Source organism: Nothobranchius furzeri, chromosome 2 (assembly GCF_043380555.1).
Source record: "Nothobranchius furzeri strain GRZ-AD chromosome 2, NfurGRZ-RIMD1, whole genome shotgun sequence".
Taxonomy (NCBI): domain Eukaryota; kingdom Metazoa; phylum Chordata; class Actinopteri; order Cyprinodontiformes; family Nothobranchiidae; genus Nothobranchius; species Nothobranchius furzeri.
The window spans coordinates 70,880,740-71,024,918 of record NC_091742.1 but is presented as its reverse complement, the minus strand read 5'-3'; the positions used below and the strand labels follow the sequence as shown (position 1 = coordinate 71,024,918).

The 144,179-nt window shown below is 42.1% G+C and overlaps 2 protein-coding genes across 3 annotated transcripts; one reads left to right on the top strand and one right to left on the bottom strand.

The window, feature by feature from the left end:
• Window positions 1-45,365: 45,365 nt before the first annotated feature.
• Window positions 45,366-51,820, bottom strand: gba3 (glucosidase, beta, acid 3). Of its 2 annotated transcripts, none has more exons than XM_015947011.3 (5): window positions 51,642-51,820; window positions 47,329-47,553; window positions 46,450-47,252; window positions 46,003-46,126; window positions 45,366-45,783 (listed from the first exon to the last, which is right to left on the bottom strand). In XM_015947011.3, the coding sequence occupies exons 1-5, from the start codon at window positions 51,694-51,696 to the stop codon at window positions 45,578-45,580; spliced, it is 1,413 nt and encodes a 470-aa protein (XP_015802497.3). In that variant the 5' UTR covers window positions 51,697-51,820; the 3' UTR covers window positions 45,366-45,577. The 2 variants fall into 2 exon arrangements, with proteins under 2 accessions (XP_015802497.3, XP_054604844.2); XM_054748869.2 differs by lacking the exon at window positions 51,642-51,820 and adding an exon at window positions 48,056-48,462.
• A 1,877-nt stretch (window positions 51,821-53,697) lies between these two features.
• Window positions 53,698-121,655, top strand: adgra3 (adhesion G protein-coupled receptor A3). The gene is made up of 19 exons (XM_015947012.3): window positions 53,698-54,608; window positions 75,121-75,192; window positions 94,906-94,977; window positions 105,148-105,219; window positions 108,540-108,611; window positions 108,726-108,886; window positions 109,289-109,502; window positions 109,600-109,764; window positions 110,401-110,602; window positions 110,691-110,840; window positions 112,057-112,215; window positions 112,298-112,465; window positions 112,547-112,751; window positions 112,902-113,110; window positions 113,262-113,386; window positions 113,464-113,587; window positions 113,769-113,914; window positions 119,005-119,100; window positions 119,982-121,655. Exons 1-19 carry the CDS (start codon window positions 54,418-54,420, stop codon window positions 121,396-121,398), a joined length of 4,020 nt encoding a protein of 1,339 aa, XP_015802498.3. The 5' UTR covers window positions 53,698-54,417; the 3' UTR covers window positions 121,399-121,655.
• Window positions 121,656-144,179: the final 22,524 nt, after the last annotated feature.

Here is a 144,179-nt window from a genome sequence, read left to right as displayed (position 1 = left end):
TTAATACCGGTTGAGGCTATCCCAAAGGTAGATAAATGAGCTTTAGTATCTCTGACTCAAGCTCACATGGGAGCGTTTGCCAAGAATTCCAGACGGAGAGGTCCGTGATCTGTGCCCGTCCAAATTCCAGTAATATAATTGGTGAAATTGTGTGATGAATTGCAGCCATTTAGCCTTTTCTTTATACTATCTGCAGGCTTCAGCAATTTTCCTGATGAATGTATATCCAGCTGGGCTTCTAGGAGCGGAGCTGGGAGAGGACCAGGGCGATCGTGTTAAATATGTACAATTGGGCAAGTAATTAGATTAATAAGGTCTAAATGAGCTGCAGGCCAGGAACTGAAACCCTAAATCCTTCATCCTTTGAGAGTACGGAGTACAACGCATTCCAGTATCTGTTCAAATTTTAAACAGAGCTGCTGTTCCTTCGCTGTTGGAATTCTCCACGCTCTTCTCTCAGTTCAGCAAACTGAGAAGAGAGACGTTCAGAAGGAGCAGTAAGGAGGCAATACTTGTGAACTTTGGCAGGGATAAGAACATTTTCTTCAGGATAGCTCAAATCTGTCACCGACTGCACACGATACAAGTCAGATCTTGTTTGTTTTTTTGGGGGGTATTTACAGTGAAAAATAGATTATTTTGATACCCAAGGCTTTCATTGATTAAACTGTAAAAAGCATCAATGCTGAATGCTAATTTATTCAGCAAGGAAACGGGATCGTATGGGCCCCGAGGGACAGCAATGTTTAAAGCTAATCGCTAAAGCTAACATGAAATAGGATTATCAAACCAAACAGCTGGCCTTTTGCAGGTGTCCACCTGTCTTCATTATCATTAGCATGGATGTCATAAAGCAGTTCATGGGAAATAAAATCAATGAGCGACACCTCAGCTCAGGCACAAATATAGGATAAATACTGGATGAGACAGGTGACTGATCCAGTGGTTAGTGATGCTGGGAGCATTTGAGGACTATGTTATACTTGTTGAAATTTTAACCATCATATTCATCCGTAAATCAGGTTATTGATCCAAAGCTACATGGGTTTTATTGATTGAACCAGAATGTCATGAGGCTGTGACTGTTGACAGGTTGGAGATACATGTTATGAATCTTTGGTCATTTACCCTGAAGACAAATTTTCATCAGTTTGTGGCAAGTAAAGATCCAAGTATCTCATAATAACAAGAACATTTCTCCTCATAACATGACATGAATCTACAACATCAGATTTAAGTCTACAAAAATAAACCTTCCCCATTTTTTTTCTTTTTAAAACCACATGTACATTGCTAATAGGTCCTACTGTTCAGTTCTGCAACACTATTGGCTGTTAAAATGTGTAAATAGGCCCGTTTATCTGGCCTCCTAGAACAACACGTGAAAGGTTAAAAAAAGATTTTGCAGTTATTTTCTAAATTTGGGTTTCTGGGGGTTAACCAGAAACTTTCTCAAAATAACACGTTTAATAAGTCGTTATAATGTGATTGCTCTAAAGGGTGAAATGCCAACGTCTCACGGGATGTTTCAATCTTTCTTCAGAAGAAACGGAGGGAAAAGATGGAGTCGGAGAAATCTTCATTATCCCACATTTTACATCACAAAGCAGCTCTGCTGGTCCTTCCTGGATTAAATTGTCATTCTTTGACAGAATAAAAATTTAAAAAAGGAATTAGTCAGTTTCGGCTTGCTTTTAGCACCCTCTAGTGTCTATTTATAAAACTGAAAGCAAAACTTTTCTCCTCGCTGTGCGTTCATTTTTTTAACACCTTAATCTAACAGCTGAAATGTCTCCTTAGCCTTCCTTGCTGTCTACAGGAGTGATTCATCACTAAATTAAACAAATCAACTGTGTTCATGATCTAAAACATGCAGGAAATGTGCTGGAAGCAGACTGCAGCATCAGGTACGTGCTCTGGCCACAGGGCGCGAAAGGGGCTGGGTGGCCTTTCGTTAACCGTGTACAGGGACATTTAGAGCATAATGGCTCAAGAAACTGTTTTAAATATACAAAAAAGTTGCATAGTGTCTCTTTAATGATACTGTGACCACTTTTTGATGCTGATCTGTGACATCACAGCTGAGAGGGCCAGGCCATCATATCTCCTGGTCAATATTTCCCTCCCAGAAATTAGCCTGAAGTAACGACACTAAAAACACATATTATGAATGTGTTTGTGAGTGGATGAATGTGGTCTGTAGGGCTAACCCATGTCTGGAAATAAAAGGTTGTAATTTAGGCAGGATTAATGATGCTGGGTAATCCCAGTACATATGTGTCCTTCATGGAAAACCACCAGGAATTGGTCTCAAAAGTATTCTGCAGCAGGAATATCTCCAGGGTAAAGAAGAACAAGAAGTCCTGGAAGTGATGGTATGATCCAGGCAGAGATGTCTGAGCTTAACTTTGGATTTGCAAAAGAGAGGTTTTAAACTGGTCTAAATCCATGGAAGATCTCACAGATCTTTGGAGCTACCTACCTACCTACTTCCGCTTCCGGTCAGTAACAAGATGGTGCCTGTGCTTGGCTTAGCCGCAGTCACCGGCCACTTTTTCAAACTTTTCTCCACTAACCTCCTCTTTTCCACCTTGCTCCTGCCTGTGATCCTCTTCAGTAGTATCCCTACTACCATCTCCTATGATCGCCAGACTCTTTTGTCCTTCCGTTCGTTCACAATCGCCCAAGATGCACCGAGAACATACCTCCCTGTTTGTTTACCTGAGTGGCGCACTGGCCCGGAGCCAAACACCGATTCCTACCAGGGCGCCTCCAGCGAAGTTTATCCGGTCCCGCAAAAACCATCAGAGGAAAAGAGGTAAACGAGCAGGAATCCAGGTGAGAATAAGACTTCTCTTAAAGTGTGGTTTATCTAGTAAACATCGGCGTGATCTTCTAGCTTCTTGTCCTTTGGCGACCTGAACGCCACTTCCACATTCCCGCCAGGCCGCGTTGCGGCGCGGTTTCTCCGTCCAAATTTTTTAAAGTCGGTTTATCCTCATTCTTCAGTGGTTTCTCCTCCTGTTCCCTCCATAAGTGTTTTTCATAAACATCGTGGATCTAACCCTGCTAATTTACGTCCACTAACTCCAGCTGTTTCTGTAGTTTCTGATTCCTCCACCTCACTCAGCATGGCTCCATTAAATACCCGCTCTGTTAACAATAAGACCTTCCTGCTCAATGATCTAATTCTCTCTAAAAACCTGGATTTTCTGTTTCTGACTGAAGTTTGGCAGCAAACATCTGATTATTCTGGTCTGACTGAACTCTGCCCGAGTGGTTATTCTTTTCTTAGCCAGCCCCGGGGTTCTGGTCGTGGTGGAGGCCTAGCTGTTGTTTTCAGAGACCATCTTCCATGTAGCTCTACAACCTCTGGTCACTTTGCTTCCTTTGAACTGCAGCTGATTAAAGTCGGGCGTAAGGACCCGTTCTACTGTGCTGTGGTCTATCATCCACCTGGTTCAAACAGTTTTTTCCTTCAGGAGTTTAGTGACTTTCTATCCTCCACTCTGAAGCTGTCCAGACTGGTGATTGTTGGTGACTTTAACATCCACGTTGATGATCCCTCTGATCACTTTGCCATGAATTTCTCCAGCCTTATGGACTCCTTCAGCTTTACCCAGGATGTTTCTGGCCCCACACACACCAGGGGGCACACTCTAGACCTTGTTTTTACCCTGAGTCTAAATGCTGACAGTGTTTGTCCTGAGGACGTTTATATTTCTGATCACAATTGCATTTTCTTTAACTTGTCAGTTTCTGCATCCTCACCTCCGGCTTGCTATATGGCTAGTTCTCGTTTTCTTAATGAGAGCACAGCTAGAAATTTTTCTGCTGCTTTTGATCCATCCTGTTCTTCTGACAACGACTCAGATTCCTTAACTTCTCAGTTTAACGAGCACTGCCTCTACATTCTGGACAACATCTGTCCTGTCAGAACCAGATCAGTTCCTGCAGTGAACCCTACTCCCTGGTTTAATGACAGCCTTCGCAGCCTGAAGCACCAATGCAGAAAAATTGAGCGTTTGTGGAAGAAAACCCATCTCCACGTCCATCTGCTGCACCTAAAGGATCTTCTGACATCCTTTAACTCTGCAGTCAGAGACGCTAAGGTTTCCTGTTTCTCCAACCTGGTGTCCCAGAGCAAAGGGAACCCCAAGGTTCTGTTTAACACCATCAGCAGCATTGTCTCTCCTGCCTCTCCTACAGCCTCCATCCACTCTGTTGCAGACTGTGAGAAGTTTCTGTCTTTCTTTGTGGACAAAGTCAATAAGGTTAGATCTAGCATCTCTCCTTCAGCCTTATCGCCGCCTCTCCCGACTCCAACCAGGCCCATAATCCTAGATAGCTTTGCTCCTGTTTCTTTGCCTGAGTTAACCAAACTAGTTAACTCTATGAAGACCTCTGCATGCCCCCTCGACATCTTACCCTCATCTTTGTTTAAAAGTGCTTTTCAGTCCATCGGTCCCAGCGTGCTCTCTATAATTAATTCTTCTCTGGTCTCTGGTCAGGTCCCTGCTTACTTTAAGAACGCTGTAATCCACCCGCTTCTTAAAAAACCGAGTCTTGACGCCTCTCTCCATAGCAGCTTCAGACCAATCTCTAAACTTCCGTTCATCTCCAAGATCTTGGAAAAGGTTGTGGCTGAACAACTCACAGCTGCTCTTGATGAACATAACATCTATGATAGCTTCCAGTCAGGTTTTTGTAGAGCTCATTCTACTGAAACCGCTCTTCTTAGGGTCTCTAATGACCTTCTGACCCACAGTGATGCAGGGGACTGTTCTGTTCTGGTCCTGCTGGACCTGACTGCAGCCTTTGACACTGTTGACCATCACCTGCTACTGGAGAGGCTGAGAAACTGGGTAGGCCTATCAGGAACTGCCCTGGAGTGGTACTCCTCTTATCTTTCTGAGCGTTCCTTTTCCCACAAGGTTCTGTGCTGGGGCCTCTGCTCTTCCTCCTCTATCTGCTCCCTCTTCAGCACATCCTGAGCTCCTTCAAAGGAATCCCCTACCATCTTTATGCAGATGACATCCAACTGTACATCTCCTTTAAGCCCCATGAGAGGTCTAAGCTGCAGATGTTACACACCTGCTTAGACACTCAAAACCTGGATGGCTGGGAGCTTTCTTCAGCTGAATGAAGATAAGACTGAGATCCTCATATGTGCCCCAGACAAGCTGGTTCCCAAAGTCAGAGACTCTCTTGGTCAGCTTGCTTCCCCCACCAAACCTTCAGTCGGGAATCTTGGTGTGACCTTTGACCCAGCTCTCACCCTGGATTCTCATGTCAGTTCTCTTGTTCGCTCTTCCTTCTTCCATCTCAGGAACATTGCTAAGCTGAGTCCCATTCTGTCCCGCTCTGAACTTGAGACAGTTATCCACACCTTCATCTCCTCACGCTTAGACTACTGTAACTCTCTTTTCACGTGTCTGAGCAGAACCTCCCTGAACCGTCTACAGGTGGTTCAGAATGCCTGTGCTCGGCTTCTGACCAAGTCCTCCAAATACACCCACATCACCCCGCTTCTCCTCCAGCTTCACTGGCTGCCAGTCAACTTCAGGGTCCATTTCAAGATCCTGGTTCTGGTCTATAGGGCCTTACACAGACAAGCACCATCTTACATTGGTGATCTTCTTAGTCCCTACACCCCCAGCAGGTCCCTGAGGTCCAGTGATCAAAGCCTACTGGTTGTGCAGCACCAGGCTAAAGACCAAAGGTGACAGATAATTTGCTGCTGTGGCCCCCAGACTCAGGAACTCTCTCCCCCTGAGCCTGAGATCAGTGGACTCAGTGGTCTCCTTTAAAAAGCAGCTGAAGACACTTTAAGCTGGCTTTTGTATGACCTTCTTCACCACTCTCTCTTTATTCTGCTCTCCCCACCTATTCCACCGTCCTCAGGATCCACTGATTTCCCTCTTTCCCGTTTACTCTCTCTCTTTCTTAACATTTTTTATCACAATTGTCAAATTTTTTGCTCATTTTAAATACATTTTTAACCATTTTCTAAATTCTTTTAACTATTTTTACATTTTTTGTTTTTGTCAAGAGCTTTCTTCTTCTTCTTCTTCTTCTTCTTCTTCTTCTTCTTCTTCTTCTTCTTCTTCTTCTTCTTCTTCTTCTTCTTCTTCTTCTTCCTGCATCAAAAACGCTTTGGAAGTGTACCAAAAAGAATTGATATTCCAAAAGAAAAATGATGATCATGACTAGTTGATCTGACTGGAATGTATCCTATATTCATCCAATTTCAATAGCTGAATAATCAAAATGTTCTATTAAAGTTAACAGTGGTGAAAACTGATTTTACAGGACATTGTTTCCCCACTTTTGCAGAAAACTTAAGCATGGGCCTCCAATCCAACATTTATTCTAAGGTTTTTATTCCTGGTTTTTATAGTAAGGATTCGTGCCAATTTAATTACAATATCCATGACAGAATTTGACTTATAAGTGTCAGTCATGTCAGGAAACACACCCATTCCCCTCCGTACATGTTTATTCCCTTTCAATGTGTTAGTCAACACGTCTGACGAGAGCTCTTCTGATTGGAAGGGTATAAAAATCTCTCCGGTGACTAAGAAAAACTATCATTACATCAGTACAAGTGGGAGTATAATGAACCTTTTCACCTCCATTAAACTTGAAAATTGGTTGTCGAGGCTTTTATTCCCCAAACTTAATTTTGCCGGTGCTTTTTGTAGCAGGTGAGAGAATCCTAAATCGCTTTGTGTGTTTTATTTGGACCACACAGTTTAATTTTAGTGATTTCTACACTCCTGATTTGATAGCGCGAGCTGGAATTGGGGTTATACTGTGGTCATATTCTATACGAGCCCAATATGAACTATCTTTTGAAGAAAAGAATATATATATATATATATATATATATATATATATATATATATATATATATTGTTCCTCCCACTCTCCCTCTTCCTTCCTATCGAAGCAAGAGCACAATGGGACAAATGGAGCTTTGGCAGGATTTAGAAACATAAACGTACTGTAGGAGGGCTTCAGCTCCTTGGGGGCCCCAGGTTTTCTTTATGAACGCAAAACAATATATGCGAAGTGTTACAGAGGGAGGGCTGCAATCATCAAAGGCACCTCGTACTTGAGCTTGTTTCCCTTGGTTTTCCTCCTTCTTCTGTTCTGACCTGACATGGATTAATTACAGCTCGGCACAATTTACACCCTGCTGGAACTGTGGCAGAGAATAAAGAATGGTTGAAATGTGAGTCCGGTGACAGGGCGTTAGGATGCTGAATTGCTTTGTGGCTGCACATGCTTCGTGTCTATTGCTTTTGCAGGCAGCATGTTTACGAGGCCTGACTCGAAAGGTGAACTCCCAGGTCTCGTAGAGGAAAAAGTGGCCTCGCTTGGATCAAGAGAGGCGCAGTGTTTTATGGACTTGCTGGATCTGGTCCACTTTGGTCCATCACATGATGCGAACTGATCAAATCACCTTATCAGCAAGTTTCACCATGCATCCTAAATTAGACATCCAACATGGAAAAAAATGCTGCGTGTTGAATAAGAGCAATTGTGCAAGCTTATTTGGAAAGGGAGCGTTAGCAGAAATCCTCTGGTGCCAGTCTGACGCTGCCTTGGAGGTGTCAGGAGCAACTGTGGGTGCCCCCGCCAGCTGTCCTGACTGCCCTGCCTGTGAATGGTCCTTTTGTCAAAGGTGGAAGTGAGGACACTTAAACAGGCAGCAATTAACGCCAACTAAAATTAGAACACATGACCCTGTGCATCTGGCGACAAAAAAAAAACAACTGTTCTTTTCAACCCAATGATTAAAAAAAAGTCTAATGATGACATGGTTATGAACTGAGTCATGTAAATGAGGCCAACTGCACTCCAGAGTCCACAGTTTTAGGGTCCGAGCAGCCACCACATCCACCCTGATGAACTATAAAAAAGCAAGCTAGGAAAGGAACGTATCTTGGTTTAAAAGTGACCGATGGCACTGAAAGGCAGAGTGAAAGGTCATGCTGCCCAGAGGTAGCTTGGGAGAATCACAGTTCCACCTTCATCTGACCGCACACGCCTTTATTTTTAAATTTAGACAGCAGATATCACTCTTATTACACTTTTAGAAAATGTCAGCTGGAGGTTCTCTGTTGTTTATCACAGTAAAGCCAAAGTGTACATCTATTTGCCCTCAAACAAATAGGTGCTAAAGATAAAATGTGTCACAGTTCCTCTAAATTTAACAGAGTAACACTGACCATATCATATTTCATACACCTAAGTTTGCAAATAAAAGTGATATTTCTTTAATAGTATTAGTGCTTTCTTCAAAAAACTGCTTTATTTAATCTTCAGCCCTCTAGAGGAACTGTAGACAGTAAATGCCTATTATAATACTGAAAAACTACATTGAATTGTTATTGTACTTATTACATATAAGATGTTTAAAAAATAGGTCTTGTTTATTATCTCGTGTATCTGGTTTTAAAGTAACACTAAACAGTTTCCTGGTCCTCTTCCCTTCTGGTTAAAAGTGGAATTACAACTGTCGTAAACAACCCTGCTGCAGCCTGCTGTAGCTAGCACTAACGATGAGCTAACACTAACATGAGCTAACTCATATCCAACCATGAAGTAAAAAGATCCACACTGATAGACAAACAGTTCCAGTGGCAGCAAAGCCAGGTCACCATCAGCCTGTGATTTTGTAGCCTCCTTTAGCTCCCTCAAACTTGTCTAGGCTGCACCAATGGTTCACTCTGGTTTTAGCTTGCTGCTTCACCTCTAAAGACATTAGCCTCTTACTTTTACTTGGCTAACATCTGCACTGACTCTGTTTGCACAACAATAGGTGCGTTTCCATTACTGGAACTTCAAGATAGATTTACAGGAACCTCCCAACATGCGCCTGTCTCCACTTGACCAGTCCAGCTCTGGATCGTTTTCAGGAAACGTCTGAGTACCTGATCAGGGGTAGGTACTCGGAGTGGCCCGGTAAATGGCCCAGTGCAGTTGGTGTGCGGTAACGCTGCCGATTGGTTGTAACACAGTCGAAAATGATGTTTTGTTCACTGCTTTTGGCATATTTCACATTTTTTTGCGCCAATCGATGACGTAACGCACAACGCAGAGGTCACGATGTGATGATATGTATCAGTAAATTCCTTACAGGGCCAATATGTAAATGGAGACACGACAGCTAAGAAGATTGGGCCTTCCAATCTCCAGATCAGGTAGTTGAGATGTTCTTTGCTGTTTCCTGGACGCTAAACCACCAACAGCCTTCCATATCTTGAATCAAGATGGGTGAGTCCATGAATGTTAAGTGACAGTGTGACGTAGATCTGTCAGGATTTTCTAATCCAAGAGTTTTTTCTATCAGAAGCTAATGCAGGAGATTGATGTAGGAGACTCTTTTCATGTTCAGCCTGAAATAAAAAATCAGACCAATCATAATCAGAAATAATAATTAAAAATGTTTTTTTCAGTGTTCCACACTTTTAAAGAAATTGGTTAAAGTGTTAAAAACAGCTTAATGTTGCTTTAAAGCAGGGGTGTCGAATTCAAATTCACGCTGGGCCAAAATGAAAAACTGGGAAGAAGTGGCGAGCCAAACTCAATATGTTTTAAAACGTAATGATAAACGTGCACATTTTCCTTCATCTACAGATATGAACGGCTGAACCTTTTCATTTGGAAACAAACTTCTTTTTGCAGTAACACTGAATGTGGAATAACCAAATTACACACGAGCAAGTCGATTTTAAACAAAGCACACATCAGTGGTGTTCGTTACTTATATCTCTTTTTTTTAATATTTTATTCCTTAAAATCTATATATTCAGCATTTCTTCCTTTTTTTATCTTTTTAATCTTTTAAGTGTTTCTATTTTAAGTTTTTTTTTTTTACTCTCCTTTGTTGCTCCTGTAATGAATGTTATTGCTGCAGTGACACCAAGTTTTCCCCACTGAGCAACAATTAAGGGATTTTCTACTTTATTTCTATTCTTCTATCTGTAATCTGTCCTGTTTTAAGTAGGTGAAATCTTTTTTCACAGGCCAACAACATCAATAAAAACTAGTAACTCTCTTAAATGAAAATGCAATATATCACCTATTAACTTTCATGCTGTGGAGCAGAAAAGGTTAATAAAAGCAAAATAATTCAATCCCAGTTTTCTCCACTCTGATTTCCTGTGATGCTCACCTGTTCCAGCCAGACCTGCATCTGTGGGGTTGGGCTCTGAGCTGAGGAAGGAGTTAATCAGTGAGAAACAGTTGCTCACACAGGTTTGTGCTGCTGGACATGGAGAGCATCTGGACCACGCAGTTGCGTCGGGGAGGGGGATAAAAGCTGCAGCAGCCACAGAGTCATGTGACTTGAACTGGAGTTAAATCATGTGGGTCTGGAATTTGGTCGATGTGCTTTCTATGTCAGCAGCAAACAGATTACTGAGCTGTTAAAATCCATTTCTGGGCTTCAAAGTCGGCTAATTGCTATGTAAACTCGGCGCTGAGTAAGAGGAGTGTTTTCAGTTTGTCCGAGGCAGAGGAGGTAATGCTGCAGACGCTGATGCTAGTAGCATGGACGCTAATGATTGTAAACATACTGGTTTTTCTGCTTGAAGCATCAACATGTTCCATCTTTGTTGAAACCCCCTTCCTTCTGCATCAGTCTTTCTCTTCCTGGACATGTTGGGATAATGTGTGGACAGTTATTTTCACTTGTTGCATTAATTAAACACGGAAGTGGATACACTGCGACCTAGTGGCGAGTCACTGCACTGGGAACACAATCGCTTTGAAGCAGCATAGTCTTTATTTCAAGACACTTGAATCTCTCGCGGGCCACATAAAATGATGTGGCGAGCCACATTTGGCCCGTGGGCCTTGTATCTGGCACATGTGCTTTAAAGGGTCATGTTAATATCAACCAACTAACCAACCAATCAGTCAGTCAATCATTGTTCAATCAATAATCAGTCGTTAATCTGTCATAGGTATGATTATTTAAAATAGAAGCAATTCTCCTTTTGAACTGTATCTTCCCATGAAGTTTTAAGACCAGATCAAACCTGAGCATTGGTCTCAAAAAGTTGTGGCAATATGATAGTTACCTAGTCTGAGTTGATAATGTGATGAGCCAGAGTTATTATGGTCGTCGTCCTCTTGATTTCTTTTGACTTAAGCAATCACAACAAGTACATTCACAAAGCCAATGAAGCAAATAAGGGGATGACATTGTTAAATGGTAAATGGAGTGTATTTGTATAGCGTCATCTAGTCACCCTTGCTCACACACATTCACATGCTGGTTAAGCAATACCTTGCAACTTTTGTTACTGAGGAGTCTGAAACACTGATCAGAAATCATACAGCTACTACGATTTCACTGTTTGTTCATTTGCTTGATTCTTCATTATACACAGATCAAATAGAGCTTGTTTTTACCTTTGCTCTGTGTATAATGAAGAACCACAAAAAAATTTAATTGGATGCAAAACAAAGAACAAACGTAACAAAGACACAGCTACTACATTTTACACGTTTAAATGCAACTGAATCCAAAAGGGTTCAGATGACGTCCAGTTGCCTTCATTTGAACCCTTTTAGAATACCATCACCTGGATGACTGAGAACCTTCACCAGCTTAAATGCAGAGGTGTGACCAAGTCACTGCTTTGAAAGCAGAGGTGGAAAGAGTACTAAAATTTCCTACTTAAGTACGAGTACCAATACTTTGATAATTTTTTACTCAATTACAAGTAAAAGTACTTGCCTAAATTTTTACTTAAGTAAAAGTAAAAAGTATCGTAAACAAAATGTACTCAAAGTAAAAGTTACTTAGTTACATTTTTGTCAGCGTAAGGATGGCTACATCTAAGCAGTGCTAAATCACAACGCCAGTTCACAATTAGCTTGTGTATGTGCGCGCACACACATACACACACGCTCAGCTTGAAGGAGAGATTTCTATCCAATCAGTGAGAACAGGATGTGCACATTGATTGGACGAGGTTTTTCTAGGATGGTAAGTTTCAATTGTGATTAAAATTATTCTTTATTTTGAGAAAAAATAATTTTTTAAGATGCCATCAGCATGTGAGGTATCTCAATGTTTTCATGACAAAACTCTAACATGAGACTGTGCTCTAACCTGTCACATAATATAACAAGCCTAATGCAGTCAAACATTTCAGATGGACCGTATGACAGCTGTTAAGGCTGGCCCTGCCCTACTTTACCTCTACATTACAGTTCCTTTATTCGTGTCCATCCTAGAGCTCCTCTCTGGCCTTCATGCTTATTTAGAGCAGCTGATTTTTAAAGCTAGCAGAGTTCATCCTTGGTGGTGGGTTCACTCACTCATTTAACCCTTCACCACTGAAATCAGTGTGTTCATTCCAATCCTCCTAAATAATCCTCCAATCATCCAACTGGAATCCTTAAGGGTCCCGTAACATCTATCCTGTCAGAACAGGCCTTGGGAGCCCAGGTGTTACTAGAACTAATGGTGTCTCCTCACCAGCGTGAGCCTCCAAACTGTGAAGGTTGGTCTCCAAACATGAACTTTAAATTCATGCATTTATCTCCTCTTGTAACACTTTAACATGTTTTAAAAGGCTTGTATCATGATAAGTTACACCTCCCAGACCAAAGATAAGATAAAACATTATCATAAACACTGCAGAGACGTCATTATTTATGAAATATGTTATTTTCCTGAGACATTACTTCAGCCAAGATATAGGACTGCATGGATTTGATGAAACCATGCTGCCTTATGCAGTCCTATATGTGTAACACACACACACACACACACACACACACACACACACACACACACACACACACACACACACACACACACCATGACTACTTTAACTACACTGAACTGCTTTAGTAATAATTTAATCTCTTATTCTGGAGTAAAATAAAGAAACACGCTAAATCATCACATATCTGTGGCATCAAGAAGCAACTTCTGAGTTCAAACACAGGGATGGAGCACAATGTTTACACCTGAACAGTATCAGGATGTTTTAACTCATAGAGGCCTGCAGGTCTTCTGTTTTATGAGCAGAGCGCTGAGAATCGGCTTGTTATGAGCGCTAAACGTTATTTTGCAGCTGCCGTGCGGAGCGGTAGAGAAACACATTTCAAACACGGAACCGAGTCTGGCTACCGAACCGAGTTCTGATGACGTCACAACGGTGCGCGAAGGTGTGGGATACAACACACAGGAGCGAAGGGAGAGAGGAGGTAAACAGCGAGTTGAGGAACTGAACCGATGTCTTTGAGCTAAAGTGTACACCCCCCCCCCACCCCCCCACGGTTTAGACGCCGCGCTCATGCAGGTGTCTCTTTCCGTTCCAACGCTGCTTCACGTAATATTTTTAATTTATTAAGCCTATAATTTATTTTTACTCAGTAACGGATATGATTTAAAATGTAGCGAATTACAATTCTTTTTTAAAAACTTACTCAAGTAAAAGTAAAAGTACAGCTTTTAAAAACGACTTAAAAAGTATAAATTTACAAAAAACGCTACTCAATTACAGTAACGTGAGTAAATGTAATTCTTTACTTTCCACCTCTGTTTGCAAGTCACAAGTCTGTCCAGTCAAGTCTTGAGTCAAGTCCAAGTCAAAGACAAGCAAGTCCAAGTCCAAAGTCAATGATGTGGAAGTCCAAGTCCTTAACTTTGAATTTTCAAGTCATAATCAAGTCATCTGTCCAACTTCAATTTAAATAAAGCTTCATTTATTTGCTCAAACAAGCAGAAAGAGCAGCTGAAACTGATTCTAAACAAAGTGCTGCTGCATTTAGCAGAACAAGATCAAACTCAGAACAAAGAATTATTTATGATTTATGTCCATGTCGTCCCACTTTTGTGCTACAATATCAAATATGCTCAAGTCATCATCAAGTCAACAGATTCAAGTCGCAAGTCATTGGCGTTCAAGTCCGAGTCAAGTCATAAGTCTTTATAGAATTTATCAAGTCAAGTCAAAAGTCATTTAAAAAATGACTCGAGTCCAAGTCATGTGACTTGAGACCACACCTCTGCTTAAATGCAACTTCAACTTAGCTTTACATTTACGTTCTTAATGACTTGCACTGATTGTACCATCCATGAGCTTGAAAAACAAACTTGCTTGCAGACTCTGCTGCTTTTACAGATTTTAAATGGATGGACATTTGAAATGACAGAAAAACACCTCATGCAATGGGTGTTGTGGCATTATTTTTGGCACTTGCTGCTGTTTGTGGAGTCAGAAACAGCAGGCATATATTCACATTATTGGCTCCAGGACTAAAATGCTGACAGCTGCTGGACGCCTGCTTTGAAAAGCCCCTTCTTTTGAAACTTGACAGATAACATCCGAGAATGCTGCGCTTATATCAAGCAATTATAAAAACCAACACCCAGTCCTTGTGTGCTAAACAATAGTGAAGAACCAAACAGGTCCGGCACACTTAGCTGTAATCCTTTATCTGATAAAAGATGTTATGAATCCCTTCAGCTCAGACTCCTTTCACCATTTCACGTTCATTCCAAGTCTTTGATTTTTTTCCCCCCTTTAATTGTGACTTTCTCTCTCTCCATATGTCTGTAATCTTTTCTCTCGTTTCCCTGCTCAGCTGACTGATATAAATTAAATGAATTATGGTGGTGTGGCAGGCAGCGTGGTGCAGCTTGTGCGTGCAATAAACAAGATGCTCACCAAATTGAAAAGAGGGGAGTTTCCCCCTGCTGTGCATTCAAATTGCTGCGTGCGTTTTGACAGGCTGCTGTCGAGCACGTCTGTAAAATGGGACACTTCCAAAACACTGTTTGTTTGTGTCCATTTGTGAGCGAGATGTCTTTGCGTTTGTCCGTGGCTTATCATCATCTTCCTCTATGCTTGATATCATGCAGCTGCATCATTAGTGTCTTGAACTCCTGTCAGGATCTATTGGTCTTCAGTGTTTTTTGTTTCCTTGGTTGTCGTTGCTTAAACCAGCAATCAAGCTGAATATAATTATCTACAGCCATACTGGTAATACATGGATCTAATTTATTCAAATGCATTTGTTGTGTCTATTCATCAGAAATAAATATTTTTTAAACCCTCCAGTAGAAGATCACAAAAGACAATTTCAGTCAGAAAATATATATGCATATTTATGAAGTTGTTCATTCAAAATATGCATAAAACTATTAAAATAACCACAGATAATAATATACAGTCAAGTGCAGTTCCCAAAGTATGCCACAAAATGATGTGTTTTTGGCCTTCAGATGATTTCCAGTAATGAAATAAGACTTAAAATGAATTCCAAGCACATTTTCACTACAATTAACATAAAAGCAAAAACAGCTACAAATTGATTTCAGTAATAAGATGGAAGTTGAAATTTAGTGTGTTTTTATTACACCCTCATTTATTTAACTTTTTAAAGTTTTTAACGTTTGCATAGTTCAACTAGTAATAATTGCAAGTCTCTGCCAGTGTGGGTCAAAAACTAACAAGACCAGGACTCACTGGTTAAAGGGACACTAAAGCCTGATTTATACTCCTCCATCAGCTCCGCAACCGAGAGACGCACACGGAGTGTCAGAAAGGTTATCACATGTGGACTTCTGCACCGGCAGCAGAGCGTTGCAAAGCAATTCCCTGCCAGGACAACAGAGGGCGTAGTGCTTGTTGAGTTCAGCTGATCGCCTTCTAATTTGCACTCCCCAAATCACGAGGTGAACAAGCATATGGGCTTGTGCGAGTTGAGCAGCGCCTCGGCTGGAAAATAGACGAGAGCAGATGGATGCAGCAGGGGGAGTGGCTGAAAGTCGACGTTTAAGTCGGACGGATTACTCTACATGTGTAGCTCACGAGTGACGATGGATGAAGATATCGCGTTAGCGTTCATACTTGCTTAATTTGTAGTTCTAATTTTGGTGCCTGTTAGCAACCGAAACACATCCTCACGTGCTTGTGGATATCATATATTGTACATGAAGATTTGACTGTAATAATAAGTAAAGGTTATCAGCTGTAGTTTTAAGCCGGGCGTACACTGTGCGACTTTTTCACTTTTTTGAGCCGATTTTCCACTCGTGCGAGAATCCACAAGATCGGGGCGAGTTTTGCGCTGAGCGTCGTGTAGTGTACAGGGGGTTACGAGAGGCGATTAACACCACGTGGCCAGCTGCCAATCAGCAGTCGTGAGGTCGCACGGACTTCTGACGTGGTAATATTTCGCTCGTCCCTCGTGAGGGTATCGCACTGTTGAAGCGGCGCTGCGAGCAGCTGCGACCCAAAATGTATCAGAACCGCTCACGGCGCATGCGCAATCCTGCATCAACGCCGCTCGCTCGCTATTTCCCTAATAACACACGCTGTTTGTTTTTGTTTCTACACGTTTTTTTACTCACAAAGATTTTCAAGAAAGCGTGTTTGTCGTGTTCATGTCAAATTAAACTGATCACAAAACACAGATTTACTTTCTTTATTTCGTTTTACTCATCCAACCCCCATAAATCCCTGTGTGTCCTCCTGCAGCACTCCCGAAGGACAACAGGCAAGACAAGACAAAAAAGTCTGACGTGTTGAGTAAAAACTGCTATTTTTAGCATGTTTTTAGGGCCGACGTGTTGCTACCAGACGTGCAGTGTGAGCAGTCAGATCGAGAACTGGGTCATGCAGTGTGAGCACATGACTCGTGAGATCTGCTCTGCGAGAAAGTCGTACAGTTTGAGCTGAAGCTGAACGCTGCGAGTGAAAAAGTCGCACAGTGTACGCCCGACTTAAGTGTGCTTGTAGGAAACGTGACAAAATAACACAAAACACATTTCTCTTTATGGCCCATATAGTTGTCATCATCAATGTTACATGAATACTTATGACCAACTAATATTTCATGTTCTACCACCGGATGTTTGGATCAGAATGTGAACCAATCAGATCTTAGATCAGGTGAGAGCCAGGCGTTTCCCGTCATCCCCTAGGTTTTGCAGCCGGTGGAGAGCAACTGCAGCGCCTTGCTCCAAAATCTGAGGCCGCCTTGATCTCACGAGGTTATCGTTGCCTACGTATGCATGATGTCAGAGCAAGTCGGCGTCAAGTCGGACACAAATCTAACCGGCGTGCACTGAGCGCCGATGACCGGTGATCTAATCTGCTCAGAACTGGCTGAACTCGAACACGGCCTATGTTTATGCTGACCCCATGCTCTGGAATTCACTTCCCATTACAGTCAGGTAGGCATCCCCTAGCTGTATTTAAATCTTGTTTAAATACCAACTTTTATGGCTTGGCCTTTAGCCTTTAGCCAGTGACTTGTTTATTGTTTTCATTTTTTTTATTGTTTTTACTGATTTTATTTGATTTTACTGTTTTGCATTGATGGTTTTACTTTCATTGTTTTTTCTGTCTTATTTTGTTTTAATGAAGCTGCCTGTGCAGCACTTTGGTCAGCTCTCGCACTGTATCATAGATGTGCTACATGAATGAAGTCGTTTGGTAAAAACACGCAGGAAGCATGCTGGAAGCAGACTGCAGAGCCAGGCATGTTAGCTCAATTTTTTTTTTCAAGTCTAAAAGATGGCAGCCCACTACTCTGAAGTTGCAAGTGAGGCATTCTGAGGCTGTGGGGCTCTGAGTGACATTTCGTTAACCCTGTAAAGGGCTATTTTAGCACATACTGGCTCAAGAAAATGATTTAATATATGAAAACGTATCACCGTATCCCTGTAAGTGCGGAGTGACACTTGACCCTCTTCTTTTGGCAAGTCTCTCCACTTAATCTTGATGTTTTTACCTAAAGAGGAGAAATAAATGCAGCGTTTTTCTCCTGAACAAGTAATTGTGCTACATTATGGCTATGATGCATTTCTTGATTCTATCCACCATATATTAAAAAAAAAAGATAAACACATAGGCAAATAGCTCTCACATGATCTCCTGTTGTGAAAAGTGTTGCACAAATGCGCAACTACTCCACCACCGCCCACCCCCATGCAGCCTCTATTTTCCCCAGGATTCCTGAACGCCAAACAGGCAAGAAAAATGACCAGCATGCTCTCGTTATTCCCTAGAGAAGTAGGGCCTGCACATAGGGATGCAGCTATTACTTATCATCATCAAAAAGTGCTTGTTTGGTGATAATAAGGGCCTGGGATAGATATCTCAGCTAAAGCGAGGTGGTGGAAGAGAAGGAGGTTGGGGGGGGGTACTATCTGAAGTAGCAACCAAGGAATCCTTCCTCTGCTTACTCAAGCACTTTCTGTCTCTCTGTAAAACGAAGGGCCAGCTCTAAGACCCAGCTTAGCCCCGAAATAGGAGAAAGATAGGAAAACCTGCTATTAGCCGTGGTTAGAAGGACAAAATAAGATAAAGAGTAACGGAAAACAAGTTCAAATGTGCTTACAGTGCAGGAGACAATCGCCAGGGAAAATGGGAAAAGGGTATATTAAAGTATTAGTCTGCAGCTCATTGTTTTTATCGAACACGCTCGTCCACGATGGTAAACATGAAAGCAATATTGCCAAACGCCCAGAAGCTGTTGATTTGGGAGGCCTGCCTTGGAGGATGTAGGAGGAAGTGAGTAAAAAAATCTTCACAGGAAGCAAGTTATTTGTGTATTCTATCAGCGTGCTTTTTGTCTCTGCAGTATTCAAGTAGAAGCATGGTCATATTACTAATGGGAACATTCAGCCCAAAGAAAACGTCTCGGCACACAAATTTCCTTCCACTTTTATTTTTTACTGTTGGTCAGAAGGACTGTGCTACCTGAAGAAAACAGATTAGATCATGAAACATAACTCATGTCAGGCTCTGTGGTGAGGAGGTTCATGCAATAAATAAATTCAGGTCAAATGTTACAATTCCTGCACGGGTCGTGTTCCTTAATAGCCCAATTGCGATGCAGGGTTAGCTGGCCTTATCTGTGAAAAGTTCTCACCGGCGTGGCCCCTTGCCTCCTTCTGCAAGCAGTTCACGTCCCTTGTTTGTTTTATCTATTGACATTCAGCTATTTGAGTTTGACATTAGGTTCATGACCACTTCAATTCACCTCCAGTTATCTGATGATTCCGTCGCTCACACTCCTATAATGTATTCTGAGCAGAGAAGGAGAGATGCATGCAGGGGGGAGAAAGCTACACGTCTCATCTGATTGCAAGGTCTACCGCTGATGAATAATGCCACTGTGGACATCTCGGCCATATCAAAGGGTGCTTTCCATCTTGCATGTCATTAATCTGAGAGGGTCGTTACTGTTAAAGCTACAATAGCAAATCTAGAAAACAAGCTAGCTTAAAGTAACAAAGTGTATTTTTACCGTTAATCTCTGGGAATATCCATCAAAACGTTGTTACAAATGAATAAAATTATGTCCAGTTGTTGAAAAATATTGGTGGCTTTGTGACATGTAACCATAAAAATTCGGTCTAAAGTACAGGGTGTGGGTCTCGTGTCTTTGGGGGACGCCATATTAGACGCCATGTTTCCTTCTGGCCGGTTTGGGGTCCTGTACCTGTTGATGATGTCACACTAGAAGAATGGCTGGGTGTGCGACTCATGGAAGTTATGTTACCACGTTCAAAAACATTTTAAGCAACACAAATTAAATAACAAAACTGAAACTCTTTCCAAAACCTATGTGAAAGAACAGAATCGAAAAAGAGATGCATTATATTCTGGTTGGGCGGCACTACCATAGTGAGGAAATATACAAACTACAGATCACCACACCCTCTATGAAATTAACTGAAGGAACATCAAAGTCTGAGCAGTCATGTTGAGGTTGCAGCTTTCTGCTCTACAGGTAACAACGTTTACCGTAAAGTTTATTAAACTAGCGACAGTTTCAGGGATATGGTGTAAAACAACCCTGAAATGTTTGCGCTGCTCCCTGGTGGCAGGAAACTACTCACTGCCACTTTAATGAATGTTTTCATGCCTCTTAACAACATAGAATAGCTATGGGTATATTATGGAGATATTAAAATAAAATAAAAATATTAAAGTGGCTCTCTTACATTTGTATACAAACTAATACAAAAAAGTAAAAATAAAAATAGTAAGGTTCAGACTGAAAGTAACTATTGCACCATCCAGTTTTCTGTCTCACCGAAACACCACACTTCCACACCTACCTGGGTCCTCCACTCATTATGCAATTGTACGTTTAGCAACAGAACACCATGTGTGAGAGGTTCTCTGCTCAATAACATCAGAGGAGAAACACCCAGCTGCTACCGCTTCAACTTTAGGACACACAGAGTCCCAAAAACAAAAACACCATCTGAAGTAATGGAGAGCAAAGATATTTGGACCAAGAAAACGGTGACTGGTGTTTAGCAATTTCTTGTTTACTCTGCCATTATGACTTTCTGGTTCTGGCGGATGTGTTGTTGAGATTATAGCTGACGGGAGGGGGGTGAGAGTTATGTGTTTGCATTTAAAAGCTAGCTTGTTTTGTAGATTTGCTATTGCAGCTTTAACGTAAAAAGTAGTTTTTCACCCTATTATTGAAATGAGATCTCATCATAACGGAACAATGTGCCAAAGTCAATAAAAGTAAATACTCGAGAAGTTTTTTGAAGAAAAAGTAAACAAATAAATAAATTGTATAAGTGAGAATAGGTGTTGAGAGAAATCCATTCCAAGACAAGCTGTTCTTAGCTTTGTTTCGTTCTTCCCCACTGGTCACAAGCGGTAAAGATATACCTGTAGGACGGGGAGGGGAAGACAAATTGAGGGAATGAAATAAATATCTATTTAAAAATAGCCTCTCAGCATGGCGAGGAGAGATTTGAAGATATTATCCTCAAAGGCTGCTGTGAGTGAGGCCGGCAGAAGGGAAAGCTGTCTACAGTGAAATATGAAAAGCACATACTCCCTGACAGCCTATGGCTTTTCCTGATACTGCCAACACCAGCCCACCGGAGTGATCCATGGACTCTTTGTGGAGACTTGTGATATAAATGCTGAGGGCTAGATGTTAAAGATCCTCAGCTCGCTGCATCCCCACCCTCCCTCGTCATCCTTTGCCATCGCCTAGCTTGCCGCATGTGGGGGGAATTTGTTATGTTCCCTCTCGTCCAAGTGCCTCGGAAATATCACAAAAGCGGACGGGGAGAAAGTCGACTGACTTGTCCTTGTCCCTTTTCAATTTGACAAGGCAAGCAGCCTTGGGGACTCTCCAGTCTATTTTCAAATTGACCATTTATAATCAGTTTTCCAAAGGAGGAAGAGAAGGGGCGGAGGAGTCAAGCTGGCCCTGTGTTGTTGTGGAAGGTCTAGAGCTGGGGGTTGGTAGATGATAATACAGTGGCGTGTTGTCAGATGTGTCAGCAGGTAAGATGAATGAAAAATAGGGACAGTGATGCATAAAGGAGAATGCACATTGGGGAACTGACCTCTATTCAAAAGTAAAATAATGAAAAGGAAATAAATCCATATCCTCGAATAAACATACGTACACAGCATTTCTTTGAAATATGCACCACCTCTCCGTGAACCCAAAGCGGGAAGCGGGAAAAGTTGCTCCGGTGGTGGCTGGAACCTTCGCAGAGAGAAGACACGCCCGTTGTCCATTTGTAGAAGGCAGCGTGGCTTGCATACATCAGCACCTGCAAGGTCAGGCCAGCTCGGGCGTACGGAGCGTGGCGAGGGTCCCATCCTGGGAGGTGTTACAGCGTTCTGTCACACTCCTTGCTCCATCACCACCACACCATGACATTTCCACAAGATAGCTCCTCTGAATTATGCGGCCCAGCAGAAGGGTAAGAAGAGAAAGGTGGAGGCACGGGGGGGGGCAGCTCATTTTCTGGGTGTCTGCTCCCGACCGAAAACCACCACTTGTTTCCATCAGCACCTTTTGCTGCTTATGCGACTCGGCATGCAGGGCAATAGGAAAGCAACTCAGCCAACTCGGTGCTCTTGATCTCTACGGGACATCTGCCTTTTTCTCTCTAAGGTATGATGACACAGTGTCACCTCTAACTGGCCCCCACCTTCTCTAAATTAATCCCAATTTGGACATCAAGCAAAGGGCCATCTGAAGGTGCAGGCAGCAGGTAATTGACATTCTCAGGTGCATGAGTTTTGTTTATGTAGCAACGCTGAGCCAAGGCCTTTCACTGTCCATGACAAGCAGACCCAGTTTGCATACACCGCTTGATTCGAGAGCTCTGCATGAGTGACTGCTCAGCAGCCCGTGGTCCCGTGGCATTTCAGCAGAGGACATTTCGGTAAAGATCGCCTCAGGTGTCAAGCGGCTTGGAAGGTGCAGGCAGCAGCTGGAGGTCGTTTGTCCAGCGCATTGATTTCACCGTGACCCTGTCGTTCTCTCTAACTATTGATCCATTCCCCAAGACCCCCGCACAATACCCCACTCCTCACCGGGGAATAGGAGCTGTGGCATCAGCATGGCCTTCACTTAAACAAAAGAGTGACAATTTTTCAATAGGATGTCTCACATCACTATATGAAATAGGCATTGCAATAGGCACTTATCCCCGAGGTCGTTCAAACCAAAGTCCATTTTGGTTATTGGGATTTCCGTGAATGAAGGGAAGAGAGGACTTTATAAACATGAAACGTGCTGGGAGCAGGAAATGACCGTAAGTCATTATGTGTGCTGGTACTCATTCGAGGAATACCCTTTCCTAAATGTATCCTAGGCAGATCTCCCGTGCCTTTTAGCATGTCACCCAGGGCCATGAATCACCATTACTGCACCTACATTTTTACCTGGGCACCTCTAAAGCTTTTTCATTACGATAAAAGGGAATCCAGGCAGTCACGTTTGGGAATGTGGAAGGGGTGGGAAGTGTTTGTGAAAGGGAGGGTCGGGGATTTGGGGTGGGTGGGTTAATTAGAATAACAACGGGGGCAGCCAAGGGAGGAAGATGAGGGGAAAGAAAAAAATAACTCCCATCATTGCAGGGCTGAGCTGTTCTCATTTGTTTCAATAAGCTAAATTGCTTCTCACGTCCTCTGGTGCCATTTGCATCGCATCCATTTTGAGCATGCCACTCGTCCTATTCTCCTCCTCCTCCTCCTCCCCTTCCATTCACTTTGCATGTGGAGGGCAAGACAACATCAATGGGGAATGCATTGATTTTCCCAGACACCAAAAGTATAAAAACATTAATGCGTCCTCACATTTTCTACTTGTGCTGGATAAGCTGTACATACATTATTACATGTCAATGCGTGTGGCACCAGTAGTAAAGATATTTCATACAGGTTTCTTAACTTTTTCTCAGTTTGTTGTTTCTTTGTTTGCAGATTCTAAGACAACAACACCACTTGTTGCATCATTCTTAACCATTTGTGTTTTCCTGTGATCTTGCCTTTAGAAACAAGCACAAAATAAGTTTTTAAATGTATGGGTCAGGGGCGGATTAAGGACTGAAGAAGATCCTGGGCTTAACACACGCGCGCGCGCACACACGTGACACGCACTAGTCAACATCATCGACCTATATACTCTATATATTTGTCTTGTACCACATAATTTTTAATCTGAAGCTACACATTCAGCATATTCAGGGCAGAGTATTGTTCCTGTTAGTGTTTAGTATGAGATGATAGTAAATATTCCCTTTCTTTCTCCATCAACGTTACCTGATAGTCAGCTAACTTTAGGCAAACCAGCAGCACAACAAATATTTTCAAATAAGACTCACAAACCTGAGTCAACACCAGTCTCATCAAAGCTGGGGTTCTGTTGTGGTACTTTTTGTCTAAAAAACATCCTTATGTCCATCTTCACACATGCGTTACAGGCAGAGTGTAGAAAAAACAGGCACCGCAGAAGAAGCCGGCTGCTGAAGGGCTTCTTCTTCAGTGGTGGAGGCTCATGCAGGCTGTATACAAACTACTGCCAGCTGCGCCCTCTCTGTTGGACTTTGGTACTGCATGTTACTTCCAAGTTTGAGACCCGGGGCTTTTCATTAAAGATTCGGGGCTTGAGCCCAAGTAGCCGGGCCTAACGCCATCCCTGGTATGGGTCAGAGAAAACCCGTTTTTTAGTTATTATTTCTTATTTTAATCAGTCATTCTGAGTTTTTCGTGCAGGCTGAACATGAAAATAGTCTCCTACACCTATATCCTGCATTAGCTTCTGATAGAAAAAGATGGTGAAACTCTAGGATTAGAAAATCCTGACAGATCTACGTCACACTCATCTTTCATATACTCACCCATCTTGACTCACAACAGGGAAAGCTGTTGTTGGTTTAGCATAGAGAAAATAGCAGAGAATGTCTCAACTAGTGGATGCTAACCGTTAGCATTAGCCACTCCACCACATGGCAGAACTCCTCCTCTTGTTGCCGTTAGCCAATCTGAAGCGAAAGGTCCGAATATCAGGAAATAGGACTCCAAATCATGTTGCCTGAAGCTCAACTCTGATGTGGCTCACTTATTTTTCCTGAAACCTGCGCACCAGAGCTTTTTTACCCAGAGAACAACTTAGAAAAAAATTAAATACACAGTGAGCAGCAGTTGTGACTGAAAAAAATCGTGTTGCTGTCAGAGGAGACTGGGCAGGCTAATTCTATTTGAATGAAAGGTGTGTGTGTGTGTGTGGGGGGGGGGGGGGGGGTTCCTAATTATAATAAATCTTGCAATTATAACTGTACGAGAACAAAAAAGATGGTTTTCATTCTCTTCCATTTTACCTGCAGTCTAAAATGGATTTCTGCAGCTGAAACACTGCATCTGCTTTCAAAGTTTTATGAAATTCCAAATTTTGGGGAAATTTTGAATAATTCAACTTCAAACATGAATGAAATCAAAATCCATTCTTCAGTGACTCCTGTCTTTTAATGATCTTCCTCTTCCGCATGGCGACAGCAGGGCATCAAGGCATTTTTCTGCTCCTCCTTTCATTGTCATTCTATCCGTGTAACAACTGATCCATCTCCCTGAGACTGCTGTCCTTGCTAAGCTGACTGACTCCAGTATTATTCACCGGCATGGTCAGTGAGCGCAGCTCTGCCCACTGGCATCTAACCAAGCCTTCAGTCAGGGTGGCATCTTTCTTGCCTCTTTCCCTGTCTGTCTGGCACAGCCACCCCAACTCCATCCCTTCTCTTTGGTGTAACACACTCATCTGGTTCCAACATACACACACCCTTCCCACACTCCCATCATCAGTCACCGTCAAGCCAGATAGCAGCAGCCGTCAGGCGTTTGAGTGACGACTGGACCCAGGACCCAAACGCTTGCATGACAATGGGCCTGTGGGTTGAGATAGAGAGACAAAAACTGCAACTCAGCCCCACACATGCACAACACAACATACCGGTGGGTCTTTATTGTTGGCTGTACAATTAGCTGTCAACCAGTGATGTAAAGATGTGCTGCACAATGCAGCCTAGCTGGTAACATCTAATTGAAAACTGCGTATCTGCTTCTACTCTTGGCAGAGCTACATAGCTTTTCATCAGAGACAACATAACACAAGGTTTGACCACAAATGTAGAGGAATAAAATGCAAGAGAAACTCGGAAAAATTACGACATGGTGGAAAAGTTAATTTTTTTATTTTAAAAAGTTTTATTTTACTATTTGAATTATTAATTTAATAATTCAACTTAAAAGGTGAAACTACAATGTGAGACAGACTCTTTCCATGCAAAGACGGATGTTTCAGTCTTTATTTGTTATAATTGTGATGATTATGGCTTACAGCTGATAAAAAACCCCACATTCAAAATCTCAATTACAATATTCTAGACTCAGTGTCTCTAACACTCTTATCAGCTAATGGATCCAGAACACCTGCAAAGGGCTCCTGATTCTTTAGATGGTCTCTCAGTCTAAGCTGAATTACTGACATTAATGGACTTTTGCACCATATTCTATTTTTCAAGTTTCCCTGTACAATGTGAGTCATAATTTGAATCCTTATGTTGTATTTTTGTATTAATCTTTGTATGGGAGCTTCATGCTTTTTGAGATTGTTTTGGCATTTTTCGGTTTTCTTCTGCTCTTGCATTGCCAAATATCCTTAACTGTTCAAGATCCTCACACACCCCTTACACCACTTGAATTGCACTCCTAGTTACTTCAAAAGTTGAAACTTGGATCTGGGAAAAACATCCAAAACCGCATTTGGCGTTCCAGCTAAAAATCAGAGAATGTTTCATATTTACTCAATTTTATCACGGAGGAGGCAGTGCTCATCTCTGCCTGCAGTCTGATGGCGAACGAAAGCACCAGAGTTTGTGCAGCGTGTGCTCTGACTGAATCTCTGTGTGTGTGTGTGTGTGTGTGTGTGTGTGTGTGTGTGTGTGTGTGTGTGTGTGTGTGTGTGTGTGTGTGTGTGTGTGTGTGTGTGTGTGTGTGTGTGTGTGTGTGTAGCACAGCTCCATGAGCAGCTCCAGTCACTGTGCCTCGTTATTGGCGCTATTTAAACCAATGTTGTTAAATTACTCACACCCACATGTGCACCCATGGGCCGTGGCTCCGCTGGAACACGTCTAACCTGTGACAGACGCACTCTGAACTCCAGATCTTCAGCGTGCTGTTAATAGCGCGGCGTGTTTAGAAAGCTAACCCACAGTCCCAATGTGCTAATATAAAAATGCTATAATACTCAAATGGTAGTGATGGGTCCAGCAACACTGACGCACCGGCACATGTATCTGGCTCATTAGAGCGACGTCACCGTGTCGGTGAGCATATCGTTTAGGAAGTAGTCACGTGACCAATACAGCTGCTGTGTTGCTCGTCAGTGACGCGTTGAACTGTGTTTAAATGCAGGAGCTTCTCCCTCTGTCAACAGGATGTTTCTGTCACAAGTACAACTTTTGAAGCTAAATTATTCCACTGTTACATCAAGGAGCCAGAAAGAAAATGCAAGATGGTTCATGAGGGATTATTTTGTTCTTATATCGACAAATAAGTTATTTGTTTTTATTTCCTTGTTTGATCCTGTTCCTCTCAGTTTCTGCTTGATCCATCAGAATGTAATTTCTAAATTATTCTTTTTAAATCATTCAAACTATTTTATGCAACGGCTGTAACGTTCAGCATTGGTCAGTTTTTCGGTACAGTTTGACCATTCAACATCTGGTCAAAAAGGAGACACAAGACTGCATGTGTTCCCTTTAATTTGGCCTGCCTTTATCCCATCAGCTGGAGCTCAGAGTCTCTGCAGCTCTGAACACAGATAACAACATGTCAACAATAACATTCTCTCCTCAAGGTCCAATCTTTCAGGTCTTCATGCCTCCATATAAGGAACACTCCAGCTCGGATCAGTTGCTTAATCAAGATTGATTTCCTGAATCAGATATGAACTTCTACAACTTATAAGCTAGATAATCATTAAACAAATGTTTGTTTATTGCTATTTATAATAATTATGAAATGTTTCATTAATCTGTGCCCAATGATTGAAGTGTGAAATGAATGTTATGTTATGATTACAGTGATTGAAATATGTTTCAGCATGTTTATATGACAAGGTCATAACCATTTGCACACACACAAGAACAAATAAGGTTAAGTTAAACTCGTGACACATAAATAGTCTTTTACCCCAGTCAGAGCCTCCGCATCAAAGACGGCATGTTTCTGAGTTTCTTGGAAACATTTCTCAAACCTGTCAACCTTTGGTTGGCTACACAAATCATAACATGAGAACATCAAAACTGGATCACTCTCAGGTGATCTCTCAGCTCTAGAGAAAGCTTCAGACCGGTCACCTGAAGCAAAACCCTCTTTAACCCATCAAAGCTTTTGACACGTTGTCAAAATCTTTTTGCACCTGCGAAGCTGATGCAGAAACAGTTCCTGTAGAACAAGCTGATATTGTTCAGACTCTTTAAGAGTCTGCCAGACGCGTGGTTCCATCTGTCTGTTGTGACCTGGAGACAACTCTGAGACCGGTTTAGTAGTGCCGCAGTTCTTCCACGGACCTCGGTGCCTGGAAGTCCGACATTCCGGATCTATCACGAGGGTCTTCGAGTGAGTACGTAGACATGACAGATTTTGGTAACAACTACCTTCAAAGCTTAATGCAAACAAAATTATTTTACATCCAGAACTCAGCTCTCCTAGATAAGGTAGTTCTGACTAACATCGCATTGACACATAGGTTCATACATCACATTTAGTTCCATCCATCACAGTAAATGCTTAGTTAACTTGTCATGTTTTAATTGTTTGTAAAATAAATTCTTACTTTTACAAACCTGACTCTTTTCTGAATAAAAACAAAGTGTGTACAATTCCTTAATAAAGAAAGAATCCTAGATCTTTTGATAAACACAGTAAAGACCAAGCAGAGTTGGGTAGTCTTGGGTCAGTGTGAAAATTAAGGGCAGCCATTTGCCTTGGATTTCTCATGAATTAATTGCTTTATTTAAGAAGCGCGACAAAGCGTGGAAAGTAGCAAAACTTAGTAATCTGCATCAGCATTGGACAGTTTATAGAAAACTAAGATACTTCTGTACTACCCAGACTTGGAATGCTAAAGCTAATAAGAATAAGAATGGTTTCCATAAGGATATCAATAACCCTAAGCCCTTCTGGGATAAAATTAAAGACCTGAGGGGGGAAACTAATGTTAAAATCTCACATCTGAATGTTAATGGGAGTCTTATTAATGACCCGGCTGAAATTGCTGAAGCACTCAGTAAGAAATTTGCTTCCTCTCCTTTCCTTGCCTCTGCAGGACATCAAGGGTCTTACACCTTCCCTCACTGTTGCTCCACTGGATTTTCTTTTTCTGAAATTCGTTCTGAGGAAGTGCTTAAAGTTATACTGTCTCTCTCTAGTGGGAATACTGCAGGTCCAGATGGCATCGAGAGTCGCTTTGTTAGGATAGCTGCTGATGTTCTAGCCTTACCATTATCTATTCTTTTTAATCACTCTATTAACTCTTGGTCTGTTCCAAAAGCTTGGAAATGTACTAAAATAATACCACTGCATAAAGGAAATGATACATCTGAACCTAATAACTATAGACCAATTGCTATAATTAATACAGTTGTTAAAGTATTTGAAAAACTGTTTTTTTATACAACTATCTAAATACTTAGAGGACAACAACCTACTATCACAGTACCAATCGGGGTTCAGAAAAAAATTCTCAACAACTATTGCACTGCTTAAATTTTCTAATGACATCTATTCTGGTTTTGACAATAATTTAATTGGTGGTGCGATTTTTCTTGATTTAACAAAAGCCTTTGACCTTGTCAATCACTATCTACTTTTAGATAAATTGTATGCTTTTGGTCTGTCAAGGCCGTCTCTACTGTGGTTTAGTTCTTTTCTTCATCATCGTTCTCAGTTTGTTTCCTTTAATGGCTCTGAATCCAACATGCGAGGAGTCATTAGAGGTGTTCCCCAAGGCTCTTCACTTGGGCCTTTATTATTTTCAATTTTTATTAATGATTTACCACGGTGCTGCAGATCCTGTTCTGTTAAGTTATATGCAGAAGACACGGCCTTATACTGTTCTAAGTCGAGTAAATCCGAAATACAAGAAGCTCTTCAGCCTAATTTTGACGAAGTGCAGCTCTGGCTAGCTCAGAACAAACTTCTTTTAAATAAATCTAAGACTTACTCCATGCTGTTTTATAGATGTAGTACTTTATCTGATAGTGACAGGACTCTTAATCTTTATTTTTTGGATTCCTCGCCGGTACATTCTTCTGTTAAAATGAAATGTTTAGGAATCTGGCTAGAGCCAGAGCTGTCTTTTAAATTTCACATTCACACGACATGTCTTAAGGTCACACGGTGTTCACGTATCCTTTACAACTCAATAAATTGCTTTGAACCTATTGTAAGCAAGCGCATTGTCACTCAGCTTCTGTTGCCGATTATTGATATTTTGTACCAAAACTTAACAGTTTCTAGCCTGCTGTCTCTTCATGTCGTCTACAACAGTTTGTGTCATTTCATTTTGCGGTGTTCTTTTGACACTCATCATTGTTATATGTATGAACTTCTTGGGTGGCTGCCTTTAAAAGCTAGGCGACAATTTCATTGGTTGATATTTTTGTTTAAGTGCATTTATTTTGATTTTCCACTTTATCTGAAAACTCTTTTGGTTCCCATTGATTCCTTGTTTTCTACCCATTTAACTACTTTTCCATCATTTGTTGTTCCTCGTTTTAAAAAGGAGGTGGGTAGACTCGCCTTTTGTGTTAAAGCTCCTCAGGACTGTAATAAAGTACCCACTGAATTAAGATCTAACTTCGCCAATTTTCCCGCACTGTTTATGCTTATGTAAAGCTAAGCTGTAGTTGCATTGTTTAATCTCTGTTATAATGATTTTGTGCATTCACTGGCTAACATGCTGTATTTTGTTGCCAATCTTTGTATTCAACTGGGATGTTACTTCACTTTAGCTTTAAATACGATGTAATATTTTGCCGTTATTTCTCTTTGAGTGCCTCACAGCAGTTTCATTTAATTTAATTGTGTAAATAGGTATGTATGTACGTATGTACATGTGTGGGTATCTATGTATCCATGCGTATGTGTATATATGTGTGTGTGTATACTCATATATTTACGTATGTATATATATATATTCATACATATAATTATTTTTACTATTATTATTTATTTACTTTCCTTCTTTTTTCTTTTTTAAGTCTGTTATACCTTTCTAACTCTGCCACCTTATTTGTTATCGGTTGTGTTGTAGGAGGACCTGCTCGAAAACAAGATGTTACATCTCAAGCAGTTTATCCTCCTGAAAAACATAAGTTAAATAAATAAATAATATTCTATATTTAGATAGAGTATCACAGCTTCTTGGTCATAAGTAGAGGTAATATATATTGAGCTCGTAAAGGACTCAATTTGCCAAACCCTACACGGCCGTCATAGCGGTGGGGGTGCTGACCGACCGGCCCAAATTGGATAAACAGCCCAACGGGACTTGATGTCAGTAGAGTCTCGCTATTAGGTTTACTGTAGTGAGGTTTATAATCCAGCAGGTGTCAGTAGACCAACATAGTTACAACAGTGTTGGCACTGTAACAGCCTGGCCATTCAGGCCACCATAGTGTGAGAAGACAAACTCACGCGAGATTGCGTATGCGGTGTGAGAATCAAGATGGCTGAATAAAGAACAGACTAAGACCAAATTCCGTCATGATTAATGATCGATTTTACTCATACATATGAGAAGATATAACAGGCAGTTTGGGTAATGTTTGGGTAATGTGCTGAAATGCTTCACAAGGTCTCATCTACCCATCACAAACCAAGATTATTAGTCACAAAACCCAGTGACAATGGATTTTAACACATTTTTGGCATTGAAACACTGTAATACCATGTTTCCTACCAAAGATAGTTTTTAAACTTGTCTGTATATTGTGATGACAGTCAAATAAATAGTGAAAAGTCAGGCAGCCATATTAAATTTCGGGATAAGGACTAGTCAGGAATCTGTGATTCTCTGATGGAATTTGAAACTTTGTGAGCCTCCATTTGCCTGGTTTCAGGTCTTTGAACGTGGTATGGTAGTTGGTGCTAGATGGCCTGGTCTTAGGATTTCAGAAGCTGCTGATCTTAAGGGATTTTCACCAACAATCGTCTGTAAGAGATCTAAAGAGGAGGGAATATCCAACGACTGGTGATTGTGTGGGAATTTAATATCCTTGTTGATGTCAAAGGTCAGAGCAGAATGGGTAGACTGATTCTAGATGATACGAAGTGAACAGTCGCTGAAATAACACCTCTTTCCAATTTAAATTTGGCAGAATTCTGTCTGAAGGCAACAAACTGTGTCTAATTTGACTAAACTCATTAGTCAAAAGGTTAATAACTTGAGGTAAGTGAAAGTCTACTTTATCATTTTGAGTGGTTGACCACTTGTAGACCAGTATCCGCCTATATTTGGGACCTTTATTAGACTCCTTGAAACACACAAACATTGTCACGTTCAACCATGAGCTTAATAACAACGAAAGTCTCCCCAAAAGGCATCGAAATGCACAGAGCCTTTCACAAGTAGCCTTGAACTCCTGCTGATTTGCTATTCGTTACCTCGAGCAGTCAGCAAAACAAAACAAAAGAAAAAACCCCGTAGCCCAGACACTTTAAAGAGCTTATTGCTCGTGTTACCCATGAGTGCAGCACAGTCTGGCTGAGATACGCCATCTCAGTTTGATTCACAAGTCAACAACCCTAAAAATACCTTGATCCAATTAGAAACACAAGCTTATTTGCTTGAGTATGAATACTTAAATTGTTAATACCAGCAGGTAATTATCAAATTCCCCCAACCCGCCTCCTGCAGAGTGTTCGTATTGCACGTATTGAGCACAGCAAGCGAGTCTCAGGTTGAAACACTAATGGATGATGATTATGGTAATTTAACAACTCCAAAGCACTATTGTATGTCAAAGACTTTTGTTATATACTCGTGACCTTTTTAACCTTCCTAATCCTCAACTGGGTTCTCATGATAAGGGACTTAGACACACACAGATGCATGCAAACACACCTTTCACACTGACGACCAGCAAAACACTTTAGACGCCCTATGCACCTGTTTTATCCAGCTCAACTGAGATTCTCTGCGTAATATCCACAGAGGCCCTGAAGCCATCCAAGATAATTAACACTATTTTGCATCAACAGTTGGGAGAAAAAAAAGATGAAGACAGGGATGGTGGCGTTTGGAGCAGAAGGTTCTCCCATTGTGGGCACATGAGAAATCAGGTCTGATTGGTATTAAGTGGTAAGATTAAAAGGCCAATCTTCCAGGTCAGGTCAGCTGGTGTTCATTTGAATGCATTACCAGGTTCAGAGTCAAGATAATTCTCTCATTAGTGCCACTCAAACCCTGAGTGACAACACGGGTGAGAAGAGAGCATGTCTTACAACACTTAGAGTTAATTAGTCCTCATGCACTGTTGTTCCTCCACCATAATGATGCTCTTTGCTCATCCTCTTGAAATAGCTGGAACCTAGAGCCTTTTCCAAAAAGAGCATTTTCTTTTCCCCAAAGGAACACCACGAAACAGCCTGGGAGATTAGTTAGTTTTATTTCAAAGAATGCCTGAAACAGATTTTCCACAGAATGCATTGTAATACATTTTTCTACCCTAGTTTTATTAGAGAGTATGTTAATTTTTCCCTTTTTCACTTTATAAATATTTATTTTCAAGCAAAATCAAACAACTTTTTTTAAGCCATCAGCTTCAAAACTGCTGTGTTTACCACACCGGGAAGTTTGAAAAGAAATGTTAAAGGAAAATCTTCACATTTTGAATTGTTGTGACGGATGCTGTTCTAAAGGGGGTTTGTGCAAAACAGTCCACTTTTCATGGAGGATCAAGCAACGGCCTTAATTCCCCTTTGGTCAAATATTGAAAATAACTCATGATTATAGTAGCAGTAGCTCAGGAGTTGGAATGGGTTGTCCAGTAATCAGAAGGTTAGGTTCAATCCTGGCTCCCACCAGAGAATGCTGCTGTTGTGTCCTTGGGCAAGATATTTAACCCGCCTTGCCTTCTGGTGGTGCTCAGAGGGACCGGTGGTGCTTGTGCTCAGCAGCCTCGCCTCTGTCAGTGCGCCACAGGGCAGATGTAGCTGCACCGTAGCTCATCCCCACCAGTGTGTGAATGTGTGTGTGTGACTGATTGTGTTGTGAAGTGCCTTGGGGGGTTGTAGAACCCTAAGAAGGCACTATACAAATTCAGGCTATTCACCATGTGTATATACAGTACATACAGAATGTATGTGTGTGTGTGTGTGTGTGTGTGTGTGTGTGTGTGTGTGTGTGTGTGTGTGTGTGTGTGTGTGTGTGTGTGTGTGTCATAACACCATTGACTGAAAGGCTATGAACCTAAGGCAATAAGACAGAGGTGAAGGTTTATAAAGTTAACAAGACTTTTTATAAATGATAATCAGGGCTGGTGTAAAATTTTATCTCCAGTCCAGGTCCAGTCAGAATTATCCTCTATTTTGTCTCAGCTGGGATGTTTATGCCCACAAAGTCATCTATGAGGATGTGTATGCCCTACTAAGCCACAAGTTTTCTGTTGTACCAAACTATGAAGAAACACACAAAATATTGCTGTTTATTTACAAATCTATGATATTTAGTGCATTTTTGACATAGGTAGGACGCCATGTTTTCCACACATAATGCACTCTGGGGGAGAAGACGTATATTGGCTGTGCTTGGAAGAATAGCCATTGACGCTAGTGTTTGTTTATGAGCTCACTGTATTAATAATCAAGTAAAATGCCACATTGTGCTGCTTTTGGATGTAATTTCCAGTCAAAGGCAACAAGGGGAGTGATGTGAGTTTACACAGCTTTCCCACTGGCAAGAAGAGGAGGAAGCAGTGGGAAGATGCATGTGGACGGACACAACTTCCCAAAGATCCGTGGCTGTGTTCCTGACATTTTTCTTCTGATGCGTTTGAAGCTTATAGTCAACCACAACAACTTAAAGAGCTCACCAGAGCGGCTGGGTATAAGAGAAGATGGAAACTAAATGCTTTACCCACCATTTTCCCACACAAGGAGCCTAAACGCCCTCGGAGAGACAAGAGACGCTGGACGCTCTCCTGAGCCGACAACCCGCTCCTGCAGCTGCCGCCTCTGTCACGTTCAGCGAACCATCGGACACGCCACTCGTCATGGATGAAGCTAAACATTCACCTCTCCCGTCAATAAAACAAGCAGTAAGTGTAGCAATACAGTGTTCTCCAAATATATAATATCTGCAAAAATGATTAAAGTCGTTTCACTGAATATCCTAATCATCTATAAAGCACACGACAGCTCTGGATGCTAATATTCTCCAAAACCATTGGTAATTTAATAAGTTTGATCACACAATAGCTTACTGTTAACTTATGCTGACAAAAATGAGAGCTCTTGACAACAAACACCTCCCTCTCTGTTACCACGGAGACACATTTGCCGCACACGCACCACCGGTTTTGTCCTGCACTCACTTCATCCCGCCCTTCTTGCTCTTCATTTTGATGCTCGTTTTGTGAAACATGGTCAGTGATGTCCTCATTAATGTTTCACTCTGGTTCAAATTGAAAAGGCTGAACAGATGACATGTTAATTCAATTAAATTAAATTCAATTTTATTCATATAGCGCCAAATCACGACAAGAGCCATCTCAAGGTGCTTTACATAATAAAAATTCCAATTCAGGTCAGTTCATTAAGCCAATCAGAAATAATGTTTCCTATATAAGGAACCCAGCAAATTGCATCAAGTCACTGACTAGTGTCAGTGACTTTACAGCAATCCTCATACTAAGCAAGCATGTAGCGACAGTGGAGAGGAAAACTCCCTTTTAACAGGAAGAAACCTCCAGAGAATCCTGGCTCAGTATAAGCAGCCATCCTCCACGACTCACTGGGGATCGAGAAGACAGAGCACACACACACACACAAACACACACACACACACACACACACACACACACACAAAGCAATGTGTCCATGGCTACACCGTGATTGCTTATTAAGTATTCTATTTGGCGAGAGATAAACTTTATTGTATTTATCCTAGTGAATCTATTGTTAAATGGGTAAACTAGCAGCAGCACATCCAAGTTACTGTTAAAGAGCAGATTGTAGAAGAAAGTAGTAGAGTGTGAAAAGTGGTCAGTGTATCCTCCAGCAGTCTAAGCCAATAGCAGCATAACTACAGAGATAACTCTGGATAACATATCCTTTTTAGATGGAGGCATGTTGGAGGCAGGGCAAGGGAGAGCCTTCTTTACCAGAATTTACATCCAGTGCAGAATTATTAGGCAAGTTGTATTTTTGAGGAATAATTTTATTATTGAACAACAACCATGTTCTCAATGAACCCAAACAACTCATTAATATCAAAGCTGAATGTTTTTGGAAGTAGTTTTTAGTTTATTTGTAGTTTTAGCTATTTTAGGGGGATATCTGTGTGTGCAGGTGACTATTACTGTGCATAATTATTAGGCAACTTAACAAAAAACAAATATATACCCATTTCAATTATTTATTTTTACCAGTGAAACCAATATAACATCTCCACATTCCCAAATATACATTTCTGACACTCAAAAACAATACAAAAACAAATCAGCGACCAATATAGCCACCTTTCTTTGCAAGGACACTCAAAAGCCTGCCATCCATGGATTCTGTCGGTGTTTTGATCTGTTCACCATCAACATTGCGTGCAGCAGCAACCACAGCCTCCCAGACACTGTTCAGAGAGGTGTACTGTTTTCCCTCCTTGTAAATCTCACATTTGATGATGGACCACAGGTTCTCAATGGGGTTCAGATCAGGTGAACAAGGAGGCCATGTCATTAGTTTTTCTTCTTTTATACCCTTTCTTGCCAGCCACGCTGTGGAGTACTTGGACGCGTGTGATGGAGCATTGTCCTGCATGAAAATCATGCTTTTTTAAGGATGCAGACTTCTTCCTGTACCACTGCTTGAAGAAGGTGTCTTCCAGAAACTGGCAGTAGGACTGGGAGTTGAGCTTGACTCCATCCTCAACCCGAAAAGGCCCCACAAGCTCATCTTTGATGATACCAGCCCAAACCAGTACTCCACCTCCACCTTGCTGGCGTCTGAGTCGGACTGGAGCTCTCTGCCCTTTACCAATCCAGCCACGGGCCCATCCATCTGGCCCATCAAGACTCACTCTCATTTTATCAGCCCATAAAACCTTAGAAAAATCAGTCTTGAGATATTTCTTGGCCCAGTCTTGACGTTTCAGCTTGTGTGTCTTGTTCAGTGGTGGTCGTCTTTCAGCCTTTCTTACCTTGGCCATGTCTCTGAGTATTGCACACCTTGTGCTTTTGGGCACTCCAGTGATCTTGCAGCTCTGAAATATGGCCAAACTGGTGGCAAGTGGCATCTTGGCAGCTGCACGCTTGACTTTTCTCAGTTCATGGGCAGTTATTTTGCACCTTGGTTTTTCCACACGCTTCTTGTGACCCTGTTGACTATTTTGAATGAAACGCTTGATTGTTCGATGATCACGCTTCAAAAGCTTTGCAATTTTAAGACTGCTGCATCCCTCTGCAAGATATCTCACTATTTTTGACTTTTCTGAGCCTGTCAAGTCCTTCTTTTGACCCATTTTGCCAAAGGAAAGGAAGTTGCCTAATAATTATGCACACCTGATATAGGGTGTTGATGTCATTAGACCACACCCCTTCTCATTACAGAGATGCACATCACCTAATATGCTTAATTGGTAGTAGGCTTTCGAGCCTATACAGCTTGGAGTAAAACAACATACATGAAGAGGATGATGTGGACAAAATACTCATTTGCCTAATAATTCTGGACTCCCTGTACACTCCACCTCCCTCTACTCCCCCACTTGTCCAGATCTAAGCTAACATCAGATTTTACCCATAAGCCCTATCAAATAAAAATGTTTTGAGCCTATTCTTAAAAGTAGACAAGGTGTCTGCCTCACGGACTAAGACTGGGAGCTGGTTCCACAGGAGAGGAGCCTGATAACTAAAAGATCTGCCTCCCATCTTAATTTTAGATATTCTGGGAACCACCAGCAAACCTGCAGTCTGGGAGCAAAGTGCTTGGTTAGGAATATATGGAACAATCAGATCACTGATGTATGATGGAACTTGATTACTAAGAGCTTTATATGTGAGAAGAAGGATCTTAAAATCTATTCTGAATTTAACAGGTTGCCAATGTAGGGAAGCTAAGACAGGAGAGATATGATCTATCTTTTCAATTCTCATCAGAACTCTAGCTGCAGCATTTTGGACAAGCTGAAGACTTTTAACTACATTCTGTGGACTTCCTGAGAGTAATGAATTACAGTAATCCAGTCTTGATGTAATAAATGCATGAACTAGTTATTCAGCATCACTCCTGGAAAGGATGCTTCTAATCATAGCAATATTCCGAAGGTGGAAAAAGGAAATCCTACAAACCTGATTAACCTAGGATTTGAATGACATGTCCTGGTCAAAAATAACACCAAGGTTCCTTACTTTGTTCTCGGAGACTAATTTAATGCCATTCAGGTCAGGTGATTGACTAAGCAATTTCCTTTTCTGGATTTCTGGTCCAAAGATGAGAACTTCCGTCTTGTCTTGATTTAAAAGCAAAAAGTTTAGTCATCCAATTTTTTATGTCCTCAAGACAAGCCTGTAATCTACCTAACCGATTAGGTTCATCAGGGTTAATGGATAAATATAACTGAGTATCGTCAGCATAACAGTGAAAGTTTATCCCATGATGTCTAATGATTTTACCTATTGGGAGCATGTGTATAGTAAAAAGAATTGGTCCAAGCACTGAACCCTGTGATACTCCACAAGTAACCCTGGAGTATGAAGATTTGTCATGTACATTTACAAAATGAAACCTGTCAGACAGGTAGGATTTAAGCCAGCCTAGCGCTGTTCCTTTGATCCCTACAACATGTTCAAGCCTTTCTACAAGAACATTGTGATCTACTGTGTCAAAAGCAGCACTGAGATCGAACAAGACTAGAACAGACACAAGATTCTTATCTGAGGCCATGAGAATATCATTTGTAACTCTCACTAATGCAGTTTCAGTGCTGTGATACTCTCTAAAACCAGACTGAAATTCCTCAAACAGGTCATTAGTGTTTAAATGCTCACATACTTGGATGGCCACTATTTTCTCCAGGACTTTGGATAAAAATGGAAGGTTAGATATTGATCTATAATTCATTGGGTCATCTGGATCCAGAGAAGGCTTCTTAAGTGAAGGTTTGATTACAGCAACCTTAAAATCCTGTGGTACATATCCATTTACTAAGGATAGATTGATTATATCTAGAATGGGGGCAATAACCAAAGGAAATGCATCTTTAAATAATTTGGTTGGGATTGGATCCAAAATGCAAGTGGAAGGTTTAGATGAAGCTAATATTTTTGATAACTCTGAAAGCTCAACTGGATCAAAACGGTTCAAACACAGATGAGGTTCTACAGTTACCTCTGATGCTGCCTCACTTACTGAGGAAGAAGAAATCACATAAGGAAGGATGCTAAAGATTTTGTTTCTAATAGATATAATTTTACTTGTGAAAAATCCCATAAAGTCATTACTGCTGAGGGCTAAGGGAATAGATGGTTCAGAGCTATGATTCTGTGTAAGTTTCGCAACTGTACTGAAACGAAATTTAGGATTATTCTTATTCTCCTCAATTAATGCTGAGAAATAAGCAGTTCTAGTTTGTCGAAGCTTATTTTTTATGAAGCACAAGACTATTTTTCCAGGATAGGTAGGCCTCGTCATGGTGCGTAGAGCGCCATGTTCTCTCCAATTTTCTAGAGTTTTGTTTTAAAGCTAATGCTTTTAAAGTTAATGTCGCTGAACAGTCACTACAGGGTCCCAAAGCTGGCCGGTGCAACCGAGGCACAACCATATGACGTCACTACCCAGAGTGCATTGCGACGCTAACAATGGCGACCTATGAGTGAAACTATTTTTAAAAATTTCATAAAAATGAAGACATTAAGAAGGTTTATACACCACTTTAATATAACTGATACTAACATTTATCTTTTAAGAACCAAAAAGTTTTGTAACCTGGGTTCCTTTTCAAGACGGACAGATATTTTTTTTTCAGAAATCTCGAGTTTTCGACCAATAAATGACTGGAAAACCTTCCGGTACACATCGTACTCTGGGGGGAAAAGTCCCGGTACACTGACAAGTAAATATTAGAAGTGCACTGGCCCCTTTAAAGCACTGACGACATTCAGAATACAAGTGGCTGAAATTAGCCCTCCCAATCATCCATGGGTGCTTGGAATAGTAAAACTTCTCTGCATTGACAAAAGTTTTAAAGCACTTTGTGATTCTATGTCTGTGATAAGTGCTTTATAAATAAAACATACTTACTTACTAAATGTGGATTGAGTGTCTGATTAGGATGCCAGTGCAGGTTTTCTGGGCCCATCCCTCTAACCCCTGGATCACATCAGATGCGAAAGCGCAGCGATGCTTCACAAAGCGCCGTGGAACGACGAGCGCTTCTAATCGGCGCCCTTCTTAACCTGCGGTCTCAGTCACATCAGCTGCGAAGTGTCACAAAGGCTTGCGCCGCGCAGCGATGGCTTCGGCATGAGGGGTTGGAAAACAGTAGGCGTGAGCAGAAGCACTTGTCGAATATTTCCGCCTGATGTGAACAGAGGAGCAGCGAGGAGCGCAAGAATTTTGTGAGCAATCCACTTTGCGGTGCTTCACAGCTGATGTGATCCTGATGTAAGACAGAACCCTTGGGCTGACACAGAACTCACTGGCTGAATTATATATTGTCGGCGGCCTTGGAACTATTGTAATTCCCTCAGAAGAGCTTGCGATTTTTGCTGGGAAGAAGAATGTCTGGGTTTCCCTGCTTGATTCAGCACCTCAGTGACCTGACCTTGGATAAACACAACAAAATGGTTGGATTACTTTATTACTGTGAAACTGTTAAGTGCGGAGTTGTCTTAGGAAAACGGGAATTCTCTTTGGTTTTGACATTGTGTAGACTAGCTTTAGCTCCTCAAGTCCACTAAAAATGTGTGAATTATCCCTTTAAGTTTGGGTGTTCCTCCTGTTAAATATCCATTATTAAATCTTTATTGACGATGCTGTGTTTGCATATCGAGAGCACAGGGTTATATCCACATCATTAGTCTCTCTGCTTGGATCCAGGCCTGGTAACTACCCGGTCTTCGCAATCATACTCACCTCAGTTGTAAAGGTTCCATAAGTCTTCTCCGTCTCTTTCATGGCACTCGGCTCATTGGCCACCACTAACACACACACACACACACTAAAGAGGGGGCACTCTATCAGTACCGCTACAGGTTTTACTCTCAGAATCAGTGCACCCCCTCTACCACCCTCAGCGGAGCACCCAAGGATGGCTGAATATTCCAGGAGCTTTCAATTTTTCAGGCAGGTCTGTGAACCCCCTCCTCCCATCGCACAGCACCATCACACTCGAGGGAGTTGGAGTTTTTGACAGTCATTAGCGAGGTCATGTGCAAGTCCCTCAGGGAGCAACTTAAAACAAAAGACTTGAATTATCTTTTTTTTCTCCTTTTATTCCCTCTTCATCAAGTTCTTTTGTTTGGGTCTCTCATATTTCTGCTTCCTGTCTTCCTTCTACCAATCACAAACAAGGTCTCCAAAAGCCCCGTTTTTTCCTAACTCCAATGTCATGCTTCCTATGGCGCCGTCAAAAGTGGCGACAGTGCTCCCAAACATCGGTTCTGCCACTGTAAGGCGTTTATCCACTTGTATAATGTTCTGTTAGTGCTTATATGGGATCAAATACGCGATGCGAGGAAAAATGGCCTCCAGCTGAAAGAGTTTTGAGGAAGATGGAAAAAGGAGGGAGGAGGGGTGTAAAACTGAGAAAACATTTCTTCTCCAGACTCTTTTTGCACTAATGTGAATTCCCAGTGAAATGTCTGGCAAAGTAGGTCAATGGGATTTAAAAAGTTTGTGCTCTTTTTTCCCCTTCTTCTTCTCCCCTCATTCTCACTTGTCAATGGAAAATGAGCAATGCGATTAGGAGAGGGGAAGATGATGAGCTGGAGAGAAGAAACAGCAAGAGAAAGAAGACAAGGAGGTGAGGGAGGAGGAAAGACACGAAGAGGCTGAGTGGTGGTTTGGGAGCCCTCGCAGGTCCCTCACCAGCTGACTGAGAAGCCAAGACAAAGAAAAGAGATTTGTATCTTCACTCCAGAGAAAAAGGGAGTGGCTCACATCTCATCATCTTGATATTGAGGCAGCAATTTAATTGTAGCATTTCTCCAGGGTATATAGCATAATCAGTAAATAGAAAAGGGTTATTTTTGCCCTTTCCCACCTGCAAGTGTTTGATTTACAAGATTGTCTCTCTTTCTATAATTCACAAAGAAGCTAAGTGACTATTACAAACTTACTTTGTAATTTTGCTCCTGACTAAATGAATTCCCAGTTATTTAATATTTCATAATGTCTGCCAAAACATAATTTGGTTCAATATAAATGGGCCTCTCAATTTACCACAATACTCTTTAGGGTGATTGAATGTTAACAATTAAACATGCTAATTCACTGTCAAAAGCAACATATCTCTCTATATGTGATGTATTTGACACTCAATTGGAAAGCACATTTGGAATCTGTTCATTCTCAGACTTTTGTCCATCGCAGCTCTAATCGAAATAAATTCTTCGTTCGTATTTGGGCTGTTAAAGGCTCCCTGGGTGTGAATTATTTAAATGCTAATTAATGTTTTAAGCTCTCCAAGTAGCAATAGGCACATATTATTCTTCAGCTCCCAGCAAATGGCAAATTTCAACATTCGCTAAGTGCAGTGTAACCTCTTGCTCATATTTCATTCAATCAATTCAGGAGTGCAGTTTTTTTTCCACGTATAGGCAGATATATATGTGCCAGATTTTTTTTAACCCAGTGATGGGAGATGGAATCCATCAATACTGGGAGACAGTTGCTGGAATTACTTATCAACTCTTAGTGGAGGAGTCAGTCACCCAAGAGCTGAACTGATGAATCAAGAGTGCCATGATTCAGACCTGCTTTGGTTCTGATTTGGACTCAAACATTTATGTAACATGTGGACCCTCCTGAATGTTTGCATGGTTGGACCTTGGCAATACATCAAAAACAAGTCATGGAAAATGTTCAGGAATTTTATTCTGCTGTGGGTTTTACACCCACACCCAAAGTGTACCCAGCAATAGAGTTACAAATATTCAACAAGGTTGCCACTGTTCCTGTAAAATTGGGTTGATCTTTAGAGGATTGATGGTCATGAACAGAAGACCATATTTTGACACTGGCCTTAAAAACCTGACCAGAAACAACGACAAAGCAAAGCCTGGAGGTGTTTAAAGTTAGTTCAGTGTAAAAGCAGAATTTATTAATAACTTTATCCTTCAAACCTTTTGTGTGTGTGTGTGTGTGTGTGTGTGTGTGTGTGTGTGTGTGTGTGTGTGTGTGTGTGTGTGTGTGTGTGTGTGTGTGAAAAGTTAAACAAGTTAGAAAGCAGTCATAGAAAGCACTTTGGACCACTTGTTTTCAAAAGTGAAGATTAATTCTGTCTGAGCAAACAGCTCTAATCGCAAAACATCAATAGCAATTAAAGCCAATGCTTTCTATAAACGTTCACCATCCAAAATTTCCCCTTAAATAATTACTTACATAAAAATCTGTGGTTTGTTGCAGCTAAAATGGGTTGGGGAAGTTCCAGCATGTGTGGAATCGTCAGAACAAAGCAATCGTCACTCGACTGAATCGAGTGGCTTTCAGCCAATCAAATTATGCTTCCCTGATCACGTGACAACTGCTTTGGCTTGGTTACAAGGAGGTCACTTCATTTGTAGTTGAGTTTTTGCAGCTGAATTTCTGATGTTGAATTTTTGCTAATGAAGTGTTTATGTTGAAATTATGTTGTAGAATTTTTGAAGGTGAAATTTTTACTTGTGTATTTTAAATAAAAATAAATAAAATGCATAATTTCACAGAATAAAAATCCAATGTCTAAAAAGTCATTCTGGAGTGACTTTGTTTCTTCCATAGGGTACAGCTATTTTTGGCTTCCCTACTGCCTGGTTTGTTGGATACACGTGTCAATACCATGAGGTCGACAAGCACCTCTTGGTGCACAATTGAAATTGTATTCATTTGCTTTTGCTACAATGACAGGTCACTGGTTGAATACATGTAAAATGTAAGTGGACATTTTGGCTCATACTAACTGCAGAAGTTTTATTTCTCCTAGTTAAAGAGCTTGATTATCAGATAAAATGTTTTAGTGAGAGTCAAATGTTTGAAGCAGTGTTTAAAGGTTTCTTTTCATGCCGATTTAATTTAAAAAAATAAACTAATTGAAGTACTTTGCAGATAATCCATTACATTTGAACAGAATGCAAAGTCCAAAAGATTTTTATTTCATTTTAGCAAAAATTTGCACACAAAAAAAAGGCCAGTACTGCTAAAACAGCTTTCCTTCATTTAATGAATCATCCTTTGGTTCTGGTTCAGTAATCCATGCTCTTGGAGACACTGGTCTTTTTTGCCACTCAACAGCCCCCAGGTCCTCTCTTGGTGGGCCCACTGTGAGAAAGCCTTTGTATTGTGTCTATGTGGCTCAGAGCAACAGATAGAAGGTAAAGTTCATAAAAATGGGACTCAACTTTGAGCTCAAACAAAGTTGTGATGCGAGCAGAAGTGGCATCACTCATGCTTCCACAGTGGCTGCTGTATTCATCACAAGACAAAGAAGATTCTCACTCATCCTGACATAAGATGGACGAGGGGCATGGGGGTATTATTCACATCTGCTCAAAACAGTACGCACAGCCGACTGGGTGTCACGATACAGCGGCGTGCTTATTAATGCAAACAACTGTCTCTCCCCAACACAGGGTATAGATGACAGTTTCCTTCATGTTGAAGCATAAATATTAATTGTTACATATGTGATGTATGGCATTTAGATAGCTGCCCACGTGTGTACTGCTTTAGGATACATTTCATATAGATCACCATATTGTGAGGAGTCAAACTTCAGCCAGTTGTATTTCTTAAGTGAACCACAAGGTGGGAGTATAGCCCCACAAGCAGAACCATCATCTGGGGCTCTAATCCTGGAAACATCAACAGTCTATGATGAGGCTGTTTTCTTATTAGAAGAGTACCTGATCAGAAATGTACCTGATCACCTCAAATAGTCTGAATATTTGTATTTGTTTAATCAACAAGCAGTTTGTAACAAGAATGATGTGAAAATTACATTTCAGGCTCCTTCCGATGATGACTTTTACGCCCTTAATTTTGTTATTGTCACACTTTAAATTTACTACTAAATGATAAATGACCCGCACTTGTATAGCACCTCTCAGAGTAAGGACTCCAAAGCGCTTTACACTACAGTGTATCATTCATCCATTCACACACACATTCACACACTGGTGGTGATGTGCTACGATGTAGCCACAGCTGCCCTGGGGCGCACTGACAGAGGTGAGGCTGCCGAGCACAGGCGCCACCACCAGCAGACAAGGTGGGTTAAGTGTCTTGCCCAAGGACACAACAGCAGAATTCTCTGTCGGAGCCCGGATTGAACCTGCAACCTTCCGATTACTGGACAACCCGCTTAACCTGTTGAGCTACTGCTGCCCTAAGTATTGTGTCTCTTATGAGTGCGACAGAGAAGTGACTGGTTTGGTTTTAAGCCATTTTCTTTACTGAAAATGTTCCAGCCAGCTCTAAATACCCACATAACGATGCCATGTTCTGGCCTTTAAATCTAGACTCATCTCTGTATCTGTATGTCAAACTAACTTAAACTTTTTTTAATCTTCAAGATTAAAAAGCCAATTTTAGGAAACAGAAATATCCTAATTTATAATTTATAAAGGCTGATTATTCAGATTCAAAATCAGAACCTCGTTTTAGTACTTTGTGACTTGTGATTTGATTAAACACTGATTCATTAGGGTGTAATCACTAAGCTTTTAATTTGCGACCCTAAAACTGATTCATGTCCAATAGTATTTTGAAATGGTTTCCTTTGCAGCCCACATGATGGCTCCAACTCCCATCATGTCCTCCTATCATTTGGCTTGACCAGATGTTTTATATTTTGATATGATCCGTGCATATTCCCGTCCAGATCGATACATGGTTCGACTCAGTTCGGCATCAGAGGGGTCCACATGGAAAAGCCCAAAGCGAACGCTGAATCCATCAGCCCATTCAAAGTTGTCCATGAGTGACCAAGCAAAATATCCACGGACATTGACCCCGTCTTCCTGTATGGCTGGACATAAAAGGAAAGGTGTGTAACAAAAATGTTTTTTTTATCCGTTTTTTCCACACACACTCCTACAAATACATAAGTAAAAACATTATAACCCACCGTTCACTTTCCTGTCAAATAAAATACTGTATTATTTACATTTTTTTTTTAATTATTCAACTATGTGCTATAACAGCAACGTGTTCCTGTTAACTTCAAGCATTTACCAGATGTTTTTACCTTTAGCCACTTCCGAGATGGTGCTACTGTAAAACTCCCAACGCTCCCAATCCTCGATCTGAACAGGGCCCATCTGAGAGAAGCCATTCTCTGTAATGTACACCATTGGGTTGTGGAAGGTGTCCTGAAAAGTTAAGGGGCAAATGTTTTTTGTCAAACAAAGCATCACGGTTGTCAGGCACTGGGAGGAGAGACAGATTGGTCTACAATGTGTCGTTTAGCTGCATTTTAGCGGTGCCAGGTTCAAACTAATGGCCCGCGACGAGTCACACAACAGCAGGAAACAGCTCGTTTGCTGACACTTTTCAGCACGGTAACCGTTTCATACAATGTGACGGCACCAATGAAGCATCGGTGTGCTTTTGGCGATGTCTAAACTAGATTGCTGCAAATAAAATAAATGGAAACGCATACATGTCAAGAGGTTATAAAACAGCGATTTGTCACCTTTATATATCTCAGGAGTTTCCTCAAGCCATGGGGCACTACTGCCAGCCAGGGTGCGCCACAAATGGGCCAGGATGGATCCAAAACCTCCTTTGCATCGAGATCACTCTTCATACTCAATGTCTGATCAACACCTCCTCCTGCTTTGACTTTCCGAGCTGTATAATAGTTAAGTGCAAAGAAATCAGCTGTTCCTAAAATGAACGGGTCATCGTCTGAGAACGTGGGAAGTCTTGAAGTGCCATCAAAACCCAGCTTCTGGCTCTGAGAATTAATGGCAAATCTCATTGTTTCAGGATAATCTCCAGTAACAAATACAGGCCAAGCAAACCACCCAAGTGTGAATGCAAACTCCCGTTCGGTAGCAGTGATGTCCGCACTACAGCTCGGATCCAGTGGCTCAAACCAGTCGCTGTTGAAGGCCAGAGAGACCGCACCCTTCTGCTTGGCTCTGTATTCTGAGTTGTAGCTGTGCCATGCCTTGGCATGAGCTCGCAGCATGTTGTGCCCCACCAGGTAGGCAGTAGTGCCTTTTTCTTTCAACCCTGGTGCATGGATACCATCTTCATAGCCTAATTTGGCACATATATGAGGCTCATTGATTGTGATCCAGAACTTGACGCGATCGCCAAATGTTTGGAAGCAAAACTTGGCATAGTTGTCAAAAAGAGTTGCTATCTCCGGTGACTTCCAACCCCCCAGATCATGAAGCGCTTGGGGCAGGTCAAAGTGGTACAATGTGACCATTGGTGATACATTACAGGCCAGGAGGTCATTGATCACTCTGTTATAGTACTGTACACCTGTTGGGACAGACATTGATATACAACTTAGGAAGATTATGACAGGCTTAAATGTGTTTGATGCAGATGGAAATACCTCTCTGATTGACATGTTGTGTCATCCCATCGGGCAGGAGGCGAGCCCATGAGACGGACAGGCGATAGTGGGTCAGACCAAGCTGCTGGATACACTCCAGGTCTTTCTCCCACAGCTCATAGCTGTTACAGGCCACATCTCCAGTTTGGTCCCCAAACACATTTCCTTTTTCATGACAAAATGTGTCCCAGATACTCGGTCCCTTGCCATCTGCCTGCCAGCCACCTGAACCAGCACATAAAAGTTGTTGCATTTTAGGCATTTGTGGTAAAAACATTAATGTTACTGCTGAGTCTTCAGGACGTTAGTGGCATTTATCATTTGCCTGAAGCCTTATCTGTTGTTCTTTGCTGCCAGTTTAGAATTGATAAGCTCATAAAAATTCAACAGGCACAAAATGTTAAATATTAAACTTTTACAAGGGTTATAATAATTGTGTTACAACACGTGCATGGTGCCTTTGCTGCAGAGCCGAGCAGATCTGGATGTGGAGCTGCGGAATCTTTCTGCAAAGTTTATATATTTTCTGGAAAACACATGCGGATTGCCATAAAGTTGAAGGATTACAGGAGCCAGACAGGAAGTGAGACGTGTCAGCGAGGTGTCTCCGGTTTATTAAAAAATAAAACCCATGTTGCATTATTTTCTCTGCTTCTTCTGTTAATCTTAAAGCTGTTACACAGAACAAGCTAGGTTTTGAACGCAAACACGGTCACGGAACACTCACCCCTCCCCTCGGGTATCTTCCCTGAGACACGTCTTCCGGAACCAGAAACCCGTGATGCCGGTGTAGGTACCAGATCTGCTCGGGTGCCAGACCGCCTTGGGGTCCTGTGCCTGCCGATGATGTCACACAACGGCAAATCCACTCGGTTTTTACACTTACGTTTTGGAAAGAGTTTAGCAGTTTTGTTATACATTCTAGTGTCTTACGGCCTAAATTATTTCTTTTTAACTGAAATTGGGTATTAAAACACCGTATTGTCTTCGTTTTTAAAGAATGATAAACTATATAAAACCAATATCACACTGTCAAAAAGCACAACAGGTGTTAAACGTGACATTTTTTAAATTAATTTACATAATTAGCAGCCATGTCCGTTTGTATAAATTTGAGATTGCTCTGTATATTTCGTAAGTTCTTATGTAAATAAATCCATTCATTCATTAAAAATGTTGCTTGCTATTTGTTCAACAAAGTTTTTTTAATTTAATTTTGCCCCATTTTTTGTCCGAAAAGTGTTTGTTTTTGGACTACAGGACTACAACCGCAAATTTGTTTGGACCGATCAAAATCTTCAGTGTCAAAGTGCTAATGTAACTTTTACGAATGTGGTATCGTAACTTTAGTAGGTCCTGCCTTCAGCCAATCATGTAGTGTGATGTCATTGGCAGGCGATCTGGCACTCGAGCAGATCTGGTAGAAAACAAGATAGCGCTAAACACCAATCACCCTTTACTGGGTCCAAATGTCTTTTGCTGGCCATGGTTTTAAATGGTGTTTTTCTTTTTAGACTCTGGTAGTTTGTCCTAAAGTTGAAGTGGTTGCAGCCGACTGTCAGTTCAATTCAAGTTTATTTATATAGCGCAAAATCACGACAAGAGTCGTCTCCAGGCACTTCAAATAATAAACATTCCAATACAGGTCAATTCATTAAGCCAATCAGAAAAAAGTTTTCTATATATTTCGGCTCTTGGGGAGTACAGACACTTTTTGCTCCTCTCCCTCCCTCCCTCCTCCCAAGGCTCTCTGTCCTGTCTGCCTGTGCACTGCGCTTTCTGCATTTTTTCTGGAAACTGGAAATTATTAAACATGGATCTGGTCAGCTGGTCTCTCAACGCGACTGACAAATTTTTTTAACGATGACAACGATAGAAGGGGCTCCCAGATGTCCCTCTGGGACAGAGCCAGCTGGGTATATCATGGACCCCTGGAAACAGTGGAACCTGATCTGCCTGTCTCAACTGTCTGTAGAGGATTCTGAAGATGTCTGGATATTCGTTGTTTTAGTGTCGGGATTCCTGCTGTTTAGCCAGAGCGGTTACCTGGCATACCGGAAAATTAACGAGTTTTCGAGGAATATTGGCTTAATCCCGGAGCTCAGGGATGGAATGCATCGTGCTGTAAACTCACAGACTCGTATAAATGTCAAGATGAGTCGTAAACTTGGAACTTTGGCTGAGATTCAGGCTCTGGTACAGAAGGTGGATTCAATCAAGGAGAGAGTTGACGGATCAGCACGGATTGGAATAGATTGACTACGCCATTATTGGACCTGGAGGGGTTGAAGACCAACAGAACTCTAAGGCAGAGAGGAAATTATCTCTGTCTGTACCCAAAACAATTCTTATCTTAATCTGGTGCCCTTGAAGCCTGTGAGGTTGAAGTGAAAACACCCCCCTCAGAAGATATGTGGAATGCTGCCGTTGCTATGGAAACCCTCTTTCTCCCTATCCCAGCCTGGGCGGGACTGTTACCAGTGAAGGCCGTGGAACCGTATCTAGGAGTCAATGTGCTCTCTAAACCATTATCTCCCTCCCCTGTCCAAACGGAGGTGATGAGCACTGCTCTTGCGGCTGCACGCACTGAAGTGAGGAGAGTCCCAACCCTACCTCCCCACCTAGTGGACACTTATGTTGTGTATCGTCTGAAGTCTGTGTGCATATCTGTCTGAGGTGTTTTTTTGCATAACAAAGCTATCCTCTCTGTCGGGGGTAACTCTGAAGTGCCCCCCCCCCCCCCCCCTATCTTCATTTAAACCCTCTTGATCTATAAAGGTAGCGCAACTTGTGTTGCAAATGACCACAGTCACCAATTCTTGTCATGTGTTTATGTACGTATGTATATCTGATCTCAGAATTGTGTACTGAAACAATTGAATTTCCCTCTGGGATTAATGAAGTATTTTTGAATTGAATTGAACCCAGCAAATTGCATCAAGTCACTGACTAGTTTCAGTGACTTTACAGCAATCCTCATACTAAGCAAGCATGCAGCGACAGAGGAGAGGAAAACTCCCTTTTAACAGGAAGAAACCTCAGAGGATCCTGGCTCAGTAGAAGCACCCATCTACCACGACTCACTGGGGATCAAGAAGACAGAGCGCGCGCGCGCGCACACACACACACACACACACACACACACACACACAAACACCAAGTAATGTGTCTATGGTTACATTGTGATTTTTTTGTAAATATTCTGTCTCCTTCTCTGGTATTATTGATTGGAGAACCTCACACCAGTGGTGTTCTGTTGCTAAATACGTAAGTGCATAATGAATAGAGGATCCAGGGAAGTGGTTGGTCCAAAACATGTTATTGTTGGAGGTTTTTAGACAAATGCGAGAGCCATGTTGTTTACTGGTGTAAACTGTGGAAGCTGCACAGATTCCAGCCTGCATCCCTTCTGCACTTGGTGTAAATGTGGCTTTAGGCCACTTTGTTTCCCTCAGCTCACTTAGCCTGTCACACCTGTATTTCATTCTGCTCGTTTACCGCTGCACCTCATAATATGAATCACCTATCCCCATGCATATAAAAGCCTTCAATCCCTCAAACCCTTGTTAAATACTACTTTTGCTTTCCTTTTCTTCCTGCTCATTTATTCTGTCAGTTTACTGGAAGTTTTGCAGATGCCTCATCTGACTTTTATTTTATTATCATTTATTGCTGTTTTTTTAGTTCTAACCTTGATCTTGTGTGTTAAAATTATTTTTTCCTAAAAAGTTTAGTTTTGGTTAGGTATGATGTCCGTAGCACCATTACTGTGCAGTGGTGGGACTTGGGAGACCTGCATCCTAAATTAAACTCAGATTACAAATACACAAAATGGTCTGGAAATGGGAGTTTGGTTTCATTTTAGAATAATTTTGCTAGGCATTTACATATCCATTTTGTTTGGCATAAATTAATTCACGTTATTTAGTTCCCCTCTGGAATTAGTTAAATATTTTTGAATTTTAATTATGTAAGAATGATTGAGATTTAAGTGGCTTGACAGTTAAAATTAAAATTTTTGGGTTATGAGTGAAAAAGATAAGTCTAAAGTAAAACTCTGAAATGCTTTTGGGACACTTAAAGAAAGAAGCGCTCTGCAAATATCTCAACCTTAGTACAGTCCTTAATGTTTTTATGACGTAAAAGCCCCATGTAGGTCAACAGAGTTACATTAATTTGAGTAGTAGTGGGGTTTAAATATGGCTGGCAGAATAAAAAACTCAACATGAAGCCAGTTTAGCTTACAACAGACCATGTGGAGTAGCTACTGTATAAAAAAAATGAACACACACACACACATCCTATCAACTTACCTTCTATTTGAAACGCGGAAGTTGCAGCTCCCCACGCAAAATCCGGCGGGAACATGTTTTAGGAACTTTAAAAGCCGAACACAAACAGTACCAAACTCGTCACTTCTCTCTAGTAAAGTTTATGATCGTAAACTCAGCCAATTGTTTATGGTTCAAGCTGAACGACTCAGTGGGCGTGGATAAATATCACGTGGTGTAATTTTATCCAATAAGCTACTAGTCCGTTGATTACATGTTGATGCTCCTCATTACACGTTTTAAAATAGGTGAATGAATTGCATCTTATTTTAAATTTAGATTTAAATATATTTTAAAATGTATTCTTTCTGTTTTTCTATTAAACTTTTGTTAAACTTCTAAATTCATGTTTGACCAGTTCATTAAGGGCTGGGAGTTCGGTGACACGGTAAAAGACGTCATCATTGTCACTTTTGTCACAAGGTTAAAATCAGACTGCTAAATTACCAAATAACAAACCCATGGTTTAATAATGACAGAAAGATGTGAATAAGCTTTACCCATCAACATTAAGTATCTGGTAAAGAACAAACCACTGGTTGCAGTAACACGATCTGCCCACTTGGAGGCAGAAGAAGCAGGTCTGATACCTGGACTTCAACCACATAAGGAAGTCATTGTGTGCCACTTTACAATATGATCATGTTGTTTTTGTCCAAATCTACATTAAGAACATTGATTCATTTTCTAAGTCGTCACCTATAACTAAACTTCTCAAAGCCAGATCAGAAAATTTGAGCCATGAAGGCTATTTTGTGACTATAAAGACATCAACTCGACTCTTGTCGTGATTTGGCGCTATATAAATAAACTGAATTGAATTTAACTAAATCCAATCCAATTTTTTTTGGTACTGAACCTGGTCATACAGTAATTTCCTACTTTTTTTTTTAAACTTTTTCTCACTCCTAATTCCTAACGTGATCCTTCTATTGAATTTTTATTCAACCTTTAATTTTTTATTTTACATATATTGTCTTTTATTTAGTATACGTTTTTTATCTTTTTATTTTTTATTCTTGTTGTGAATCTACGTTGCTGCTGTTACATAAAAAAATTCCTCACTGAGGGTGGGAGAATAAAGGATTAGTTTTCTTCTATTCTAAAACAAGGCATGGAGAGGTGCCTTTAAAAAAATGGGTTTTTTGTTTGCAAAGAATGCATGCCCTCTGCAGCCAGAGAGAAAATTCTGCAAAGTCAATTCCTCTCTGTGCTGGACTATGGTAACATTGTCCCCATGCATGCTTCTCTTTTACTGAACTCACTATATCATGCAGCGTTCATCACTGCACCTTGAGCTTGGTTATACAAATGTATCATAAAAGAAAAACCACAGCTCTAGTGACTAAATTTAAATCTAAATTTAAAACTTTACTTTAGTCATCTGCCTTTGAAGGATTGTTGCTTATGCTGCTCTTTCTACTGTAACTGCTCAGACTTTATATTATGGACAGCAGGAGCACAGGAGGTAGAGCGGGTTGTCCAATAATCGGGGGGTTGTAAGATTGATCCTGACTCCTGGCTGAAATTTTTGCTGTTGTGTCCTTGGGCAAGACACTTAACCTTGCCTGCTAGTGGTGCTCAGAGGGGCCGGTGGCACCAGTGCTTGGCAGCCTGGCCTCTGTCATTGTGCCTCATGCAGGGCAGCTGTGGCTACAGTATAGCTCATCACCAGTTGTGTGAATGAATGAATGATACACTGTAGTGTGACACACTGGAGACCTCTGACTCTGAAAGGCACCTTCTAAAAGTGTAGGTCATTTATCGATCGTTTTTGTATTTACTTTTCCATTAAATCTAGTTTTATTCGTGTATTTTAAATTTGATTTTAAAACAAACTGCTTTAAGGTTGTCACATTATTTAAAAATTTGAAGCTAAAAATTACAGTTTTGTTTTTGCAGTTGTCTGAAACCTAAACAGAACCCTGAATTGCCTTTTATTTTGATAGTATTCCAGTTACATTAAATAAAATCTCAGCAGTGTTATTTTGAAAGTCCACCCGGATGTGGTTGTGATCCAACTAGCTTTAATGACACAATTCAGCTTAACACCGGGGACAGGAGGACGACCACTAGAGGAGTTAACTTTAGACAAGTTTTGAGATGCTTTTAAGTACATTTTAATGACAACTACATTACAACAGTAACTATTCGGGATATAAATTCGTCGTCTTTTGTTTATTTTTCACATTTTGAAGCGTTACCGAACTAGCTAGGACATTTCTTTTGTTTTCGGGCTTTTTTGTTAAAGTAATTTCCTGCGACTGTCGGTGGATAAATGTACTCGGGTATATATTTGTTTGGTTTAGTTCGCAGTCCAAAATACAGTGGAGTTAAAGTAAGCAAGAAGACGCCAGAAGGTATTTCCTGAAGTTGGAAGCTGATAACCTGGAATGACTGCAGCCGACTCCCGTGGAAAAGACAACAACGCGACCTGGACACAAGCTAGTAGGGGCAACAAAGACTGGGAATGCTAGCTAGCAACCAAATTGAGCCTTTTAAACTAAATGTGCGTGGTTATTAAGTGTTGCTGGGTCTACGCCACACCGAGATGGAATTATAAATGAGCCCCTGGCGAAACAAATAAGGTCGGAGTGAGAGAAATGGAAGAGGAAGGATCACTTGAGCCAAACATCACACCGCTGGCAGAGATTTCCCTTTTCCATCGCTTGGAGCCCTTCCACTAACTATACCATCGGGATTGATACCACGCCGTTCTTCGTTTTTTGCAAATGCTGCAGTCGTTTTCTGTGTGAAAATGAGGACGTGCTGGCTGGTGCTGCTGCTGCTGCTGAGCGGCTCCGCGGCTCAGTCCGCCTGCAAAACATCAGACGAGCGGCCGAAAGGCAGCGGGAAAAGCCTGCCGTCCGACCGGAAAGTGGTCTGCAGCAACATGGAGCTCGAACAGGTGTTAGCCCCGGATTCCTTCCCCAACAGAACAGTCACCCTGTGAGTATTACGCGGCAGATTTCCCTCCGACCAATGTAAACAACACATTCCGGCCGGTCCTCCATAACTACAGTCGTAAACAACTACAAATAAGATGAGTAAACCCAACAGCTGCATCTGCGCGGCGTTTATAAAACAAGAAATAAAGCCTTGCAGGAGTTTAAATCCGAGAGGTCCGCTTCAGATTTATCCACTTTGACATCAATTCAAGCGATTCCCAAATAGCTACTGACCCCTTAAAGAGCAAATGACTAGGACTTATGATCTCAAGCATCACTGGTTGGACTACAGATATGGCTGAAGAGATGATTGAACAGGAGGATGTTGAAATATATATAATGTACTGCTTAGATCTATTTCTGAGTGTTGGTTTGGGTTCTTGCATGAATTGTGCTGAATAAGAATAATTTGTAGTTATGTTTTTACTCTGGGAGACCATGCCAGTACCCCAGCTTTGTGCATTGCAATCCACTTTTAGGGACCCAACTAGAGATAGACCAGATACAATGGTTGGCCAATATGTTGTGCCGATATTCACTATTATTTAGAATAGAATAGAAATGAGTGTATTAGTCCCACAGTGGGGAAATTCACTTGTTAAGGCAACACATGCACTTGGAGAAATATAAACATATAATACAGTTAAATAAACATAGGCACTAGGCTATCACCATAACCTTCAGCACTTAAAAATGAAGAAAAATAGACAATAGAGCTTCCAAGAAGAAACACTCATTTATGGAGATCTTAAGATATCTCTTTAGTAGAGCCAGTTAAAAGTTAGGCACATCCTTGTTGAGCCTAGCCTTATTCTGAAAGTTACATAAAACCAATAAAATCGAAAATTACATTCCTGCAGGGAATTCAGTGTTATAAGTTACTGGAACAAGGATTAATCTAAATAAAAGCCACATAGGTGTAGATGAAAATCCACCAGGGTGGAGCTGAACATGCAGTGAATTAAGTAAATGCTGTGATCCTGAAGTATTGTCATTAAAGTGGATAAAATAAATTATGTATCTGGTAGTTAGTCGAGTTTCACTGGGAACAACTTGGGCAAATCGTTGCAGACAAAAAATTTCAACACTTACTGCTCATTTTCACTTGGAATCACACTGAATTGCTGCTGTCTCAAAATATTTTAAAAAGATTGTTTTATTTTATTTGCAATTTAGTTCTTTTATCACTCATGTGGGCACCTTTCAGTCCTAATTAAAGCTACAATGGCAAATCTGCAGAACAAGCTAGCTAAGACATATTTTCATGCCTCTTAACGTTCTAACATAATATAGCTATAAATATTTAGTTTTCAATAAAAAAAAAACGAGTGGTGCTCATTTGTCTGAAAACCTCAGCCAATAACACGGCTCGATCTGAAACCAACGATTGGACCATCTGGTTGTCGGTCTCACCAATCCACTGCTACCAAGCCACTGCATTAGCTGCTACCACTTCAACTGTAGGTAGGGCTGCTCGATTATGGCAAAAATAATAATCACGATTATTGTGACTGAAATTGAGATCTCGATTATTTAAGACGATTTTTCAATTTATGTTGATTTTATTTGTTGTTATTCTGTCAATAAATTGCTCGGGGCATAATCAGGACAAAAATAAATAAGAAACAAGATGATCGCTAAAATAACTCCTGATTCCCAGTATAAAAAGACCAATATACTTATAGCTCATAGTTTATGACCCAAGAGCTATAGACCTTGGTTTAAAGGGACTTTACGGAGTCTTGAATTTTTATTGCCCCCTCAGACCAAAAGCGTAACGGCAGCTTCAATAGTAGGCTCGTGCATGAGGCGTGCATGCGGTACGTGCACACTCCTTAACGAAAATAACAGCTGAGACAGTCCCGTGTGTGTGTGTGTGTGTGTGTGTGTGTGTGTGTGTGTGTGTGTGTGTGTGTGTGTGTGTGTGTGTGTGTGTGTGTGTGTGTGTGTGTGTGTGTGTGTGTGTGTGTGTGGCCCATAGGACAGTAGAACGCGCAGCTAATTATTTAATTTGGTTCTGTACCTTTCTCTTCAGCACAGCCGACAAAGGTTTATGATGGGTCAGTCCTCCTGCATGCTCAGATCATGTCCTTCCCTTGCTTGAAAAATTGTTCCAAAATGAAAGTTGAACCCACATCTTTTTTTTATTTGTGAATTCAATGGCGTTCGGCGAGTCTCAAATAAAAATTTGGGCATCTTACTGTAAAAAAAAAATAAAAATACCGTTAATGTAAAAAATTTACTAAATAAAAAACTAGATTCACGTCCAGAATCGAACTCAGGTCTTCTGCACGAGTCCGACGTCTTACTAGGTGAGCTAACGCGCCAGTGATATCTTTTGTATCTGTGACATTTACATCCTTGATGACAGCTGAAACAACGTTCAAAGAACGGTTCGGAGCGAAAATTGCTATTTTGTTGCTAATTTGCTGGAAATATCTAGAAGAAAGTAGCTAAGGGTCCTCAGAAATGTAGCTAGGTTCATCACTAGGCGTTAGGAACAGCGACAAAGCTGCTGAGTTGGCACTACCTCACTCTCTGCTGCTAAAGCTACTGATAGCAAATGCTACGGGCTATGCCAGAGCATGAACGCGCATGAAGCAGCCGGCTCGACCCGAGCATCTCTCTTTTTCTGTGATTTTAGAGAAAATTAGGCAATCACAGTAAAAATGCCAGGGCTCATTCTACATGACCAGGGCATTGCAGGAGAATGTATGAAGAAGAAATTTATTATTTCTGTACATGTTTTGGCTTGTCAAACTTCCATAATGCCCCTTTAACTCATTAAAGTCTAACCAGTACAGACCCAAATACCAATATCTTGCAAATACTGACAGCAGGAATTATACAGTGGCATTTATAACAAATAAATGCAAATAAATTGATGTTCACAACATTTTGCATAATATGTAGTCATTTGTGTCAAGGTGCTGTAGGAGAGTGCACTAGCACCGTGTCCTCAGAGAGATTAGTTATTATTTATCAGCGTGAGGAACTTATTTCTATCTATTTCTACTTTATTTATAAACTATTTATTTACAGGTCCATCAGTTAATGTAATAATTGTCCCAACCACAGCTGCACCCCCCCAACCCGGTCTTACAGCAATCAGGGGCAAGCTGCACGTGTGTTTAGCGTGTCGCACGCTCACATTTAGCCGTTTTTAGCGGCTCAGGAGTCCGCAGGTATGGTGTGTGTCACACTCTGGTTAATCCAACAGGGAGCCAGCTCCGAGAGTCGTTTCTTTAGCGACTGACACATCACTGCATCATTCCCTTTCCTAATGTCCTGAAGAACGGTCCGGAGTGCAGGCGGAGTGTTTAGCTAACCTGCAGGAAATGTCAACGACAGTTATCCAGAAAGTAGCTAAGGGTTACCAGAGATGTTTCTGAGGTGTTCGCTAGGTACTTTTAAGATTTAAAAAGTCAAGAAGGGGGTCTGAAAAGCTGCTAGAAATAGCGTCAAAGTCGCCAAGTTGTCAACACTGTGGGAGGAGCGCTTCATTTGTAACTCAGGGCAGTGCAAGTGGGAGGAGCAAATAATCGGTTTGTTTTGTTTTTAAAATCGTTTAAAACTCAGATCGTAATTGGGATTAAAATTCGATTAATTGAGCAGCCCTAACTGGATGACAAACTACCAGAGCCCCAAAAAGAATAACACCATTTGAAATAACAGACAACAAAAGATGTTTGGATTTGGAAAACAGTGACTGGTGTTTAGTACTCTCTTGTTTCCTCCGTCATCACGGGTGTCTGGTTCCAGCAGACCGGTCTCAGAGAAGATACCCGAGGGGAGGGGTGAGTGTTCAGTGACTGTGTTTGCGTTCAAAACTTGGCTTGTGCGGAAGATTCACTATAGCAGCTCTGAAGATCAACTTTACTCATATTTTGAATACATTTGCAGTGGTCTCTAGTAGGAATGAGTGCCTTGGTCTCTGGGGGAAAAAGGCTCCAGTGTGCCTGTTTGAAGACGTAGAAGTCAGCTGGAGGAGAAAGTAGCTTCAGATTACATGATTTGGAGTCAATTTTTCTCATAATTGGACATCTCACTACTGATTGTCTAACAGCAAAGTGACTCTACCACTGACTCTGTTTGCTCAGCAATAGGCTTGACTGGTGTCAAAATTTGAATATCGTACAACTCCCTCCACATTTTACCAAGGTGTACGGTATTACCGGGACTAATTTAAAAATAATGACGTAAGCCTCGAGTGGAATTACCAAACTGTTGGTTTGGAACTTCATCGTTCAGAAATGGAATAGCATACACTAACACAAAAACAGTAACAATTGTTCTTACTGCTGTAAAGCACATTGATTTGCTTTTGTGTAGGAAATGTGTGTATATATATATATATATATATATATATATATATATATATATATTAGAGGTGTGAATCTTCACTAGTCTCACGATTCGATTCGATTACGATTATTGTGTCAGCGATTCAATTCGATTCGATATCTCGATGCATCACGATGCATCACGATTATTTCATGTGGATTTCATCTCATCAATAAATATATGTTAGACATTTGCTTTTTTATTTAACAAAAACTTTTATTTGCATAAATATGCAGTAAACAGCTTTCTGATAACAGTCTTTGGGACAGTGTAAAAGTACAAAACATTTGAAGCTTTAGTTTGCATTTAAGAGGATTGCACAGCAAAAAAAAAATCTCTTTCCTCATTAAACAATAATGTCTCAGGCTGTCGGAAAAACATGTTCTGTAGATGCTAACAAAATATTTAACAACTCTGAACAACCGTAAATGAGAAATAATTATTTGGAAAGTATTCTCTCCTGTGATAACAGTCCTTATACAAAAGTGCAAAACTTTAAATTTAAGAGGACTTAAGAACATAAAAAAATATCTCCTTATTTGACATTCACTTCTCAGGCTGTGTGGGGGGAAAGAAACGTGTTCTTCAGATGTTCGCAAAATCTACCAATACTGACATATTTTGGAAAACCCACGAATAATACATAACAGTCCTTGGGACAACAAAAAGTGCAAACATTTTAACATTTGTTTGAATTTAAGAAGATGTACTGAAAAGTCACAATGATGACTAGTTAACATTTGGAAGTTGAAGGTTTTTGTGCAAAAACACCAGTTGATCTACATGCTGTGGTTAGAGAGTAGATCTTTTGGCCGTGACAACGTCTCCAGCAGTGGAGAAAACACGTTCTGCAGATACACTTGTTCCAGGGATGCAAAGGTATCGTTTTGACAGTCGAGCCAGGAGAGGAAATGCAACCTTGTGTACCCTCCACCAGTTTAAAGGGTCCTCAGACAGGGGCAATGATGACGTTTTCAAATAATTATCCATTTCCTCTTCAGCTCTGACATAGGGGGTCTTGGATTCTTCACTAACCTCAACATCATTGAAAGACTGTCCCAGCAAGCTCACAAGTAATGATGTAGGCTTTCTTTTAGCAGCCGAGGGATCGTCTGCCGAGGTTCCATCCTTCTGAACTTCGGGTTGCACCGGAACTTTTGGGTGCATGGCCAGAATACACTCCTGCTGTTTAGGGAAAAAATAAAAAATCATTATTTAATCTGATAGGGAACTTACTAGTCTGTCTAAATTGTATGGCTTTGAATATTTTAAAATATTTAATAATGATTAATCACACTTTTGAAAATGTTGATGTACCTTATCATAATATTTATTTTTATTATGATAAAAGCATTCCGGTGGATTTACTCATTTTATGCTAATGTAAATAATTACTTACAACACCAAACATGACAAATTATTAAGAATATTATACAGAAATTTATGTTAATTCAAAAAGAAAGATGATGAATTTACCTCCAAACATGTTGCCTCCTCAGTCACTTCTCTGTAGACATCTGATCGCTCCTTCTCTGTCAGGAAAGGTAATCCCTTAAAGCGGGGATCCAGGGCCGAGGCTGTACAAAGCATTTTCTTCTCTGCCTCAGAGCTGTACCTGTGCATGAGATCTGTTCTGACAGCATTCTTGATGTCGTGAATCATGGGTGAGTCGCTGATGCTGCTGGTCATGTTTTGGAGAAGTTGTGCCTTGAGTGGAGCAATCAAGGAGATGGTTGGATTGCTTTCCTCAGATATTAGTGTGGTTGCATCTTTCATTGCTTTTAATGCACTGACAGCATCTTCAGCGTTAGATACATCTGTCTCGTTGAGCGTGCAGATGTCAGACTCTCCTTTTCTAACTTCCGGTGACAACAAGGTGGCACAAATGGCAGGTTGCTGTTCCAAAAACCTCTGGACCATGTCGTAGGAACTGTTCCACCTTGTTGGTACATCTGTGAGTAGTTTTTGATTTTTCAGACCCAAGCATTTCTGATTTACCTTTAAACAGTGGCTTGCTGTCGTGCTACGATGGAAGAATGTGGATATACGTCTGATTCTTCCCAGAAGCCTGGTAAGCGATGCAACTCGAAGTCCACGCTGTGATGCCAGGTTCAAGGTGTGAGCAAAGCATCTGACATGTTTGAATTTTCTGATTTGAGCTGCAAGAATCATGTTTGAAGGGTTGTCTGTAACCAGGACAATATCTTTATCTGACAGCTGCCACTCTGAAACAACATCTGAAAGTAGCTCTGCCAGATGTGCACCTGTGTGAGACTCATAAACAGCTCTCGTCTGCAGCACGTGGGAAATAATCTGCCAGTCCTCGCTCATGTAGTGTGCCGTCACTGTAATATAGGACTCTAGGGCTGCAACAAACGATTATTTGGATAATCGATTAATCGGATGGGGTCTCGACACGATTAATCGATTAATCGGATTACATGGGGAAATTTTTAAAAACTGCTAGGGAAACATTATTTCTCTCCTTCCTTCACTTTATTTAACACAACATTATTAGAAAACAGTTCAATAGCAGAAAAACAACATGCCATCACCTAAATTGTCTTATAAGGTGTATAGACAGAGACCCTAAGCTACATCTATCTGTGATAGGGCTGGGGGTAAACGATTATTTTTAAAATGATTATTCTGACGATTATTTTATCGAATAGTCGACTATTCTAACGACTATTTATACAATTAATCTAATGATTATTTTTCTATTGCACAGTTAATAAAAACCAAAAAATCTCTAATAAATTCCTCCAAAAAATTGATTAATTGTTACTGTAAGAGAATAAACACTACAGGCCTCCCATTTTGTATAACACTGCTTTTGTTGTGTTGGTTGGTTATGTTCTGGTGACATGTAGAACTTGGGAGTGCAGACTGCTGCCTGAGAGGTGGTTGGAGACGGAATGTCTCCATGCTGCTTTGTTTTGGTCACTTCTGTGCATGAGGCGAGTGGTGTTACGACTCTTCCTGGGGAGTTTGGCTCGTGTGCAAAAAGGAAGGGACAATAATGTGGGATTTAAAAGTTAAAATGATGATCAGGTTTATTCACAACTACAAAAAAACAAATCTTTCCATCCACGGGTTGGGAGTAATAAAACTAATTCTGCCTGTGGGGAATTAAAACAAAAGTACAGATAACTAGGGATGTCCCACTGGGCAAAGATTACAGGGTTTTGGACCAAAATAAGAATCTCCAAAGTTCCAAACTCTAAACTGGGCGGTTAAACCAAACTCAAGGTGATATTTTAAACTAAACCGAAAACCCACAACACTCTAAATGTAATAAAAGGGAGATTTTATTACATTTAGACATTTATTAATTTGTACCACAAATTATTATTTTTTATATGTGTTCAACATGTTTAAATATCGCTTGTTTAATTAACCAACATTTCTAGTGTACAGCGCCTTGTTTGGTTGTAATGCCTTGTGAATGCGCTTTATAAATAAAATTGGATTGGATTGGATTGAAAAAAGATGAACTCTAAACCAAAACGTAACAGCTTATCCAAACGCAAGAAGCTGTTAGCGAAGATGCTAACAGTAGCGTTACCAACGTTAAGTTCAAGTTACCAAGTTTAAATAAACCAAAAACACCCAGCAGCAAACAGACCAGCATGGAGGAGAGACTGCTACCACCAAAACAGCTCTCCTAATGTCTGAAAGAAGCTCCTTTATGAAGGGAGAAACGCTCCCGGTGATTTTCTGCATCTGCTACAGAGACGGAGCAGCGCATTTGACCCCGGAAGTTGTTGTCCGTTGCCGGGAAACGAAGGCGGGCAAAATAGGAAAGGAACCTAGTAGCGGACGGACGTTGTTCCGGGTCTTCGGTATTTGGCTGAGATGTTAGTGAAGGCGGAGAAGAGGGCGAACTAGAGGAAAAACAGGCAGATTCCACCTCTATTTACAAACTCCTGGGGATGCAACAAGTGGGCGCGGTGCGTCGACTACCGGATCTGACGTCGACGAATTTTTAGAATCGAGCCGTCGACGTCATCGAGGCTTCGCTACAGCCCTAATCTGTGACCTAAAATGCTTGGTCCAAGTTAAACAGCTTAAGGGCAATTCTCATCTGTTTTGTTTGATCTCATCTGTTGACATTTATTTTAAATGTAATTAAACATAGGCTGTGAATTAATCAAAATTGATCACTATTTCCAAAAATGACTGAAAAAATACCAAATAAAACAAAAGTAAATGAATGCCATCCTCCTTGCGATGATGCCCTGGGCAACTGCCATAAAGTCACATCAAGAAATGCTGCTGATCATTCCAATGATCCCAAATAGACTCACATTAGGCCACATGAAAGCAACTGAACCCAAAAATATATTAACCAGTATATAACTGCACTCTCACACAACACGCCTGCAGCAACAGTTAGGACTCCTCCCTCCCTTTTAAAAGCGTTTTTGCTTCCGAGGACATTGTGGTTGTAAAACCACATGCTAGTAGTCTGGCCCCGGTGTGATCAACCAGTTTCTGCGGGAATGTGACGGCGGAACCAGGGCCAGATTAACACTTCGTTGTACCCTGGGCAACAATATTCAAGGGCTCCATCATCACGACCCAAGGATCACCATAATGTGGTCACATACAGAATATTTTACTGTAATATGCAGTAAATATACTCAATACTTGAATGCCTGACAACACGTAACCCGCCCAGAGTAACCTTTGACCCACCTCGTGTGGACTGACCAATGAGGAGAGGGTCTTAACTTGAGGCCCTCTCTTCATTGGTCAGTCTGCATGAGACTGACTCTCAACTGACATTCAGTCGTAGGCAGCGAAGCGTCTCTGTGCAGCGCAAAAGCCCGGGTGGACAGTTTGTTTAATGTAGGGTGACCATATTTCCATGTCCAAACAAGAGGACAGGGGATCTGTGCCTATGACGTCACACTATGGCAACGCCACACAAACCATGTTGGGACCCATTTTTTGTAAGAACTAAATTAATATCAGATTCTGCCAATAAAAGGGCTCTAAAACAATTCATATGTAAATATTTTGCATATTTAATGCAAAATCTAATTTTTCTGCTTTAGTGCTGCAACAAGGTTTTATTAATAATAAATTATTATACCTTTTGTTTTACTACAGCATCGGTACGCTTCCTGTGCACAGATTATTAAGGATGCTTGTTTCAGCTGTGAGATTAGACGATAGGATCAATGAAAAAATAAGTTGTCACACACTCCATGGAAACTTTCAGAGAATCCACAAATAGTGGCTTTCAAATGGTTTTGTTACTATTTGCAAGTTTTTAAAAGCAGCAGATGAGACAGCATGTCTGATAATTTAGTTTTTCATCTGATAATATTAGAACATGTCGGTAATGTCTGAGGAGCTTTTATAAACACCATATAACTAACACTACTGGAGAGGGTATGAATTACACAGAGGCTTCTGGGGAGCCCAGTTATGGGGGGGGGGAAGGGGGCATTTTGCCTTGGCCCCCAAAATGTCTTGAAACGGCCCTGGGTGTGTGACTGAGTTTTTAAGGTGATCTGAATTGTATCAGATGTATAAATATTACATGTGTATAACTTATTGTTTTTTACTGGTAAAAACGTGTAGTGGAGGTAAATCTACCTACATTTGACTTTTCAACACTTTGTTTTGTTTTCTTGTTTTTATTTAACTATTTTCCTGTCCTGTCTGTCTCTCATCTTCCTGCATCTCCTCTTAATTCTCCAGAAAATCTGTTGCCTGGATTCTTACCTTTTCACCTCATCAGTTACTTTTGAGCAGATCAAAGGGATCTCCTGACCGAAAAGCGCAGAGCGCGTTTTCGATGCTGCATGAGGTGACATCACCACAGCACAGGTGATGAGCTCCGCAGTAGCGAGCTTCAGGCACAAATAAGACAGAAAATAGAGAACATGTGCGGACATGAACGATCGTGTGCTAATTATAGTTTTTTGGTTGTGCCACTTTGAGAATGGACCGTGCGCTGGAAGCAGCTGCCTGGATCGCTGCGCGACAACGCGGAACCGGTTCGCAGCAGCGCAAATCTGCCGGCTCTCCCTACGCTGATCTGCCGGCTCTCCCTCGCGCTGATCTGCCGGCTCTCCCTCGCGCTGATCTGCGGCTCTCTGCCGGCTCTCCCTCGCGCTGATCTGACTGGTCTGCGCGCAACGGCGGGCGGGAAGGGGGGGGGCGCTTTTGGAAGAGTTGTGCGACACAACGAATCGATGACGCAATTCGTTGCCAACGCTTTTAGTAATCGATTTTCATCGAATTTATCGATTCGTTGTTGCAGCCCTATAGGACTCTGTTGCCACTGAAGTCCAGGAATCGCATGTTATTGCTACAAAATTAGCTTTGCTCATGGAGGTTAACATCTTGGCTTTGGTTTCATCATACAGTGCAGGAATTACCTGTTCTGCGAAGTGGCTACGTGCAGGGACCTTGTATCGTGGCTCCAGTGTCTTTAACATGTGTTTGAACCCAGGGGTTTCCACGACAGAATACGGTCGTAAATCCTTCGCAATGAAAGCCCCCACAGCCTGGGTTATTTTCTTCCCTTTTTCCGAGTTGGGAGGTATTATTGAGAGAGCCGCATCAATTCTTGGCTGCGCAGGGCTGGGCAGTTCAAAAGCCCGTGTTATTGTTAGCAACTCAGGGTGGAAACGGCTAACATGATTCCTTAAATTGGTGGTGTTCCCGACGTATTTAATCTTGCTGCGGCAGGTTTTACACATGGCATATGACATGTCCAAATCATGTCTCCCTGATTGTTGGTAAAATCCAAAACGGCTCCATATGTCTGCTTTCAGTGTCTTTGGAGGGTCTTTTATCTGTAACGCTAACTCGGAGCTTTGTTCCGCCATGACCGTAAAGGCGCCAGTGCGCAGCTGCAGTCGTCGCTCCATTATGACGTATGAAGCAAGGGACAAAATCAGCCGATGCTAGGCTAAAAGATTCGTGTTGCGGTTGGAAAACAAACATTATGTTATAATCGATTATAGGGCGCTTCTGCATCGATGCATAATCATTTATGTCCGCATCGCAATGCATCGATTATATGATTATTTTAAACGGCTCTAATATATATATATATATATATATATATATATATATATATATATATATATATATATATATATAATGCTGTCTTGTCAATAAAATAACACTCCTAATACTAACAACTTAAAACCCTAGGGATGTCCCGATGCAACTTTTTCCACTTCCGATACGATACAGATATTGCAGCCTTCGGTATTGACCGATACCGATATCAATCCGATACAATATCAGCACAAAGGGCTGCATGGTGGCGCAGTTGTTAGCACTGTTACCTCGCAGCACAAAGGTTGCAGGTTCAAAACTCGGCTGCGGCTTTTTTGCGTGGAATTGCGTGTTCTCCCCATGCATGGGTGGGTTTCCTCCGGGTGCTCCGGTTTCCCCCACAGATCACAACATGCCCTATAGGTTATAAATTATAAGCCGCTTTGGATAAAAGCGTCTGCCAAATAAATAAACATAAACAAACCATACATACTTTTACCTATTTTGTAGTGTGGAATTTATGAAAGCCTTGATCAAGTGATATTACTAAGCGTTTCCCTTACATGGGCGTAGCTAGGGCTGCAACTAACGATTATTTTCATAATCGATTAATCTGTCGATTATTTTTTCGATTAATCTATTAATCGGTTTGTTATTGTTTAGCTATTTAACCTATACAAGTGATGAATACATTTCAGTTAAGAAAAAGAAAAACATGAGAGAATTGTGCAGTTGACTGCAATCTATTTTATTGCACATGAACACAGTCAGTGGTGTAAAATGAGCTAAAAAGTGCAAAATATCAGTCCAGAATAATTTTTTGGCATCAAAATATAAGAGGTAAATTCCATAAAAAATAATGTAGAATCTAGAATAGAGTTTGTAAGTGGTATGCATTGCTGGGGGGTGAGTGTCTTGTTCCCCATGTAGTTGTCCATCGTTGCTTGTTTTTTTCTGCATAAGAAACACAAATAGACTGAAATAAGTACACATATAAAATAAAGCAGCACACACACTACAACACTAAATCAATATTACATTATTTGAATTAATTAACAATATACAGTGATCATTTATTTTGACAAAAAATGTTTTGTGAGGCATTTTACAGCATTAGACAGTAAAACAGCCTTTTAATAGTAAAAAAATGACTCTGAATTCTCCTGTATTTAAAAATTGAAAGCGTACAACTATGCCGCGTTATATTCACCTGGACACAGCTCGTCTGTATATTTTTCACCGCGGAGTTGTCCTTTTTGAATGAGGAACATAGTTATGGGTTTGTGCCGTTTTTCTCTTAACAAGAACATTCTTATACACAGACGTGCTAAATTTGGCAAGCGCATGATTCACAACACGGAGGAGATTCACGATTGCATCTAGTCAATCAGAAGTAGAACGCCGTAGACTGACGCGGCAAAAAACATGTTTAACATCCACTATAACGAACTCAGCTCCCAAATTTGATCTGCGTTAGCTTGTTTATTTTCTGTTACCGGATTTACTGGACTTTCCTCTGCTGCATCAGCCCCCACATGTTTTCGTCTCAAATGTTCACTTAGGGACGTCGTGCTTCCGTGCCATGCTAGATGGTTTTTGCATATTTTGCAGGTCACCCGTCTTTTCATGGCATCTAGTGAAGTGCTCCCATACTCGTGAGGTTTTTGTCCGGGGTTTCTCTTCAGTTTTGTCGCTTCTATTTTTCTTCCGTATTTCTTCTTGTTCTGCCATCTCTCACAGCAAGATGCGCATCAGTAACGTGTTACGTCGTGAAAACCGAGGGCACTTATTGGCTCGTTTCTTCTTCTACGACTCCACTGGTAGATCAGTGGCTCATTACTGCCACACACTGGCGGCAAATTGAACAGATTGTAACCGATGCCAGATTGTGGTAAAAAATAGACTTTATGCGGTAAAATATGATTATTAAACAACTAATCGATGACTAAAAAAGTTGTTAACTATTTTAATAATCGATTATAATCGATTAAATCGATTAGTTGTTTCAGCTCTAGGCATAGCCGTGGCAGCCCGCCACAGCTGAAATCCCAGCGCCACACCTACAATATCCCATTTTATAGATTTTTTTTTTGCGCTGTTTCCCGAAGAAGCAGCAGGAACTACTCTGTTGTTGCTTGTGATCACAGCCGGCGGGCAGCAGGAGGCAGGGCAGGGTGGTTACAGCTAGGGATGAGCCTGGATAAAGTATTTTTGACGAATACGAGCATGAAACGAGTAAAACTTGTAAATATCTGTAATCGTGCTGAAGAAAAGTCCTCATTGGGTAACTGACTGTCTTCATGCTCTGTGACTGGCCAGTCACATGGAGCGCCCACCCCTCCCTACACGCAAAACTCTGCAACCGGGAGCTCAGTCCGGCCCATGCATCCGTGCACACACACACACACACACACACACACACACACACACACACACACACACACACACACACACACACACACACAGTAACGGATCTCTGTGCTTGCTTCACTGTTGCTCACGTTTCTTCAGCACTCCCTAGGTTTTCTTCAGCTCGCCTCTTTTTCGGTTGAATATTTAAAGTTCCTTTTTTCGTGACGTACGTGGTGCATTTGACAAACAGAGCTGAAAATGGCTCGTGCTGCGTCAGTCACTGCCTCCGCTCCGGTCGGGTTTTTTAAAATTATTTTATCTCTCTCGTTCTCTATCTCTCTCTGTCTCTCTCTGTCTCTCTCTGTCTCTGTCTCTGTCTCTCTCTCTCTCTCTCTCTCTCTCTCTCCCTCTCTCTCTCTCTCTCTCACACACACACACACACGCACACACATCTTAATCAACATTGTTTTGTTTAACTGTGTGTGAAAAATGCCAACAACGTTAGGAAAAAATCAGTTTAATCAAATTAAAATAAAATGGTTCTAGTATATCATATTTACTACTGCATGAGTTCAGATGTATTAATTCAGGCACTTAAATATTAATGTTCTGATTTTATTGAAAAACTTGTTCTGTAATAGTTCCTTTACTATTGTTATCAAAAATATTTAATCTCAATTCTGAGGCTGCTCTGTAAATAGTTTTCAAATAAACAATACACATAGCAACTTCTGATCAATCCACATCAATTTCAGATTTAAAATAATGTATTGATGTAAACCACACCCACTGATTTCCAAATAATAAATAAGAGGAGCATTCATCTGTGTATCTCCTTTGATCCGCATTAGTGATATTTTCAGCACCAGAGCAATGAAGCTAAGAAACAGATTCCTGAGTTTATGTTAGTAATTTTATTTATTAGATGCATCTGATCGGTTTTATTTTTCTCTGAAATGAGATCAAATCAGTGCTTCTATGGGTTGTCTCCTCTCTGCACTAGAAAATTGTACTTTATTATAAAGTTCACTGTAATGCATCTTGATGTTCTTAACAATAAATTAAATCAAAGATATTGGTCAATAATGCCAAATATGTAAATTTGTGTTTCAGTCATTTTTATACTGGCTTAAAAATACTTCATTAAGTCTACTAAGCATGGGTGTAGAACGTTTTTAATAGGGCCAGCCCAGTAATGATCTTGGATCAAAATAAAGGGGGGCAGAAGGAGATGTTTTTCCAAACACCAAGAAAAATTAAATGCCCCCCTGCAAAGTGTGTCACTGAGAGTTTAAAACAAAAAGTATTCTTGTGCAAATATTGGTGTATTCACCTTTAATACTAGTTATTAAAATGCATCAGTTGCTGGATTGGTGCAGTTCAAAGTGGAGTGCATCAAATAAAACAATATTAACATAAAGGTGAGACGTGTCATTACCTGGCACTAAATTTGGGTCTTTTATTATCGAGGATGACCTCAAAAGAACAAGGAGAATTTAATTACAGGCTGTAAACATCTTCCCCCTGTGCGTTTGTAGTTGTTGCTAACAGAGCTGTCCTCTGTGTGTTCGTGTTTTGTAAACACGTTTGGCAGTGACACAACAACATATGATGACACAGCTTGTTCCCGGTAACCTCTGAAGTCTACAGACTGGCTGCCCATCTGAGTTTACCCTCACATTGAGGGCATAAAGTTGTTCATTACTGTTCTGTGCTGAATGGTTTTCAGTTGAGGAGAGAAAAAAAAAAAGCATCTGAATAATACATTCTCTGCATTTGTGCTCTCCAACTGATGCCACATGCCTTAGAAATCCGAGAGGAAATGACACAAATGTGTTTACAGCTGGCCTGTTCGCTCATGTCAGTGCGGGCCTCGGTAAATTTACGAGGGGTTGAATATAGCCTTTTGCTCTGAGGGACAAATAAAACTTGTGAGAGTTGTGTGTGTGTGTGTGGGGGGGGGGGGGGGGGGGGGGCTATTTCTGTGTACCTGTATGCCTACAGGAATGTGTGAGCTTTCTTCACTCATCCAGATCACATTTCATTATTAAGCTTTAAGTGTCAGTGAGATCTGACTTAGTTGAAATGAGCAAATCTGCAGGAGATTCATTTAGAGAAAGAGTGCACTGACATGTTGCAGTATTTTATACTGGTGTTTACAATACGAACTGTCCTGTCTGGTCTTCTGGACACTTGCTTCCTGAAGTCATGTTTATGAAGTGGGTTTTAGTTGAGGGTTCACATCCTGCAGCTCTAAAGTTGATAGACATCTATGCGTCTAGGGCCAGACAATTCACATTTCTTAACTAGAACTGCAAAGGCAAGACATTGATGGGTTTGCTGTGTTTTAAATAATCCAGCTGAGCTTTTGACGTTCACTTGGGTTTATCCATTTTCCTACACTTTTCCGGGGTTGGGTCACAGGGACAGCTGCCTAAGCAGAGAGGCCCAAACTTCTGCTTCCCTCCTTCAACGGAATCCCAAGGCGTTTCCTGGCCAGCCAAGAGAAATAGGTCCTCCAGCGTGTCCTTGGCCTTGCTTTAGGTCTCCTCTTGGTTGGACGTGCCAAGAAAACCTCACCCTCCTTGTCTTCCAGCTGACCAGCTGATCTTTCTGCTGGACATTCATCCTTCTCATCCTCCTTTAAACACAAAACCCCGCTAAACTACAGAGAAGTAACAATCTGTCACTGCTGCACAGCTGACAGCTCACACCCACTGTCACGCAGCTTCCTCTGTCCTTCAGCAACAAAACGCTACTGAACCATCCTTATCAGTTTCATATGTGAAATTTCCACCAACAGCAAATGGGTCTCATGTTTTATTTTTATGTTTGTGTGAGCTCATCTCCATAATCACCATTTTCACAATTTATCTGATGGTCCAAAAAATGTTTTAATGTTTTATATAACTCTGGTTTAAGTTGGGCTATTAACATGAAAAAAAAATCAAAATTGGTGTGTAGTTTTATATTTTGGATTTTTAATGTAAATTGAAACCGAAGCTCATAGAGGCAGAGTCTTGCTGCAGTGGCATCCCAAAGGTGTGATTTCATTGGTCGGTTGCCGACATCGTAGGTTTTCAAGCTTGTAGACTGTCTGAGGCTGATTTTGGTTGTCAGACAGCTCAAAAAGCTGTTGCAGAGCAGGTCAGACTGGACGACCACAGATTTGCAAATCACCCTCATGTTCATCATTTTTTACATGATTATGCTCCAAATGAGGGGACTCGGCTAAGAGGGCCGCAGTGTGTGTGTTCCGGGCTTAAGGGAACCCTGTAGAGAAAGCAAATTTCTGCTGCTTATATCCGTGATCTCATTCTTTGTCACTACCCAAAGCTCATGACTGTCATGACCCTGACATGAGATGGTAAAAATGTGAAGGAGGGAGTAACGTAACAAACATGATAATGGACTTAAAATGTGTTTAATTGTCAAAAGGTTTAAAAACAAGTGTGCAAACAGTTGGTAAGCATTATTGAAATAATGCTAAACAAACAAAAAAAAAAACTCTTAAAAGGTTAACATTAAAAGACAATTTATCAACAATTAAAACTTGTTAAAGTTTTACCAAACCTGAAGGTGTTCCGACAAACCAGAATAGAGTTTACCTTTAAAATACAAAAACCAGAGATTATTAAGATTATAACCAACTCAAGCATGAGTTGACATCAATGATGGAATACCCTCCCCAAGTGGTCCTACCAAAAGATCCTATTGGATCGTCGAGAGTTTTAACGTTAGTTAAAACTCATCTCTCCAAGTTAAAACCATTACAGTGAAAACTCATCAAACACACAAAGGGGTTTATAACCAAGGTGAGGCCTGGAGGGTAACAGAACTGCTGCCTCTTAGACTGCTGGAGGGCACAGCCTTTTATCCCAGGTGTGGCTCATCAGAGGGATTCAGGTCAGCTGTGCTCATCAGCAGCCTGGAGGAGAGGGGGCCGGCAGTGTCTGGCTGATCACTGGAGCTGAGTGATCCTGGATCCTGGATCACTAGAGGCCAGGCTGATGGCCATAACGATGACCAAGGCACAATCTTAATACTCACGCTGCACCCTGCGGACTTCAGCTAAGTGCACTTGGAGAAAGTGCGCTGTCTTCGAGTGCGTAGTACACAAGTGTGCAAATTGCAGAATTGAGACAGAGGGAGCATTGTGTCATCAATCGCAACACATGCTGGGATGTTGGTCGCTGTGATACTTTTGTTAAAAACCTTTATTAACAACTTTTAAACAGTTATTTGAAATAAGTTTACGTTCACTGCTGCTTTATCTAAAAGTTTTAGCGCATCAACAAATCAAACTAAAATTAATAACTCATTAGAAAATACATATTTTCAGAAAAAATTACATGAGCCTTTTCTCCTGCAGCAATGGATTGTGGGTAATGCCCTTCACCCAAGTCCACATCGCTGCAGACTTGAGTGGAGTGTGGAGCAAGGGTGCAAAAGAGGCATGATCAACTTCCGCACTTGGAATCGGGACACCCTACGCACTCGCACCCCTAGTCGGGATCGTGCAATTGAAGTGCGAAAGGGTGGAAGTGTGAGTATTGAGATTTAGGGTAGGCACGTAGATTGACCAGTTATTCCAGAGCTTCACCTTCCAGCTCAGCTCTCTCTTCATCGCTTTGGGGGGGTTGTAGAACCCTGAAGGTACAATACAAATACAAACCGTTTACTTGGGGCAGGAGCTCATCCCTGAATCGGAGAAGGCATTCTACCCTTTTCTAGCTAAGACAAGCTGGCTCTGGCTAGTTGGAGTTTAATACAATTTCATCTCAGATGTGCAACTTTTGCTTAGACCTGAGCCTTTAAATCAGTTTTATACATAATTATATATTATATATTTTGGCTGGGAGGTGGGAAGCTTGGGCCTCTCGACTTGGGCTGCTGCCCCGTGACCCGACTCCGGATAAGCGAAAAAAGTTGGCTGTATATATATTTTTTGTCATTGAGCAATTAAGTGGTTACGTTCTTTCTGCGTTTTTATGGTGCAAAAATGACTCGAAGGCTACAAGTTAGGAGATGAAAGTAGCAGGTGCTCTGTTTTTGCTCACTTCAGCTGAAAAGGATCTATTACAATTATATCCTCTGAAGAATTACTTTTTAAATACAAATGTCCTAAAACTAAAATCAGTTGAGGAGTGGAAACTCACTTATCCATCTGCTGCACAGAAACACTTGATTGGTATTTGATCTGAACTCTTTAATGATTGTTTTTTCTTTTAAATCTTCAGAAGAGATGCAGATCCTCATTTTTGGAAATCTTTTAACACAAAAGCCTAATGACCACATTTTGGGAGGGCCTCACACAATTTTGTCTGTCTCGCCAGATATGGTTTATTTTTTAAATGAAAATAAGATTTGCTTTAAAGTGTCCTAGTTAGTCACATTTAGGCCTAGATGAAATCTAGATTAATATTTTACTGTAACATTTTGTGGAAGTTTAGTTATGAAAGATGGGCCTCTCATAAACTTCACAGATTTATGTATTCTGTTTTAGCAGACAGGATGTGGGATTTGGTCGGATCCATGCTTATTTTTTCTGGCGTGAACGACAGCAGATTTTATTTACTGTAGGCCTCAAGAGAGGAGCTACTCCCCTCCTGAAAAGTTAAAGAAAACAAATCCACAGACCTGCTCATAATCTGAAGACATAAGACTGATGTAGAGAAGCACAAAGACATCCTGACTGAAGAGATACCAATGGTTAATTCACTCTTACCTCCGATCAGATTTGACCCTTTGCTTTGTATTACTTGTATAATTACCAGGCATTTTTGTGCCAGTGCAGCTTGTAATGAAGACATGGCTTTTGCAGTCAGTCACACTGCAGTCATGTCATGAGGAAGAGGAAGGTGCGCATAAGACAAGTAAACATGCATAGCTGGAGGGGTTAAGGGTGGAAAGAAGCCAAGTAAAGGTTCATGACTTCTAGTGAAACCTTGTGTAACAGATTTATTGAGGTGAACAGCCGAATCTCAAACCCTAAAAGGTGAACTTGTGCAGCCAGACTGAAATAGTTTCATAATCTACAAACTAAATCTAATTTAACTTTTGTTCTGTAAAGACAGAAGCTTTTTTGACATCTCAAGTAACTTTATGTCCCTATTCTAAGGGCATCCTCTTGAATTCTGACTTTGCCCTGTATACCTTTGCAGTCCAGCAGTTATTTGACAAAGACGTCAATTCTTGGATATGCCAAACTTTTTTTTTAAATATTTGTATGCTAAGAATTAGTCTATATGGAATGCACTTACATACATGCAGTCTAGGAAAGCCTACTCTATATGTATGGAGTCTGTGTAGTGGCACCGTCAAGAATGATTTTTTTCTTTATTCAGACAAAAAACATCCAACATTCAAGAATGAAAACTTGGCCCAAGATTTAAATTGTCCTAGGTTTGCTTCAGACCCTTGACTAAAGGAGAGGAAGACGAGAACTCAAAGAAGCAAAACTTTAATGTCATGTGTCGACAAGTAACCGTGTAGTGTCCCAGAGATTAAAAAAAGTCACTTGATCCAATTGATTCTACCATAACATTTAATTAATGCACATTCCTCTCAGATGCTTTGGACTCTATAGTTGGTTTTCTCTAAGAAATGTTTCATTTTCTTCCAGATCTTAAACTGGACCAGATTTGTAATAACTTGACAAAAACAGCTCAAATGCTTGAAGCGTGCTGCTTAGCAAATCATGTTTTACAACTTATCAAACACAGCAGTTTATTTATTTTTACTGTTTAAAAATACATTCAAATTAATGCATGTTTCTTTCTTTCCAGACTTTTAAACAACAACAAGATTCAAGAACTCAGAAATGGATCCTTCTTTGGACTTTCTGCTTTGGAAAAACTGTAAGTACAGCTAGCAAACTTCTGGATGGATGGATTGGTGAATGTATGGATTCATTTATTGGTAGATGGAGGGATGGGTTGATGAGTGAATTAATGGCTTGATGTGTGGTTTGTTTGGTAGATGAATGGATGAATTTATTGGTGGGCTCGTTGGTGGATTGGTTTGACTATTTTAACTAGAGCTGCACAATGTTATGGTTGAGCATCAAGATCGCAATGTACATGTACATGATGATTACATCAAATCATTGAGTATTTGGTAGCTCAATAAACAATTACTGTGCCACATTTGGTTTTAGCTACACATGTGAGAAAGGGGACGTTACTTCTGACCTACCAACCAATAGCTGACAATAGCCCCCAGAAGAGGGGGTTAACACTTCATTTGATGGATCAGCTTAAATGTTGATCAAACATTTGAAGCTAATATGAGTATACTAATTGAAGGTAAATTGAAAAAGAGACCAATTTTAGCTTTATGTTATGTTAGTGTGGCTGTAAGAGTTTTTAGACCAGCAGTTTTATTAGAGGACATCATTTGGACCCTTGTGGATGTAAAAAGACCTTATTTGTTTGAGATGGCGCTATTGCTGGATTTCGCATGGCGTTTCACCTCTGTCACTAAATGCAGATTGGGGTTAGTGACTATTGTTCTAATATAACTGTTAAGTCCGTTCAGTCACTAACATAATTTGACCCAGTTGGAGCTACTTTGTCTGGGTTCACTTTTTTTTTTTAATCTTTTATTTTTTAGCAGCTTTGGGAGTCTAAATATTCCCTCACAGGAGACTCGAAGCGCTTCCTAGGTGGAAACCGAGCAGTCCCCGTGCTGGTTGATGCTGGTTCTGCTGCGTGCGTGTGTTCAGTTTCACTTTCGCTTTGGTCCGCCAATTGTATTTATTGATTTATTTTTGCGGTGTTGGAGATGTCTTCACGGTGGGTTCACCGCTGCGTTTCACACCGTGGTTAATAGTCAAACCGGTTAAAGCTTAAAGTCTTGGTAAAATTGCTTTTATCTATCATTGTGCTGTTTTCTTTTGGAGCAAGACACTTCTGTCCCGTATTTGAGTTTTGTGCGTCTGCAGAGTCACGTGAGTGAAACCCAGCAATTCTGTTATTCTATTTGCATTCAGTGATTCATCTTTTGTGGTTTTTGTCCTGGCCGTGGAACTGCGGACCAACTCTTTACCCTTGCTAGGGTGATGGAGGGGTCATGGGAGTTTGCCCAACCAATCCACATGTGTTTTGTGGATTTGGAGAAGGCTTATGACCGTGTCCCTAGAGGCACCCTGTGGAGGAGTATCAGTTGGATGGTCTTTTGCTAAGGGCCATTCAGTCCCTGTACCAGAGGAGTGTGAGTTTGGTCCGCATAGCAGGCAGTAGAGCCCGACCAATATATCGGGCCGATATATTCATTTTTTTCCACATCGACCATCGGCGTTTCACCTCTGTCACTGTCTGTGGACCAGCCCACTCAACAGCGCTATGCTCCAAATCTTCTCCTGTTCAAATAAACGGTAAGATTTATTTCCTTATCTTTACAAGAAAAAACATGGAATGTGAATTTAGCCTTTAAAATGCATTTATTGAGTGGTCATCAAGCTTGTCACATAACCCGTTCAGTATTCTAGTACTTGACTTGAAACATGTCGGCTTCAGATGCTAGTCACTTTACCACTCCGTTCAACAGCAATGCCAAGCGCCAGCATGATTACATTTACTGGGGTTTGTATGTGAAATCCAGTCAGTTGGTAGTAGGGATAAACGGAGGTTTGATGACTACAAAAACATTAGTGGGATTTTTTTTATTTGACGCAGTTTTTGAAAAAAAAAAAAATCTTAGCGGCTGTAGCATAACAACCGACTAGATTAAACACCAACAAGGTATCGCAAAGCTTAAAGTATGAAGGCTATACATTTGCAAAAGTTGTGAGACTAGAGATTTTGTTCTGCGAGAGCTCACCCTTTTCGACCGTCTCACACAAGCTTATGAAAACGCTGCTATTTGTTGTAAGGTACCATTCTCTGCAGCAACACTGGTGTAGCATATGCTAAACCATAATGAATCTGTTACTCGGCAACTACGGCGTTGCTTATCCATTTATAAACTTCGATTCAACGCTCCATAGAGCCTGATGTGTAGGAATGGGTACGGAATTTCGATCCACGTGAAATGAAACGGTGGCTCGTTTCGCTAATAGCTGTGCAGGCGAGTAAGAGAAAGAATGTGTATAGTGACGTCAGTCGCTGCAAGCGATATATAAACAGAGCAACTGCAGCAGAGGAAGCTCTCTTTAGTTTGTTTCCTCTTCTTTAAAGCCGTCGGAGTTTACACCCGCTGTCTGACACAAGGTTTTACGCCTTTGTCGAGACTACATCCCATCTCGTTCGTAACATCAACTGCTTGTTTTTAAACCGACCGTTAGCTGCAGCGACTCCATTTACTGATAGTCTGTACCTGTGAGAGGGCAGATGTGTCACAGCAAGACTGTTTCATTTGCCTTTTATAATACAAGGAGCCCTGATCACACAATTTGTTGTTCAGAGGGAAAGGGAGAGGAATAGGAGCACATAGAGCCATTTTTTTAAATTAAATGTTGTGGATTATTTAGAAAACACTAATTAAAACACTGAGTAGCTGTGATTAAAACGTATCATATTGATTAATTTCATACAACACTACAATGAGATTTTACCAACATTTGTATGTGATTTTAATATTTTTAACATATTGTAAGTTTATACATTGAGAAATAATTTTATATAATTAAAAAAGATTTAATTAATGTTAAAGATTAAACTGTCTATTAAAGGGCCATGGTTGTTTTATTTTGTTATTGTATTAGTAATGGCACAACCTGTTGCAAGTTTTATCCTTAACATTTGCTTTTATTTATTGCAGGCAATGGCTGCGCTGAAAAAAACTCCAGTATGGGACAATTTCACTCAGTCAATGGTTGGAAAAGCCAAGTGCAACATTTGCAGCAGCATTGTAAGCATAGGAGCAGATGTTGCCAAAAAGATGAACACATCAAACATGTGGTCTCATTTAAAGAGTCACCACCTCCTGGCATACAATGAGGCTGAAAAGAAAAAGGATGAAATGGCCAAATCAGCCTTACCTCCAAACCAGCCTACACTGACTCAAGTAATGGATGCCCACAGAAAATGGGAGAACGACCACTCACGATCTAAGGTGTATGACAAACTGATAATGGAAATGATTGTCACAGACAATCAACCATTTTCCATGGTGTCTGATCCAGGATTCCAAAGACTTATGCTGCATGCCGAGCCCCGGTATAACCTTAAGTCAGAGAAATACTAACGGACAGATATCTTGGATGATATTTATCACAAAGTTACACAACACACTCAAGCCCTCGTCTCCTCTGAAGACGAGGAGCAGTTTCTGTCTTTCACAACAGACTGCTGGTCAGGGGACACAGAATCATTAATGAGCCTTACAATGCCTCTTTATTGATAAAGAATGGAAAAGGAATCAGGTTGTTCTAAATGTTAAAGCAATGACAGGGTCGCACACAGGAGAATACATCGGCGAGATGTTTTTAAAAATGCTTCAGCAGTGGCACATAAATCTTGAACAAGTTTTTCTTGTGTTGCGAGACAGTGGGGCCAACATGGTAAAAAGGCTCAAGCTTGCAGAGATTCCAGATCTAAGTTGCTCAGCTCACACGCTGCAGCTTGTGATAAACGAAGGGCTTGACAGTCAGCGCACTGTTGTGGACATTATAGCGAAGTTGAAGCGTTGTGCTACACATTTCAACCACTCCATCTTGGCAAAACAGCAGCTGCATACAATTCAGACTGACCTGGGCCTACCTCTCCACAGCATATTGCAAGATGTTTCAACACGCTGGAACTTAACCCTTCATATGCTGCAGCGGATGCTTGGATGAGGAGGAAGATGGACCGAGCCCTGGACTACTGGAACAAATGTATGCCAATATCCTGCAAACAACATCCCCAGAGGAAACTGCACGAGAAGACATATCATCCCAGCTGTAGCAGTACCTGCATGAGCCCTTGATTGATAGAAAGACTGGGAACCCCTTGAAATGGTGGCAACATAACGCCACCCGTTTCAGTTTACTTGCTCCGATTGCTCGGAAGTTTCTCTCTGCACTCCCTTCCTCTGTTCCCAGCGAGCGAGTTTTTAGTGGAGTGGGGAATATCTATACCAAAAAAAGAAGCAGCCTCACTGGGGAAAATGCAGAGAAACCCTTTTTTTGTACCACAATCTACCTCTTTTGAAATGGAAGTATTAAAGTAAGCTTTAATACTCTTCAAACAAAATATTGTTTCCAAGCAAATACTACTTTGAAAAAAGGCAAAGTGAACACAATGCAAATGGTGTATCTTGAAGGTTTACATATTTATTTTTACATTTTTTTTGTGTTAAGTTTACAGAAAACTGAACAAAATCAGTTTTATTTTAAGCATTGAAAACGCTTGGTGACTATTGTTGATGCCTTTTTCACACTTTACACCTAGGGGCATTTTCCACTCATAAGTAGGGTTGTCACGGTATGAAAATTTAACCTCACGGTTATTGTGACCAAAATTATCACGGTTTTCGGTATTATCGCGGTATTTTTTAAACGGTGTTGCATATGTTCAGAAAGCATTGATAGTCCTGTTCTACACAAACTGAAATAGTTTTGAAAATGTTTAACAGTGTTTATTAAACCTAAAATAACACAAAGCCTTAGCAAAAGTGCAACTTTTCACAAGTAAAGGAACAAATAGCTTATTTTTCTGGAACATGTTACAGTAGTCAGTGCAGGTTTAAATTATACAAATCCAAACATTCAAAACATAAACAATATGTAAACAAATCAAAGAAACACCACTTGTTTTCTCATATACTTGTTTTCTTCATTATCAAAATGAAAATCTAAAACTCCAGTCCACACTTGACTTGAGCACTGTACAAGTCAACCTTAAAAATATGTATTTAAAATAAATAGCCACTTTAAACAAATTACTAAAATAACTACTACACTATGTAATCAAATCCAAATGTTCAAGTATAAATGGCATTGAATAAGTAAACAAATCAATGACAAGGAACTAATTGTATATTTCTCTTCATCAACAAATAAGATGCTTCATCCAGCAACAGGGTGTCCGTGACACGGTTTAAATGCTGGCAGAGGACGCTGCGGCTGCAGTATATAGTGACTCGTTGCATTCTCCCTCAACCAAAAGTCCTCACGTCATGCATTTCAGCTAAAATGCTAATGTTAACTTACCTTGCACTGGCTGTAGAGACGTGGGTGATCGTCACACAGATGTGCCATTAGATTCGAAGTGTTACCTTTTGCAGACACTTGTTTCCTGCACGTTCTGCAAACGGGATAGCCGTCTTCTATTAACTGTCCCTCAGCATTTTTCAGAAATCCCAAATATGCCCATACTTCCGATTTAGTCTTCTTTGAGGGCTGATGGATGTCCTGGGCGCTGCCGTCTCCTCCTTCGGCCATTATTTCAGCTTCAAAGTTTTGGTGCCGTTGCAAACTAAAAAGTGCGCGCCGCGGGAACTTCAGCTGAAGCGACGGTGGCTGGTAAGGGTCATCGCGCCGAAACCGCGGCCACGGTAAACCCACCGAGATAATATAGTTTTTTAAAAACTGGACGGTTATTTTTATTGTCAACTTTTTTACCGGGGTTTACCGCTATACCGGTTACCGTGACAACCCTACTCATAAGTACAGTTTTGTCTGTTAGAATTAAGTGAATGGAAGGTTATGGCATGCTATAACCTTCCATTCACTGACATTGTTTTATATTAAGCTAAAGCAAAACTTAATGCTTCCAGATCAGGAGAATGACTAACCATGTTACAAAATCATTTGTCTCACTCAGCTAACTTTGGGAATTCTAACAGACAAAACTGTACTTGAGTGGAATATCCCTTGAAGTTTAGTGTTTAATCTTTGCACTATTTTTATTTGTATTTAAGATTTTATTTTTTTACTACAATGTGGTAGTGGGCTTTACTTTGTGATATTTATTTTACTGGATGACGCTACCTCGCCCAGCCACTATTTTGCAACCAGCAGTATTTGCACTTTTATTCTGGGTACTGTTTGATTTTTTTATTTTGTCCACTTATAAAAAACTTATACTGTTCTGAAATGGTTTGCACATGTTGCTGTTTTTAGATGTTATATTGTCCTATATTTTAAGTGCAATAAATATTAAAATAATTATTTTACTTATTTAATTTATATTGCACACAGTGCGTGTTCAATTGTCTTTCAGAATCAGTGCGCTGCTAGAATAAACATATCGGCCTAGGATATCAGTCTTAATAATCAGCTTCAGATATCGGCCATCGGCTTATTTTATTTTATTTTTTAAATCGGTATCGGCATTGGCCTAAAAAAAAACTCATATCGTTCGGGCTGCGGCAGGCAGTAAGTTGGACCTTTTCCCAATGAGGGTTGGACTCCGCCAGGGCTGCCCCTTTTCACCTGTCCTGTTCATAATGTTTATGGACAGAATTTCTAGGCACAGCCGTGGTGTTGAGGGTGTGGAGTTTGGTGGCAGGATAATCTCATCTTTGCTTTATGCGGATAATCTGGTCCTCCTAGCTTCATCGGGCTCTGACCTACAGCTCTTGCTGGGAAGGTTCACAGCCGAGTGTGAAGCGGCTGGGATGAGGATCAGCACCTCCAAGTCTGAGACCATGGTTCTTGAACGGAAAAGGGCGGCTTGCAAATTCTGGGTCAGGAGAGAGGTCCTGCCTCAAGTGGAGGAGTTCAAGTATCTCAGGGTCTTGCTCATGAGTGAAGGAAGGAGGGGGCGGGAGATCGACAGGCGGATTGGGGCAGCGTCTGCAGTGCTACAAACGCTGAACCGGTCTGCAATGGTGAAGAAGGAGCTGAGCCGGAAAGCAAGGCTCTCGTTTTACCAGTCCATCTGCCTCACCTTTGGTTACGAGCTTTAGGTAATGACCGAAAGAACAAGATTGCGGCTACAAGCGGCCGAAATGAGTTTTCTCTGCAGGGTGGCTGGGCTCAGCCTTAGGGACAGGGTGAGGAGCTCGGGTGAGGAGCTCGGACATTCAGGAGAGACTTGGAGTAAAGCCACTGCTCCTCCATATCGAGAGGAGTCATTTGAAGTGGTTTGGGCATCTTGTTAGGATGCCTCCTTGACACCTCCTCAGGGAGGTGTTTCAGGCTTGTCCTGTCAGCAGGAGGCCCCCTGGTTGACCCAGGACACGTTGGAGAAAGTACGTCTCGAAACTGGCCCAGGAATGCCTTGGGGTCCTACCGGAGGAGCTGGTGGAGGTGGCCAGGGAGAGGACGGTCTGGAATTCCCTATTTGGGATGCTGCCCCATTGTATTCTATTTTATTCTGTCAATTATATGAGGCTTCAAATGGGGATTTGGACATTATTTTGCATTTCTGAGTGGTGTGACAAAAGCATGTACAGTGTCTACAGTTATGATAGCATATTAGGGATGGACAATATATTGGCATCAATATCGGTATCGGCAGATGTTAGTCATTTTTTTAACATATCGGTATCGGTTTGATAAATAAAACTGAGCCGATATTAACAACCGATATTTTTTCCATCTTGTCTCCATTTGTTTGCCTGTTTCAGAGGGTGAGTGGGGTGATGTGTAATTGTTTAGTCATGTGAACAGTGAATGAAATCATCTCAGAACCGTAAACATGTGTGTTGTGCGTATATAACAACGTAAATTCAGCTTTAATAATTTTCATTCTATACAAAATCTGCTGATTTTAGAAACATTAATGCAAATATATCGATATCGGCAAGTATTGCTTATCGGCCTTAACGGCGATCTTAATATCGGATATCGGTATCGGCCCAAAAATTTCATATCGGTGCATCACTGTTGCAAATGGTACATTAAAATTCCAATGTGTTGTCTACCAGATTTTCAGGATTGCAGCACAACTAAACATGCTATTAAAGCTTCTTTCCTGAGTATTTCTTTTATCCGATGGCACCACCTAGTGGCTGACAAGCATATCACACTCCTGTTTTTTTAAGATCGCAACTTCACGTATCTGTTTATAAATGTGCTTCTGTAGCTGACAAACAGAGCTAAAACAGGTTGTTTTACGAGTATTATTCTCATGTCATGTTGTGTTCTCATATATTTATATATTAGAGACTTACTTGTCCGTGGAAGTTAATCAACTCTGCATTCGCTGAGGTATTCCTTAAATTTCAAGCAAGTAAGCGACAGTCTAACGCTATTGGTTAGTTCTGGTCGGCGCTCAGTTTCCTGTTGAACGGAGCTCTGTGGGGCAGAGGGCGTGCTTAGCAAAATTAAAAAAAAGAGGTATTGCTTACATTATATCACAGCACATGATAAGATAATCACTTTTACGGATTTCTGACAAATCATACATAATTTCTGAAAGGAGAAAACTTCGGAAAGCTGCTTTCAACTCCTCAGTTTGAAATGTCTGTATTTTGTAATACCCCATGGCAGGGTTTCCCTCACATAGGCGTAGCCGTGGCGGCCCGCCACGGCTGAAATCCCACCGCCACGCCTACAACATCCCAAGTTTTATTGATTTTTTTTTTTGTGCCGTTTCCCGAAGAAGCAGCGGGAACTACTTTGTTGTTGCTTGTGATCACAGCTGGCAGGTAGCAAGGAGGAGGAGGCAGGGCAGGGTGGAGCTATGAGCGTACGGATAAAGCATTTTTGACGAATACAAGCATGAAACGAGTGTAAAACTCGTAAATAACTGTAATCGTGCTGAATGAAATCCTCATTGGGTAACTGACTTTCTTCACGCTCTGTGATTGGCCAGTCAGATAGAGCGCCCGCCCCTCCCTACACACAAAACTGCAGCCGGGAGCTCCGTCAGCTCGGCCCAGGCATCAACGCACACACACAGGCAGTAAAGCCGGGCGTACACTGTGCGACTTTTTCACTTTTTTGAGCAGATTTTCCACTCGTGCGATAATCCACAAGATCGGGGCGAGTTTTGCGCTGAGCGTCGTGTAGTGTACGGGGGTTACGAGAGGCGATTAACACCACGTGACCAGCTACCGATCAGCAATCGTGAGCTCGGACGGACTTCTGGAGTGTTTGATATTTATCTCGTTCCTCATGAGGGTTGAAGCGGCGCAGCGAGCGGCTGCGACCCAAAAAGTATCAGAACCGCTCACGGCGCATTCGCGATCATCCAATCCAATCCAATTTTATTTATAAAGCGCATTCACAAGGCATTACAACCAAACAAGGCACTGTACACTAAAAATGATCATGCATCAACTCCGCTCACCCGCTATTTCTCTAATAACACACGTTGTTCGTTTTTATTTCTACACGTTTTTTTACTCACAATGATTGTCAAGAAAGCGTGTTTGTCGTGTTCATGTCAAATTAAACTGATCACAAAACACAGATTTACTTTCTTTATTTCGTTTTCCTCATCCAACCCCCATAAATCCCTGTGTGTCCTCCTGCAGCACTCCCGAAGGACAACAGGCAAAACAAGACAGAAAAGTCTGACGTGTTGTGTAAAAACTGCTATTTTTAGCATATTTTTAGGGCCGACGTGTTGCTACCAGACGTACAGTGAGCACATGACTCGTGAGAAACTGCTTTTTACGAGTGAAAAAGTCGCACAGTGTCCGCCCAGCTTATTATAATGTTCACTGTAATGCATCTTGATGTTCTTAACAAATAAATTTAATCAAAGATATTGGTCAATAATGCCAAATATGTAAATTTGTGTTTCAGTCATTTTTATACTGGCTTAAAATACTTCATTAAGTCTACTAAGCAGGGGTGTAGAACGTTTTTAATAAGGCCAGCCCAGTAATGATCTTGGACCAAAATAAAGGGGGCAGAAAGTCAAACAAAGGGGGCAAAAGAAGATGTTTTTCCAGACGCCAAGAAAAATTAAATGCCAAATCCCACCTGCAAAGTGTGTCACTGAGAGTTTAAAACAGAAATTATTCTTGTGCAAATATTGGTGTACTCACCTTTAATACTAGTTATTACAATGCAGCAGTCGCTGGATTGGTGCAGTACAAAGTGGAGTGCATCAAATAAAACAATATTAACATAAAGGTGAGACGTGTCATAATCCCCCCCCCCCCCCCCCCCCCGCCATTGTGCAGCCCTAATGTTAAACTTCAACATCACAATATAGTGTAAATGAGTGTAAATAAATCTAATACTCAAGAATGGTTTTCATAGTTTTCTCAAATAGGAAAAAAATAACATTCTTTGAATATATCTTTATTTTCACAAAGTACATATTTTACAAGACCTCTCACCAGAGCTCGTCATGCATATTTGGTTACCAAAACCTTTCCTATTTACCTTTCCATTAGCTGAACCCATCCATCACTCAGTTAGGTTTGTAAAACACACATTGGTACCGTGCCAGTAGAATATCCAGGTCCCAGAAAACAAAAAGGCATCAGCTCTGCACTAAGCCTGTGCTGGAAAACCGGAGATTGTGCTAGAAAGGTTTAATTATAGGAATAGCCCTGAGGGCTGGTAGTTTTCTTACTGGGGGCCTGCTGTTGACATGGCACTGCTCAGGTCTTCTAGGATTCTACATTTGTAAAATCACATTGTCTCTTCTCAGAGACACAAATCACAGCCGTCATCGGTAAAGAGATCTCAATTTGTGTGCATATAATGATTCCTCACTATTTCTTTACTGATGATGAACAATAATCTTTGCAACACGATTCTGTCGCAGAGACTGGAACATAATAAGCCTTCCTGCTCAGCATTCAGAATGTGGCTCGGGGCCTGCTCATATGGGCCACCAGTGATTTATCATTCAGGAATGGCTTCATGCAGATAAAATAACCAGACCATTAATGGCCCTGCTTTTACCCAAGGCTACGATAACACATGACTGCATGGATGTGGAATTTTAAGTGCACATTTCTCCTCCCTTTGCGCTCAGGCTGCTTTAAAATCTATAGCGAGATATATGGTGAAAACTGGATGTGGTTGGCCATGTGGTGTTTATTTAGACAGGATTTAGAATAATTTACGTCTTTATGGTCAAATGTCATTTAGCACTCTTCATCACGTCATTTTCTGTTTTGGGTTTTTGGCATCACTACCAAGTGCTTTCTTATTCCCCATTTTCCCACCTTTTTGTCAACATTTGCTTCTTCATGTTCGATTATGAAAACAAGGATTATTTGGTTAGCTTATTTGTCAGTTTGCAAAGAAAATTCCCTGTAAGCTCTTGTAATTAGGTTAGGTTTTAGAGCTCAAACCTCAGGTATAAAAAAAAACTTATGCTCAAAAGAGTAAAACAATCTTTGATCTTCCTCTGCCATCAAAGCTTCAAAGGCTCCTGTGTGCTTTTTTCTGTGAATTGCTGCCCACTTAAGCTGAAAACTTTGTTCTGCCTGTTGTTGCATGAATCCACTTGCAGTACTACCCCTTCCATTGTGTGCCCCAGAGTCTCCGCCCCCGTAGTCCACTCAGACACCAAGGCTCGATTGCAAAACAGCTCACTAACTTTTGTGATTGTAATGAGGCCAAGCAGAGGCCAAAGGTGTTAGTTCTATCGCACGCACACACACACGCACACGCTGTGCTTTTCTCTCCTCCAAAATTGCTCTTCCACTGTTTTTGTTGCCGAATCTTAGGAAAGAATATTCTACTGGTCTGTAGAGCAGTGATTCCCAAACTTTTCAGCTTCAGACACTCAATTGTTGAGACATCTGACCCCAGAAAGCTCTGACTTAATGACACTAACATGCTTAAAAACCTAAGTAACTCAGGGCATAAAGAAAAACACTTCAGCTTAGGGTCAGGCGACATAGAAAAAATGCTTATTGATAAAAAAGAAATCATTTTGATTGATATCAATAATTATTGATAACTATCTGAAAAATGTCGAATAATTGCAGAGCTGCGGCCCATCTTAGGCCATTACTTAATGATAAAATAAGTTGGTTGCATTACTAGACTTGTTTTTTTATCGATTCTCTGTTGCAAACCACCATTGTTTGATTTTTGTTAGACTTGTCAGAATGAAAATATTGCCACACCGGTGAAGTACTGTAACTTTTTTCGGGACAATTTCTTCCGTCTCTCCTTTCTGCAACATCTTGTTAAAGCTGTCTGTTTAGGCTTGAGAGGGGAGGGCTTGGTGACGGAGCGGGCTTGGGTCTGTGTTTTGATTGGTTGGGTGTAAGCTAATGACTCTAGTATGAAGCTATAGGCTATGATGGGAATAGGAACCTTTTATTGAACTTTTTATTGATCCATTTTTTTCTATTGAACCACACGTCTATTGATTGATATATATTGTTATTGAATTATTGTCCAGCCCTACTTCAGCTCATCTTCACTAAATATTGAACCGTCACCTTATCGTGGTGGAGGAGTTTGAGTGCCCTAATGATCCTAGGAGCTATGTTGTCTGGGGCACTTAGTGCCCCTGGTAGGGTCTCCCATGACAAGTTGGTCTTAGGTGAAGGGTGAGACAAAGAACGGTTCGAAGGATCTTTCATGGCGGTTAAAACGAAGAGTCGGAGTACCCGGCCCGGAGGGTTACCGGGGTCCCACCCTGGAGCCAGGCCTGGGGTTGGGGCCCGTGAGCGAGCGCCTGGTGGCCGGGCTTTCGCCCATGGGGCCCGGCCGGGCCCAGCCCGAACCGGATACATGGGCTCGTCCAACTGTGGACCCACCACCCGCAGGAGGAACATGAAGGGTCCGGTCCAATGCGAATCGGGTGGCAGACCAAGGCGGGAGCCTTGGCGGTCCAATCCCCGGACAAGAAAACTAGTTTTTGGGACATGGAACGTCACCTCGCTGGCGGGGAAGGAGCCGGAGTTTGTGGCAGAGGTTGAGCGGTACCGGCTAGATATAGTCGGACTCACCTCGACACATTGCATTGGCTCTGGAACCCGAGACCTGGAGAGGGGTTGGACACTCTACTTTGCTGGAGTTGCTCCGGGTGAGAGGCGGAGGGCTGGGGTTGGCTTTTTGTTAGCCCCGAGACTCTCTGCCTGTGTGTTGGGGTTTACCCCGGGGGACAAGAGGGTAGCTTCCTTGCGCCTTCGGGTCGGGGAACGGGTCCTGACTGTTGTTTGTGCTTATGGGCCAAATATCAGTTCAGAGTACCCACCCTTTTTGGAGTCCCTGGGACGAGTGCTAGATAGTGCTCCATCAGGGGACTCCATTGTCCTGCTGGGGGACTTCAATGCTCACGTGGGCAATGACAGCTTGACCTGGAGGGGTGTGATTGGGAGGAACGGCCCACCTAATCTGAACTCGGGCGGTGTTTTGTTATTGGACTTCTGTGCAAGCCACAGTTTGGCCATAACGAACACCATGTTCGAACATAAGGATGCCCACCGGTACACTTGGTACCAGGGCAGCCTAGGTCACAGGTCGATGATAGATTTTGTAGTCGTATCATCTGACCTGCGGCCGTATGTTTTGGACACCCGAGTGAAGAGAGGGGCGGAGCTGTCAACTGATCACCACCTGGTGGTGAGTTGGATCAGATGGCAAGGGAACATGCCGCGTAGACCTGGCAGACCCAAACGCATAGTGAGGGTCTGCTGGGAACGCCTGGCAGAAGAACCTGTCAAGACGGTCTTCAACTCCCACCTCCGGCAGAGCTTTGACCACGTCCCGAGAGCAGTGGGGGACATTGAGTCCGAGTGGGCCTTGTTCCACTCTGCGATTGTCGAGGCGGCTGTTGCTAGCTGTGGTCGTAAGGTGGCCGGTGCCAGTCGTGGTGGCAACCCCCGTACCCGCTGGTGGACACCAGAGGTTCGGGGAGCCGTCAGGCTGAAGAAGGAGGCCTACAGGGCGTGGCTGGTCTGTGGGTCTCCGGAGGCAGCAGACAGGTACCGGATAGCCAAGCGGGGTGCAGCAGTGGCAGTTGCCGAGGCAAAATCTCGGGCGTGGGAGGAGTTTGGTGAGGCCATGGAGAAAGACTATCGATCGGCTCCAAAGAGGTTCTGGCAAACTGTCCGGCGCCTCAGGAGAGGAAGGCAGCAACTCGCTCACACTGTTTACAGTGGGGATGGGGAGCTGCTGACGTCAACTGAGGCTATAGTCGGACGGTGGAAGGAATACTTTGAGGAGCTCCTCAATCCCACCAATGTGCATTCCGAGGAGGAACCAGAGCTGGGAGGCCTGGGGATGGACTGTCCGATCTCAGGGGCAGAAGTTGCTGAGGTAGTCAAAACTACACAGCGGCGGAGCCCCGGGGGCGGATGAGGTTCGTCCTGGGTATCTCAAGGCTATGGATGTTGTAGGGCTGTCATGGTTGACACGTCTCTACAACATTGCGTGGTCATCGGGGGCAGTTCCTAGGGAGTGGCAGACCGGGGTGGTGGTCCCCATCTTTAAGAAGGGTGACCTGAGGGTGTGTTCCAACTATAGGGGGATCACACTCCTCAGCCTCCCTGGAAAGGTCTACTCCAAGGTACTGGAGAGGAGGGTCCGATCGATAGTTGAATCTCAGATAGAGGAGGAGCAATGTGGTTTTCGTCCTGGCCGTGGAACTGTGGACCAGCTCTATACCCTTGCAAGGGTGATGGAGGGGGCATGGGAGTTTGCCCAACCAATCCACATGTGCTTTGTGGATTTGGAGAAGGCTTATGACCGTGTCCCCAGGGGCACCCTGTGGGGGACGCTCCAGGAGTATGGGGTGGGTGGCTTTCTGTTAAGGGCCATTCAGTCCCTTTACCAGAGGAGCATGAGTTTGGTCCGCATAGCCGGTAGTAAGTCGGACCTGTTCCCAATGAGGGTTGGACTCCGCCAGGGCTGCCCTTTGTCACCGGTTCTGTTCATCACTTTTATGGACAGAATTTCTAGACGCAGCCGTGGTGTGGAGTGTGTCGAGTTTGGTGGCAGGAGAATCTCGTCTCTGCTTTTTGCAGATGATGTGGTCCTCCTAGCTTCATCCAGCTCTGGCCTTCAGCTCCTGCTGGGTAGGTTCGCGGCCGAATGTGAAGCGGCTGGGATGAGGATCAGCACCTCCAAATCTGAGACCATGGTTCTCGACCGGAAAAGGGTGGCTTGCCACCTCCGGGTCGGGGGAGAGGTCCTACCTCAAGTGGAGGAGTTTAAGTTTCTCGGGTTCTTGTTCACGAGTGAGGGTAGGAGGGATCGGGAGATCGACAGGCGGATTGGTTCGGCGTCTGCAGTGATGCGGACGCTGAGCCGATCTGTCATGGGGAAGAGGGAGCTGAGCCAGAAAGCCAGGCTCTCAATTTACCGGTCGATCTACGTCCCAGTCCTCGCCTATGGTCATGAGCTTTGGGTAATGACCGAAAGAACGAGATCGCGGATACAAGCGGCCGAAATGGGTTTCCTCCGTAGGGTGGCCAGGCTCAGCCTTGGAGATGGGGTGAGGAGCTCGGACATTCGGGAGGGACTCGGAGTGGAGCCGCTGCTCCTCCGGATCGAAAGGAGCCAGTTGAGGTGGTTTGGGCATCTGGTCAGGATGCCTCCTGGACGCCTCCCCGGGGAGGTGTTTCGGGCATGTCCTGCCGGCAGAAGGCCCCCGGGTCGACCCAGGACACGTTGGAGAGGTTACATCTCCAATCTGGTCCGGGAACGCCTTGGGGTCCTGCAGGAGGAGCTGGTGGACAAGGCCGGGGAGAGGACGGCCTGGAGCTCCCTAGTTGGGATGCTGCCCCCGCGACCCGGACCCGGATAAGCGGAGGAAGACGACGACGACAAATTATTGTCCAGCCCTACTTCAGCTCATCTTCACTAAATACATTCCTGACATTTTCATTGATTTTTTGTAAAAATATTAGGAATAGAGCTTGTTTATTTTTCTGACATGGAGACAGGGGGCTGCCATCTTGGAATCATGTGAGCGGAGAATGCACTTTGATTGGCCACTAGAATATTTCGGCTCAAACCGGTTTGACTTTCACCTCAGCAAAGCCATAGTGAGGCAGACAACTCTGAAAATTGTTTGAGTCGTGTAGAAATCCGTGGTGCCCTTCCTAAGGGCCACAAGTTGGTAAACAAAAGCAGGCGTCAGCAGTGTTGCTTTTGGAGACTGACATGAAGCACACAGTTTCCTACTCTCAGTGAGCAGCTGTGCTGCCGTGGGTTCCTCTACCTTCCAAGAGTGTTCACAGCTAAATTCAGTCGTCCTCACGCGCCCACGGCTGATCTGAACTGCAGACAGAGAAGATGTTTACCCAAGCCCCCATAATTCGGGTCTGAAAATGAAGCCAGCACGGAAGTGAAAAAATTTGCAGTCCCACCCTCATCCACTAGGGGCTGGTGTCAGAAGCGAGCAAATCTTCATTGACTCCCATGTTAAAAATACCAATTTCACAGCAGAAATAAACATGTTTACAGCCTGGTTCCAAAACATGTTTTAGGTTTAATAGATCTAGTTTACACTCAGGACAATGAGGGGGTGAATTTTTTGTCACTCTTCTGTTTAAGTGTATTAAGTGCCCTAAAATTCGATGCTTTTATAACTTTGACACAGAGCTGCTACGTAGTACTCTACTGGTTTACGTAGTATCTTTCTCTTTAGCCATTGGCTAAAATGTATTCATAATGACTCAAACTCTATGTTTTAAGCTGAAGGTGGTGCTATACTGTGGTATTTAGGCAGAATTTTTAATTTTTAAAGAAAATGCACCAAAATGCTAAAATAATAAATACACACATTTAAAACACTATTAGACACTCATTTATACAGTTCATCAGCAAAAAAAAAAGTTAATTTAGACGTTAATTGCTCTTTAACATAACACGTGTGACAGCCCCATCTAGTTGACAGTTTTTATTTTTGCGCAGTAATGTAGTTGACGCCCATTTCTCGTTATCAAGCTGAACTCCTCAATATATCGTGATATTGATTTTAGTCCGTATCGCCCTGCCCCATCTCAAAGTATTGCAGCTCAAGGCAAAGTGTACTTCAAAAACCCAGCATAAAACAGTCTGATCTGAGATGTTTCTGTGACTACTTGCCATTTAAAACCATTTTTCATTAGTTTCAAGGGTATTTTTTTATTTCTTGTCCTGCCTCGTTATTTGTCACTATAGACCGCTAACTGTGCTAGCTAACAACAGAAACCTGAACAAGCCATAGATGTTTGTCTGACTATCTGAGGACACAAGCTCACCTGTAGATGACATTTTCGCCACATCAAACGGGCAGAGTTACCCACTGGTCTTTTGTGAGGGTTCAGGTGGTGAGCAGACAGCCTCTTGAATCTCTGCAGTAATGAGTGACAAGGCAGTGCCAGCGCAGGTGGAACGCCGCAGGAATTCTGTGACCACAAACCTTTGAACATTAGTAGTGTGTGTGTGTGTGTGTGTGTGTGTGTGTAATGGAGTGTGTGAGAACATGAGAATGCCTTTGAGGTTCAGATCGTGGCAGAAGTTTTGCAGTGATAATGGGTGATTGAGTTTGGCGAAGGTCTGAGAGTTTGGATTGAAACTTGGGGAGAGACTGTTCAGTATAATTATAGGTGTCTGTTACTGCCGTCTATCACTGAATTTTTCAAAGACCTGTCTGTGTAATACATTTGCACTCATATTTTCCTTGGCATGAACATTCTGAATATTGTTTTTTTGAAAAATCTACAGAATTTGTGTTAAAGCCGGTCAACTGGCTATCAACTGTTGAGTGGCGTCAATAACCAGTTAAAGACATTGTTTAAAACATGCATCCCTAGTCTGTGTCTAAGTTAATGTATGCTATTGGCTAATGCTGAAAGGTGCTCAATTGAAATGGCATGGGGGCTCTACTGGAAGAGGGGTGGTGTTAGCAAAAAAATTGTACATATTGCCTAGAGCTGAGGAAATTAATGTAATAATCAATACATCGAGATGTGGACATAAATTATTATTAATCAAATCAATCAATTAATCGATTATTATTTAATGCATTTTTAAAAAACCGTGGCATGGATATGATTCTAAAGTAGTGCTGCCACGATTACTCGACAAACAAAACAGTTAACATGTAATGTAATAGTCGACAAAGTTTATTGCATGAAACAGTTTTTTTTTTTGTTTTATCTCGCCTGCTGCCTGCAGCAGGACTGCTGCTTTCTGCCTTTCTGCTCGAGGCACATGCGCAGTAGTGGCTATCCGATTCAGCTGTCATGTCACTGGAAAAAAACTCTGCAACATAACTCAAAGATTTGGGAGCATTTTACAAAGATAAAAGAGAAGCATGTATAGTGCAACACCTGCAAAGTACTTTCCTTTCACGGGAGCACAACGGTGATGCACGTAAAAAGGAAGCTCGTTGTGGTGGTGATTGAAGCAGGACAGTAGCTTCTGCAAGCTAATTACCTCTTGTTAGCTGCTAACGTCAACAGGTAGTCATTTGTATAGCTGTAGCAACAACAGTAGTGATGGTGATTTTAGTACCTTTAGCACACATATGTCACGTATTTGCTCTAACGTTATAAACGCTAATGATTTATTGTATCCTGCTACGTTAAAGTGTTTTTAAAAAGCGCTCCTCTTCAACAGATGAGTTTGTTACCAAGCCAACATGCGCCCCTCGGAAAGCAAACGTTCTGACTTTGGCAATTTTTAACATGTTGGTGACGGACGTGAGACATCTGTTGCTTGATAAGCTATTGTCTTGTCTTTATTTTTAGATTGCACATAACAGATCACACTTCAAATTAGAAGCTAATGATGGGTATATTAAAGCATCCTGGTGCAATAAGTTATACTTTTATGTGTGACAAGATAATTAAAATAATCTTTTGTGGCAGCCCTATTCTAAAGCTGCACCAAATACATTAAAAGCTAATGTATGGGCCCATTATGGATTTTATCAACTAGATCGAAAGCAAGAATTGGACCTGCCCTATAAGTTTTCAGTATTTTTCAAGATCCTGTTAGCATCTGCAGAGCATGTTTCTCCAACAGCCTGAGATGTGGCTGTTAAATGAGCAAACAGATTTTTTTCTTTTATTATGTTAAATCTTCATTTGTGCTCAAAATTTGTTTTGCACTTTAACATTGTCCTAAGGTCTGTTGTGAATGAAGAACTTTTTGGGGATGATATGTTGTGTCAGAGAAGTTTTGAATCATTAACATGATAATCTTAATTGAATCGAATCGAGATTCAGACTTCTAGTATTGCCTACATTATATCACAGTACAGGGTAAGACTAACACTTGTACAGGTTTCTAAAAAATCCTACATAACTCCGGAAAGGGGAAACCTCCAGATTGTAGCTTTAAGTGACATTTACAAACAGATGAAACCATATTGTGACAGCTTGTAACAATACCTGTAATTATCTGGGAAAAAAAAAAAATTGGGAAAATTTGAGTTGCCATGTTCAGACTAAAACTCTTGAGTTTATTTTGTCAGATAGAAATTATATGATCAGTTGTCTTACCTGTTGCAAATTCCTCTTTGAAACACTTCTGTGATGAGAATTGGTTAAGCTCTGATAGCCTAGTCTATCTAAACCTTTACACCCTTGTAAACTCTGCATTGCACTTTTCTGGAGGTGTCCCAGGCTGCACAGAAAGGCTAAATTTAGTTGGTTCAACTAGCACCTGTAAGTAATCGTAATGTTTACTGTGTTAAGTAAAATTCACGTCAACATAAAATTAGCAAAATAACTTTTGTGTGAACACCTATGAAACCTTTTGTCTTAGAATAGTCAAAGCTGTTGGGAGTGTGTAGATGCATTTTGAACAAGTTTCTTTTTCTCCACAGGGACCTGCGGAGTAACATAATCAGCCAGATTGAGTCGGGAGCTTTTTTGGGTTTACCAGCATTAAAGAAACTGTGAGTATTGTTGGAGCTTCTGTAACTTTGCTGATGTTTTTACGTTTTGATTTGATTCTATTTCTCTTGAATTTACCAATCGCATAATATTATTTCCTGATTTTTGTGTAGTTTTGAGTCTTTCCTTTGCTGTTTTACTGTAACAATTTATTAGTGTGTAATTTTATTAAGAGAACGTGGTTATGGTTTGAAAAGCGTTTATTCAATTCAATTCAAGTTTATTTATATAGCGCCAAATCACGACAAGAGTTGTCTCAAGGCACTTCACAAAGTAAACATTTCAATACATTTCAGTTCATTAAGCCAATGAGTAAAAAGTTCCATATATAAGGAACCCAGCAAATTGCATCGAGTCACTGACTAGTGTCAGTGTCTTTACAGCAATTCTCATTCTAAGCCAGCATGCAGCAAAAGTGGAAAGGAAAACTCCCTTTTAACAAGAAGAAACCTCCACAGGATCCTGGCTCAGTATAAGCAGCCAATAGTATGTCATCCAGCAGTCTGAACCTATAGCAGCAGCATAACTACAGAGATAACTCTGGATAACCTAGCCTTTTAGATGGAGGCATGTCGGAGGCAGGGCAAGGGAGAGCCGTCTTTACCGACTGTATTCTCCACTGCACACTCTACCTCCCTCTATTCCCCCACTTGTCCAGATATGGGCTAACATCTGAATTTATCTATTGGCCCTATCAAATAAAAATGTATTATGCCTATTCTTAAAAGTTAACAAAAAGTGTCTGCCTCACGAACTAAAGCTGGGAGCTGGTTCCACAAGACAGGAGCCTGATAGCTAAAAGATCTGCCTCCCATCCTGTTTTCAAATATTCTAGGAACCACCAGTAAACTAGCAGTCTGAGACCTAGTCCACACGTAGCCGGGGTTTTTTAAAAACGAATATCCGCCCCGCCAAAAAGTTGCATCCACACCACCGTGTTTTAAAAACAAACTCTGTCCACACGTACCCGGATAAATACGTTGTTAAGGACATGCCAGACCTGTAGGCGGCAGTACTCCCCCGTTCTTAACCTCGTCCTTCGTCTGTGGTTTTCCGCAAGGAGCAGTAATTCCGCTTGCAAAAACAAACAAGCAGAAAGTGCTTGGACAATTGATAAAGCAAGCACAGCTCTGAGGGCTTCCATGCTGTCGGCTAGTGTAAACACAGGTCGCACACGTGATGTCAGCATTTTTTTGTCGCGGAAAGTAACGTTGCGGACCTTAAAACTCCGGTTTTGTCCGTCCACACGCAGACACCCAAAACGGAGAAAACGCAGATCTTCACTTTGGCCGGAGTTTTTTAAAAGATCCGTTTTCGTGTGAAAAAACTCAGTTTTCGTGTGGATGACAGGCCAAAACGTAGAAAAATATCTACGTTTTGGCAGATCGCCGGCTACGTGTGGACAGGGCCTGAGAGCGAAGTGCTCTGTTAGGAACATATAGGTCACTGATGTATGATGGAGTTTGTTTATTAAGAGCTTTATATGTGAGAAGGAGGATCTTAAAATCGTTTATGAATTTAACAAGAAACCAATGTAAGGAAGCTAAGACAGAAGAGATATTATACATCTTAATTCTCATCAGAACTCTAGCTGCAGTATTTGGAACAAGCTGAATACTTAACTACATTCTGTGGACTTCCTGATAATAATGAATTACAGGAATCCAGTCTTGATGTAATAAATGCATGAACTAGCATTTCAGCATCACTCCTGAAAAGGATGTTTCTAATCTTAGCAATATTCCGAAGGTGGAAGAGGAAAATCCTACAAACCTGTTTAATGTAGGATTTGAATGACATGTCCTGGTCAAAGATGGCACTAAGGTTCCTTACTTTGTTGAGATAAATTTAATGCCGTTCAGGTCACGTGACTGACTAAGCGGTTCCCTTTTCTGAAGTTCCGGTCCAAAGATGAGAACTTCAGTCTTGTCTTGATTTAAAAGCAGAAACTTTTGAGTCATCCAAGGGAATAAATGGTTCAGAGCTATGATTCTGTGTAAGTTTGGCAGCTGTACTGAAAATAAATTTAGGATTATTCTTAAGTTATTTTTATTAAATAGATGGTTAATAGCATTCGGTGAAAGCTAGTAATGGTGCTTTCATATTATTGTCAATGTCTCAAATGTGTTCAAAGCAGTGCTGTGGGCGAAAATGCCTTGTTGATGCTAGTGGTCAAAGGAGAATGGGTCGATTGATTCAAGCTGATAAAATAGTAACTTTGACTGAAATAACCACTTGTTACAACCGAGGAATGCAGCAAAACATTTGTGAAGCCCTAACATGCACAGCCTTGAGGCGGATGGGCTAGGGTTAGGGTTACTGGGCTGGACCTATTAAACACGTTCTACACCCCTGCTTAGTAGACTTAATGAAGTATTTTTAAGCCAGTATAAAAATGACTGAAACCAGGGTGTCCGCGGGGTTTTAAAAAGTATTAAAAAGTGATAAATAAAAATAGTCAAATTTAAGGCCATTAAAAGTGTTAAATTTGGTCTCAGAGGTATTATTTTTTCCAAATTAGGTATTATTTTTTTCAGACTATCAGATGTCGTATTCTGAACATCGACATAGAAATATATTCCGAATGAAATGTTTTGAACGATTATAAAAACAAAACAAGCCGATTATTTGCTCCTCCCACTTGCGCTGCCCTGAGTTGCAAATGAAGCGCTCCTCCACAGTGTTGACAACTTGGCGACTTTGACGCTATTTCTAGCAGCTTTTCAGACCCCCTTATTGACTTTTTAAATCTTAAAAGTACCTAGCGAACACCTCAGAAACATCTCTGGTAACCCTTAGCTACTTTCTGGATAACTGTCGTCGACATTTCCTGCAGGTTAGCTAAACACTCCGCCTGCGCTCCGGACCGTTCTTCAGGACATTAGGAAAGGGAATGATGTAGCGATGTGTCGGTCGCTAAAGAAACGGCTCTCGGAGCCGGCTCCCTGTTGGATTAACCAGAGTGAGTGACACACACCGCACCTGCGGACTCCTGAGCCGCTAAAAACGGCTAAATGTGCGCGTGCGGCGTGCTAAACATATGTGCAGCTTGCCCCTGATTGCTGAGACCGGGTTGGGGGGTGGGGGGTGCAGCTGTGGTTGGGACAATTATAACATTAACTGATGGACCTGTAAATAAATAGTTTATAAATAAGGCAGAAATAAGTTCCTCGTGCTGATAAATAATAACTAATCTCTCTGAGGACACGGTGCTAGTGCACTCTCCTACAGCACCTTGACACGACTCAATAAATGTTATGCAAAATTTAGTGAACATCAATTTGCATGTATTTGTTATAAATGCCACTGAATAATTCTTGCTGTCAGTATTTGCCAGATATTGGTATTTGGGTCTGTACTGGTTAGACTTACATGAGTTAAACCAAGGTCTACAGCCCTTGGGTTATAAACTATGAGCTATAAGTATATTGGTCTTTTTATACTGGGAATCAGGAGTTATTTTAGTGATCATCTTGCTTCTTATTTTTGTCCTGATTGTGCCCTGAGCAATTTTATGACAGAAAAAAAAAATCTACATAAATTGAAAAATCGTCTTAAATAATCGAGATCTCAATTTCAGTCACAATAATCGTGATTATTGTTTTTGCCAAAATCGAGCAGCCCTACTTTAGCATATCCGGTCACATAATGATGATGTCATATTAAGTGGTCGTTCTGCATCATTTCAGGCCTCGTGGTCAACTGTCTGAACTGCTGAACAGAAGTGCCTGGCTTATTTTCTAAGTAAAATAAATATGTGCAATACGTTGTCAACATCAGTGAGTCTCTAAGTCTATTCTTTTTGTATGTTATATATGTTAAAATATGTGTAAATAGGTCGCTGATTAACACTTGCAATTTAGTGTTGTGATGGTTTTAAAAAAATTCTGAAGGTAGTAAAAAAAAGTATTAAAAAGTAGTAAATTTTACTTAAGGATTGCTGTATATACCCTGTGAAACACAAATTTACATATTTGGCATTATTGACCAATATCTTTCATTTAATTTATTTGTTAAGAACATCAAGATGCATTACAGTGAACATTATAATAAAGTACATTTTTCTAGTGCAGAGAGGAGACAACCCATAGAAGCACTGATTTGATCTGATTCCAGAGAAGAATAGAACAGGTCAGATGCATCTAATAAATAAAATTACTAACATAAACTCAGGGATCCGTTTCTTTGCTTCATTGTTCTGGTGCTGAAAATATCACTAATGCGGATCAAAGGAGATACACAGATGAATGCACCTCTTATTATTTGGAAATTAGTGGGTGTGGTTTACATCAATACATAATTTTAAATCTGAAATTGATATGGATTGATCAGAAGTTGCTATGTGTGTGGTTTATTTGAAAACTATTTACAGAGCAGCCTCAGAATTGAGATTAAATATTTTTGATCACAATAGTAAAGAAACTATTACAGAACAAGTTTTTCAATAAAATCAGAACATTAATATTTAAGTGCCTGAATTAATGCATCTGAACTCATGCAGTAGGAACTAGGAAATATGAAATACTAGAACCATTTTATTCTAATTTGATTAAACTGATGTTTTCCTAACGTTGTTGGCATTTTCCCCACACACAGTTAAACAAAACAATGTTGATTAAAGTGTGTGTGCGTGTGCGCGTGCGTGCGTGTGTGTGTGTGCACGTGTGTGTGAGATAGAGAGGGAGAGAGTTAAAATAATTTTAAAAAACCCGACCGGAGCGGAGGCAGTGACCAACGCATGCATGAGCCGTTTTCAGCCCTGTCTTGTCAAATGCACGACGTACGTTACAAAAAAAGTAACTTTAAATATTCAACCGAAAAAGAGGCGAGCCGAAGAAAACCTAGGGAGTGCTAAAGAAACGTGAGCAACAATGAAGCAAGCAGAACTGAGCTTCTGGCTGCAGAGTTTTGTGTGTAGAGAGGGGCGGGCGCTCTATGTGATTGGCCAATCACAGAGCGTGAAGGCAGTCAGTTACCCAATGAGGATTTTCCTTCAGCACGATTACAGATATTTATGAGTTTTACACGTTTCATGCTCGTATTCGTCAAAAATGCTTTATCCGTACCGTATCGTTTCAGACGAGTATCTGGCTCATCTCTAGCTGTAACCACCCTGCCCTGCCTCCTCCTCCTTGCTGCCCGCCGGCTGTGATCACAAGCAACAACAGAGTAGTTCTCGCTGCTTCTTCGGGAAACAGCGCAAAAAAAAATTTATTTTTTAAATCTTTAAAACGGGATCTTGTAGGCATGGCGCTGGGATTTCAGCCGTGGCGGGCCGCCATGGCTACGCCTATGTAAGGGAAACACTGAATATGCAAAGTATTTACATATGAATTGTTTTAGAGTCATTTTGTTGGCAGAATCTGATGTTATTGTTAGCTACAAGCTAGGTGTTCTGACATAACACCTGGAAAAATGGGTCCCAATGTGGTTTGTGTGGCATTGTCATGTAACAGTGATAATGAAAGGCAGGATAACAATGTTCACCTTTTTCTTTACTTCATTTTCTTGCCCATGGAATTTCGTGTTGTGCCATATTTAGGAAGTCCCCCCCCCCCCACCTTCCTCGAGTACGTGCCGACGGGGGCAGCAACCCCAAACACTGACTGAGCAACTGTACGGCAACTGCTGGTAAAATTTCCTGGAGCCACCCATGGCACCGTCAGAGCATTTAAGCACGTGACCAGTTCAGGTTTACATCAGAGCAGAATGAAGGAGAGAGCGTACTTCTGGCCACAGGTTAAATGATCCTACTTTAAGAGAAGTCGTTAAATTGCCTTGTTCGTGTGTTACCTGGGCACTCTAAATATTATATATATATATATATATATATATATATATATATATATATATATTTATGTATGTATATATGTATAGCTACGCACTGGTGTGGGGGCTGGGGGGTGCGTCGACATAATCAGGACATAGAAGGGGGTGCGCGGCTAAATAAGTTTGGGAACCGCTGCCCTAAATCGAAGACACAACACAGCCATAACAGGCCGTCAGGTGAACTCCGTTTTCGTTTCTTCTCGCTCTGCCCTCCTGTGGCAACTTGCTCTTACCTTTATAAAAATTGTACAGACAAAACCTTTAACATTTACAAAACGTAGTTTAAGCAGTGCAGATTGTCAACAAGATGGCAGGAGTGTGGCATAATTTAGAGTACTAATCAAGTCATGTGTTGAAGGTCCAGTTATTTCACATTGCAATTTAGACAGTTGCCCCCCCCCCCCCCCCCCCCCCATTCCTTACCATGGGGCTATTGTGAAGTTAGATTTTTTTTGTAAGGTGCTATACCAGTAAAGACTGAGTTGAGTCTTTACCTGGGAGCTCTGGAAGCTTTAATATTATACTGGCTAGAAATGATATTTATTGGATATAAATTCAGTAATAAGAAGACTATTACAAAATATTGTATTCATCAATCACGCAGACATGTAAAGCATGTCAAATTCTTAATCTGTACTACTTACCTTAGTGAACTGTTGGCTTACAAAAAGCATTTCCCAGTTCCCAGGTACAACCTGAGTTGTACCTGTCTTTGAGGGTCTGTCTGTTACAGCTGCAAAAGCTTTGGCCAGAATTCTGAAACACCATTGACTGCACTAAAGACACACCTGCAACTATAAAACTGCCAGTCAAAGGGCGACACCATAGACATGGCAAACAAAACTTAAGCAAGTCTAACCACAAGGAGTAAAACGTCTGTAGTTGTTTCACAAGAGGGTTCTTGTTGTTGACATTTAGACGAAAACAAACATTAGAATCACTGAAACTAGTTATTTTTTAGCATTTTTTTCCCAAACGATGACTGAAAAACCATCTCATCATTGCCAATGAAAGGAATTGAGTATTAAACTGTAATCTCATTAGTCCAGTCCTCCTGTGCAGCTGATCCACATATATGAGTAAAAGCACAGGCACATTGACAGCTTTCCGCACGCAGACATGTAAAGCATGTCAAATTCTTCATCTGTACTACTTACCTTAGTGAACTGTTAGCTTACTAAAAGCATTTCCCAGCATTTGAGATGTCTGAATGTATTTTTGGCCACCGTTAGTTTCAGGTTGCCCAACACAGTGGATTCGTCTGATCCCAGCATTCCTCCAACAGCTGAACAGTTGCTGCTTAAACTAAAGCTCTTTATACTAAAAATGGCTTCTGCTTGACATACATAGCAACCAGTGTGCTGTACTGAAACTTCCTCTATACTGTTACGTTGCTTCATGGCTTCTTGTTCGTGGCTCAGCTCATTCAGAGAAAGTGAAATCATTTTAAATTTTAGTCATTATAATCACAAATGTTCTTAATGGAGTGACTCAGAACATTAACCCTCCCGTAGTAGTCAGTAAAATGAAATGACGATCGTAGATTTGAGCTAAAAGAAAGGGTTCTTCCCTTCACCCCTTTGCTTCTGCTGTAATATCCTTCCCATGGCACACAATACACATTCGATTTGGCAAGCCTGCAAAAGACTGTTATTTCTTCTCTTTCAAGTGGAACTAATAACCTCACACACCGAATTCCTCCTTCTGGCTTGTGCCTTAAGAACAAACACCAATAATTAGATAAATGCATGGAATTGACAAATGACTGCCAGTCATTTTCCAGGTATTACTTTGTGTTGGGATCACATTCCTCATGCATCGTAGCATAACACTGTACTGGTGGGTTGAGTTGAAATAATGCCTCTTTTCTCCTACACTCATGTTCTTGTCTTGGCAAGGATTAGTTAACTCCCAAAGGATATTCATTATGGCTGACAAGGCACTAAAACTTAATCGTAGGTCAAAGGTAATAGTTTAGTCAAAAGTTATTGCACTGGAAGCTTTAATACTATACTGGCTAGAAATGATATTTATTGGATCTAAATTCAGTAATAAGAAGACTACTACTAAATATTGTATTCATCAATACCACCACCTGTTGAAATTTAAAAGGAACCCCGAATATAAGATATGTTGCCCTGAAGATGTTACAAATTATCTCCACTACATGAACACACAGTTAAAAACTCCAAAACTGTGTTTTAATTCACACAATCTTAGCTGTTTTCAAAACTTTTGAGGTATAGGGGCAGACATGTTTTTGAGCTTGCAAGGCGTTGAGGAATGATGAAACAAATTGGTTGTAGACATTAGCATTGGTATTTGCATTTGGATTAGTTGTTGTTAGGCGAGTGTTACAATACCACGGTTATCTAATCATAAATGATGACATGAAAGTCCCCAATCTTTTCAGCTTCCATCCCACAAAGCACCCTGTAAAGAAGCTTGTGATACTTACTCTGGCTTTCAAATGGAAGCGTACTTATTGCTTGATGCCCACAAAGCATAATACAAAAAAAGTGGCTTGTAATGTTGCATCGCTTTGCTAAATTTTCTCTTCAAATAAACACTTTTCACACTATGCTTCCAGAACACGTCGATCTTAGCCGTTCAGATGGTGATTTTGTGACTTTGCGGGACAAGCTACATGGAACACTGCTGATGCATGTCTGAAACACCCCCAATAGGAAGAGATACATCACTGAGGTCTTATGAAAAATGTATTTATCATTACGCACCGCTTACACATCTGTTGGAAAGCTGGGGTTATAATTACTGTCTGAAGTTTACAAATATTACTAAGATCCTAATTTAACAAAAGTATGAAAAATCTGAAATGTCCCAAACAATTATTTTGCAATTTTATTCATTTATTTCTATGATTTTAATTAGGGATGTCCTGTACTGATATTGATATCGGATATCGGCCCAAAAGCTGTAATCAGATTAAATCGGACAAAAGTAACCAAAAATCTCTGGTATTAGCAGTACGTTCTGCTTCAAGTGCCATTCCAGCAATTCTATCCAGCAGCGCCCAGGTCCAGCATGCAAAGCCCACATGATCAGAACAGTGCAGCAAAGTAGCAAGGAGCAAGAGCAATGTCGGTTGTGTGGCAGTATTTCCTGTTAAAGTGGCTCAGTGCTACGCTTGCTATGCTCAAGTTTCCCATGAAGGAACTGAACCGGGAAAGTTTAATACATCCAACCTCATCGCACATTTGAAGCAGCATCATGAAACAAAGGCATGAGTATTTTGCAGTACGTGAAATGGAAACTTGGGTCACTAAACTTGTAGCAGTTGATCAATGGACACTTTAGTATTTATTTTTCTTATGTCCCTGCCCTCAGCAGTTCCTACCATTTGCTGACGGTAAAACATAACTAAAGTAACCTTGAGTTGGTATTTTACACTTTAAAAATACATATTTTTGTTTGTTTGTTTATTTATTTATTTAAGTAAAATCTTTTTCAGATTCTTTTAATTTATTATTTATTTTATTTATTTGTTATACATCATATTTAAGCTTTAAATTTATGCTACCAATGGTTAATACAAAATTGAAAGTAGCTCCAGACGGCAGGATTTGGAGTCTTATTTCCTGATAACTGGACATCTCCTTTGATTGGCTGACAGCAACAAGACTCTACCACTGACTCTGCTTTGCAATGTTGATGTTTTATCTCCACGAATAACACAAGCCTGGAGGAGTTCTGCTTTGTGGTGGAGTTGCTAATTGTCACGTCCCTACACTGAGGACTGGTTAGGAAGTCGGTGTGCTAATGTTACTGTAGAGCCTCTAATAAGTATTTGGTCTTTCATGGCACTTTTTAAATGTTGGTGCATAGAGTAACTGGCAGTGGCAGCATCCGTCATTTTCTGTGTTTAACCCTGAAATTATACATAATTTCTTCTGAAAGCATTTGGCATGTTGGACACTTCCCTCTGATGTTTTCCAGAGGCATCATGTCAGGTCACATCCAGAGTAGAAGCAGACACTTTTTGATGCATTTGACAGTAATCATAGGTGATTAATCACCTCCCACAGTGTTGCTCTGCCTTTCATGTGTCTGATCGCCTACAGGCCCACACAGACATTATCTAATACCATCTTGAAAGTTGTAAACCTGTCAGCTAATTTTTTAAGGTCTTTGCCTCAACCTGCCTGTTAAACTTGGGCTTTTTCTTATTTTAAACCTTCTGTCTTTTCATTTCCAACCTTAAGTTTTGGATCCCTTTATCTAAAAAAAAAAAACAGGACTTGCATATTTTCTTTTGCTGGACAACTTTCCTGATCCTTACAAAAATTATAAACCGACTTTGTTGGGCTTTTTGTGTGTTGCAGAGACCTGTCCAACAACAGCATTGGTTGCCTTAATGGAGACATCTTCAAGGGCCTTGGCAGTTTGATCCGACTGTAAGTCTTTTTGTGATGCACCAGCCACTATTTACTGGCACTGTTCTGATTTATGTGAGGCTTTAACCCATATCAGTTTTTATTCTAAATAATAATTTCATTGTGTGGCTCAGTCAAAATTCTTGATTTTTTTTTTTTTTGTAACAACTTACGAAGCTTTCCCCGTCACTGAAAATCTACAAGTATTGTATATGATGAGGTATTTGCACTAACAAAACCTACGTGAAAAAGAATTACAGGGTTCTTGTACAAAACACGTTACAGCTCCTAAACATCAACATAAACGTGCACCGACTGATTGTCACTATTTTAGTTGGTCACTGGCACAACAAATAAAAGATCATGAGGTAAGCAGAAGACACCATCAAATCATTTTCTTTCAATTATCAAAGGAGAGTAACAGATCCAGGAAGATGCTCCAAGAAGCCTCTGGGGAGTTCTGGGTCTGCCTTGGGGTTTACTCCCAGTGGGATACACTGGAATACCTCCAGAGGGAAGTGGCTCGGTGCCATCCTAATCAGATGCTCAAACTGATTCCTTTTGATGAACAGAACGGGTGGCTCTACTCCAAGCTCCTCACAAATGTAGGAGCACCTCCCCTAGAGCTGGGAGATGTGGCCTCATATCAATATCACAATATATTGAGCAGTTCACATCACTAACAAAGTACGGACCTTAACTACCTCCGTGCACAAAAACAAAGGGTTGTCCACTAGACGGGCTGTGGCTGCTTCAACATTTGACTTGTCCTCTGTTACCTAGTCATTTTTCTCTTCTTGTTCCCTACTGAGTGGGTGGAGTCACATGACTACACATGGACTAGTTACGTGGCTCCACGCATCCAGTTTGTTGTACAGCATCTTAAAGGGTCGTGAACTTATACACATCTGTAGGATTAATCTACATACTAGAATCAAAACTGTTGCTTTTCAGTTTTAGATTCTGAGAAGGACCAAGCAGATTAATCTATGAAGCTTAGATCATATATAAATATCTCGGATACTTATATAATCGATCTAAGTTCATGCACCAACCTGTTTGGTCTATTTTTAATCCAAAGATTAATGTTTAAGAAAATAAAATGTAATAGCAAACGTTTATTTTTGAATCAGAAGCTAGGAATCTTTGCTTTTCAATAACCAGAAATAATTATACCTTTCTGTGTTTCATTTCAAGAATGAGGCAAGTTTAAAAATGAAGAATTTATTACTAACAATTTTTAAACTTTACGATTTGAACGACAATTATAAATGACAATTCATGGATGACAATTTAATGACAATTTTTAACAGCTTTGACATTAAACTTGTTTTAAAAAGGCAAACCTGAGGCTGGATGAAAGCTAAATTGGAAATACGAGTTTGGATGCGTGAATGGAATTCTCAGAAGATTTCTTTCAGAGAGAGGAAAGCGTTCTGGGCTGGAAATGATGTTTTGCAGCTACCTGGGTTGTTTACTTGGGGAACAGCATCAAACACAATCTGTCGAAGTCTACCTCACCCAATCAGAAGACCCCCTTTTGGATCCGAAGTGTCCAGGTGGAGATGTTTCCTCCAGGCACGAGGTTGGTAGAAGAACCTCTGGCACGACCAAATCGGTCCTGAGATGTCTCCTTGGGTCACTCGACTGGTGGAACTATTTGTGTCTACAAGTCCATACTCTGAAGGAGTTTCTCGTCTTACCTTAACTCAGAAATCAATAACTTCTGGAAGGAGTTTTTCGTCAGCTGGTTACAGTTTACGTTTATTCTTAGCTATTCTGATCAGCGTGACAGAACAGCTTGGCAGAGGATCAGGGCGGCCGTTCCCGTCTCCTCAGGATGGTGTTGGTTCAAGAACTGACGTGAAAGCTGTTGCAGGCTAGTTTACAAAGCTCTCAGAACACACCCCCTCTCAGCAAGAAAGCTTTGGTCATGCGTCAAAAACATGTGATGGCAAGTACCCTTTACTCTGGATAAACTCTGTGTTAGATGGATAAGATGGAGCTGACCTTCTGATTTGCCGAGCACACATTACTGTCATCAACCATAATCATAGTAATCATTATTATACCCAAAGCATAATAATTCATTTCATGTAATTAAAATACATTTATGCTGAACCAAGTGATTATTTATGATGATTATAATAAACAGTAATAAAATCAAAGAGTTTATTAATATTATTATTTAATTATTATCGTGAACTTGAAGTGTCCTTCTTCTGGGACGGAACAGCAGCAGACAGTGGTGATGTTCTTCCAGACATCATGACTCCTGGGTTAATCTGTGGACTTGAAAGTTACTGTTTGACCCAGCTGGATAAATGTGACCTTTGCCACAAATTAAAGAACCTTGATGACGCTACACACCTTTCAATTCTTTTTTAAACGTTGAATATACTGACATTGGGGAAATTGATTTCGGTTTTTGTCTGGAGTTTTGTCATTGGTACATTTTTGCCTTTTCACCAACCTTTAACCGTACTTTATCTTGAAGGAGAATCCCAGCTACTCAACTCAGGAAACTCATGTTGCCCATTCTTTCAATCGTGATTCAAATCCCATGACCAGGACCCCTTGGCTTTGGCAAATCTTTGGTATTTGGTTCAGCTCCTTCTTCAATACAACAAACTAAAGCGAAGGCCTCATTACTGTTGACAAAGCCCCTGTCCATTGGTCCATGTCTCACTCCATCCTACCATGCCCAGTGAACAAGACACAACGATACTTAAACGCTGCCATTTAACGCAAAGACCCACAACCCCTAGGGACCATTTCTGGTTGAGAACCAAGGAGTCGGACTCAACACAACAAATTTGTTCTAAGAGCCAGACAAAGAGAAATTTGAGACCTCAATGAATAAGGAGCCCTTCTTCATGGAAGTCCTTCTGACCTCCGGAAGGACTTCAAAAAATGGAAGAACGAAACATAGTGGAAGCCACCAAAGTCCGGTTTGATTGAAGCCAGGTGGCAAACCGGTGTGAAGAGTTTGGTGTTTGGGTAGGGTTAAGGTAGCATAGACAAAGGTCTATGTAAAGATACCTCTGTAGAAAGTCCAGCTTCCTCAGAGGTTCCTCTGATCTCCATTTTTAACATACTATAGATGTAAGAAATTGATAGTTTTAGGTTTTACTCTTCCAAACTAAAGGCATGGTATTACTAACACAACTATACAACTCATTGATGATGCATTCATGAGCTGAAAACTGTTTTCTAAATGAGTTAATTGAGCACAAATATCAGTTTAGAGATTTGAGCAAGATGGTCAGTCTGGAATCTGAATGAACCTGGTTCATACTTCATCCTCTTTTTTTGTTTGTTTCTCTTTCATATTCCCACAGAAACGTTTCGGGAAACTTGTTCTCGTCTTTGGCCCAAGGAACATTTGACAGGCTACAGTCTTTAAAGGCATTGTAAGTACACCGAGTAGATGGGAAGCTTCAGTCGTACTTTTATGAAAACAATCAAATCACTGTTTATATATTACTCAAAACAGTGCATCAGTCAAGTTTATGTTCCATCTCCAGGGAGTTCCAAACCCCGTACCTGCTTTGTGACTGCAACCTTCTGTGGCTGCTGCGCTGGATCAAAGAGCGAAACATTGCTGTGAAAAACACAAAGTGCTCATACCCTCAGTCCCTCCAGGGTCAGCTCATAACCTCCGTCAGGCCGGAGCTCCTCACCTGCGGTAGGAATAGAAAATATTGTATCCACCAGAAGCTGGTGATACTTTAGCATTTAAATTCACCATTTTTGAGGCGCATTTTGCTCTGTGGGCAGAAACGGTTTTCCTGCCCAAAGGGTGTGCTGTCTCTTTAATGTTTCTGTTGTGGTATCAGTGTAGCCTGTTTGGGGAACAGGGGGCTTCTGCAGTGACACGCCGAGATAAGACAAGGGCTGCCCAGGCCAGTGCTGCCTTTGTTTGTACTTGCTCATGTCTTATCAGTTTGGCACTCGTCTCCTGTTGGGATTATACAACACATGGCATAGATTTGCATGGAATGCCTGACTTGAATGACAAAACAGCAAAGAAATCAGGACACATTTGAGCCTATTTTACTTGTTTTAAATACGTAAATCTTTTTTCCAGATGCTCCACTGGAGCTGCCCTCCTTCCAGCTCACTCCATCCCAGCGCCAGGTTGTCTTCCAGGGGGACAGCTTGCCGTTTCAGTGCCAGGCCTCTCTTGTGGCAGATGACATGCAGGTGCTCTGGTACCAAAATGGACGCATGGTCAAGTCCGATGCCACTCAAGGCATCTTCATAGAAAAGCGCATTGTGCAGAACTGCTCCTTGATCGCGAGGTGTGACATACATGTGGCTCTGCTGAGTTCATCTGTGCAGCTGATTAAGTGTTAACTCTAATTAATAAAATGTTTTGCGTTCCATGTTTTCTGTCAGCGCCCTGACCATCTCAAACATCCAGCCTGGTTTTACGGGTAACTGGGAGTGTCGGGTACGAACCAGCAGGGGCAACACCACCAGGACAGTCCACATTGTGGTGCTGCAAAGTTCTGCCAAGTACTGCGCTCCTGATCGTGTGTCCAACAACAAGGGAGAGTTCAGGTACATGGAGAAAAAGACTCCAAGTCAACGCACTAGTTTTTGAAAACTTCTCATAACTTAAGTGTAGTAAAACCTTAAACATCATTTTAAGCATTTAATAGCTAAAAAGTTCAAATAGGTTTTTATCTTAAAATAGTTTCTCTAAATAACAACAAATCAGAAACAGAATAAAATGTGCGAGGTGTCTTTTGTGGCATCTTTCTAATAGAAAACTTCATACTTAATTACTGGATCAAATTCTTGTTGGGCTACCGGTAATCTGTTTTATGTTGTTGTTTGTTTTAAACAAACTATTCTATTAAAATGATCGACTGGAAGAAAAGTGTGTTGTTTTAATGGAGTTTTGTCATTGTGCCTGCAGCACCACCTTGTGGTTAAACGTGGAAGCCGCAAATAAATGCCCCGAATAGTCTAATTCATTCTTTTTATTTTCACACACAGTTAATGTGGTTACATTAAAAAATACGTTGTACAGAAAAGTGAAGACTGGGGGGAAAATATTTCTGTGGGAGAAAACAAAGGATTGAATGAATTTTAAAGGACCTGCAAATATTAGAAATATCAGTAAAATTAAATAAATAAATAAATTTAAAAAAAATCTGGAGTAATTAAAGGAGACTTTCTGAAATTGTCCAGATGGCCTCGCACTCTAGCAGGGATCAGAGCCTACCTCCCCTGCAACAGGCTGCCATCCAGCGCTGGCGCCTACTCAGGCAGCTCCGCTGAGGGACGCCAGGCCTGGCGTTACTGCAGCCGGGAGGGGCTGTGGGCCGAGGAGGACTACTCTCACTGCCAGTTCCAGAAAGATGCCACTAGATTTCTCTTCGTCATCAACCAGGTCTGTATCAAACTCATAACCATCATCTAGTGTCTCATTCCTCGATGGTCCAAAAGCATCTTACAATGTGTCCTTACCTTTCATCTAGATGCCTCTAAATGAGAGCAACGTTGTGACCATAGCGCGGCGCCTGCTGCTCTACACCATCGACGCGGCTAATTTCTCAGACAAGATGGACATCATCTTTGTGGCTGAGATGATCGAGAAGTTTGGGAAGTTTGTTGAAAGGTTTAAGGATGTAAGTTCTCTCAGACCCTCGGGCTTTATTTTGGTCTAGATGGATTGCTTCTGTCTGGTTGCTGATGTCCTCAAAAGTGTATATTTTAGGAAAAGAGCTCATAATAATAAAAAAAATTAAAGTTTTATCAAATAGTTTTAAAGCAATGGATAAAGTCTAAATTTGACATCTTAAACCTGAAATGTAATCATTTTGGATTCATCTTGACTCAGCTGAGTCACGATAGTCTTTAGAAATGAAGTGTAGCTCAGCTCTTTTCTAGAGGTTTTAAACTTGTTTCCTGATTTTTTTTTTTCCAGATTAAGGTTGAGCGATTGGACAAATGTATTGACCACTGACGATACTGCAAACTCTTTGCCAATCATTTTGTTGTAGGCGATTTTTTTTTATGGATTGGTCTTGCAGATGGGACATTACACACTTTCAAGTCATATTAGCATCTTCATTTTTTGCATCACTCTTTCTATGTACACATGTATATTGCATCTAGTTGGAAAGTGAGGAGTGTTGTGATTCCAGTCATTGTGAGAATTAAGGATACAACCATAACTGTAGACACAGTAAGCATTTGGCAGACCACTCAGAAATTCAAAATAACATCTCACTGTTCAAAGCCTTGTATCGTTAACAGAGAGGAGCCAACTCAAGCAAAAGTGGTCTTTTTACATCCACAAAGGTCCAGTGAAACAGTTGGTCCACAACAAGTCTTACATCCACAATCCAACATAAAATACCGCTGGAAGCATTACACATTTCCATTCGACGCATCTCTTTCTAATCATAACCTTCATTAGCATTCTCATATTTGCTTCAAACGTTTGAGCGCCATGTTACCTGATCCATCAAGGGAAGGGTTACCCTTCCTGCTAAGTGCAAAGTCTTTAACTATTGGCCAAAAGTACCGTCCCTTATTCTTACCCGTAGCTGGAATCAAGTGTGCCACAGTCTATTGTCCACTGACACAACAAGCAGCCAGTGACATCCCTAAAGCAACAATCTCACGCACGAGGAACCGTCGTGGTCTGCTTCTGTAAACTGAGTAAGGTTGATTGTGATTGGTGGATTTCTACATGCGGTGTTTGTCAGGCCTAGAAAACGTCTAATCACCTGCGAGGACATATCACCCATCGTCATTTCTTGGAGTGACCAATAACTTTTGGAAAATTTATCACTCAGCCTGATTAGAAAGGAAGGGCTAAAATCTTTTGTTTCCCAGTTAGGCGAGGTGATGGTGAGCATGGCGAGTAACCTGATGCTAGCCGACGAGAGAGTGCTGTGGATGGCTCAGCGTGAAGCCATGGCCTGCTCCCGGATCATTGCCTGTCTGCAGAAGATCGCTGCCTACCGCTTGGCCACAGCTCAGGCCTTCTCCCTGGTTAGTCCCGTCAACAGCACAAGGTTGTGTTTGAGTTTAGTTTTATGGATACACACATTTCACTCTCTTGGTTTCCTCCCAGACATCCCCCAACATCGCGCTGGAGGCTCAAGCCATCAGAGCCAACGACTGGAACAGCGTGACCTGCATTTTGTTCCAGAGGCCCACCCCTGAGCGAACTCCCAGTCAGGATCGCCAGCTCACATTCAAATGCAACAACACCAGCTCTTTCTCCACCATCCTCCACAAGGTCATTAGGATGAGCTTTAGTGTTTGTTACACCAGGGTTGGAATTTGTCTGGATTTTGATTCTGTCATCCTGTCCTTCCAGAGCACCGTGGTGGAGGCATCTTTGCAGCTTCCTCAGTCTCTTTTCAGCCAGGCCGGTCTTCCCGGACTGAAAGACGATACAGTCTACAAACTCCACCTGCTGGGCTTCCGTAACGGCAAGTTTTTCCCCTCCACTAACACCTCCCTGCTGGCCGACGGAGGGGAGAGGATGGCTGTGGCCACTCCTGTCGTCATGACGAGGATCAGTAAGTGTTACAGTTTGTAAATTGGGAGGTGTAATATACTAGAAAAGTGAAATGTGTGCATTTTCTATCATTTCTGAGCAGAGTAATGACATGAATCCGACAAACTTTAAAACCCTAAAAAGCCACAACGTTCTTGTGTTAACTCATCAGAGGGTGTGTCACTACGTGTCTTGAAGTCCCCCATTAACATCACCCTGCGGCGCTTTGCACACGGCTCGGACGCCGTGTCCGCCTGCTGGAACTCCAGCCTGGCTGGGGGTCAGGGCGGGTGGAGGAGCGAGGGCTGCCGCATCCTAGAGCATCACAACAACTTCACCACCATATCCTGCGACTCTCTGGGAAACTACGGTTTGCTCATGGTACCCGGTGCTTCCCCTGATCCTTATTGTTCATTTTTATTTGATTGTATGAAAGAAACAGACTGATATCTTTTTGTTAAACTCCAATGGCTGTTAGGAAGTGTTGCCAACAACAAAACAAACATTTTAAGTGTCTGGATTTCTGTTGTAGGACCTGAGCAGCGCTGATCAGTTTTCTCCAAGCGTCCAGCCGCTGCATCCAGTCATCTACACAACTAGCATCATACTGCTCCTGTGCTTGCTCACCATCATTATTAGCTACATTTACCATCACAGGTAGGAAAGAGTAATAAAACACATCATGTTTAAAATAAGCGATGCCAAAGTGTCCGTTTTGCGATGTTTCTCTGCAGGTCTGTACGTGTGAGCCGCAAGTTTTGGCACATGCTGGTTAACCTCTGCTTCCACATCTCCCTCTCCTGTGGTGTCTTTATGGGCGGCATCAATCAGACACGTAACCCAAGTGTCTGCCAGGCTGTGAGTAAACAGACACTCACACACTGCCACCTTCAGTGTTAGAGTACATACAAAACCATAGAAAGTAGGTCAACATTAGAGATCGGGAGCTGACTTACAGATCTGATACTTATCAATTATGTATTTGTTTTCAAATTTATGTGTTCATAATATAACATTACAGTCCAATGTCTTTTTTTAGGTGGGTATTTTGATGCATTACTCCACTCTGGCCACTGCTCTGTGGATTGGAGTAACTGCACGCAACATATACAAGCAGGTAACACGCAAAGCTAAATGCTACGAGGAGCTGGATGAGCCGCCGCCGCCTCCCAGGCCGATGCTCAGGTTGGATTTCATCACTTCTGCTCTAGAGCTGCTGTTTGGCATTTGTCACTTTGTCTTTGTTGAAGTGTCCGATTATCATCTATTATTACCTAGCATTGAACTAGATGCAGTAAGAGGCTTTTTAATCTAAAGAACTTAAAGGACATCTTTTTTTACTAAATACCTGAAATGTCCCTCCTGATACTCTTATTTGTTAAAGGGATACTATGCAAATTTTTCATACTTTAAAATAATTTCCATGAGCCAGTATGTGCTAAAATGATCGTTTACAGGGTTAATGAAATGTCACTCAGACCCCCACTGCTCTCTGTGGCCAGAATACCGCACTTGCAACTTCAGATTGGCAGACCGCCACCTGTTGGACTTTAAAAAATTGAGCTGACACACCTGGCGCTGCAGTCTGCTTCCAGCCCGTTTCCTGCAGGTTTTAGATCATGAACACAGCTGATGTTTTGTAATTTACTGATGAATCAACACTAATGAAGGCTGGGAGAGATTTCAGCTGTGTAGCGTCGGTACGGAGACATGCAACGACATTATGCACGGTGAGGCAGCTTTATTAATAAAGCACATGTCATACACAGAGGCAATTCAGTGTGCTTTCCGATTAGCAAGAAATACAAGACCATTAAAATCAATGTGATTTAAAATGAAAAAAAAAAAAAAACAAAGTTAAACGGTGAGTAAATACAGTTCAGAAGGTGCAGCATAAGAACATTTATTCAAAGGCTGATTAAAAGATGATGGTTATATATTTTGATTTAAATTTTTCTAGAGTTGGGGCACATTTGAGGTAATCAGGAAGCTGATTCCATCTGTGTGCAGCATAATAGCTAAAAGCAGCTGCACCCTGTTTGGTTCTGACCCAAGGTTCTACCAGCTGACAGCTTCCTAAGGATCTCAGAACCCTGCTGGGTGTATGTACAGGAAGGAGATCCGACATGTACTTAGGCCCCATGCCATTGAGTGATTTATAAACTAGTAGGAGCACTTTGAAATCAATTCTGTAGTTTACTGGTAACCAGTGTAGAGAATTAAGAACAGGAGTGATGTGCTTGGGAAGAACAGACAAAAGACCATTGCAAAATTATGCTTCGGTGCAAGGGCTCTCCGACGAGAAAGACGGAGACAGCAAGCTTACGACTGGTCAGGATGCCACTTCCTGTAAATTTGTTTCCAGTACCGTCGTTGCCCCGTTAAAAAGTAATAAGTGGTGGGACTCGATTAAAACATTTCTCGAATTAATTAAAGGTTTTGTGATTAATTAATCTTAATTAATCACATTTTAATCATTCGGGAAAATGTGCCTTCAAAGCTATTTTTGTTATTAAAAATAATGATGCAGAGAATCAAACATTAGACATGGTTATTATTACTGTCAACTAAAGCTTTTTAATTAAAAAAAGCACTTTAATTATTCAAATGTCACTGTGATATGAAACACGACCCAAATCAACTAAATTGTATGACTGCAAATAGAAAACACCTGCAAATGGTTCCTGAGCCGTTACATTGTCTCTCTGTCTAGTTGAATTACTGGACTTTAATAAATAAATGGACTTTGCACCAGACTCAAAATTTGTTTGTATAATTGGGTGTTTTTATTAGCATTTCTATTTCTCATAATGTAGTAAAAACACACATAAAAATCCTTAAAAATAACAGTCGAACAGGCACAAATATGATCTAGGACTTCAATTTACTAACTTCTAACACCAGAGCAGGCGTGACATTATGAGAATGATCAAGAACACTAACTGGTTCCAGTTGGATGACTGGAGGATGATGGGAAGATAAAAGATCATGACGAGGAATTAATGACCTGCTGTCTGCGCTGTGAACAGGTGAGCGGACCTTCTTCACATGGGAAGTCTCGCTGTCACATCAAAAAGGTGATGGCTGCAGACCTGTATCAGCGAATCTGGTGTGATCTCCAGCCTTTCTCGTTCCTCGCTTCCCCTGATGCGCTTAAACATCCGCCCCATTAGCTCCCCATCAGCTGATGACAGCTTCACTCGTCTCAGAAACATATAATAAATGACAGAATTGTTAAAAAAATAATCTGAGATTTTAGTGTGTTTCTGTTACTTTAAGACGCGTTGTTTATAAGTGTTTACAGAGGAGTGAGAAGACGGAGCATTTTCCCAGCTGCAGCCTCTCATTCGTCTGACTACTTTCATAAACTAATGTTAAGGGCAAAAAATTATTCTGTTTGGTGCTTTCAGCGCTGCACAAATGTCACATAAATGTTAAAATTATAGCTTATCTCCACTTTTGTAAAGTTTCCGGTGCCACCGGGCAGCAGCAGCAGGGATCAGAGACCATCTCTGAAAAATGTCACAAACTCTAGTTGCCAGGAAGTATATATTTTTTTACATGTTAAGAAGAGGCTGGCGTGGTTTTTTTTCTGCCATTTGCCTCTTGACACACCCATTGTTTGCACACGTTCCGCTGCTGTTTCTCACCAGTATGAGCTGATGAAGGGCTCTAGTTTCGTTGCGCCGTTCGTGTCAGTGGACACGGTAGGGTCGGGTAGGGGGCGGGGCATGGCACTTAGCCTGGCGGGTGGCCAAACAAAGCCTGACGGGCCGCCAGGCTTATAAAGCGCTGGGGGAAACCCTGGATTCTCTATGGGGTTCAGGTCAGGAGAGTTGGCAGGCCAATTGAGCACAGTAATACCATGGTCAGTAAACCATTTACCAGTGGTTTTGGCACTTTGAGCAGGTGTCAGGTCGTGCTGAAAAATGAAATCTTCATCTCCATGAAGCTTTTCAGCAGATGGAAGCATGAAGTGCTCCAAAATCTCCTGATAGCTAGCTGCATTGACCCTGCCCTTGATAAAACACAGTGGACCAACACCAGCAGCTGACATGGCACCCCAGACCATCACTGACTGTGGGTACTTGACACTGGACTTCAGGCATTTTGGCATTTCCCTCTGCCCGGTCTTCCTCCAGACTCTGGCACCTTGATTTGCAAATGACTTGCAAAATTTGCTTTCATCCGAAAAACGTACTTTGGACCACTGAGCAACAAACAGTCCAGTGCTGCTTCTCTGTAGCCCAGGTCAGGCGCTTCTGCCGCTGTTTCTGGTTCAAAAGTGGCTTGACCTGGGGAATGCGGCACTTGTAGCCCATTTCCTGCACACGCCTGTACACGGTGGCTCTGGATGTTTCTACTCCAGATTCAGTCCACTGCTTCCGCAGGTCCCCCAAAGTCTGGAATCGGTCCTTCTCCACAATCTTCCTCAGGGTCCGGTCACCTCTTCTCGTTGTGCAGCGTTTTCTGTCACATGTTTTCCTTCCCACAGACTTCCCACTGAGGTACCTTGATACAGCACTCTGGGAACAGCCTATTCATTAAGAAATGTCTTTCTGTGTCTTACACTCTTGCTTGAGGGTGTCAATGATGGCCTTCTGGACAGCAGTCAGGTCGGCAGTCTCACCCATGATTGCAGTTTTGAGTAATGAACCAGGCTGGGAGTTTTTAAAAGCCTCAGGAATCTTTTGCAGGTGTTTAGAGTTAATTAGTTGATTCATATGATTAGGTTAATAGCTCATTTAGAGAACATTTTCAATATGCTAATTTTTTGAGATAGGAATTTTGGGTTTTCATGAGCTGTATGCCAAAATCATCAATATTAGAAACTATAAAAGGCGTGAACTACTTCAGTTGTGTGTAATGAATCTAATATATATGAAAGTCTAATGTTTATCAGTACATTACAGGAAATAATGAACTTTATCACAGTATGCTAATTTTTTGAGAAAGACCTGTATTTTTATCAATAAAAGTTCAAAATGTTGCACCAGGAATGTCCTTGTGCCTCCTCATTAGTCTTGTACCTTTGATTTAATCGAAGATGATGATCCCTCCAAGGGAACTGTTTTTTCTGTGTTCCGTTTTTGCTCTTCTTTCAAGACATTTGTATAGATCTGATTGTTGAGGCAGAATCTTCATGTAGGAAAACATGTAGCTTTCATAACACTCATCTGCAAAACAGAGTTAATCATTTGGATCTTCTGCTATATCATCACTCAGATCACCATCAGGGTCCTGAGAATTTTCTGGTGAAAGGGCGAGATCGATGTTTTGTTTTGCACTATAGGTTGATTTACAATCTAATAAAGTTCAAAGGGAAAAAAAAGTGTCAAAACAAGTTCTTTTGTTGACATTTTAAATAAAAGTGTGATGACTGAATTTCCACATGCTATTTGCAACCTAAATTTTGACAACAAAGAAAGTGACAAAATCTTCATTCTTGAAAATGATCGTAACACATTTATCATACATGTCAAAGTCAGTTCAAGTTTTTTATTTCATAGCAAATAATCAATTTTACTTGTTACATTTCTAAACATTCACTTAGTATTTCTACTGTGAAATCAATCGTTTGGTTGACCATGTTTTTGGAAAAGTATTACTAATTTATTAGAGTTGTATCAAGTAGCATAAGTGTTATCAGTACTATATGGTGTAAACTTTTACTTACCTTTACACATTTTTGACACAACAGCCCATGTGTGAGGAGGGATTTTCTGGTTGGAGAGTGGCTTAAGAGGCATGCAGTGTCATGACACGGTGACATCTATGGTAAAATGGTATATGGCCTGTATTTGTTATAGCGCTTTCTAGAGTCCTAGAACCCCCCAAGGCGCTTTACAACACAATCAGTCATTCACCCATTCACACACACATTCACACACTGGTGGGGATGAGCTACAATGTAGCCACAGCTGCCCTGGGGCACACTGACAGAAGCGAGGCTGCCGAGCACTGGCGCCACCAGTCCCTCCGACCACCACCAGCAGGTAAGGTGGGTTAAGTGTCTTGCCCAAGGACACAACGACAGCGACAGACTGAGCGGGACTCGAACCAGCAACCTTATGATTATGGTGGATTTCTTTAGCATAACATACCTCAACCAAGTAGCATGGTTAAGGTAACTTAGGTTAATGACTTACAATGTGCTACAGCAAATAGTTGAGCAGGCAGTTAAAGGGTTGCAGCCACAAGGTGCCAGTGTGAAAGCCTGAAACATCCACTCGTCATACCTAAACAAAGAGACTAAACTTTCATTTCTTTTTAAGGTTCTACTTAATCGGCGATGGGATTCCCATCATCGTCTGTGGGATCACTGCTGCAGCTAACATCAAGAACTACGGCAGCCAGATGAACGCCCCATAGTGAGTCTCCACCGCAAATTTAAACACCCACTCTGTACCAGTGTTATCTGGACATCAGCATTTAGTAATGAAGACTAAAGGCCACAGAGAACCTGAGTTATAGTTGCAACCATCCAAACCGCATTGCTTTGTGAATAATGTATAATTTTTACGAGTGCAGCAGAACTTTATTCCTTTAAGTTCTGATTATAAAGGCTGTGATAAAACGAACGTCCAAGCAACACGCTGCTGCTGCTGCCAGTGAGCTCCCCTTGCCCACTTCCTGCCATGGCAGCCGTTCAGATTGTGTAGCTGGCTGTTGGATAAATCTGGAGTGTGTTTGCAAATTCAGCCCGTGTTCCTAAATATAGTGAGAAATTAAAAGGCTCTTTAAGTTTATGAAACTGATCAATAAAAATGAAATGCAGTCAAGAGACAAAGAGTCAACATTTTCAGTTTTGGACTTGTTTGCTGATCTGGAGCATACGTGTGTGTTAACGTAATGCAACGTGTTGGAGAGACATCAGAGATAATTTAAGACAAGAACAGGAGCTGTCCTGGTTCAAAGTTATTTCCAAACTAGTTCTATAGCGAGGGGTTCCCAAGAGTGGACACCTCTGGAAGTTCAGACTCTAGAATGCTCGGAGAAGTTGAGGAAAAACAAATGTCTGCAGTCTTCAATAAGCTGAAGTAATAAAAGGAGAAGTGATGGTGTGTAGCTCCTGTGAGCTGTTGGATCATGGCTAGACTTAATTTTTATGAATTTGTTTATAGTTGTGTTTGTCCTTGTTTTGTTTAATAAAACATTTGATGGTTAAGTCTGTCTTTTTTGGCTGATGACACATAAAATCTTGTTTAACTGTGTGATAAACTGAATTTCTGAATGTTGTCTGTTTTTCTAGCTGCTGGATGGCGTGGGAGCCAAGTATCGGGGCGTTCTATGGACCAGCTGGATTTATCTTCTTTGTGGACTGCATGTACTTCCTCAGCATCCTGCTGCAGTTACGCCGACATCCGGAACGTTGCTATGAGCTAAAGGAGCTGACCGAGGAGCACCAGCACCTGGCATCCATCAGCGGCGAGGCGGGGCCGGACGGACCCAGCAGCCACCTCCAGCCCCTGCAGCCTCAGGAAGTGGCATCCTCCGTGGCGTCTGCCCCCCACGCTGTGCCCCTGTCGGCCCTGGAGAACGAGCACACCTTCCCGGCCCAGCTGATGGGTGCAGCGGGAGCTTTAGGGCTGTATGCAGCTCTCTGGGTGTTTGGCGCCGTGGCGATATCACAGAACCACCCTGTAGACTTGGCATTTACCTGCCTGTATGGGGTGACCGCCCTGGCTCTTGGGGCGTTCATGGTGGTGTATCACTGTGTCAACAGACAGGACATGAGACGCTTCTGGTCACAGGCTTGTTGCTCTGGACGACAAGCGTACTCCGCACAGGAGGATGTCCTCCTGCCTCTGCCAGGCATGGCACTGACGTCCATGGCGACAACTGAACCCAAAGCAGAAGGGCAGTCCACGAAGTGTGGCAACAGCAGCGCTGACTCTTCTTACACAAACAAAAGCGGCCCAAGTGCACGAAACTCCACCCACGGCCACAAGCTGACCAATCTGCACGCGGAGGCAGCTCAGTGCAAGTCCTCCTCGGTGCCAGGGATGGCAAACGGCACGGCCGTTTTGGACAACAGCCTAACCGAGCACTCGTTGGATAACGAAGTGAAAATGCACGTGGCGCCGCTGGAGGTGCAGTTTCGTCCGCTGAACAACATCAACCCGACACCTAACGGACACGCAGGCAGGCATCAGAAAAACAAAACCCGCGGGCACAGAGGCAGCCGGCTTGCAGTGCTGCGAGAGTACGCCTACGACGTGCCCACCAGCGTGGAGGGCAGCGTTCAGAGCGCCTCCCACAGGCGACACCTCTACTACGACATGGCTGCGCGTAACAGCCGGCGGGCGGCCTACTTGGCTTACAGGGAGCGCCATCAGAGCCAGCTTCAGCAGGACAGCAGCGACAGCACCAGCCTGCCCCGGCGCTCCCGCTGCTCCGGTAAAGGAAGCGGGAGCTTGTTGGGGAACGGGACCGTGGTGGCTGTAGAGACGGAGCAGCCTCCTTCCTCGGGATTATCCAGCACCAGTAAAGACTGTGATCCAGTGCGGCAGCCCAGCAGCACGGAACTGGAAAACAAGTCCTACGGGCTCAACCTGGTCACGGAAAACGGCGGCACGGCCAAAGAAAACACACCGTCGGTGCCTTTAAGCAACAGCGACAGTGCCAGTTCAAAAACTGGTCTGTGGAAACATGAAACTACTGTCTAGCGACACGTATGGCCTCTACACTGTGAAATGTGTTTGTTGTACAGTTCTGCCTTTTACAGAGTACTGCCACTGAGCAGTCCTTGTAGATATTCTGTGTAAATCTTCTGTTATCGGGGTTTTTCCCAGCTTATTTGAGAATTGAGTACATGAAGCTGTATGACCTTAGCTGTGAATTGTGCATATCTTCACCATGACGCTTTGCACCTGTTTTCTTGGTGTTCCAAACAGTAATAATAAAAACTGAACCATTTACTTAATTTAAAGCTTTTTATTGCTGCTAAACTGTCCCGTTGAAGCTGTTGGAGAAAGGAGTCGGGCCTCTACCAGTCGCTCTTGCTGTCAGCACATGACAAGCTGGTAATTGGTTTTCTCACTGACCTTCAGGTGGCCTCGGGTTCCTCTCCACCGTGCTGCTGTGCTTTAATTGCAGCTGGCAGTGACTTTGGGCTCTGTAGGCGTTTTCTTCCTGCCTGCTGGTAGATTGGATGAGTGCGCTGCATTCTGGTCTCCTGCTGACTTCCTGCCCCAAGATGTGATTGACAGATGACTCTCGTGGTGAGGACGGCTGCCAGGAATAGATGAGATAATGAGAGAAGAGTTGTCTTCGTCCCCAATATGGCATCGCTGTTGGGTAGGGAACCCAGAAGAGAGACGAGAACTTGTTTGGGAAGCACTGGAACAAAATTAGCATCAGTTTAGAGATGAGTTCCTTCAGATTCAGGTAGTTCAGAGCTGATTACATGCTTTCCTTTGCTGCATCTTTAAACAATTGCAGTCTCAGAAATGATGTCATTGTCACATTATATGGTTAAATGCTCCTTTTTTCAAAGGCATTTACAACTTATTTTCTTTTTGTCACAGAGGGTCCCGATTTCCTTGGGAGAAAAACATCCATTTTAATTCACGTCGTCATGACACCGTACATTTATATCGGTAAGGATTAAAACGGGATGTTTTCTGAAAAGTCAGATCAAGAGAAGTGACTCAGGATTTAAACCCCAAGAGATGATTTGAAGCGTACTTGTTTATTTTCTGGACACTGTTACCATTTTGGTCTCAGATGTCGTACAAGCCACCACCGGATTACGGTTTTGGTTCAAGCCGAAACACAGAGGTGCTGGATCCAGAGAGGAGCAAGTTCTCATTGACTCCCATGTTAAAAATACCAACTTTACAGCAGAAATAAACATGTTTACACCCTGGTTCCAAAAACTAGGTTTAATAGGTCAAGTTTACAGTCATGAGAACTCAGAGAGGGTAGAATAACTCACCCATGTAGACGCGGTGATTAGAGCGATGGTGTCTAAAACAACGTTACTGATGGAAGTTAGGTTACTATAATTCAGCAGTGAGGTGTGCTGAAGCGGTCAGCGGCTGATCAGGAAGTGCATCAGGGTCAGTGAGGAAGATGTCAGCAGGCTGCAGACCCGGAGACCCAGATTAGCTGCTGCGGGTGTGAATCTGCAGCGATCCCCCACTAGACATGACGGTGGGACTTCCCACGGTAGGAAGATCCGCTCACCTTTTCACCGCTCATATGTCCATTCGTTCCTCGTCACAAACATCTCCAGTCATCCAGCTGGAACCAGTTAGTGTTCCTGATTATTTCCTTGGTCCCGCTGTAACTCTGATTGTATCAGTCTCAGACGTTGAACTAACTGTGTCTTTACCACCCAGCTTCAGCATTCGGGGCTGACCCAAGTTGGCAAGCATCTGCCTACAGATACGTTCTCTGCCGTTTCCTGGACGCTAAAACAACGACCTTCCCTGTCATGAGCCAAAATGGATGAGTTCATGGATCTGTCAGGCTTTTCAAATTCTAGAGTCACATCATTTATTCTCTATCAGAAGCTATTGAAAAAGATAGGTGTAGGAGACTATTTTCATGTTCAGCCCCAGAGTGATTGATCTAATAAGAAAAAAGGGTTTTTCAATGTTCTACGCCTTTAAATTTCAAGCGCTCTGCAGTTCTGGTCAGTGCAAAAATATTTCTGTTGAGAGTTGCGGAAGATGAGATGAATTACTCGATTCTAGAAGGTCAGCATCTACTGACAATCTCAGCAAAGCAAGAGAGGCAGCACAGCGCCAATAGCTTCAATTTTTCATTAATGACACATTTTAATCAAATGCATATTTCACTCTGGCAAAGATGTGTTGCCCTGCCATCGTGGACGAGACAGATTATAAGATTTGAATTAGGATGAAAAGCACTTTTAACACCTTGATTAGTGGCGGTCTGGTTAATTCCCTCCAGGAGCGAAAGAGTGATCTTCAAATAATTGTAGAGATTGCTAAGCGCTGCCATCTTTTTGTGAAGTATTCAAAGATGTCAACGAATGAGATGACAAGCTGAGGATGTTTACCAAGAGAAGTAGGCTCATCTCTGCTTTGGGAAACCTTCTAACATATGATGACATCAAAAAAGAGGTTTTCTTAGACTGTATAGGTTTAATTTGAGAACTAATGCTACTCACATTACAAATATATTGATGTTGGTTTCTGATCTACTTCTTGTGGTACTTGATGGAAATGTTCTGTAACATTTGCATACAATTGGAATCAGCCTGGTTAGTGCAATCTGAGATCAGTCAATCTGAAACCCAAAAGTCTGATTTGATTTTATTATCTTTGGTCCATGAATGCACCATTCCCAAGATGGAATTCCCAAAATCGGAGCGTTTTACTTTAGAGGTCAACATTTGATGTATTATTGACTCAAGTCTAAAACTAAGCATTGGCCTGTAAAAGCATTGCTCTATTTTTTATAGAAGAATTTCTTTAAAAATGTTACAATTAATACATTACCACACAGTTCATGCAAACAGGATTTCTATACCTTTACTATGCTGTCAATTTAGCAATTCAAGTTTATTCTGGTAAAAATGTTGTGAATTTCTGACGAAGCGTTGCACGCAGAACTGAATGAGCAACGGATGACTAGCTCTGCTGCTACTTTTAGCTGTAACTAACTGAATTTAATGATGTCGATGTTAATCTGATGGGAATTTGATGGTTATGTATGATTTAACAAATCATGTTCACATGACTTTCTATAAGGTTCTTGGGGTTTGAGTTGTTTTAACTTCTCAAATCTAGTTAGATGAGGAGCATCATTTCAAGGCTATTTAACAATCTCTTCAGAGGTATCACGTCAGATTCAAGGTTGGGTTCTTACTGGACCGCTCAAGGATAGCTCCAAAGCCACTCCTTAGCTCTCTGGGTTGTGTGCTTCAGACTGTTGTCCTGAACCCTTGCACCAATCTTAGGGCCAGAGCAGGTTTTATTCAAATTTATCTCTGCTAGTTTGCTGCATCCCTACAGCATGACACTGCCAACACTGTGCTTCACTTTTGAAGAAGAAAAGATATTTTCTATAGTGCCTCTCAAGATAAAAATCATGAAGCGCTTCACAAAAACAAAAAAATGTAAAAATATAAAAAATAATTTAGAAAATGATAAAATATATATTTAAAATGAGCAAAAACATAGACAATTGTGATTAAAAATGTAAAGAAATTGAGTGAACAGGAAAGAGGGAAATCAGTGGATCCTGACGACGGTGGAATAGGTAGGGAGAGCAGAACAAGGAGAGAGTGGTGAAGGTCACACAAAAGCCAGACTGAACAAGTGAGTTTTCAGCTGCTTTTTAAAGGAGACCACTGGGTCCACTGATCTCAGGCTCAGAGGGAGAGAGTTCCAGAGTCTGGGGGCCACAGCAGCAAATGATCTGTCACCTTTGGTCTTTAGCCTGGTGCTGCACAACCAGTAGGCTTTGATCAATGGACCTCAGGAACCTGCGGGGGGTGTAGGGACTGAGAAGATCACCAATGTATGATCTTGCTTGTCCATGTAAGGCCCTATAGACCAGAACCAGGATCTTGACATAAACCCTGAAGTTGACTGGCAGCCAATGAAGCTGGAGGAGAAGTGGGGTGATGCGGGTGTGTTTGGAGGACTTGGTCAGAAGCTGAGCACAGGCATTCTGAACCACCTGTAGACGGTTCAGGGAGGTTCTGCTCAGACATGTGAAAAGAGAGTTACAGTAGTCTAAGCGTGAGAAGATGAAGGTGTGGATAACTGTCTCAAGTTCAGAGCGGGACAGAATGGGACTCAGCTTAGCAATGTTCCTGAGATGGAAGAAGGAAGAGCGAACAAGAGAACTGACATGAGAATCCAGGGTGAGAGTTGGGTCAAAGGTCACACCAAGATTCCTGACGGAAGGTTTGGTGTGAGAAGCAAGCTGACCAAGAGAGTCTCTGACTTTGGGAACCAGCTTGTTTGGGGCACAGATGAGGATCTCTGTCTTATCTTAATTCAGCTGTAGAAAGCTCCCAGCCATCCAGGTTTTAGTAGAGTCTAAGCAAGAGTGTAACATCTGCAGCTTGGACATCTCATGGTGCTTAAAGGAGATGTACAGTTGGATGTCATCTGCGTAAAGATGGCAGGAGATTCCTTTGAAGGAGCTCAGGATGTGCTGAAGAGGAAGCAGATAGAGGAGGAAGAGCAGAGGCCCCAGCACAGAACCTTGTGGGACACCATGGGTAAGAGAGGTGGTGGAGGACCTAAACTTGGAGACGGCCACAGAAAATGAATGCTCAGAAAGATAAGAGGAGAACCACTCCAGAGCAGATCCTGATAGGCCTCCCCAGTCTCTCAGCCTCTCCAGTAACAAGTGATGGTCAACAGTGTCAAAGGCTGCAGTCAGGTCCAGCAGGACCAGAACAGAACAGTCCCCTGCATCACTGTGAGTCAGAAGGTCATTAGAGACCCTAAGAAGAGCTGTTTCAGTAGAATGAGCTCTACAAAAACCTGACTGGAAGCTATCATAGATGTTATGTTCATCAAGAACAGATGTGAGTTGTTTAGCCACAACCTTTTCCAAGATCTTGGAGATGAACGGAAGTTTAGAGATGGGTCTAAAGCTGCTATGGAGAGAGGGGTCGAGACTCGGTTTTTTAAGAAGCGGGTGGATTACAGCATTCTTATTAAGCAGGGACCTGACCAGAAACCAGAGAAGCATTAATTATAAAGAGCACGCTGGGACTGATGGACTTAAAAGCACTTTTACACAAAGATGAGGGTAAGATGTGGAGGGGGCATGCAGAGGTCTTCATAGAGTTAACTAGATTGGTTAACTCAGGCAAAGAAACAGGAGCAAAGCTATCTAGGATGACAGATCGGGTTGGAGTCGGGAGAGGCAGAGATGAGGCTGAAGGAGAGATGCTAGATCTAACCTTATTGACTTTGTCCACAAAGAAAGACAGAAAGTTCTCACAGTCTGCAACAGAGTGGATGGAGGCTGTAGGAGAGGCAGGAGAGACGATGCTGCTGATGGTGTTAAACAGAACCTTGGGGTTCCCTTTGCTCCCGGACACCAGGTTTGGAAAAATAGGCAACTCTCGTGTCTCTGACTGCAGAGTTAAAGGATGTCAGAAGATCCTTTAGGTGCAGCAGATGGACGTGGAGATGGGTTTTCTTCCACAAGCGCTCAATTTTTCTGCATTGGTGCTTCAGGCTGCGAAGGCTGTCATTAAACCAGGGAGTAGGGTTCACTGCAGGAACTGATCTGGTTCTGACAGGACAGATGTTGTCCAGAATGGAGAGGCAGTGCTCGTTAAACTGAGAAGTTAAGGAATCTGGGTCATTATCAGAAGAACAGGGTGGATCAAAAGCAGCAGAAAAATTGCTAGCTGTGCTCTCATTAAGAAAACGAGAACTAACTGGACGGCGAGCAGGAGGTGGAGATGTAGAATCAAATGAAAGATACTTTATTAATGAATGAATAACCACTCGGGCAGAGTTCAGTCAGACCAGAATAATCAGATGTTTGCTGCCAAACTTCAGTCAGAAACAGAAAATCCAGGTTTTTAGAGAGAATTAGATCAATGAGCAGGAAGTACTTATTGTTAACAGAGCGGGTATTTAATAGAGCCATGCTGAGTGAGGTGGAGGAATCAGAAACTACAGAAACAGCTGGAGTTAGTGGTTGTAAATTAGCAGGGTTAGATCCACGATGTTTATAAAAACCACTCCTGGAGGGAACAGGAGGGGAAACTACTGAAGAATGAGGATAAACAGACCTTAAGAAACTTGGACGGAGAAACCGCGCCGCAACGCGGCCTGGCAGGAATGCGGAAGTGGTGCTCAGGTCGCCAAACAAAGGACAAGAAGCTTGAAGATCACGCCGATGTTTACTAGTTAAATCACGCTTTAATAGAAGTCTTATTCTCTCCTGGATTCCTGCTCGTTTACCTCTTTTCCTCCGACATTTTCCCGGGACCGGATAAACATAGCTGGAGGCGCCCTGGTTGGAATCGTCATTTGGCTTCGGGCCAGCACGCCACTCAGGTAAACAAAGAGGAAGGTACGTCCTCGGTGCATCTTGGGCGATCGTGAACGAACGGAAGGACAAAAGAGTCTGGCGATCATAGGAGATGGTAGCAGGGACACTACCGAAGAGGATCACAGACAGGAGCAAGGTGAGAAAAGAGGAGGTTAGTGGAGAAAAGTTTGAAAAAGTGGCCGGTGACTGCGGCTAAGCCAAGCACAGGCGCCATCTTGATACTGACCAGAAGCAAAAAACTGACTTTAGGAAAGGTATTGGCCAGGAAATTGTCCAAGCATGATGCTTGACATTCATGCCAGAGTTTAGCCTATCAGACCAGACCAGGTCCTTCAGGAGCCTGTTGAATACCTCCAGATGGGATAGCCTCTCTTCCATGCAGGTCTGATTGATGAAGCTCTGCAGAAGTGGTTATTCTTCTAGAAGGTTCTAAACCAAGTGTTCTCAATCCTTGTCCTGGAGGACCAGTATCCACCACGTTTTCAGCATTCCTCTATCCCAACACACTTGATTCAGTGGTTGAATCACCTGTTCAGCAGCTCGTCAGGCTCTGCAGAAGCCTGTTAATCACCTGCTGATTGAAATAAGTCAAGTTAACTTTATATATATAGCCCTTTACAACAGCATGGAAGCCGAGCAAAGTGCTTAGCAAGCTAAAAACGAATACAAATACAACACAGATATTTGCTGTAATGTTGAGAATAAGAAACACAACATAGAAACCAGTTAAAAACTCACACTGAATTAAAAGGGACTGAGAACAGATGTGTCTTTAAAAGCCATTTAAAACCTGACAGTGAGGAAGCCATCCTAATCTGAATTGGTTGCACATTCCACAACTTTGGGGCTGCTACTGAGAAAGCGCTCACCCCTGAGTTTCCACTTTGTTCTCGGCACCTCCAGGAGAATCTGGCCAGTGACTGAGACAGGGAGTATGCAACTGAAAGCTCAGAGAGATACCGCGGGGCAAGGCCACGTAGAGATTTGAATGCCAGTAAATGCACTTTTACTAAACCTGAAAATCAACAGGCAGCCAGTGCAGTGAAGCCAAAATTGAGGTTATGTGATCCCTCTTTGTCGAACCCGTCAATAGGCGTGCTCTTGCATTTTGCACCATTTGAAGACGGGAGAGATGAGACTTAGGGAGACCAGTGAGTTACAATAATCAAGGCCCAATTAAATAAACGCGTGAAACACTGTTTCAAAATCATATTTCGACAGCAAATGCTTAACCTTGGCAATCCTCCTTAAATGATTAAAACTGTCTTTTGTTACAGCACTGATTTGCTTGTCCAGAACTAGGTCACTGTCGAGCAGAACTTCCAGATTGGTCGCGATTGAAGGGAGAACAACAGAGGGCCAAGCACTGACCTTGAGGAACCCCGCATAAGAGAAGGGAATGAGATGACGTGAAGCAACCTAAAGTGACACTTAACGACCTCTCAGCCAAGTAGGACACAAACCAGTCCAGAGCAACTCGAACCCCAACAAAATGTTGCAACAGAGAAATCAGGAGACTGTGGTCCACAGTGTCAATGGCAGCAGACAAATCCAACAGCACCAGAATCACAAAATGTCCAGAGTGAGTAGCTAAAAGTATGTTGTTTAAGACCCCGAGCAGTGCAGACTCTGTGCCATGGGCCTTTTTAAAGCCCGGCTGGAATTTTTTCACAAATATAATTTGCATGCAAAAAGTCAGTCAATTGCAAATGCACTGCTTTTTCCAGAACCTCGGAAAGGAATTGATGTTTAAAAATAGCGCTATAACTGGACATGGTAGAGGGGTCAAGACCGGGCTTTTTGAGTAGTGGCTGGACAATGGCATGTTTCCAAGATTCTGGAACCACACCAGATGAAAGGCTATGATTAACTATGGTGAAAACCCAAGGGCCCATGGAGGAAAAAACCACCTTAAACAGGCAGGGAGGAATTACATCTGTTAGTGAAACTGAGGGTTTTAAGGGTTCCAAGGTCTCCATTAGGGAATCCAGTATCAGTGGCACAAATCTGCTAAATGTTGAAAAGCAGCATCCAGTAGCAACCTGAAGAGGAAATGATGGTATTTGAGCTCTAATGCTCACAATCTTATCTACAAGTTAGTCTAGCACCTTGTCAGCATTATTGCCTCCTGCATGCTGCTATTTTAATCCTTAGCGGGCCTCGGGACGTGAAGGGGGAACCGTTACAGACTCCTTCAGTTGCCAGTTGAGTTTCTGGCAGAGATCCTGAGATCCAGGAGCTGTTGACTCTCATATATCAGCAGAGAGTTTGCATCACAAATAAATACAGATAAAGTCAGAAACATCACTAGCCCAAAACGGCATGCCAAGCACACCGGCACCATCTTGGTCCTGATAGGTACTTTAAAGGCCCCATGTGTGAAATACATTGAAATCATGATGAAAAATGCAACTCTTTAGTGCCATGCAGTTCAGAGAAAGTATAGCAGCTACAGTGGCTCACTCATGAGTTTGACTGTATAATCAATTCCCAGCCTGTGTAGCCTAACCCACACAAAGCTTAAAACAAGCTACTCAACCTCTTTAAAAAAGCATTTATATTATGACTGTTTTATCAACCTACCAGTTCTGAAGGAAGCAAGCTAATTCTGTTCTTGAAGTTGTCACGATTACACACGGAAAAGAGGTGATGTCAACTGGGAGATCAAGTGTTGTGAGAAATTGTGTTCCCCTGAAATATTCTGTCCCCCTCGTGTTGGGAGGTCGCACTTCTGGCCATTTTCACAACATTTGTGATAAACTTTTACGGGAAAATGATGTTCGTGATTTTTTTTATCTGTATTTCCTCCTAAAAACAATAAAAAAGTTACAGTAAAAACATTCTTGTTCACTCATTTGCAGCAAGTTTAACCATCTTTTATTTGAGGTAGTTTAGTCCTCATTATGGACTATAAGTTCTGTGGATTTGGAAATATTTTCTCTTGACTGCCTAAGGGAAACAGAATATTTCAGGGGAACATAATTTCCCACAACACCCGTTTCACACAGCTGATGGTGCGCTCGATGTAAACAAACTGGCTAGAGCTGGGGAGACGCTGTGCATGCTGCGCGTAAACTCCCACGGATTACCAGCAAAAGGAGACCCAAGTCTAAAGGTAAAGTTTGAGAAGAAGCCCTCTGTGTCGGAGCGTCTGTAACGTGTGGAGAACTACATCAGCGTTAGTAAAGTGTTGTGGAGAGAAACTAAACAATGCTGATTTAGCTACTGGCTAGCGAACAAGCGGTGGTGCGCGTTGGGAGAGACAGCAGGCTGCAGGAAGAGAGGAGACTTGAGTAGAAGGACTTTGGAACGAATGGGACTGGAGCAGGAGTTCTGGTACTGACACGCTGGGACCGGATCGGGTGTTCTGGTTCTGGGAAAAGATGAATGAACAATATGAGATGAGTTTGGGAGTCAGAAACACTAATTGGAGGCTGGCGTCCAGATAATAGCGGGAGGGTGTCTGAACATATGCGGCTTCCTTGTGTAGGACATGATGATGAACTGACAAATTTTATGTGTCTTTTAATTTAATAGTTTTTTTATTCAAACTAACAAGTACAGCAACTGTGTAGCTATTCTTTTTTATTTCTTAGTTGAATTAGCAGACTTCATGCTTCCAGGGCAAACTGCTGCCCTCTGCTGGTTCTTTCAGGTTACAGTCACAGTCCAAACGGGTAAAGTGGAGCTCAAATGTCCCTAAACAGCTACTGTATTTTAAGATGGTGGATGACCATGGAGCGTCGACCACAGTTTATGTATATAAAAATGTATAATTTCAAGTTGAGAGGAATATTTAGAATTGATGTTGGTAAGAAATATTAGTGAAAAAGGACAAGTTTATGAACTCGAAACACAGGATTTGATAGTAAAATGGTAAAAATATCACACACTGGGGCTTTAAATAAATTGTGTTGAAGCAGGGTAATTACCAAAACTTGCTGGACACTGGCCCTCCTGGACCAGGATTTAGAATCACTGTCCTAAAATTTCCACAGAACAATGCTGGAACTCTGTCAGAGTAACCATCAGTGTCTTGGCCATCTCTCAGACTAAAGCTCTTCTACCTCCAATCACACAGATTGACTGGGAGGCCAGCTTTAGGAGGAGACCTGGTGGCTCAATTTACTGTTGATTGAAGTCACCAGGATCACTGGGACCATTAATGTTGCAGGCATACTTCTGTAACCTTTCCCAGATCTGCGCCTCAATGCTTTCCTGTGTTGGAGAACAATTCCTTGGACTTCATGGCTATGAAATCTTCTTTAGACAGGTTTGTGCCTTTCCAAATTAATTGAATGTACCACAGTTGGGCTCCTGTTGATTTGTGGAAACATCGGAAAGATGTGCATATTCTGCATTGTCTGGACACTTTTAAAAAACGGCTAAATATCCTTTTATTTTAAGCTGCTTTTACCTAAATGTTTTATTTTCTTATATTTAACTCAGATTTGTAATAATCTTTCATATGTTTATGAAATTTAATAATTTTATGACTTTATTTTTTCTGATGTCAATCTATTTCTGTTTTGAGATCATTATGATTTTATGACTTTGTTTTATTTTGTTTCGATCTATTTGAAGCACTTTGTGATTCTATGTCTGTGATAAGTGTTATATAAATTACATTTACTTAATTACTTACATATTCATGTGATTTTTGTTGTTATTTAAATGAACGTGAAAACGTTTTTAGTATTACATGTACAATTGTAAGACACCAAATTAATTCGTTTTGGCATAAAAGCACTGTAAATACAAATCAAACTTTCTGTTACCTCTCCTTTCATCTCAATTTCTACTAAGTAGGGTTGTTCAAAGAGCTATCCACAACAGGTAAGATACTAACTGTTCTTAACGTTTTCATGGGACCTTACTGCAAAGGATCGGAACCATTTGTAACAGGCCTGGGGTGTCCTGCAGCCGGTCAACATTCCTCTGAGTTGTGACAGCACGAGCGACTCCTCTGATCGTCTTGTGAGCTCTCGTGAGGCTAATGCTGAACCTGCCCCGACTGATTTCACTCATGTTGATTAAGGGGCCAGACGGACCAATTAGCAGAAAAGCTGGGTTGTAAGTGAGTAACAGAATCTTCCTGGTGTGGGTTGTAAATTGTAAATCTCCATTCTCCAAACCTGACTGTAAAATCAGCTGGTGTTCACTCTACAATGAGCTTGTCTTCCACAGGATGGAAAGAGAGCCAGACTATCCAACCTGTCCATAAACCGTTATATAAAATGAACAATATAGGGCATGCTGGCTGTTCAAAGAGATGCATGGTAACATGAGTGCAGCTTTTTCATTAAAAACAGTAGAAAGACCTTGTTTAATCCCAAAAATATCAGTTAATCTCTGGGCAGCATCAGCAAGAGACAGAAATAGATGCTTATTTGGGCGTCTCAGGGGAGGCTCTGCTTCTAGCTGGATCATTAGATCAGAATTAAGTTTTTGCCCAAGACATTTTAAATGATGCATCTTTGAGATTAGTTGACTAAAAATATATATTTACAACAGAAATATGTCAAAAGGTTCCTCTTTTTCAGCTTTTCTACCACAAACATGTACGCAATTAGCAAATCTATATGACGTAAAACCATCTGGAAGTCTCTTTTCTCTGCACAGAGTCATTAAAACCTCAGATCAGCATGGACCAGTGTCTTTCATCCAGGTGGTGATATTTATAGCTGCAACATAATTATAAATCAGTATTCATGGTGACAGCTGCAGACAGTCTCCCTCAGACCCACAGACAAAAACTCCCAATAAACCAATGTTATGCTAAAATTAGATTTTTAGTGTTCAATTATAAAACTTTCAGAGAGGTTTTCAGTGCAGCATCTGCCTCATTGTTCTGGTCCAGGACCAATATTGAAACTATCCAATCATGTTACAGTGATGTCATATTTCCATGGCTCCAACTAAAGGGCAAGATATCAGCATTGTCTGTCATTGTCTAGTTTGCAGGTTAAAAGTGTTTATGCTTTTCTTTTGATAATATAACTGAAACATTAAAGATGTCCTTATTGCTTCTACCTAATCTAGGCCGGGCTGTTAATCTTGTTTTTGCAGAATGGTTAGCATTAATGCTAATGTTCTCAAATTTTATTTAGACGTTTGTTTCCGAAAATTATTATAAATTTGTTTAACTTTGAACTTTGAAGCTGTGCTGCATGGCAGACTTTTATGATGACATAGGAAACTTATTAATATATTGGTTGAAGACAAACTTCTAGGCCTACATGATGGAAATGTTCAAATTAAACCCGCATTTCCACCATACTTGACATCATTGCGTAAAATCTGCGGAGCACAGGGTTCAAACTGCAGGAGAGCTAAGGGGAACCCGGCTTCCCCAAAAGGGTAAAGGACTCCCCCGATGGCCTCCACTGACACAAACAGGGGCAGCCCAAAAAAAAGATTCAGCGCCCCACCCCCTCCCCGCTCTCAAGGTGTGTTAACAGAGGTGATTGAAGGGATGACATTAGCTTAAATGTAAAATCCAAACTCTCTCCTCTAGAGATTGAAAAACTGTTTCTCATACGTCACTCCATCACGTAAAACAAGGCAGCTGCTAGTAACGTGAATAACTGTATTTTGTTTCCTTTTGTGCTTTTAATTACAGAAAATTGTGTTTCCGTATCCTGCACACATTTTCAAATCACATAGGTCTGATCTAAAATAATAACCTACATCTATAAATCCATCTAGAACCGCACCGCTCCTTCTGGACTCCAGACGAGTCCCGTTAGCATGACTGCAGCAACACTGCTAACCGTGTTAGCTCCGGTAAGGAAAAAACAAGTCACACACACAGATATAATCTGAGAGATGATCCCCATATTGCAACAATAGATCCTCCTGGGACCAGTAGAACCTCCGAGCCATCCTGGATGCAAACAACGGGCCGAGTTAGCAAGTTACTCCAGCATCAGGGAGATTTATTCTGGTATCAGGTAAATATTATCCAGAGTTAGATCAATATATACATGAGGTGGTAAAACTGGTAGCACATTATTTCATTTATCTGTACATTGCTGAATTATATTGGGACAGATATGGAGCTAAGGCCAGCTGAGAGCTCCCGGTGGAGCACAGAAATGTTTACGATTTTGGTTCTGAAGACGAACAGAATCCTACCCTGTTTCCAACGGGTCTTCTGAGTCAAACAGTCTAAAACATGTTTGCACCTCCGGTAGTGCTATCCAGCTAGCGGGTTCAGAGTTTGGTTGAACTTCTCCAGTAATCCAGTATCCGTTCTCATCGTCGTTTCCCAGAGAAAAAAACAAATCTGACCGACTAGCAGAGGCTTCAGAAGCTACATCTGACTGATGACACATTGTTCTCTGCTGTAACGCAGAAACACTAGAGCTGGGGGTTGTTTACTGTAGCTGTTTCAGCAGACATCCTTGTGGAAGGTCACCAGCTGTCCAGGACTTAGACCGAAAGCTGGTCTCTGTTTTTTCCCGCTCCAGTCAAAAACATCAGATTTTCTTAAAATTCCAGCCGTGAAAATCCAAAAACCTTTTTCATCTGAGGTTTTAATACTTCTTTACACATGCCGGTCAAAGGAATTTTGCCTCTGGCCAATATCTGTAAAACATTATTTTCATGCTCCTTAACAACATTCTAACATAGCTATAAATAAATTTTGGAGATTTTAAAAAAGTGAACGAAAAATTAACAGTGTCTTGCATGTGTCTAAAAACCTCCAATAACACGGCTCGGTCTGAAACCAACTATTAGACCATCAGGTTGTCTTACCAAACTATCTCGAATACCCTGGCAGAGTGGGTTTCCAGTTCCGACAGAAGCATCTCAGCGAAGACACCCAAGCGGAGGGGTGGTTGTTCCATGACCATGTTTGCGTTTAAAACATAGCTTGTTTGCAGATTTGCTATAACAGCTTTAGCTTTCTAAAACAGGAAATAAATGGCAGTTTGGATCTTTTCATCTTGATGATTTTAATTGTCAATTTGATAAATCATACTTCAAAGATCACAAAGCTCATGGAGAGCCTTTATGTTGCACGATAGGGGGAAAACAGGTTCTATGAAAATAAGTAAACACCAGGTGCATTCTTTAATTACGCTCATTTGAAATGTGTATACATTTGTAATGTGTATATTATGTGTACAGAAATAAACAAGTCGACAATTAGAGTTGTAGATGCTGATGCCCACACTAATGTTCTTTTTGAGAAATTCAACTAATTTCCTGGTTGATGATTTGTCTGAGGCTTTTTAAACTAATGGAGAATGCTTTACGGTGGGGCAGATTAGAGTTAGTGTTTTGCATTCACTGATTTTTTGCTGTCACAAAGCACATTTGCAACTTTCCTAGAAATGTATTTAATCACAAGGGCTGACAGATGATTTTTAATTATTTATTTCTAGTAAATTGTGTTTTTTCCCCCTCTCTCTGCTGTCTTGAGTGTCTTCAGCTATTGGACTAGTAGAATCTGCCTGCTGGTGTACAGAAACTCCTCGGCACATTAACTGGCACATTGTTTATAATGCATTTTTATGCATGTGCCTAACGGAGAAAATACGACAAGGAGAGAGAATACCGAGCACTGAAAATGCACGATCTCTGTCAAGTGCTGTGAGAATGTTTTAACAACTCATTTTTATCCAGGCAGTCTGCAGAGGAATGGTTGCTTGGTGGGGATTATTTATTTATTTATTTATTTATTATTATTTATTTTTCTCTCTCCAAAATGCTTGTGGTAAGTTGAGGATGTTTAAAAAGATTGATGATGAAAGCTGTTAGTATACTGCTTCTGGTCCCTGAAGCACAAATTGGCAGTGTTGGGGAAGTTATAGTTTTATGGTTCAAAGTTCATGTCATACATTTTAAAACAAGCTAGTTCAGCTCGTAGTTCATAATTAAAATGTTTAACTAGGGTCACAGTTGCAAAAATGAACTAGTTTACAGCTATTTTTAATCAACAAGTTTTGGCGAGCTAATACCCTCAGAATAATGACATTTTCCTACTGTTGTCACTCGTTCAATCCACACTCGTACCCAGCTACAGCTTTTCCCCCTACAGTATATCCTAGAAAACATTAGGAAAAACCAATGACTGTAGAAATTCTGGACAAACTCCACCCATAGCTACCTGGGAAGCGTTATATGAAGCCAAAAGGGCAGTTCCAATCACTGACATCTTGCTCGAGTCACATGTCTCACCAGAGAATCCAAAAATGGAAACATAGATGGAGCTGAGAGTAGAGCTGTGAGGGTGGGAGAAAATTATTTGACACCCGTAAACTCTGAACCAATGTAGCTACAAGCTAACCCCAAGCTTAAAGTCAATGGGGTAGCTACAAGCTACCTGAGCTAACCTGGAGACAACCTGAAGCTAACAGAGGGTTTCAGGCACTTTTACACAGAAAAACGTGGTTGAGCGGCTCAGCACGCATCAACTCAAAGAGCTGTGGTCTCCCTCAAAGAGCTCTAATGACAGCCAGGACAACTACAGCCTTGCATGGAAGTTGGGCAAAGCTGGGCAGAGTTGGGTAGCCACACAGTTTGGCAACCCAGGAGATGGGAGTGGGTGGCGGCCAGCGTCTACCAGCTGGGAGACAACAGAAACCGAGCGCCCGCCTCACTCGGCTGCGTCTGGGAGGCTGAAGTGGCAGATTTGTGGATCTCTGATTGCAGGCTGCTGAAGGCAAAGACATGGTACTGTAATAAACCTCCCTTCTGCAGTGGCGACTTCATGGATTTTTGACCACGGTGGACCAGCGAAGTCCGGAAACCTCCGCTAGCCTCGACTAGCTTACCTAGCTTGAGTGTCCTTACCCAGCCAGCCCCACCACCACGTCATATTTCAACCCATCTTTCACAAAGCAGGGTTATGTTGAATGAACAGCATTTTCCCCATTCAACCAGTGAAATAAAATACAGAAATATAATTTTACTTATTTATAAAAAAAAGAAGCAGAAACTGCGTGAATGATCTGTTACTGCAGTCGACTAAAGTCGTCAAATGGGTTTATAATGGGGCGGGTTTGGGAGCGAACTCGTGTACCTTGAGAAGAAACATCACAGCTCTAAAGTTGATTTACATTTGCATGTGTCACGTCCAGGGGGGCTGCCAGAGATTTTGGGCCCCATGAACCGTCACCTTATCGTGGTGGAGGAGTTTGAGTGCCCTAATGATCCTAGGAGCTATGCTGTCTGGGGCACTTAAGCCCCATTCCCACCTGTACCGGGTCGGCCCGGGCCGGGTAGCATAGGTTGTTTACATATCTGGGTGGCCTGGAATTTTCCCGGGCCAACCAAGGCTCATTCTCGGCCCTCTTCCCGAGGGGTACTGCTTCAGGCCGACCAGGGCCAACACGCCCACTGCTGACAGCAAATTCACACCTTCCATTAGAGCAAGCCTCTGATTGGTGGGTAGAATCAGCCCATTCACACCTTCCATTAGAGCAAGCCTCTGATTGGTGGGTAGAATCAGCCCACATGGGCTTAAGGCAAGGATGTGTGGAATCAACCGGGCCAGGCTGGGGCCGACTGGGGCTACCCGGCCCGGGCCGACCCGGTACAGGTGGGAATGGGGCTTTAGTGCCCCTGGTAGGGTCTCCCATGACAAATTGGTCTTAGGTGAAGGGTGAGACAAAGAACGGTTCGAAGGATCTTTCATGGCGGTTAAAACGAAGAGTCGGAGTACCCGGCCCAGAGGGTTACCGGGGTCCCACCCTGGAGCCAGGCCTGGGGTTGGGGCCCGTGAGCGAGCGCCTGGTGGCCGGGCTTTCGCCCATGGGGCCCGGCCGGGCCCAGCCCGAACCGGATACATGGGCTCGTCCAACTGTGGACCCACCACCCGCAGGAGGAACATGAAGGGTCCGGTGCAATGCGAATCGGGTGGCAGACCAAGGTGGGAGCCTTGGCGGTCCAATCCCCGGACAAGAAAACTAGTTTTTGGGACATGGAACGTCACCTCGCTGGCGGGGAACGAGCCGGAGCTTGTGGCAGAGGTTGAGCGGTACCGGCTAGATATAGTCGGACTCACCTCGACACATTGCATTGGCTCTGGAACCCGAGACCTGGAGAGGGGTTGGACACTCTACTTTGCTGGAGTTGCTCCGGGTGAGAGGCGGAGGGCTGGGGTTGGCTTTTTGTTAGCCCCAAGACTCTCTGCCTGTGTGTTGGGGTTTACCCCGGGGGACAAGAGGGTAGCTTCCTTGCGCCTTCGGGTCGGGGAACGGGTCCTGACTGTTGTTTGTGCTTATGGGCCAAATATCAGTTCAGAGTACCCACCCTTTTTGGAGTCCCTGGGACGAGTGCTAGATAGTGCTCCATCAGGGGACTCCATTGTCCTGCTGGGGGACTTCAATGCTCACGTGGGCAATGACAGCTTGACCTGGAGGGGTGTGATTGGGAGGAACGGCCCACCTAATCTGAACTCGAGCGGTGTTTTGTTATTGGACTTCTGTGCAAGCCGCAGTTTGGCCATAACGAACACCATGTTCGAACATAAGGATGCCCACCAGTACACTTGGTACCAGGGCAGCCTAGGTCACAGGTCGATGATAGATTTTGTAGTCGTATCATCGGACCTGCGGCCGTATGTTTTGGACACCCGAGTGAAGAGAGGGGCGGAGCTGTCAACTGATCACCACCTGGTGGTGAGTTGGATCAGATGGCAAGGGAACATGCCGCGTAGACCTGGCAGACCCAAACGCATAGTGAGGGTCTGCTGGGAACGCCTGGCAGAAGAACCTGTCAAGACGGTCTTCAACTCCCACCTCCGGCAGAGCTTTGACCACGTCCCGAGAGCAGTGGGGGACATTGAGTCCGAGTGGGCCTTGTTCCACTCTGCGATTGTCGAGGCGGCTGTTGCTAGCTGTGGTCGTAAGGTGGCCGGTGCCAGTCGTGGTGGCAACCCCCGTACCCGCTGGTGGACACCAGAGGTTCGGGGAGCCGTCAGGATGAAGAAGGAGGCTTACAGGGCGTGGCTGGTCTGTGGGTCTCCGGAGGCAGCAGACAGGTACCGGATAGCCAAGCGGGGTGCAGCAGTGGCAGTTGCCGAGGCAAAATCTCGGGCGTGGGAGGAGTTTGGTGAGGCCATGGAGAAAGACTATCGATCGGCTCCAAAGAGGTTCTGGCAAACTGTCCGGCGCCTCAGGAGAGGAAGGCAGCAACTCGCTCACACTGTTTACAGTGGGGATGGGTGTTGCGAGTCCCACATGCCAAAGACAGTGGCAAGTACGGGGTCAGAAGGTGAGCCACACTGGACTGGCTTGTGCGAGCAAAATCAGCCAGCCGACAGGAGCTGGGCTGCAGGTCAAAAAACTGTGGTCAGAAACAAGGGTCACACAAGGGTCACAGGGACAAGAGGACAGAACTGGGCGAAGGGTCAGGAGACTGACCCCACCTCTTTGCCCCACCCCTGGCTTGGAAAGATGGGATTGGAGGAGAACAGAATGAAGACAAGCCCATCAGATCCAGAAGCCCTCTCGGGAACATTGGAGAGAAACTGAAGAATGCTGCAAAAGATGATGCAATGACCTGTGTTAAGAAGGAAAATGACACCAAATGTTTTGTGTTGAGCTACAAAGTGTGTATCTGGTAAATGACCCCATGACCTTAAGCTGGTCCAGGAAGGGTATATAAGAACAGCTCTGAACAGCAGATGGGAATTGAGAGATTCGACAGCAGTTGGGGCAGAGGACAGAGAGGAGAGCAGATGGGGAGGGGTCATCCCCCGTCCAAACCTGGATGGGGGATGACAGAGAGAGAGACTAGAGAGAGTTCTTGGGGAGATTCTGAGAAGACAAGAGCTAGTGTAAACTAACTCTTATTTAATCATTTTGAACTAATTCCTCCGTGGGGGATAGCAGTTGTTTTTTATTTACCCATTTTTGTATTTTTGATTTTGTAATAAACCTTTTTTGAAAAAGAAACATAATCCTGATTCTTTCAGGTTTTCTCTAAAGCTTCACGAGTGGGGGCTCTGATCATAATTGCACAGAGGTAAGCATGTCGAAGATCGGTCTCTGAATTATCAGGACTTACTTTACAGTTTATAACAGAATAATATAAAGAAACCTTAAGATAAGGGAAGTTTTAACTTCCCCCTCCTTGCGAGTAACGAGTTGTCTTAAGGGCGATAAAAGCAAAATATTCGAGGTTATTTTGGCTCTGATTGCAGGTTGAAAAAGTCTCTAATCAGCTGGAAGGTTGGATTAATAAATAAATTGATAAACTTATGATAGCCTGATCAACTAGCATAAATCATTTTATAGTTACCAACCTCCCACATAAGCTGTTAGAGGCGCAATTAATTCCGGGTAATCCAAACAATTGCTGAGAGGCTTGGCTTGCCTCCAGACTTCTCTCTAGTATCTTAACCAAAAGGTAACGAGTTTAAAAGAAGTGTAGTACTCTGGGGCTGGCTATTCGTGCAAGTCATTTCACCTTTAAAATAAAAGACAAGATTCTAATTAGGTAGTCCAAACCCGGATCTAGTACAATTATACTCGTCGATACACCCCCGAACCCTGATGGATGCACCGTCTCATAAGTTCTAACGGAACTGGGTTTTAAAGGAACCGGTAAATGGGACGGGCACACGACATGGGGAGCTGCTGACGTCAACTGAGGCTATAGTCGGACGGTGGAAGGAATACTTTGAGGAGCTCCTCAATCCCACCAATGCGCATTCCGAGGAGGAACCAGAGCTGGGAGGCCTGGGGATGGACTGTCCGATCTCGGGGGCAGAAGTTGCTGAGGTAGTCAAACAACTACACAGCGGCGGAGCCCCGGGGGCGGATGAGGTTCGTCCTGGGTATCTCAAGGCTATGGATGTTGTAGGGCTGTCATGGTTGACACGTCTCTACAACATTGCGTGGTCATCGGGGGCAGTTCCTAGGGAGTGGCAGACCGGGGTGGTGGTCCCCATCTTTAAGAAGGGTGACCTGAGGGTGTGTTCCAACTATAGGGGGATCACACTCCTCAGCCTCCCTGGAAAGGTCTACGCCAAGGTACTGGAGAGGAGGGTCCAATCGATAGTTGAATCTCAGATAGAGGAGGAGCAATGTGGTTTTCGTCCTGGCCGTGGAACTGTGGACCAGCTCTATACCCTTGCAAGGGTGATGGAGGGGGCATGGGAGTTTGCCCAACCAATCCACATGTGCTTTGTGGATTTGGAGAAGGCTTATGACCGTGTCCCCAGGGGCACCCTGTGGGGGACGCTCCAGGAGTATGGGGTGAGTGGCTTTCTGTTAAGGGCCATTCAGTCCCTTTACCAGAGGAGCGTGAGTTTGGTCCGCATAGCCGGTAGTAAGTCGGACCTGTTCCCAGTGAGGGTTGGACTCCGCCAGGGCTGGCCTTTGTCACCGGTTCTGTTCATCACTTTTATGGACAGAATTTCTAGACGCAGCCGTGGTGTGGAGTGTGTCGAGTTTGGTGGCAGGAGAATCTCGTCTCTGCTTTTTGCGGATGATGTGGTCCTCCTAGCTTCATCCAGCTCCGACCTTCAGCTCTTGCTGGGTAGGTTCGCGGCCGAATGTGAAGCGGCTGGGATGAGGATTAGCACCTCCAAATCTGAGACCATGGTTCTCGACCGGAAAAGGGTGGCTTGCCACCTCCGGGTCGGGGGAGAGGTCCTACCTCAAGTGGAGGAGTTTAAGTATCTCGGGGTCTTGTTCACGAGTGAGGGTAGGAGGGATCGGGAGATCGACAGGCGGATTGGTTCGGCGTCTGCAGTGATGCGGATGCTGAGCCGATCTGTCGTGGGGAAGAGGGAGCTGAGCCAGAAAGCCAGGCTCTCGATTTACCAGTCAATCTACGTCCCAATCCTCACCTATGGTCATGAGCTTTGGGTAATGACCGAAAGAACGAGATCGCGGATACAAGCGGCCGAAATGAGTTTCCTCCGTAGGGTGGCCGGGCTCAGCCTTAGAGATAGGGTGAGGAGCTCGGACATTTGGGAGGGACTCGGAGTAGAACCGCTGCTCCTCCGGATCGAAAGGAGCTAGTTGAGGTGGTTTGGGCATCTGGTCAGGATGCCTCCTGGACGCCTCCCCGGGGAGGTGTTTCGGGCATGTCCTGCCGGCAGAAGGCCCCCGGGTCGACCCAGGACACGTTGGAGAGGTTACATCTCCAATCTGGTCCGGGAACGCCTTGGGGTCCTGCCGGAGGAGCTGGTGGACAAGGCCGGGGAGAGGACGGCCTGGAGCTCCCTAATTGGGATGCTGCCCCCGCGACCCGGACCCGGATAAGCGGAGGAAGACGAAGACGAAGACGAAGATGAAAAAATATCAAGTTGGGCCCCCTGTGGGCTTGTCCATAGCTGGAGTTGGGGTTCCACCCTCCCAGATTCGAAGGGAGAAAAATATTAGTGTTTCAGTTTTGCTTCATTATGTAGGTCTACATGCATTCTTACTTATTTACATATCATTTTCACTGGCTGTCTCTCATTAAACAGTGAATTTCCTTCAACAGAATTAGCAATATCACTGCTGGAAAAAGCAGGAAATGCACATGCTGAAAGGTGTTAATCTCCTTTTCCCTTTTACCCCCTTAAAATGTGTTTATTTATTCTAAATTTTTATTTGATGATAAAATTCAAATTTAGATATCTAATTAAATTTCCATGTTGTGTGAAAGCTTTACATAACTACATTTTCTGCTGTCTTTCCTCTTGAAATCAAGTATTTCTGTATGACTGATAAAAATTAAGGATTCACTGCTGACAAGGTGACTTCTTTATTAAGTCTCCATGGCTTCATCATAGACACAAAATGAATAAGCACACGGTTCAAACCGGAGTCAGTTAGGGTTACATAAAATTTTAAAGTTGGGTAACTTAGCATGAATACGTATATAAGTCTCTAGAAACCCATTTTCCTCAACAACTAAAAACAGCTAAAATTGTATTCAGCCTTGATTGTACACAAGATTTATTATGTACAGTGATATAATTAATAATGCTCCTGAGTGACATACTTAGTGACAGACTAAATAACAATGCTTCAACCTGCCCAGCATCCAAAACAATCTATACATTTTTACTGATTGATATATATATATATATATATATATATATATATATATATATATATATATATATATATATATATATATATATATATAATTATCATTATGTGGAAAAACAATGTGTTCATCACCCAAAATAGCCTTTTTATATTCCTTTGTAATAGTACTGATAGAGAAGAGAGCCTTAAGTGATTCCCACAGACCCCCTTAAATGAGGCTGCTAGCTAACCTGCTACATTGCTCACCTTCTTGAGGTTGACATGAGGTTGTGAGGGGACACCTGTCATATCATCAGCTGCTGATTCTGGTAGGGACAAGGACAACAACCCATTTACCATAATTAGATGAAACATAGTTCCTCTCACTGTGGATATCAGAGCTAGCAAATAGGTTGAATTTAACCACTCACTAATTAAACCCACCTGTCTTT

What these genes read in the sequence shown, in the direction of transcription:
- gba3 (XM_054748869.2), bottom strand. Translation starts at nt 48,248, where the DNA reads ATGTATAACAAAACTGCTAAACTCTTTCCAAAACGTAAGTGTAAAAAC. An exon ending in ACAACATGTCAATCAGAGAG is followed by an intron (nt 47,253 to 47,328) that starts GTATTTCCATCT and finishes CTGTCCCAACAG; the next exon opens with GTGTACAGTACTATAACAGA. An exon ending in CATCTCGGAAGTGGCTAAAG is followed by an intron (nt 45,784 to 46,002) that starts GTAAAAACATCT and finishes TTTTATGTCCAG; the next exon opens with CCATACAGGAAGACGGGGTC.
- adgra3 (XM_015947012.3), top strand. Translation starts at nt 54,418, where the DNA reads ATGAGGACGTGCTGGCTGGTGCTGCTGCTGCTGCTGAGCGGCTCCGCG. An exon ending in GAAACTACGGTTTGCTCATG is followed by an intron (nt 113,111 to 113,261) that starts GTACCCGGTGCT and finishes TTTCTGTTGTAG; the next exon opens with GACCTGAGCAGCGCTGATCA. An exon ending in AGCCAGATGAACGCCCCATA is followed by an intron (nt 119,101 to 119,981) that starts GTGAGTCTCCAC and finishes CTGTTTTTCTAG; the next exon opens with CTGCTGGATGGCGTGGGAGC.